This window comes from Homo sapiens, chromosome 6, assembly GCF_000001405.40.
Source record: "Homo sapiens chromosome 6, GRCh38.p14 Primary Assembly".
Lineage (NCBI taxonomy): Eukaryota > Metazoa > Chordata > Mammalia > Primates > Hominidae > Homo > Homo sapiens.
Genome location: NC_000006.12, coordinates 32,817,379 through 32,958,316, shown reverse-complemented (window position 1 = coordinate 32,958,316; position 140,938 = coordinate 32,817,379). Strand labels below are relative to the sequence as shown.

Sequence of the window (140,938 nt, the reverse complement as noted above, 5' to 3'; positions counted from 1 at the left end):
TAAGAACATGCAAATTCATGAAGCGTTCCATATTTAAAAAAAAAACAAAAACAAAAAACTGCTATTGCATAGCATCCAAGTGGATTTGACCAGAAGTGGTTCAGATATGGGTAGTGTGGAACTCAGAGCAAGATCTGAGCTGAAGAGGTAAGCTTGGAAGACATTAGCAAATGGGTGGTAACAGAAGGCATGTGGGAGTAAATGAGAGGACCATCCAGGGCAAGTGTATAGTCTAAGAAGAGTAAAGGTTGAGGACAAAACTCCAGGGAACACCAATACTTAAAGGGTTGCTGAAAGAAAGGAGTCCCAAAGGGACTGAAAAGGGGACGCCAGAAAAGTAGGAGGGAAAACTAGGAGAGAGTGCCATCAGGGATGCCAGAAATTTGACCAATTTAGGAGATGGGGTATGGCCAACAGTGTCAGATGTTGCAGAGACTAGTTCATTTGATTTGGCAACACAAAAGTATTGGTGAACAATTGCATTGTTGAGAGTTAAAAGATTAAATGGCAAGAATGGGAGCGGGGCCACAGTTGCCCATGACTTTTCCAAGAAATCTGACTCTGCTAGGGGAAAAAAAATAGAGTCCTTTTTATATATTTATTTATTTATTTTTTGAGATGGAGTCTTGCTCTGTCACCCAGGCTGGAGTGCAATGGCACGATCTCAGCTCACTGCAACCTCCACCTCCCGAATTCAAGTGATTCTCCTGCCTCAGCCTCCTGAGTAGCTTGGATTACAGGCACCCGCCATCACGCCTGGCTAATTTTTTTTTTTTTTGTATTTTTAGTAGAGATTCACCATTAACCAGGATGGCCTTGATCTCCTGACCTCGTGATCCACCCCCCTCGGCCTCCCAAAGTGCTGGGATTACAGGCGTGAATCACTGCGCCTGGCCAAATAGAGTCCATTTTTAAATGCTAGAAAGGGATGGCAGAGCTGAGTGTTAGAAAGCCAGAGCCTCCTGGATTTACCGGTGCTGTGCCATTATTTTCAGAGGCATTCATAGCTAATGACAAAGTAGACAGTGAACTACTGCAAAGCAGAACTGGCTGCCTTGCTCATCTCTTGCCCACAATTATTACTTTCCAAACTGATGAGAGACTATTCCTGAGATACTTATGATGGAGGTAGTTGGGAGGTCCTGGTGGGGAAGGATTACATGGAGGGAAGAGTAGTTATAAGTGTTTGAACTTGTTACCATTTAAACTGAGATTATAGAAGGGGAGAATGGAGTTAACCACCCCTCACCACAGTCTTGGTGAGGGATGGTTATGTTTGTCCTCACCTTGGTCTTGTCTACACTGTGCTCCCTATGGAGAACTTGGACCCCTCTGCCTTGTTCCTCTCACCCAGAGAAATTGCAGTGTCTGCTGTACCTATTCCTATGCCCTTCCACCCAGTCTAGTTTCTCCTGTTCTTCCCCAGATCTCCTTCCAAATAGACTGGTGTAACTGGCACAAAGTGTTTGTTAACTGATTGCCAATCCAATAATAAGGGGACTGAGGTTCTTCTTTGAAGGGTGGGTTTAATTTGGGGCTTTCGTACCAATTCTGACCACGTGTAGAGCATCATTCAGCACACTATGGGCTGTGAGCACAATCTTGCCTACCACCTGTTTTTAAATGGCCTAAAAGCTAAGAATGGTCTTCACATTTTTAAATGGTTAGGGAAAAAAAAAGCAAATGAAGAATATTTCGTGACACATGAAAATTACATGAAATTTGAATTTTAGTGTCCATAAATAAAAAGAGGGTTGAGGACAAAAACTCCAGGGAACACCAGTATTTAAAGAGTAGCTGAAAGGAAGGAGTCTATGAAGGAGACTGAGAAGGAGATGCTCAAGAAGTGGGAGGAAAAGCTAGGAGGAAACTAGGAACACAGCCACTCTCCTTCATTTACATATTGTGCATGGAGGCTTTCGTGCCACAGTTGAGTACTCATGACAGAGATCTGATAGCCCACAATGTCTAAAATATTTGCCATCTGGCCCTTTACAGAAAAAGTTTGCTAACCCCTGGTTTAGGACTCTAGGTGGCTGTGTCCCATATGTCTCCCCACTGGTAGTCTCATAAACTTCTTTTCTACTGTCCAGGGGCCTGAATCTCCCCACTGCCAGAACCGCTGATGGGTTAGTGCATAAATGTTGGGATACTGGGAAATGTTCTTTTGTTTTCTGGAGGGTTACCATGATTTCCAAACCCTAGTCCTTCCCTGGCACCCTGCCTCCACCACACAGACACACACACATATATACACATTGCTGTTCCAGAATATCTAGGAGGTCATAGAGTTGTTTTTGTTTTTGGCTATTACTGCTGCTATTACTTGTTTATCAAAAGAGGATATGAAGCCAGGCACAGTGGCATGTGCCTATAGTCCCCAGCTACTGAGGCGGGAGGATCGCTTGAACTCGGGGGTTCAAGACTGGAGTGAGTTATGATTGCACCTGTAAGTAGCCACTGCACTCCAGTCTGGGCAACAGGGGAAACTTTGTCTTAAAAAAAAAAAAAAAAAAGGTGGAAGGTATGAATTTTGAAAGCCTCAGAAACACTGTTGGACAATATTCACATATATTAATTTCTCAGATTACTTGATTGCCACATTAGAGCTTTCTCACTGCCTCTTCCCCCACCCCTTCTGTCTTTCTCTTTCTTTTGTCTAACAAACTTGAAGCATGTACACTGACAGTTTCTTCCTCACCTCCCACTTACTTCTCAGCCCACCACAATCTGGAGTTGACTCCCACTACAACACTGAAACTGCTCTCAATAAATTTGTCAGCCATCTCATAATCACCAAATCTAAGGACACTTTTCAATCCTTTCTTGACTTTTGAGTAGCATTTAAAAATGCTGACCTTGCCCTCCTTCATGGCACACCTCTTTTTTATTTCTCTGATCTGCTTCTACCTTGGTCTTTTCTTAGTGCTCTGGATGGTCCTCGTGCCACCAGATTCTTACAAACCAGGGTATTTCAGTGTACTCGTTATTATCTTTGTCTCAGTGACACACACACCCTCCTCTACTGTGTTTTGAACTGCTTAGCTTAGGAGTCAGCCAGGTGTGTATTTCCCAGCCTTCCTGGACATCTGGCTTCCTTTTTGATTCTGCCAGTAGGAGGCACTGATGGGAGATCAGAAGGCAAGAGAAACTGAGAAGCATCCTGCTTCAGCCTCTAAACAGTGTCGGTGGCTGGCAATAGCTGGTAGCTATTGGCTGTAGCTGTAGCAGCAGGAAGAATGGGAGACTCAGGACTCCAGCCTCCTGAGCAGAAGTACCTTCTCAAGGATTCTAGCCTTGAAGGAGGTGGCACCTTTCTAGTAGATTGGAACTGACTATGACAGTGTCTCTCACAAGGCAATGAGTAGATTTACAGATTCCAGCTCAGGGATGATGGCAGCTTCTGATTTCCAGATAGCAATCTTTTTTTAAAATGTACATTTCTAGGACTCTCCTTTTTTTTTTTTTTTTGTACTTCTTGCCCTTTTAACACCTTTGTAACCAATTCTCTATATTAAATTCTTTCAGTCTGAAGCACATAAAGTAGTTAAATGCTCCTGACTGGATCCTGGATAACTGGTATGAGGTTTGGGGTTTGAGCCCATGCATGCTTTTGTCCTTGTTTCACTTCCCACTCCTTCTGCACAGTTTACTTGGGTGATCTTATTCATGGCCTCTGCTTCGACATTTGTGCTGATGACTCTCAAATCAGGGTCTTCAGACCATACCTGGGGTCCATACCCACACGCCTCACTGCGCTCCCATGCAGTTTCAGCTGGCTGTTCCACTGGCATTTCAAATTCAACATGTACAAAATCAAGCTCTTTCTCTCTGTAAACCTGCTCCCATGGCATTCTTTTCTGCTTCAATTCAGTCCATCCCTGACCACCCACCCAGCCACCCATGCTGGAAATCTGAGATATCTTTGACTCCTCCACCTTCCCACTCCCACAGCTAATCAGTAGCCAAACCCTTTAGATTCTACTTCCTAATTATCTTGATATTCTATCTCCTCCGCCTCCTCTTATTATGACTTAATTCAGGCTCTTATTATCTGTCATTTAAATTATTGCTGTATTGCTACAGGAGTGGTGTGTATATGTGCAACTGTTCATCTTGGTATGCTATAGACTCTTGCCCAGCAGTTTTGCCTCAATTCTTTAAAAGCTCCAGTTCATTGTTTGAAATATCAATCAGAACATTTTTTCCAAAATGCTAAAATGATTGTCATTCCCCAGTTTTAATATCTCTATCATCTGCTAAGTAAAAGCAAGCTCCTCCTTGTGGCGTAGCAGGGCCCACGTGATCTGGCCCTTGCCAGAATTTGTAGCTTATCACAACATCCTTCTACCCCCCATTACCTCCTATTATACAGGAACACCCAAGCGACCTTCACAACATTCATATCAACTAGTACACAGGGTCTCCAAAGAGGACCTCTGGATGCCTGTGATCTTTGTACTTCTGCCTACCCTTTGCCCTGGCGTGTTTTTCTCTTCCTTCATGTTCTGCTGGCCAAATTGTTTTTCCTTCAAGTCTTAGGAGCCTGCCTGATTATGTTCCTCCTATTCCGCATCCTCATAAAATTACTGCGACTTCCAAAACACTTGGCACATTCTTATTTGAATACATTACATTGTTGTGTAATTATCCCTTGGCCCCCTCCCCCAGCACTAGACTCTAAGCTCTTTGAAGGCAGACTATGCCTATTCATCTTTGTATTTCTAGCCCTGGGCCCAACACCCAGAATTTCTTGTATTTTCAATATATGTCTGCCAAATGAATTAGAGCTAATGCCTGAAGGAGAATAAGTTTTTTTGAGAAAGAGGAAGAGCCAGGAGGGAGGAGAAGGCAGGGTCCGAAGAGCCCTGGGGGTTTACTTGGGGAAGATGCGGTTCCCCATTGCAGCATTCTGCCAGGAGGTGGCACTGCTCTGAAGAGCCAGCTGGTCGCTTACAGACTGAGGCTGACAGCTTGAAACCAAAGAGGGAACTCCACCAGGAAGCAACATTCCTCCACTGGGCTTCCCAGCCCAGTTACATGCCATACTCTGCCCTGGTCAAACAGCCAAGTCTTCAGGAGGTTACTGGCCCCAGGCGTCTCCCCAGTGACTGATGATGTTAAACCCTACGCTTCTCTGATTGGTTTAGACAAAATGACAAGGGCACCTATTGGAAATGATCTGGCAAAACATGATCTAAGGCCACCCTCTCGGGGAGGGAGTTGGGGAAGCTGGGTTGGCTGGGTTGGTAGCTCCTACCTACTGTGTGGCAAGAAGGTATGGGTCATGAACAGAACCAAGGAGCTGCGCTGCTACAGATGTTACCACTTCTGTGGCTGCTACCCCACTCCTGGGCCGTCCCTGAAGGTAAGATGGTACTCCTATTTACTTCCATCCTGAACCTAGGGAGCCCACTCAGCTTTGTGAGGAAAAGCGCTGTGCTTTGTGAGTGGTGGGAAGTCTTATGAGGCAGTGGAAACAACAGGGGAGTGGGGAAAGACAGCTGCTATGTGTGGTTGGTAAACGATATCAGTGATGCTTTGCATGTTCCATTTAAGACAATCTCTTGAAGCGGAGATTGTTCTCTCCATTTTACAAATGAAGAAAATGAGACTCAGAGTTATTTGTGCAAGTTCACACCATTGGAAAGTGGTAGAGCTGGGATTTGAACAAAGTGAATGTTATTTTCACTCCTCCACTCAAGATTCTACTCTGCTTTCTATCATTAACTTATCTTGTGATTCTTGAAAAGTGTCTTAGTTTCCTTCTCTGTAGAGGATGGGGCAGAATGGAAGAATAATCTGGAAGATCCCTCTTCCTCCAAATGTCTGTTTTTCTGGGTATTGGGTTAAAGGTTTCCTGCTGGCTGAGCGATTCCTGCCAAGAGCTTCAAAGAAGAGGGATTATTTTATGCAGTTATGGGGTCACTTCTCCCATTGCTGTCTTTGGGAGGCCTGGTAGGTTAAGGAACAGAAGACATTTTGAGAGACGCTTGGTGCCAATGAAGTGGCTGAAGAAATGTCTGGATACAGGTTTTCCAATTTACCATTTGTGTCTGGGGATAGTGGGAGGCAGTCCCATCTATGGCTTGGGGAGGCTGTAGCCATTCCTCCTCTTTCCCTTCTAAGAGTGAGAAACCCATCCATGGCCTTCTCTAGTCAATACAGTGGCCTGGTATGAATTAGACAAAGGAATCCCCTTTGGGAGGATACAGCCCTATGCCAGGATGTATGGCATGGTGAGCAGAATGCAGGCTTTCACTTGCTTCTTTGGCTAGGTGTCTTTGTGCAGCCCCCAAACACACAATGAACAGTGACTCTGAATCTGTCACTTTATTTTATATATATACATTTTTAAATTTTTTATTTGATTTAATTTATTTTTTTTGACACGGCATCTCGCTCTGTCACCCAGGGTAGAGTGCAGTGACGTGATCTCGGCTCCCTGCAACCCCTGCCTCTGGGGTTCAAGAGACTCTCCTGCCTCAGCCTCCCAAGTAGCTGGGATTACAGGCGCATGCCACCACACCCAGCTGATTTTTGTATTTTTAGTAGAGATGGGGTTTCATCATGTTTGCCAGGCTGGTCTCAAACTCCTGACCTCAGGTGATCCACCCGCCTTGGCCTCCCAAAGTGCTGGGATTACAAGCTTGAGCCACCGCGCCCGGCCTTTATATATATATTTTTTGAGACGGGCTCATTCTGTCACCTGGGCTGGAGTCCAGTGGCACAATCATGGCTCACTGCAGCCCCAACTTCCTAGGCACAAGCAATCCTCCTGCCTCAGCCTCCAGAGTAGCTGAGACCACAGGTGTTTGCCACCACACCTGGCTAAGTTTTTGTATTTTTTGTAGAGACAGGGTCTCGCTGTGTTGCCCAGGTTGGTCTTGAACTCCTGGGCTCAAGCAATCTGCCTGCCTCAGCCTCCCAAAGTGCTGGGATTACAGGCATGAGCCACCATGCCTGGCCTGAATCTGTCACTTTAGAAAGTAGAACTCTTTACTTTTGCCAACTGGCCTTTTTATAGGCAGGGGAAGCTTGGAGAGATGCCATAATTTGTTCTTCACCCCCTTTGGGAGGGGGAGTCTAAATAACAGACACAGGAAAGGGTCTCACCTCAGCCCACGCTCCTTAAGCAGGCCTTGCTTGTTTTTGTTGTTTTGTTTTGAGACAGAGTCTCACTCTGTCACCCAGGCTGGAGTGCAGTGGCTTAATCTTAGCTCCCGGCAACCTCTGCCTCCCTGGTTCAAGCAATTCTCCTCCCTCAGCCTCCCGAGTAGCTACAGGCGCATGCCAACATGCCCAGCTACTTTTTTGTATTTTTAGTAGAGACGGAGTTTCACCATGCTGGCCAGGCTGGTCTCAAACTCCTGACCTCATGATCCACCCACCTTGGCCTCCCAAAGTGCTGGGATTACAGGCATGAGCCACTGCGCCTAGCCCCACCTTGCTGTTTTTTAAGTTGGAGGAGAAGGCTCCCACCTCCCTGAACCTCACCCTGTGTCCTTTGCAGCTCCTACTCCAATGTGGCCAGATGACCTGCAAAACCACACATTCCTGCACACAGTGTACTGCCAGGATGGGAGTCCCAGTGTGGGACTCTCTGAGGCCTACGACGAGGACCAGCTTTTCTTCTTCGACTTTTCCCAGAACACTCGGGTGCCTCGCCTGCCCGAATTTGCTGACTGGGCTCAGGAACAGGGAGATGCTCCTGCCATTTTATTTGACAAAGAGTTCTGCGAGTGGATGATCCAGCAAATAGGGCCAAAACTTGATGGGAAAATCCCGGTGTCCAGAGGTCAGGAGTTTTCTGGGGAGTGAAGGGAGGAGGGCTGCATTAACCTCATTGATCTGTACACTGAATAATTCCCCTTGATACCAGCTCCCCATCTCAAATACTTTCTGGTTCTCTTCATCACCTTAATTTTTCCACCAGCCTTGGTCTGCACCCTGTGTTCTTTTGGTGGGCCGAAGTACCTAGCATGTAGTAGGCATTCAGAACTATGTATTGAATGTGATGAATTCAACAGGTACCAACTGATACCTACTGAATATTAACACTTGTGCTACTATGCCCAGCAAGATGGATGGGAAGAGTGGAAATATCTGATGACGTGACTATGTCTTAGTGAGAAGACAGTGCATGGTTAGACATCAATGTGAGCTCTAGACAGGAAGTGCTGAAGGAAGTCATGGTGGAGGGGTCCAGAGTAGCCTGGATCTGGCTCTGCTTCTATGTCTAGCTGCAGTCCTTGCCTGGAAGAAGACCTCCCTTCAGAGCCCAGCTCCTCGCTCATCTCTGTCTCCCAAAGCCTGACCCACTGTGTTCTTCTCTGCCCTCCCCTCCATATGCCATGGCCCCTCCAAACACAGAGATACCATCTAAACTAGTCTCTTTTTCCCCCTACACTTCAATCCCCCCACCAGGGTTTCCTATCGCTGAAGTGTTCACGCTGAAGCCCCTGGAGTTTGGCAAGCCCAACACTTTGGTCTGTTTTGTCAGTAATCTCTTCCCACCCATGCTGACAGTGAACTGGCAGCATCATTCCGTCCCTGTGGAAGGATTTGGGCCTACTTTTGTCTCAGCTGTCGATGGACTCAGCTTCCAGGCCTTTTCTTACTTAAACTTCACACCAGAACCTTCTGACATTTTCTCCTGCATTGTGACTCACGAAATTGACCGCTACACAGCAATTGCCTATTGGGGTGAGGCTTTCTCCCTGGAATTCTGGTCCTTTTGGGGGCAAAAAGGGATAGATCCATGGGAGGAGGCTTCTTTCTCCACTGGTACCTTGTTTAGTCCATTCCTACCCTAAGCCCATCCCAGTCTCCCATGTCATCCCAGACACCCACGTCATTTCCCTGGGTGGGAGGCTCCCTAACTAGGTCCCCAGGCTGAGCCACTCATTTCCTCCAGTACCCCGGAACGCACTGCCCTCAGATCTGCTGGAGAATGTGCTGTGTGGCGTGGCCTTTGGCCTGGGTGTGCTGGGCATCATCGTGGGCATTGTTCTCATCATCTACTTCCGGAAGCCTTGCTCAGGTGGTATGTCATCTGGAGGGGGCGGGTGAGCCTGTGGGAGCCAGATACAGTGGTGCATGCGTGCATGTGTCAGGATTATTTTGTGGCATGGGGGGACATATAGCGATCCTCAGGCCCTTGGGTGTGGGGGCCTGTATCCAGCACCATGGGGGCACATCTTCCCAGTTGGGGACCCAGTTACACACACACAGTTATGGGTCACAAGAATTGCTTTGAGTGAAAAAAGGAATCATGGGGTGCTGTAGGAAGGGTGCTTGGAGATGATTTGGGAACAAGGAGAGATCAACTTCTGCAGGGTGTGGTGCAGGCAGGGCGAGCAAGGCCTTTGTGGGGGAGGAGGAGGAGGAGAAGGAGGAGGAGGATGGATCCCCTGATGCCTTTCCTCCATCCCTGTCTCTCCCCCAGACTGATTCTTCCAGACCAGAGTTTGATGCCAGCAGCTTCGGCCATCCAAACAGAGGATGCTCAGATTTCTCACATCCTGCCCAGGATCTCCTCTTAGGGTAGAAGTCTCTGGGACATCCCTGGGGTGTGTGTGTAGATTTCCCACCTGGGGACTCTGCTGTCCCTGGGCTTGCATCCCAGGGATCCCAGAGTGGCCTGCCTATCACAACCACATCCCTTCCCCCCACAAGGCAATAAATCTCATTTCTTTATATCAGTGTGGCTTCTTTCTTAACTCATGGTATTTGTTTCTGGATATCTCAACTTGAGTGGGTTGTCGTTTCAAATTCAGCATGCCTTAACCTGAACACAGCTTGACCTCGTTAGGGAGGGAAATAGGGAAAACCCCTAATTTGCCAGCTGAGCTCTTATTCCCTGGTCTTGGCGGTACATGATGTTTTTCCATCTATCGGTTTGTGCAAAATATGTGAGAAACGAAGGCAGAGTTATTTTCTAATAATCTGCTTACAAAATGGTTAAGGAAGCTGCTTGTGTGTTTTGTGCGTGTGTGTGTGTGTTGTGTATTTTACTGTTTGTGAAAATGTTTATGTCTCGTATAGGCTGCCCTGAGGAACATATAACTCCCTTCAACCCTCACCGTAACTGAGAAACAGAAGCTCAGGGATGGGAAGAATAAGCTCCCAAGTGCTATACCAATCAGTTATGTCAGTTCTGGGAAAACAGTATCATGAAGCCCCTAACATGAAGTGAAAACAGCCTGGAAGGGCAAAGAATTCACATGTCTTTCCTGACAATCTGTTCCTTGGCCTGAGTGAACTGTCCAAGGAGAACTGCACAGGTGCTGTCCTGGGAAGATAACGAAAGGTGGCAGCACATGACCACTGGTGGTAAATTGCTTTGCATATGCTTTCTTTCTTGCATTCCTTAGGGTCTGGGAGTTGCTTTGGATGACAGGGTGGCAATAAAGTTGAGAGGGCAATTATTTGGTGAGGGAGTTTCTGTTCTTGGCATTGTACTAGAGTCTAATCTAAAAGAAAATATTAAATTCTCCCTAAGAGAAGTTGCACTGTCTCTGAACCATCTCATTTCTAACAGCATCATGTGTACCGGTTAAGAAGCATGGGCTCTGGAACCTGACTGCTGGGGATTCAATCGTAACTGTCAGCGTTTAGCTGTGAGCCCTTGGGCAAGTTACTTAACTTGTGCTTTGGTGTCATTTTCTGTAAAAGGATGATGATAACAATGGTGTCCCCCTTACCACTCTACACCCACCATGTTGCCAACATTTGAAAGTCAAATAAGTATTAGCGAGGATAAAGGAAAATGTGAACTGTAATATCTTGGTCTGTTGGTGGGAATGTAAACTGTTTATGATGCCCGAATTACAGAAATTATGAACTAGTTGAGTGAAAAAGTTAATATAGGAAATAAGGCAGCATATCCTCATGCTGTGAAGCTTAAATAAGTTAATACCTACAGAATGCTTAAAATAGTGTTTGGCACATAGAAAATGTGCTGAATAACCTAACCTTATCATTATTGGTCTTGATCTTCAGAGGAGAACTTAGTTGCCTCGTAGACTTCTTTCTCTTTTCTGAAATATACCTCAATACTAGCTTCAAGTATTGTATTTTCTCCATTTTAGATGTTTTTCTTTTTATTCTCATGTTAGTAATTCTAGATGTGGTGCTTTCTAGTTCTTCCTAATTTCTCTGTCTCTCTGTTTTCCAACTTATCTAGATATTTCCTGTCAGGCAAGACTTAAAAGTGCTTTATTATGCTGTGTGACTTTAGACAAGTCACTTCCCCTCTCTGGGCCTCAAAGTCTTCATCTGTAAAATGATGGGCTTAGATTAGATGCTCTCTGATGAAACCTTCTATGATACTGTTACTTAAGTACTCTAGAAGCACTCAGTATCCTCTCTAGTCTGGTGCCCCTTTTCTAATAAAAAATATTACTCACTATTCCCAGCAGGAATGCTATTCTTGAATAAATCTTTTTTCCTCACTCTTCCTTGAGGTATTATATCTGGTTTTGGTTTAGGGCATTTGCCCAGGCTCTTTCCTCTCACAAGAATGCTTTCTTTATTCTGCTCATCTTGTTCCTGTCTTAACCCACTCCATAGGTCCAACTCCAGTTCAACTTATTCCATGAACCTGCCCCTAATTTCTCTTTATTGAAATCTTCCAAGACTTAAAGCACTCAACCTAAGGATTGGGATATGCCGCTTTATTTCCTATGTTAATTTTTTCGCCCAACTAGTTTATAATTTCTATAATTCAGGGATCATAAACAGTTTACACTCCCATCAACAGAGCAAGATAGTTCACATTTCCCTTTATGCTCACTAATGCTTGTAATTATTTGACTTTCAAATGTTGGCAACATGGTGGGTGTAGAGTGGTATTTTGTTGTTTTAATTTGCTTTTCTCTCATTACTAATCAGTATCATATTGTTTGATTATTTTGGCTTTTTAATATGTGTTACTATTTAGTAGAACTAGTCTCCATTCCTTCACCACCTTCCCAAAAAATTTATTTTCCTTTTCTTTATCAAAATATTCTAAGATACTCTTGGACTTTATTTCCATGTACATTCTATAATCAGTTTGTTAAATTCTCCTGAAATCCTACTGTTACTTTAATTGGGGTAGCATTTAGGTTAGAGATGTGGGGAGAGGTTGTCATTATGTTAGCATGGCCTATCCATGAATATGGTATATCTCTACACCTCTCAGGTCTTTGTGCACTTCAATAAAGTTTTCTTTTTTCTTAAAATTCTTATATTTGATATGTTAATTCATAAATATGCTATGGTTTTTATTGTTATTATAAATAGTAGGCAATTTTCAGTTATTTTCCAATTGATTATTGGCAATACAGGATTTAAAGTAATAAATCCTGAGTTCAAGTAATGGTTTTATTACTTAGTATCTGGGTAAATCTGGGCAACCACTTAACCTCCCTCTGCCTCCATTTTCTCGTGGGTAAGATGAAGATAGCATTCTTCAATAGTTGTGGTGGCAAAAAATAAAATTAAAAAAGGAAAAATAGTTGTGGCAAATCAGATAGACTATCCCTAGTAGTTCAAATAATTTGACTGTAGGTTGGAAGGATGGTGAACTGACTACAGAAACTATAATCCAAAGGTCAGGGTCTAGAGCAGTGAATCCTGACAGGGTAGGAGGGTGTGTGTGTGGGCGGAGGTGAGGTAAGGGGTAGATGGCAGGGGTGGGGTGGGGATTGGACAGATTGGGCAAGTAATATAATCTTGGCAGGATGTAGGTGTGTGTAGTTTTGAAAAGACACTGAAGTCACGAATGTGGTCTTATGCTATGAGGCGTGATTAACTGGTTGAGCAATTTTGTGTTTATAAAATGGAGACTTCAGTTAAAACCGTCTGCCCCAAGAACCTGCGAACTGACATGGAGCAACTTTAGGAAGTGCCTAGAAGAGATTTATTATTATGGCCATACTCTCAGAAAAAAACAAGAAATCACATTTGTGACTTCCTCCAACGTGCAGTGCCAGTGACGTTATTGTAGCTTGTCTTTGTTTTAGCTAACCCAGGCTCTCGTAGGACACCTCCTCCCTGATGGCACCTCACAGCATTGTCAAGCTTGTGGAGCTATACACCAGACCTACAATGCCAACTGCCTTCCTCCTCTCCAACACAAATCCAGCCCAGTATTCAAGGCTCATTCCAGGCCCTCTCGACTGAGAGTACTCCCTGTCTACCATGTCCATGGTGATTTCTCTCTTCTCTTTTAAGACCACTGGCCTTATTGCTTACTTACTTTAATATAAACTATTTAAAGTGTTTGTTCTCACTCCCCAATTGACGTACAAGCAAAGCGATATGGGGGCAGAATCCATATCTTCTCACTCTGTATTTTCCCAGTAATGCTTTGCACACAAACCCTGGGACTAGTTTACTGCAGGCATGTGGTGGTCAGGCTAAGGGCAGAGGCAATGGGAAAGGAGAGGACTCACTCTTTGGGTGGTTGTGTAGAGGCAATAAAAGAAAGGCAACATGTGGGAACCTGGTTGGGGCTCCATACCTCTTCGGTCCCGGTGCTATATCAATAATTAACAAATAAGTAACAATGGACAGAGCAACTGAAATGTTATTTTGAATTGGCTAGAGGTGGAAAGACAGAGCTATATCTGTAAAAATGGAAGGGTTGGGAGGAGGAGAGGAAGGAAAACACTGCTGAGCACAGGTGTCTGGGTTTTCTGTCCTTCTTTATTCTAAAAAGCTCCCTCAGTGTTTGAATTAATAGAGAAGTGAAATCCTCTCCTACCATTTCCTGTTGTGGCCTCACAGAAGGTTTCACATCTCCTTTGACTGCCGGAGCAGAGATCTAGACATAAGAGGGAACTACATTCAGCCCCACTGTTACTGGCTAGGGCCATGTTCAGTGCTGGCACAGGACCACACAGCCAGTGCTCCCTTGCCAGGGCTAGGCTTTGTAGACATTGAAAAGGATCCCAGGACTTGGTTCCTATAAGGTTAGGCTAACAGCTTACCTGGGCAGGATGGGGAGGAATGTGAGGGGGAAATGTATTGGGGGGGTGTGGGGGAAAATTCAGTTTTGAAACTTGTCAAAAGAGAAAGTGGAAGGGACGGTGGTTCTCAGAGCAGAAGGAACTCTGAGGACAGGAAAGATAAGACTTGGGTGAATTGGGTTATGGATTGTGACTCTTCTCTTTCTCTCTTTCTCAGCGGAGGCCTCACTAACTCCCTTTATTTGAGCCATCCCAGTTCCAAGATGTAGTGAGTGTGTGGGCATGCTCAAGAGAGTGTGTATGTGTGTGTGTGTGTACACATGTGCATGTGTAACAGCTGTATAAGAAGAGGAGTTACAGCCTTTAGACCTTGGGTGTGAATCTTTGGACCTGTTTTCCAACCTGGGAAATGAGGACAATTAACAAGTTTTTTTTTTTTTTTTTTTTTTTTGAGACAGTCTCATTCTGTCACCCAGGCTGGAGTGCAGTGGCACGATCTCGGCTCACTGCAACCTCCACCTCCCAGGTTCAATCGATTCTCCTGCCTCAGCCTCCAGAGTAGCTGGGATTACAGGCACGCGCCACCACACCCAGCTAATTTTTGTATTTTTTGTAGAGACGGGGTTTCACCATGTTTGCCAGGCTGGTCTCAAACTCCTGACCTCAGGTGATATGCCTTCCTCAGCCTCCCAAAGTGCTGGGATTACAAGCGTGAGCCACCATGCCCGGCCAACAAGTCTTTTAAGATGAGATGAGATATTATAGAAAGGACCTACCTAGCACTGTATCTGTAGAAGCTCTACAGATTATGCACTCCCCACCCCATATTCTGCCCATTCCAACACACTTGACAGTTCGTTAGCAGAGTTAGAGTATATAAGCAAGGTGAGTGGGGGCAGTGGCTGGGAGCTATGGCAGAGCTTCAGTTAATCTCAATTAGTTACACAACGAATCTTTCGTTTTTGGTAATAATCTTTGTATGCATTTTTTATCCCCATTTTCTTCATAGGTGTTAGATTTTCCTGAGATCAGGGACTTTGAGGGAGGGCAGGTAAGTGTGGTGTCAAGGGGCCCCTTCCACAATCCTCTTTTGTTTAGCTCACTATTTAATAAAATCCAAGAGTTCTCAGAAACTAAGATGTGAAGAGGCAGCCCTGAAACCTACTGGGGAGCAGAAGGAAGCCAATTTAGAGTTTCAAGTTAGTGATGGAAAATCCATCAACTGTATAGTTCACAATGGGATAGAAGAATGAATTGCCGTTTAAAATCTGCTTTTTCAGGCCAGGCACGATGGCTCATGCCTGTAATCCTAGCACTTTAGGAGGCTGAGGTGGGTGGATCACTTGAGGTCAGGAGTTCAAGAACAGCCTGGCCAACATGATGAAACCCTGTCTCTACCAAAAAAAAAAAAAAGACAAAAACTAACCAGGAGTGGTGGCACATGACTGTAACCCCAGCTACTCAAGTGGCTGAGGCATGAGAGTCATTTGAACCCAGGAGGCGAAGATTGCAGTGAGCCGAGATTATCCCACTGTACTCCAGCCTAGGCGACAGAGTGAGACTTTCAAAAAAAAAACCTGTGAAAAAAATAAATACGCAAATACATAAAATCTGCCTTTTCAAGACACACACGTGACCAAGAAGCATATGAAAAAATGTTCAACATTACTAATGATTAGAAAAATGCAAATCAAAATCATAATGAGATACCGTCTCACACCAGTCAGAATGGCTATTATTAAAAAGTCAAAAAATAACAAATGTTGGAGAGGTTGCAGAGAAAACGGAAGGCTTATACACTGCTGGTGGGAACATAAATTAGTTCAGCCATTGAGGAAAGCAGTTTGGCAATTTCTCAAGAACCTTAAAACAGAGCTACCATTCGTCCCAGGAATCCCATTATTAGGCATATACCCAAAGGAGTATACATTGTTCTACCATAAGGACACATGCACATGAATGCTCACTGCAGCAGTATTCATAATAGCAAAGACATGGAATCAGCCTAAATGCCCACCAACAGTAGACTGTATAAAGAAAATGTGGTACATATACACCATGGAATACTCCACAGACAAAAAAGGACGAGATCACGTCTTTTGCAGCATCATGGATGGAGCTGGGGGCTGTTATCCTAGGCAAACTAACACAGGAGCAGAAAATGAAATACTGCATGTTCTCACTTTTATAAGTGGGAGCTAAACATTGAGTACACATGGACACAAAAAAGGGAATAATAGACACTGGGCCCTACTTGAGGGTGGAGGATGGGAGGAGGGAGAGGATCAAAACACTACCTATCAGATACTATACTTATTACCTGGGTGATGAAATAAATTTTTACGCCAAATCCCGATGACACACAATTTACCTATATAACAAACCTGCATGTGTACCCTTGAACCTAAAACAAAGGTTAAAATAATTTAAAATAAATAAAAAATAAAATCTTACTTGGTATTCTCAAAAAATAAAAAACAAAATCTGTCTTTTCAGGGGAAGAAAAGTAGGAAAGCTTTATCTCATTTTCCTAGTGGCTTCATAATGCAGGGACCTGCCCCCAGGGAACAGGGTATAGTAGGGGAAACACACAGGGGTGTTTAGAGTTTGGCGAAAGGCAGGTGAGCTCTGGGCACTGACCCGTCACCAGCTATTTTTCAAGGAGTCTGAGAGGTGTTAACCTGCGGTCTACCCCGTGAGATTGCTCAGAGTGTAGGAGGATATGGTTTACTAGCTCCGGAAAGCAGCTATTATAACTGAGGAGGAAATGAAGCTTGACTGGCTAGAACAGAAGCAACAATGGAGGCCCATGGAGGGATTTTCCAGGCCCCTATTCCTGATCTCCATGGTGGCGCTGCTTCCCTTATTCTGCAGTCTTGCTTTGAGACCAGACAATTCTGTACTCTGTCTGTGCCTTCTTCCTTCTCAGCAGCCCTGCCTCTGCCACCTGCCCCAGAAGGGCTCTGGGTCCTCTCATCTCAGGACAGACAAGGGTTTTTGTAATTATCTTCTTGGGTAACCTCCCTGTAAGGAATAGGAGAGGTTATCTGGTCCTGGTCTTTTGGGAGAGCATTGAGAAGAAAAAGTTAAACCAGTGGGCAGCCCAGGCTGCATACATCCTGGGAATATTGCGATTATTCTCTCCAGTAATCTACGGAAATCTACTGGTTGTTCTGCAGAAAAAGAATTAAGAGAGACAAGGAGACCTGTTGTCTAAGACTAAGGCAGGATGACGTTTACCTAGTAACTGATGATGCTAGGCTGAGGCACTCAGTGATTTGTCTCTACATTTGTCCCTGCCTACCTAGCCAATCTGTCCCTGTTTGGGACACTGGACTCCCGTGAGCTGGAAGGAACAGATTTAATATCTAGGGGCTGGGTATCCCCACATCACTCATTTGGGGGGTCAAGGGACCCGGGCAATATAGTATTCTGCTCAGTGTCTGGAGATCATCTACCCAGGCTGGGGCTTCTGGGACAGGCGAGGACCCACGGACCCTGGAAGAGCTGGTCCAGGGGACTGAACTCCCGGCATCTTTACAGAGCAGAGCATGATCACATTCCTGCCGCTGCTGCTGGGGCTCAGCCTGGGCTGCACAGGAGCAGGTAAGGACACTTCTTCTGGGGACTCTCCCTTCCCCTGCTCCTGTTTCAGGGTAAGGGTGTTCCGTTTTGTAATTGCATTTGACACCCCAGATAGTTTGTCTCCCTGGTATACATTCCTATAGCACTTTGTACTTTGTAGCAATTTTAATGTAATTAATCTGTATAATTATCTGTGCAGTGTATATTCCCTGCTGGAATATAGGCAAGGACAATGTTCATCTTATTTATTGCTGCCTCCTCAGCTCCTAGCACAGTGCCTTGCATGCAGCAAGTGCTTCATAAATATGTGCGAAGTGAATATTTAATATTTCCAGCACAATACAAGGCTGACTCTTTCTCTTGACCCTTTTTCTCTCTCAATAATTTGCCTTACTGAAGGTCTGTGTTCTGGGCAAATTGTCATGTTTAAACATGCAAATAATCTCGGGGGGCTACTCCTATCCCTGTGCTTAGTCTTGCATAAAGAGGAGACTGGATCTAAAAACTTATCTACTACTTCTACTGACTCCCTCAAATCAGACTTTCAGAAACTTCAGTGTATGAGCTTGGTCAGTAGATGTTCCCTGAGCAGGAAATCTGTGCCAGACTAGCTGGATGTCACCAAGGCTTAGGTTCTGAGCTGAATATAGGAAAAATCAACTTTTTTTCTTCTATATGCTCACACTCAACACTTCTTTGACCAACTGTGTGAGGTTTTTTTTTTTTTTTTACTCATACCAACCAATTCTCCTATATTAGCTGGATATCCTATAATTCAATTCCATTGTGACATTAACTAGAGTTAACATAGACACCAAAGGTTAAAGACTCAGTCCCATAAGACTGCCTCCATTTCAGACACCAATCACAAGTAGTAGGTTCCCAAATTACCCACATCTTCTGTCCAACTTGCCTACAAATCAGAGGTTCCCATGACCCCCTCCTTGGGGTTGGTAATTTGCTAAAGTGGCTTATGGAACTCAGGAAAAGTTTACTTATTATTGTAGATTTTTTACAAAGGATATTTTAATTGATAATAATAATTATAAATATTCATGGGGTGGATAATGATGTTTTAGTACATGTAATGTACAGTGATCAGATCAGATCATCATCTCATTTATCATTTCTTTGTGTTGGAAACATTCCATATCCTTCTTCTAGCGATTTGAAATGATATAAAGTATTATTGTTAATGACAGTCATCCCACAGTGGTATAGAACACTAGATCATAATTTTGCATCCTTTAACAAAGGATATTTTAAAGCATACAAAGGAACATCCAGATGAAGAGATACCAGATCTGGAAGGGTCCCAATCACAGGAGCTCTGTCCCCACAGAATTGGGGTACTTCACCTCCTGGCATGTGGATGTGTTTACCAACTGAGAAGTTCTCTGAACTCCATAGTTCCGGGATTTTTATGGAGGCTTCATCATGTAGGCATGACTGATTATTAACTCAATCTCCAGCCCCTTCCCCTTCAGGGAGTATGGGGGATGGGACTAAAAGTTCCAGACTTCTAATCATGACTTGGTCTTTCTGGTGACCAGCCCCTCCTGCAGGAGCCCACCAAGAGTACCTCATTAGAACAAAAGACACTCCTGTTATCTAGGAAATTCTAAGCGATTAGGCACTCTATGTCAGGAACCAGGGTCAAAGACAAAGCTCTGTGCAGAGCTCCTAAATATACGTCTGTATGTTTTATATATTTATTATTTGTGTATATTTATTATTTATATATTTATTTATTTATTGCCAGGCCAGTAGAAGACATTGACCTGTTCTCCCTTCCCTGGCTCCTCTAGGTGGCTTCGTGGCCCATGTGGAAAGCACCTGTCTGTTGGATGATGCTGGGACTCCAAAGGATTTCACATACTGCATCTCCTTCAACAAGGATCTGCTGACCTGCTGGGATCCAGAGGAGAATAAGATGGCCCCTTGCGAATTTGGGGTGCTGAATAGCTTGGCGAATGTCCTCTCACAGCACCTCAACCAAAAAGACACCCTGATGCAGCGCTTGCGCAATGGGCTTCAGAATTGTGCCACACACACCCAGCCCTTCTGGGGATCACTGACCAACAGGACACGTGAGGAGAGAGGGGTGCAGAGGGGCTACCAGGAAGTGCAGTTAGGAGGGCAGGCCAGGGAGGATCCCACAGTGGCCCAGGGGTTTGAGATTTGAGCAGCAAATAAGAGAAAATGTGTGGATCTGAAATGTAGAAAGACGGAGGATTGAACCTCAAGGGGAACAAGGTGGCTGACGTGAGTGGAACAGGAGTAAAGAAGGGGAGGTGAGGCTTGAACCGCGAGGTGCCATGTGGGGAGCTTATGCAGAGGCTGGGGCATCTCAGGATGCATACCCAAGATGTTCTTGCCTTGTTATCCCAGATTTTGATGTTCCAGATCTGATGTGGGCCCAGGCATGGGAATATTTGGAATCCCAGGGGATTCTGACACATGCTTTTTCTCACCCTTAAACTCTTGCATTGACAATGGCTTGAAGTTTGTGAAAGTAAACTTGAAGATCTCCACAGTACAGAACAGTGTGTCTCAAGGGTGGTTTCTGAACCACCTTTCTCAGAATTGCCTGGAGGAGGTGCTTGTTAAAGATGCAAGCCCCTTAGTACCACTCCAGATCTGTTGAAAGAAAGTATCTGGGGATACAGCCTAGGAAATCTGCATTTTAACATAATTCCTTGGATTTTTATTTAAGATTGTGTTTGAAAAATGTCAAGATAGAGGCAAGCAAGAGGATCACCTAGGAGAGTAAATTAGTAAAAGATGGCAGTATTAGCAATCTCATTAGTTTGACTACATTCATTCCAAATTTAAGAGTGAGTCCTAAGTTAGGCTTGTTTCCTTGAACTATGTGAGGAGAAAAAGCTTTAACTAGCAAAAGAACGTATTAAACAAGATTTGGAGAAAAATTCCTTTTCCACCTTAAAAAAACCCAATGTACAACTCTGGATTACTCTTAGCTTCCTTATTTCAAATACTTTCCAGTTTATGTACTTGAAATAAATACAACAACTTCTAGAACAGCTTGCAGTTCAGATCTGGCTTTTACTAATTGTAATCAAACATAATTCTGGAGGAGGAAAGAAAGAAAGGGGCAATGAAGGAATGGGAGAGAAGAAAGAGTAATGCAGGAATACATTCTAACGGTTCCCCTTCAAGGGGCAGCATGGCAGAGGGGGCTGGGGTGGAAAGTGGGTTGCAAAATCTACGAAGAGTTGCGATAGGGAAGAAACCAGGTTGAGGAAGCAGCCAGAATGTCACCCTCCTTCCTAAACATGTTTTTTTCTCCTATGCAGGGCCACCATCTGTGCAAGTAGCCAAAACCACTCCTTTTAACACGAGGGAGCCTGTGATGCTGGCCTGCTATGTGTGGGGCTTCTATCCAGCAGAAGTGACTATCACGTGGAGGAAGAACGGGAAGCTTGTCATGCCTCACAGCAGTGCGCACAAGACTGCCCAGCCCAATGGAGACTGGACATACCAGACCCTCTCCCATTTAGCCTTAACCCCCTCTTACGGGGACACTTACACCTGTGTGGTAGAGCACACTGGGGCTCCTGAGCCCATCCTTCGGGACTGGAGTAAGTGTATGGCAGATGGATGGAATTAGGGTCAAAGCAGAGAAAATGAGATGTGGATCGATACATGGTACATGGTAGACAGCGAAGTGCTGAAAATGGGGACTGAGTCTGGAGGAACTTACGGGGGGCTTAGGACCAGAATGGGGAAATGGGATAAAGAAATGGAAATATTTAGGTTGGTGCAAAAGTAATTGCAGTTTTTGCCATTACTTTCAGTGGCAAAAACCGCAATTACTTTTGCACCAGTTTAATATTTAGTCTGTGCTATTGCTGCTCTGGTGGTGTGGCTGATGTTGCTGCGTCTATGTTTGAGGGTGAGAGGGGAGCGTGCTTGCTTTGAAATGAGGCTGTAAATTTGGCAATCATATTTTCAGAACCCCAAATTGTAATACACTATTCTAGCCTCCTTAGATTTCAACTATTCTGGTGCCAGAAGCAGATGGGAGCTGAAGGAATGATGAAGGTTGAAGAAGGGGGGCTTTTCTTGGTGTGGGGCAGTACTGCATTTGGCCTGCTCTACCAAGCATACGGGAGTAGTAAAGCCACGGCTGGCAGACCATTTGGCATGCATGCTCAGGGGCCAGTGGATAAAGAATTACTTACAGTTCAAACACTGTTTGAACTCAGTGTCGGGAGTAGTTAAAGGTATCGTGAGAAGTTGCACACAGCTTTGGGGACTCTTGGAAAAGAAAGAGGAAGAAATGAGGAAGAGGAAGGGTGTCTACAAAGGGCCAGAGAACAGGATCTCAGATCAGCTGCTGTAACCAGGTTTCCCCTTGTGGGAAGTGTTGTTTCTTGCTGGGCAGTTGGGAAGGGAATGGAGAACAGAGAAGAGAGTGGAAATCACATGCTCACTTGAACTTTCCTGGGGAACGTCTCCTCACAGCGTGCACAAGAGCCTCCCTTTAGAAATGGAGTGTTCATTTTATCATGGGAAAAGAATCTGAGTGGGACATGATTCAGAACAGGACCGGCCCAAGGAAGTGCAGGGGCTGTGGAGTGGGATGGAGACAAGCTCTGAAAGGACACATGGGAGATCTAGATGTAGGAGGTACACAAGTAGTAGGATAACTCACAGGATGGATCCACTGGAGGTTAAGACATGTGGTAAGACAGTGTAATAGGAAGCTGCTCAGTTGGAGAAAGTAAGGAAGCAAACATTGTTACCGTGGGGGCAATGGAGAGGACAGTGAGGAGCCCTTTATCCTGATAAGGGTGGCTTTGGGGTAAAGGAAGGAAAGAGGATGCCTTGAGAGGCCCCACTGTATTAGAGAGGACCTGGAAGCCAGGATGCTAATTCTGGGGAGATGGGTTCCCCAGGCTTACTCTAGGAGTAGAGGTCCATGGGACGAGGGTTTGATTTGAGAAAGATCATTTTCTTGGGAGTGGGTGGTGTGAGCTAGACCCTTGGAGCTGGGATAAAGGACCTTTTAACCCACTGAGAGGTGGCTGCAATAAATGGAATTGCCCTGGGGGTGAGCAACAGAAACTGGGTCAAGTAAGTTTCTATTTTTTGCAGCACCTGGGCTGTCCCCCATGCAGACCCTGAAGGTTTCTGTGTCTGCAGTGACTCTGGGCCTGGGCCTCATCATCTTCTCTCTTGGTGTGATCAGCTGGCGGAGAGCTGGCCACTCTAGTGAGTGACTCGCTGAACTCCCATCCCCACTCTTGGTCCCACTCTCTGCTTACTTTCTGTTTGTGATTAACTCTCTCCTTCCTACTGCATTTGCTATGAATACTGCTAGATATTTTCATCCACAAAGACTGGTATAATCAAGTATCTTCCTCTCTTAGGTTACACTCCTCTTCCTGGGTCCAATTATTCAGAAGGTAACATCTCTGTTGGTCTGTTTCCCTACTTGCCCTTTGGTAGGGGTGCGGGTTAGAGGGGTCAGTGTTGGGTTCAACTAATCTTGATTATTATATGGGTGAGCTTCCATGAGGATCTAGGCAAGGGCATGATTTAAGCTGCCATTGCTAGGATTAAGAGCAGGAAGGAGCATCCTCCTCTTCTACCAAGTGGGATGTCTGTGGAGAGGAGGCTGAAGGTGCTTCCTTTGTATTAGTTGTTGGTGCCCTGGAGTTTTCAGTATCACTGTATTAAGGCATGGGATGGTTACAGTGACAAACGATGGGGGCAAGTTGGGTTGAAGCCTCATTATCTCCCTTTTATTTATTCTGTAGGATGGCACATTTCCTAGAGGCAGAATCCTACAACTTCCACTCCAAGTGAGAAGGAGATTCAAACTCAATGATGCTACCATGCCTCTCCAACATCTTCAACCCCCTGACATTATCTTGGATCCTATGGTTTCTCCATCCAATTCTTTGAATTTCCCAGTCTCCCCTATGTAAAACTTAGCAACTTGGGGGACCTCATTCCTGGGACTATGCTGTAACCAAATTATTGTCCAAGGCTATATTTCTGGGATGAATATAATCTGAGGAAGGGAGTTAAAGACCCTCCTGGGGCTCTCAGTGTGCCATAGAGGACAGCAACTGGTGATTGTTTCAGAGAAATAAACTTTGGTGGAAATATTGTTTTTCCATGTCTTCTTCCTGGGGCCCTGGGGAAGGAATATGGGCAAAGCAGGGACTGAGGTTAATTCTCTTCTGCTTGAGTAGGGGAGAAATCAATGCCTTCTTCCATTTTCCCACTTAGACATGACAGAATTTGGGGCCGTTTTCTGATTTATAATTCATAAGGAGAAATTCAACTGTGGTGGGTTGGAGTCACAGAGTATGGGCAAGGAAGGGAATTAACAGCTTACTCACCTCATACAGGATCTTATGAGGATTAAATGAGTTCATACTTGTAAATGGCTAAGAACACCGCCAGGCACATAGCCAGCCTGCAATAGTGACGTTAGCTATATTCGATTATTCAACTTTCTGGCCAGGCATTGTACCAGGTGCTTTGATCCTCATCACAACCGTAAGGCAGACCCCTCATACCCCTCAGGATTCAGGGGACAGAGCTTAACTCCAGATTGAGTTCTAGACAGTTATTTCTTCCATACCCTGAATGCAGAAGGGAACATAGCTTGAGTGATTATTATGTCTTAGGCACTGGTCTCAGACCTTTATATTTGTAGCTCATTCTCTTCTCACAATAACCACACAAGGGACAGATTGTTTCCCTCTATGTTACAGACAAAAGATGTGAGGCTCAGAGACATTTAAGTGACTTGTCCAAGGTCAAAGAACAGATTTCTGTAGGATGTTTGTCTACCTGAGCTGGAAGTAGCAGATTACTTTATTCTGAAGACCCTCATGCTGGTGAGCACACATCTCTTCAGAGCCACCGTTCCATTCCCTTCTACCCCAAGACCAAGGAGAGCCCTTTGGGGGAATGGACTCCACCCTAAGGAAGAGAGGATGCTGGCTGGTGGTTTGTTGTCCCACGAAGGGCGACACCTGCTGGACACAGAAACCTAGGGTGTGGAATTGTTTTTGGAATTAGAGCTAGATACTAGAATATGGGTAAGAAAAAGAAACCAAGAAATGAGTTGATTTGGAACACCTCCATAATTTCTTCAGAAGCATCCTTGGAATTAGAGCATCTCTTCTGGAAGGGGTTAACAGAAGAAGTCAGTGGAAGGAACTTAATCTCTACATTTTACCATTTTTATGTTTCATTTTCATTTTTTTCTATTCACTGTTTTTGTTTTTATTTTTGTTTGTTTGACAAAGCAAATTCCTTTTGAAATTCTAGTTTAGTCTAGGAATGGGGGGCTTTGGGCCTTGTCTATATCTGGGCAGTTTTATTTATTATTTTTATTTTATTTATTTATTTTTTTTCGAGACAGAGTTTTGCTCTTGTTGCCCAGGCTGGAGTGCAATGGCGTGATCTCGGCTTATTGCAACTTCTGCCTCCCATGTTCAAGCGATTCTCCTGCCTCAGCCTCCCAAGTAGCTGAGATTACAGGCGTGCACCACCATGCCTGGCTAATTTTGTATTTTCTTAGTAGGGATGGGGTTTCACCATGTTGGTCAGGCTGGTCTCGATCTCCTGACCTCAAGTGATCCACCTGCCTCAGCCTCCCAAAGTGCTGGGATTACAGGCGTGAGCCACCGCACTAGGCCTATCTGGACAGTTTTAAAGGAGAAGCTGCAGATCTGAAGGGTCTAGTTCTAGTCACAGCAGTGGGAATCAAAGTGGCAGGATCCCAGAGAAAGGAAGTAGAGAGTTAGCTAATGGGACGGCTTCCAGTTCCTTTTCTAGAGATTCCCAGTGCAGGCTTTTCTCTGCCCTAACTTTGTAGGTTTTTTGTTTTATAGGAAAGGCTGTCCCCTTTCAGGTAAGGAATAGGGAAAAGTATATGTAGGTCTCCTAGGATCCAGAAAATCAGAATACTATAGGTAGAAAGGGGAGTTCTTACACAGGGGAATGAGTGGTACTTGAAAGGAAGGTGGAAGAAGGGTGATGGTGCACCAATTGTAGGAGGATGAGGAGAAGAGAATGGATGCTGCATGAGGAGAATGGAATGTAAACATAATGGATTGCCAAAAAAGGAGTGCGTGTGTGTGTGTGTGTGTGTGCACTTGAGCACATGTGAGAGAAAGAGAGGAAAAAAAGAGAAGGAGTGGAAGAGAGTAAGAGAGAGGGAGCAAAAGGGTGAGAGGAGAGAAGTGGAGTGGGAGAAAGAAGGAGAGGGACATAGAGAGAGGGAGGGAGGGGAGCGGGGGAAGAGAGAGAGAGCTGGACTTTCGGGTTATACATAATCCAAGCTGCACAAAGAATTGTTTTCGCCCTTCAATGTCTTGTTGTTTTAAAAGCTGAACTTGGAGCTAGAATTGGTTTTAAAGGTCATCTAGTCCACCTCCCCTCCCATGAAAGAACTGGGCCTGTGTTAACAAGGGCACACACAGTGCAGGGAGTTCCTTCAACACTTGGGGCAGATAACAATATTTTAGAGAAACGCGTTGAGCCCACATTTGAGCTTCTTCTTTTGACCATTAAAGACAATGAGAATAAATCTCAAATACACCACGGGAGGTGGTATCCTTGGCATTTTTTTTTTCCCTGAGGGAGAGCATGTTCCTAGGTTCCAGGTTCTCTTTGCCTCCCTACCCACGAACACATGCATGTGAAAGAAACAGACAAGATTGACATTTAATCCCAATGTCTATTTATGAAAATTATCTTTAGGCCATTTTCTCAAGTTTTTCTCTTTCCAAAGTAAAATTGGGCAAATCAGATGAAAAACGAGGGTGGAGTTCAACCCCATCCTCAAATCCTTTTTTTTTTTTGGCTTGAGTGTCTGTCATTCCCAAGAGCCCTCCAACTGCCTTGAAGCAAGGCATGGGGGATTTCTCCGTGGTGCTTCCTGCCACTACTTGGCCAGACCAGTCTCCAGGGGTTTCAGAGAGTGGAGAGGCCCCAAACCTATAGAGACTACTCCCAGATGGGGGGCTCCTTGTTTCTCCAGACCCTTCCTCTTCCATTTCATATGAGGCTTCTAAGAGGCCCCTGGCCGTGCTGGTCTGGGGCAGGGAATAAAGAAATGGCTTTTATTGTATCAGAGTCTCAACAGAAAACAGATGGCATACTCGAAATAGGACATTTCAAGGAAAGTTTATTTATTAGCAAAGTATTTACAAAGAACTGGGTGGAGGATAGCTGTTACTACCCCAAGGTCCAAAGAGGCCGGGGACAGAAGGGGTTATCAGGACTCAGAAGGACAGCAAGCCCTGTACAGTCACCACCTTGCCAAGGGCAGTGCCCTTCAGTCAAGGGACACAACAGCTTAAGGTGACCTTGTAGGGAGGAAGCCAAGGGATTAGAAACACTGACCTCACTCCCCTCTTCCCTCTGCTCTTAGGCTGATGCTGGAAGCAAGAAGAAGCCAGGGAGCATGGGAGCCATTCAATGTCATGCAGGTCAGCACCTGAGGCAGACCCCAGGTGCAGAAGTATTGAGAGTGGGTCCAGAAGGACAGATGGAGGACAGGAAGTACATTCACAACAAGAAGGAAAAACGTCAATGTTGTGGGGTGGAGAGAGAGGTGCAAAATCTGGGCTTCTTTTGGCCTTGGACAATGACAAGCGCATAGTAGCAACAGAAACTAAGTTTGTAGTTTCCTACTGGGGAGTTTGGGAGGACACTCACTTCTAGTTCTGTCTTCCCCACTTGAATTTTGATTGTGGTTATACTGAATTTATAGAAATTTGGGGTTAACTGACTTGTTTTTATTACTAAATCATACCATGCAAAAACAGGATGTTTTCTCATTTATTGAAATCATTTTGTTTGCTCTTTATTATGGTTTTTAAACTTTACTTTTTCATAGTAGTCCTGAGTATGCTCAGTTAATTCTTAGGCATGTTGTAGCTTTTGCTGCTATTGTGATTGGTATCTTATTGCAATTCTACTTTTGAATCAGTAATTTCTGATGTAGAAGAATGTATCTAATTTAAAAAATTGTGGTTAAAAAAATAACATTTACCGTCTTAACCACTTTGAAGTGTACAGCTCAGCAGTGTTAAGTATATTCACATTTTTGTGCAACCAATCTCCAGAACTCCTTTTCACCTTGCAAAACCAGAACTCTACACCCATTAAACAACAACTCCTCATTTCTCTCTTCCTCTAGCCCCTGGCTACTATCACTCTACATTCTGTTTCTATGAATCTGACTACTTCAGATACCCTGTACAAGTGCAATCATGGAGTTTTTGTCTTTTGGCGATTGGCTTATTTCACTTAGCTTAATGTCCTTAAAATTCATACTTGTTGCAGCATGTAAGAGTGCTTTCTTCCTTTTTAGGCTGAATAATAAGCTACTGTATGTATATGCCATATTTTGTTTGCCCATTCATCTGTCTATGGACATCTTTGTTGCTTCCACCTCTTGGCTATCGAGAATAGTGCTGCTATGAATATGGGGGAAAATATCTGCTTAAGTCCCTGCTTTCAATTCTTTTGCATTTATACCCAGAAGTGGACTCTTGGGTCATATAGTAGTTTTACTACTGATTTTTTGAGGAACTGCCGTACTGTTTCCCATAGCAGTTACACATTTTACAATCCCACGAACATTGCATATAAAGGTTCTAATGTCTCTACATCCTCACCAACACTTATTTCTTCCCTCCCTCTCTCCCTTCCTTCCTTCCTTCCTTCTTTCCTTTCCTCCTTCATTTGCTCCCTCCTTCATTCCCTCCCTTCTTTCCTTTTTCCTTTCATTTTTATAGTAGCCATGCTAATGAGAATTAGATGATGTTATGGTTTTAATTTGCACTTCTCTAATAATAAGTAATGCTGAGCATCTTTTCATATGTGTGTTTGCCACTTGTATATCATCTTTGGAAAAATGTCTGTTGAAGTTTGTTGCCCCCTTTTTAACTGTTTGTATAAACAATTATTGTTGGGTTTTATGAGTTCTTTACATATTCTGAATATTAACCCTTTATTGGATATATGATATTCAAATACTGATATATGATTTTCAAATATTAGAAATTAATAATTTTTGTAAGTTGATCTTATATGGGACAACCTTGCTCGATCCTCTTATTGGTTTTAGTGGGGTTTTTGTTGTTGTTGTTGTCATTGTTGTTATTGATATTCTCTCTGTCTCTCTCTTTTTCCAGGTAGATAATAGTATCATCTGCGAGCATTGTTTTGTGTTTTCCCTCTTAATCCTTAGTGTTTTATTTTTCATGTTGTTGACTAGGATCTTCAATGCTGTGTCAAACAGTAGGGTGATAATGAGCATTACTCTTAAAGGAAATAAACCTAAATATTCTCCATTAAGTATAAATTTTGCTGTATATTGTAGATTCACATGCAGTGGTAAGAAATAATAAAAACAATCCTGTGTATCCTTTACCCAGTTTCCCTTGATGGTAACATTTTGCAAAACTATGGTACAATATCACAATTAGGATACATGGATACAGCCACAATACAGAACACTTCTATGATCACAAGGATTCTTCACCTTGCCCTTTTCTAGACACACCCACTTCCCTACCATCCCATACCCTCCTTAATGTCTAGCAATCACTAATCTCTTATCCATTTCTATGACTTTGTCACTTCAAGACAAATTTTTTTTTGTCATTTTAAAACAAATGATTAATAAATGGAAACATATAGTATATACACTTTTGGGATTGACTTTTTTTTCTCTCAATGTATTTCTCTGGAGATCATACAAGGTTGTTGCATATATCAATAATTTATTATTGCCTAGTTGTATTATATGGTATGGGTATAGCACAGTTAGTTTAGCCATCTGTCCATCACATCTGGGTTGTTTCCAGATTTGGCTGATATGAATATAAGTTTTTGTGTGGACATAAGTCTTAATGTCTCTGGAGCAAATGCCCAGGAGTGTACCTGCTGAATTGTATGGTGGTTGCATTTTTAGTTTTTTAAATAAACTGTCAAAGTGTTTTCCAGAGTGGTTGCACCAGCAATGTGCGAGTGATTGTTTTACTGCATCCTCACAGGCATTTGGTATTGTCACTATTTTTTTTATTTTTTTTGAGATGGAGTCTTGCACTGTTGCCCAGGCTGGAGTGCAGTGGTGCGATCTTGGCTCACTGCAAGCTCCACCTCCCGGGTTCGCGCCATTCTCCTGCCTCAGCCTCCCAAGTAGCTGGGACTATAGGCGCCCGCCACCACGCCCGGCTAATTTTTTGTATTTTTAGTAGAGATGGGGTTTCACCATGTTAGCCAGGATGGTCTCAATCTCCTGTCCTCATGATCCGCCTGCCTCAGCCTCCCAAAGTTCTGGGATTACAGGCATGAGCCACTGCGCCTGGCTTATTGTCACTATTTTTTATTTCAGCCATTCTAATATGTGTGTAGTGAGATCTTATTGTGGTTTTAATTTGCGTTTCCTTAATGGCTAATGATATCGAACATCTTTTCATGTGCTTATTTGCCATCTGTATATCCTTTTAATGAAATGTCTCTTCATGAATTTTTCCCATTTTCTAATTAATTTTTTTCAAACTGTTGATTTTTTTTCTTTTTTTTTCTGAGATGGAGTCTTACTCTGTCACTCAGGCTAGAGTGCAGTGGCATGACCTCGGCTCACCCCAACCTCTACCTCCTGGGATTACAGGCGTGTGCCACAACGCCCAGCTAATTTTTAGTATTTTTAGTAGAGACAGAGTTTCACCATGTTGGCTAGGCTGGTCTCAAACTCCTGACCTCAAGTCATCCACTCGCCTCAGCCTCCCAAAGTGCTGGGATTACAGGCATGAGCCAGGGGGCCTGGCCTGAGTTTTGATAAGTTGTTATATATTCTAGATACTAGTCCTTTGTTGGATACATGATTTGCAAATATTTTCTTCCATTATGTAGCTTGCCTTTTCATTCCTTTACAAGTCTTTCACAGAGCAACAGTTTTTAGTTTTAATCAGGTCTAATATATCCATTTTTTCATTTTACAGATCATGTTTTTGGTGTCAAATCTAAGAACTTGTTGCCCAGATCTAGATTCAGAAGATTTTCCCCTATCTTATTCTAAAAGTTTTATAGTTTTACATTTTGCATAGAAGTTTGTAATCCATATTGAGTCAATTTTTGCAGAAGGTATGAGTCTTAGATTAAACTGCTGCTCCTCCTTCTTTTCCTCCTTGTTGTCTTTCTCTCCTCCTATGGCCCTTGAATGTTCAATTGTTCCAGCACCATTTATGTTTTTCCGATGTCTGCAGGGTGTGTAGGGATATTCCCTGTGGACATTTCTATATTCTTTCTTTCTTCTTTGTCAGTGTAGTCTGCTAGAGGTTCATCAGTTGACTGATCTTTTCAAAGAAGCAACTTTTTGTGTCTCACTCTGTGGCCCAGGCTGGAGTGCAGTGGTGCAATCTCACCTCACTACAACCTCCGCCTCCTGGGCTCAAGTGATTCTCCTGCCTCAACCTTCCAGGTAGCTGGGACTACAAGCGCCTGCCACCACATTTGGCTAATTTTTTGTAATTTTAGTAGAAGCAGAGATTCACCATGTTGGGCAGGCTGGTCTCTAACTCCTGAGCTCAAGTGATCCACCTGCCTTGGCCTCCCAAACTATTGGGATTACAGGCGTGAGCCACAGTGCTCGGCCTTCCTTTCTTCTTTGGATGTATTTTGATCTTCTTTTTCTGGGCTCTTGAGATGAGAGTTTGAATTATTAATTTGTGTACTTTTTTTTTTTTTTAAAGAGACAAGGTCTCCTTATGTTGCCCAGGCTGGCCTCGAACTACTGGGCTCAAGTGATCCTTTCCTGCCTCAGCCTCCCAAGTAGCACCCAGTTTTTCTTCTTTTTAATGTATGCATTTAATGCTATAAATTTCCCTTTCAGCACTGGTTTAGCTGTGTCCTATAATTTTTTTTATTATTTTGAAAATATTTCGTGGGTTCATGGTAGGTGTATATGTTTATGGGGTACATGAGATGTTTTGATACACGCCTGGAATGTGAAATAACCAAATCATGGAGAATGGGGTAGCCATTCCCTCAAGCATTTATCCTTTGAGTTACAAACAATTCAATTACATTCTTTAAGTAACTTAAAAATATACAATTAAGTTATTTTTGACTATAGTCACTCTATTGTGCTATCAAATAGTAGGTCATATTCATTCTTTCTACTTTTTTTGTACCCATTAACCATCCCCACCTCCCCGCTCAGCTATCCACTACTTTTCTCAGGCTCTGGTAACCATCCTTCTACTCACTATGTCCATTAGTTCAATTGTTTTGATTTTTAGATCCCACAAATAAATGAGAACATGTCATGTTTGTCTTTCTGTACCTGGCTTATTTCACTTAACATAATGATCTCCAGTTCCATCTATGTTGTTGCAAATAACTGGATATCATTCTTTTTTCTAGCTAAATAGTACTCCATTGTATGTATGTACCACATTTTCTTTATCCATTCATCTGTCGATAGACACTTAGGTTGCTCCGAAGTCTTAGCTATTGTAAACAATGCTGCAATTAACATAGGAGTGCAGATATCTCTTTGAAATACTAATTTTCTTTCTTTCGGGTATATTCCCAGCAGTGGGATTGCTGGATCATATGGTAGCTCAATTTTAATTTTTTTGGAGGAACTTCCAAGCTGTTCTCCATGGTGGTTGTACTAATTTATATTCCTGCCAACAGTGTACAAAGCCTTCTCCACATACTCACCAGTACTTGTTATTGCCTGTCTTTTGGATACAAGCCATTTTTTTTTGAGATGGAGTCTTACTCAGTTGCCCAGGCTGGAGTGCAGTGGCCCAATCTCTGCTCACTGCAACCTCCATCTCCCAGGTTCAAGCGATTCTTCTGCCTCAGCCTCCCAAGTAGTTGGGACTACAGGCATGGCCCACCATGCCCAGCTAATTTTTGTATTTTTAGTAGAGACAGGGTTTCACCATATTGGCCAGGCTGGTCTTGAACTCCTGACCTCAGGTGATCTGCCCGCCTCGGCCTCCCTCAGTGCTGGGATTACAGGTGTGAGCCACCGTGTCCAGCCTGCATACAAGCTATTTTAACTGAAGTGAGATAATATCTCATTGAACTTCTGATTTGCATTTCTCTGATGATTCATAATGTTGAGCACCTTTCATAAGCCTGATTGCCATTTGTATGTCTTCTTTTGAGAAATGTCTATTCAGATCAGCTCATTTTTTGTTTGGACTATTGAACTCTTTTTTCCTATAGAGTTGTCTGAACTCCTTATATATTCTAGTTATTAATCCTTTGTTAGAGGGGTAGTTTGCAAATATCTTCTCTCATTCTGTGGGTTGTCTCTCCTAGAAATTTTTGATATGTTGTATTCTTATTTTCTTTCAATTCAGTGTATTTTTAAATTTCCTTTGAGATTTATTTTTTGACTCGTAGAGTATTTAAAAGTTTTCGCTTAGTTTCTTGACTTTCCTCTGTCATCTTTCTGTTATTTATTTCTAGTTTGATTCCAATGTAGTCAGAGAACACATTCTGTATAATTTATATTCTTTTAAATTTATCAATATTTGTTTTATGGCCCTGGATATAGTCCAACTTGGTATATGTTGCATGGACACTTCAAAAGAATGTATATTCTGTGCGGCCAACAAGCATGTGAAAAAAATGCTCAGTATAACTAATCATTAGGGAAATGCAAATCAAAACAATGATGAGACACCATCTCACCCCAGTCAGAATGGCTATTGTTAAAAAGTCAAAAACAACAGGTGCTAACAAGGTTGTGGAGAAAAAGGAACACTTGTACACTATTGGGGGTAATGTAAATTAGTTCAGGCACTGTGGAAAGCAGTCTGGAGATTTCTCAAAGAACTTAAAGCAAAATTCCCATACAACCCAGCAATTCCATTGTTGGGTATATACCTAAAAGAATATAAATTGTTCTGTCATAAAGACACATGCACATGCATGTTCATCACACTGCTATTCACGTTAGCAAAGACATGGAATGAACCTAGATTTCTTTATCCAGTGCTCATCAACAGTGCACTGGATAAAGAAGATGTGGTACATATACACCATGAAATACTACACAGCTATAAAAAATGGGATCATGGCCTTTGCAGCAACATAGATGGAACTGGAGGCCATAATCCTAAACAAATTACCGCAGGAGCAAAAAACCAGCTAATTGCATACACATGGACACAAAGATGGGAAAAATAGACACTGGGGCCTATTTGAGGGTGGAGGGTGGGAGGACAGTGATGATTGAAAAAGCACCTATCGGGTATTATGCTGATGATTTTTCCTCTGCTGTCTTTCCGTTATTGATTTCTAATTTGATTCCATTGTAGTCAGAGAAAAGTTTGTATAATTTAAATTCTTTTAAAATTATCTGTACACCAAACCCTTGTGACACGCAATTTACCCATGTAACAAACCTGCATATGTACCCCTTGCACCTAGTAAAACCGGAAAAGAAAAACAACAAAAAAGAGCCAATGTGTATTCTGCTATTGATGGGTGGAGTGTCCTGTAAATGTGGATTTGATCCTGTTGGTTGATGGTGTTATTGAGCTCTTCTACATCTTTGCTGATTTTCTTTCTAGTTTTTATTTTTTTATTTTTATTTTTTTTGAGACAGAGTCTTGCTCTGTCCCCCAGGCTGCTGGAGTGCAGTGGCAGGATCTCAGCTCACTGAAAGCTCCGTCCCCAGGTTCACGCCATTCTCCTGCCTCAGCCTCCCGAGTATCTGGGACTACAGGCGCCCGCCACCACGCCCAGCTAATTTTTTGTATTTTTAGTAGAGTCGGGGTTTCACCGTGTTAGCCAGGATGGTCTCGATCTCCTGACCTCGTGATCCACCCCCCTCGGCCTCCCAAAGTGCTGGGATTACAGGCCTGAGCCACCACTCCCTGCCTTCTTTCTAGTTTTATTAATAGTTGTGAGAGTTGTGTTGATGTCTCCAATTATAATTGTGGATTTTCTATTTTTTCTTTCAGTTCCGTCAGTTTTTGCTTCACATATTTTACAGCTCTGGTGTTTTGGGCATAAACATTTCTGACTGCAATGTCTTCTTGATAGACTGACCCTTCTATTATTATAAAACGTCCTTATCTTTCTCTGGTAATTTTTTTTGTTTTGGCTCTGAAGTTTACCTTATCTGAGAGTAGTACACTCACTCCTGTATTCCTCTAATTAAGGAAAACATGTTGTGTCTTTTTCCATCCTTTTACTTTTAACCTGCCTATGTTGTTATATTTGTGTGGTTTTATTGTTGTTTTTGTTTGTTTTGTGTTTTTTTTGAGACAAAGTCTCATCTTGTCACCTAGGCTGGAGTGCAGCGGCACAATCTCTGCTCACGGCAACCTCTGTCTTCCAGGGTCAAGCGATTCTCCTGCCTCAGCCTCCTGAGTAGCTGGGACCACAGGTGCACACCACCATGCCTGGCTAATTTTTGTATTTTAGTAGAGACGGGGTTTCACCATGTAGGCCAGGCTGGTCTCGAACTCCTGACCTACCTCAAATTATCCACCTGGCTTAGCCTCCCAAAGTGCTGAGAGCCACTGAGCCTGGCCTATATTGTTATATTTGAACTGGGTTTTTTTTTGTTTTTGTTTTTGTTTTTTGTTTGTTTGTTTTTTTTTGTAGAGTGCTGGGTTTACAGGTGTAAGCCACCATGCCTGGCCTGAACTGGGTTTCTTAATTGAGGTATTTAGATCATTTGCATTTAGTGTAATTTTTTTTCTTAATTTTTATGTTTAATTATTATGGGTACACAACCGTTGTATATATTAGTGAGGTACATGTGATGTTAGTTACAGGCATACAATGTGCAATGACCAAATCAGAGTAATTGGGGCATCTACCACCTCAAGAATTTATCATTTCTTTGTATTAGGAATAATGTAATTATTGATATATGTATTAGCTTGGGGTGCCATAACAAAATAAAACTAGGTGGCTTAAACAACAGAAATATATTCTCTCACAGTTCTGGAGGTTGGAAGTCTGAGATCAAGGCGCCAGCATGGTCAGCTTCTGGTAAGGGCTCTTCCTGGCTTATAGAGAGAGTTGCCATCTTCTGGGGGCAGAGTGAGAGAGAAAGAGAGAGGAAGGCTGGGAGGGAGAAAGAGCAAGAGAGCATACCCTGGTTTCTCTTCCTATTGAATTAATCCTATTGAATCATGGCCCTACCCTTATGAATTCATTTAACCTGAATTACTTCTGTAAAAGGCCCTATCTCCAAATATAGTCCCATTGGTGGTTAGGGCTTCAACATGGGATTCTGTGGGACACAATCCAACCTGTAGTAACATGAAGGGCTTAATTGTTTTTCATTTATTTTGTTTGTTCTCTCCAGTTTTCATCTCTGTTTACTCTTTTCTGACTTTCTGTGGCTTACTTGGGCATTTTTTAGAACGCCAGTTTTATTTATCTACAGTGTTTTTGAGTGTATTGATGCATAACTTTTAAGTGGTTGCTTTAAGTATTACATATACATGTAACTTGTCACAGTCTGCTGGAGTCATCATTTACCATTTTGAGTAAATAATAAAAATCTTACCTTCCTAATTTATGTCCCATCCCTTTATCCTCCTCACTGAAAATACGATTGTCTTAAATGTTTCCTCTACATACATTTAGAACCACATCAGTGTTATAATTTTGGCTTCAACCATCAAACATACTTTAGAAAACTTAAGAGGAGAAGAAAAATTTATTGTATTTACCCATCTATTTGCTTACCTTGTTCTATCTTCTTCCTTGATGTTCCAAGGTTCCTATTTTATCATTTCCATTCTGTTTAGATAACTTCTTTTAGCCATTTTCATTATTTCTGGGCAGGTGTTCTCCCCCCGCCCCCATCTCCATTGACATCTTAGAGAGGGGGCCCCATTACTGGCTTGCAGAAATGAAATTCTTAGCTTCCTAATTGGTCTTCTTGGATACCACTGCAGAGTGATGTTGGAGCACCTTGTTACAGCTTCAAGAGGGTGAAAGTTTAGGTCTCCCACTTGGTCTTTCTGGTGTGAATGGCAGTAGAGTCACAGTTATTGCTATGGTATTTGCCTAGAACTGAACAGTTACTTTCTAAGGCTTGACAGGCTTGCCTGCCTCTGTCTTGGTCTTTTGGCTAGTGATATCAGGGCTTTTGTTGTAAGTGTTGTTGGGGCTTTTTCTGTTTGTTTGTTTGTTTGTGCCAGTTGGTCTTTCCAAATTGTCACTTTCTTCAGCTCCAAGCCCAGCATATATGTGGCAAAAAGAAAGCCCAGGGAACTCACTAGTATGTCATTCCTCAGATCCTGAGATTCTAGCTGTTCTGCCTTCTCATTTCCACCTTTTAGAGTCTTCTTATGTTTGTTTTATATATATATAATGTCCAGAGTTTTTAGTTGTACTTAGTGAGATGAATAGGAAAAAGTATGTCTACTCAATTTTTCCAGAAGTCTTTGCTGTCAACCTTTACTAAATTAGTAGGTTTCCTTTTATTCCTGGTTTTCTAAAAGTTTATTTTTTAAACATAAATGGTTTTTTACATTTAAAAAATAGTTTATCAGAATTGACTCATTTCATTGTATTTTCCTTCTTAATCTCCTAATATAGTGAATTATATTGAGAGATTTTTAAAATGTGAAACATCTTTGCATTCCTGGGATAAACCCTATTTGTTCATCCTATAGTTACTCATTTACTGTTGGTGTTATTTAGTTAATATTTTACTTGGGTTGTTGTATTTACTTTTATAAAGCATGGACGTAAAACTTGCCTTTCTTGTATTTCCTTGTTTGTTTTTGTAATAAAAATTTCTCTAAACAATAACCTAGGCAGATTTTGTTCTTCATTCTGTTTCCTGGAATAATAAATAGAAATGTCTTTTCAAAGGGCAGCTTTTGTTTTTGTTCATCTATTTTATTGTTTTTAGTTCTCTATTTCATTTATGACTATCTTTACTATTTCCTTCCTCCTTTGGGTGTATTCTCTTCCTCTTTACCTAGCGTTTGAGTTGAACACTCAGCTTATTGATTTTGGTCTTTTTTTGTGTTTCCTAGTAAGTGTATTTAAAGGTAAAAAATTTCCTTCTAAGTTCTGCTTTAATCATATCTAACACATTTTGATATGCAGTGTTTTAATTTTTATTTAATTCTACATATTCTTTATATTTTTCTTTTAACTCACAGGTTACTTGTGACATTTAAAAACTTTTTATTTTGAAGTAATTTTAGAAGAGTAGTACAAAGAATTCTTACGTACACTTGTCCAAATTCAATGATTTGCAACATTTTGTCATATTTGCTTTCTTTTTCTCTCTGTCTCTGCTTCCCTCTCTGTTTTTTTCCTAAAAAACATTAATATTCCTAAGTCCATTTTAGGGACTTACTCTAAAATGGTTATGAAAAAACATTAGAGAGAAAAAATGGTTTACTCTAAAATGGTTAGGAAGTCTGGAGTTACATACACACATGCCCCTTTCCTGCTAAATATTTCAATGTATTTCCTAAGAACAAGGCTGTTCTCTTACATAAACACAGAAAAACAGTCATATTAAGAAAATTTAACTTGGATATAATATTAGCTAATCCACAGTACATATTCAAATTTTACCAGTTTTCCCAATAAAGAACCTTATAACTCCAGCCACTCCCAGTCTCTTGTCCTGCAATCCAGAATCAAGCATTTCAGTAAGTTTTCATGTCTCTTTGGTCATTTTTAATGTGAGAGAGTCTATCAGTTTCTTATTTATTCAGGTTTTATTAATTAGCTTGAACTTATATAATTTTATTATTTTGCCCTTCAAGAACTCTGCTTTTTTTTTTTTTTTCTTTTTGGTCTAGTTTATCTACCAGTTTTTGAGAGAGGGTTTGTAAAAATCATCAAATGTATTTTTAAAAAACTCAACTTCTAACTGTAGTTCTTTCACTTGTTGCTTTATAAATTGTGAGGCTGTATTGTTGAGTTTATATATATTTATGATTACTATATCTTCTTGTTTCTTTAAAAGTTATATGAACATCTTTTCTTTTGTCCTTTATGCACTTTATTTTTTTTATTTTTATTTTTTTTTGAGATGGAGTTTCGTTCTTATTGCCCAGGCTGGAGTGCAGTGGCACAGTCTTGGCTCACTGCAACCTCCATCTCCCAGGTTCAAGCGATTCTTCTGCCTCAGCCTCCCGAGTAGCTGGGATTACAGGTGCGTGCCACCATGACCGGCTAATCTTTTTGTATTTTTAGTAGAGATGGCGTTTCACCATGTTAGCCAGGCTGATCTCGAACTCCTGACCTCAGGTAATCCGTCCTCCTCAGCCTCCCGAAATGCTGGGATTACAGGCATGAACCACTGCACCTGGCCCAAAATAGAATTTAAGGTTAAAAATAAAGTGCAGGCTGGACGTCGTGGCTCACGCTTGTAATCTTAGCACTTTGGGAGGCTGAGGCAGGTGGATCACCTGAGGTCAGGAGTTCAAGACCAGCCTAACCAACATGATGAAACCCCAACTCTACTAAAAATACAAAAGTAGCCGAGCATGGTGGCACATGCCTGTAATCCCAGCTACTCGGGAGGCTGAGTAGGGAGAATCGGTTGAATCCAGGAGGCAGAGGCTGCAGTGTACCGGGATCGCACCATTGCACTCCAGCCTGGGCAACAAGAGTGAAACTCTGTCTCAAAAATAAATAAATAAATAAATAAATAAATAAATAAATAAAGTGCATAGGCCGGGCACGGTAGCTCATGCCTGTAATCCTAGCACTTTGGGAGGCTGAGGCGGGTATATCACCTGAGGTCAGAAGTTCAAGACCAGCCTGGCTAGCATGGTGAAACCCTGTTTCTACTAAAAATACAAAAAATTAGCTGGGCATGGTGGCACACCTGTAATCCCAGCTACTCGGGAGGCTGAGACAGGCGAATCACTTGAACCCAGGAGGCAGAGGTTGCAGTGAGCCGAGATTGTGCCATTGCACTCCAGCCTGGGAGACAGAGGAAGACTCTGTCCCCCTCCCAAAAAAAAATCAATTCTATTTTGTTACATATTGAGACTGTTGCCCAACTTTCTTTTGTGTCATATTTGCCACCAGGTAAATCTTTTTTCCCTGTTTTTAAATTTCAATCTTTACATATCTTTCTGCTTTAAGAGGATTTGCCATATGCATTCATATTAAAAACTTTCAATAAACTAGGTATTGAAGGAATATACCTCAAAAATAATAAGAGCCATATATGACAAACCCACAGCCAACATCTTGCTGAATGAGCAAAAGGTGGAAGCATTCCCCTTAAAAACCAGCACAAGACAAGGATGCCCTCTCTCACCACTCCTACTCAACATAGCGTTGGAAGTCCTGGCTGGGGCAATTGGGCAAAAGAAACAAATAAAGACGTCCAAATAGGAAGAGAGAAAGATAAACTATCCCTGTTTGTAGATGACATGATCCTATATCTAGAAAACCCCATTGTCTCAGCCCAAAAGCTTCTTAAGCTGATAAACAACTTCAGCAAAATATCAGAATACAAAATGAATGTGCAAAAATTACTAGTATTCCTATACACCAAACAACAGTCAAGCTGAGAGCCAAATCAGGAATGAACTCCCGTTCACAATTGTCACAAAAAAAATAAAATACCTAGGAATATAGCTAACTGGGGAGGTGAAAGATATCTACAAGGAGAACTACAAACCACCGTTCAAAGAAATCAGAGATGACACAAACAAATGGAAAAACATCTCATGCTCATGGATAAGAGGAATCAATATCATTAAAATGGCCATACTGCCCAAAACAATTTATAGATTCAATACTCTTCTTATTAAACTACCATTGAGATACTTCACAGAGCTAGAAAAACTATTATTATTATTATTATTTTTTTGAGACGGAGTTTTTGCTCTTGTTGCCCAGGCTAGTGTGCAATGGTGCGATCTCGGCTTACCACAACCTCTGTCTCCCAGGTTCAAGCGATTCTCCTGCCTCAGTCTCCCGAGTAGCTGGGATATTACAGGCATGCGCCACCATGCCCAGCTAATTTTGTATTTTTAGTAGAGACATGGTTTCGCCATGTTGGCCAGGCTGGTCTCAAACTCCTGGCCTCAAGTGATTCCCCCTGCCTCGGCCTCCCAAAGTGGTGGGATTACAGGCCTGAGGCACCGTGCCCGGCCAGAGCTAGAAAAACTATTTAAAAATGCATGTGAAACAAAAAAGGGCCAGAATAGCCAAGGCAATCTGAAGCAAAAAGAACAACGTTAGCAGTATCACACTACCCAACTTCAAACTATACAGGGCTATAGTAACCAAAACAACATGGCACTGGTACAAGAACAGACACATAGACCAATGGAACAGAATAAAGAACACAGAAATAAAACTACACCTATGACTGTCTGATCTTCAACAAATCTGACAAAAACAAGCAATGGGGAAAGTATTTTCTATTCAATAAATGGTGCTGGGAAAACTGGGTAGCCATATGCAGAAGATTGAAACTGCATCCCTTCCTTACACCATCCACCTTAACTCAAGATGGATTAAAGACTTAAATATAAAACTCAAAATTATAAAAATCCTGGAAGACAACCTAGGCAATACCATTCAGGATATACTGGCAAAGATTTCATGACAAAGATGCCAAAAACAATTGCAACAAAAGCAAAACTGACCAACAGGATCTAGTTAAACTAAAGAGCTTCTGCACTAAAAAGGAAACTATCAACAGAGTGGACAGACAACCTACAGAATGGGAGAAAATTTTGCAAACTATGCATCCAACAAAGGTATAATATCCAGCATCTATAAGGATCTTAAATAAATTTACAAGAAAAAAAAACCATTAAAAAGTGGGCAAAGGACATGAACACTTTTCAGAAGAAGACATACATGCAGCCAACACGTATATGAAAAAAAGCTCAACATCACTGATCATTAGAGAAATGAAAGTCAAAACCACAATGAGATACCATCTCACATCAGTCAGAATGGCTACTATTACAAAGTCAAAAAATAACAGATGCTGGCTAGGTTATGGAGAAAAATGAACGTTTTTACACCGTTGGTGGGAGTGTAAATTAGTTCAACCATTGTGGAAGACAGTGTGGCAATTCCTCAAAGACCCAAAGACAGAAATACCATTTGACCCAGCAATCCCATTACTGGGAACATACACAAAGGAATATAAATCATTCTATTATAAAGACACATGAACACATATGTTCACTGTAGCACTATTCACAATATCAAAGACTTGGAATCAACCTAAATGCCCACTAATGATAGACTGGATAAAGAAAACGTGATACACATACACCATGGAATACTATGCAGATATAAATAAGAATGAGATCATGTCCTCTGCAGGGACATGGATGGAGCTGGAGGCCATTATCCTTGGCAAAATAATGTAGGAAGAGAAAATCAAATGCCAGATGTTTTGACTTATAAGTGGGAGGTAAATTGTGAAAACACATGGACACACAGAGGGGAACTGCACACATGGGCCTATTGGAGGGTGGAGGTGGGAGGAGGGAGAGGATCAGGAAAAATAACTAATGTATACTAGGCTTAATACCTGGGTAATGAAATAATCTGTACAACAAACCTCCCTGACACAAGTTTACCTATGAAACAAACCTGCACATTTACCCCTGAACTTAAAAGTTAAAAAAGAGTATTTGTTATAAATCACACATGATTTGGTTCCCTTTTTCCTCCATTATTAGAGCCTTTGTTCTTTTATTGGTAACTGCTGAAGTAAAGATTTACTTTTGCAACTCATTTCACATTCTGTTTTTATTGTACAATGTTTCTTCCCTTTTCTTGCTTTCCATTTGATAGACTGATTTTTTTCTGCTGTATTAAAAGTTATACATACTGATTCTGTTCTTATGGTGGTTGCCTTTAATTTAACACAGTGAGCATTTACCTTTTAAAATGTCTTAACTACCTTAATATTTATATCTTGCCTCCTAAGTTCTTTAGCATACTCTTATGTTCTTTTGATTTTCTACTTCCCTCCCTCTAATGCCAATTCTCCTACCAAGTAGATATTACACACACACACATTCATTTACCCTCTTTTAAAAATATGGTCCTGGATTTGTTGACAAATCACCCTTATATTTGTTGTAAATTTCTTGATTTGATTCTCTTTTTGTGTACTTCCTCTAAGAGTGTTTTTTTTTTTTTTTTTTTACCACGTCCAAGAGTGTTTTAAATATGAGCCTTTGGATTCTTTGCATGATAATAAATTTGTTATGCCATCTCACTTGAATAGCAATTTTGATACATATAAAGTTCTAAACTCCAGTTTATTTTCCTTCACTACTATAAAAATATTATTTTATTTTATTCTTGCATTCATTGCTGTTGAAAAGTCTGACATCAATCTGATCTTACTCCTTTGTAAACTGTTCTTTTTTTTTTTTTTTTTTCTGATAGGGTATCACTCTGTCACCCACTGGAACCTCCACCTCCCGGGTTTGCCTCAGCCTCCCGAGTAGCTGGGACTACAGGCACACGCCACCAGGCGGGGCTAATTTTTGTATTTTTAGTAGACACAGGGTTTCACCATATTGGCCAGGCTGGTCTCGAACTCCTGTCCGCAAGTGATCCACCCGCCTCTACCTCCCAAAGTCCCAAAGTGCTGGGATTATAGGCGTGAGCCACTGTGCCCAGTTGATAAACTCTTCTTTCTAAGTTTTAAAAATATTTATTTGTCTCAATATAACGAGCATAGGTGTGGATTTTTCTGAAGCTCCTGTTAAGTATCCTTTGAACCCTTTTCTCTGAGGTCTTTCATAATTAAAAAAAAATTGTAAATTTATTAGTCATTATTTTCTCACGTATATATTTTTTTCCTCTCACTGTGAGTTCTCTTATGATTCAGATGTTGATACTTCTATTTCTAGCATACATTTTGCTGAACTTTCTTTTATATTTTTGATGTCTTTATTCTTTCCTACTGTCTTCTGGGATTATCTTTCATCTTATCTTTTACCTCACAAATTATTCTTCAGCTATATTTATCCTGGTACTTGTCTAATCTATAGTATTTACAACTTCTACTGTTATAGTTTTAACATCTAATATTCTGTCTTTGTTTTTGTGAGTTACTGGTTTTGCTTTATGTTGCTGGTATCTTCTATTATCTTAAGTATATTTGCCATTTTGTTTCAAGTTCTTGGTTCATCTTCTTCACAATTCTGCATTAGATAGTATATGGTGTTAATTTGTTGTCTATGTTTTGCAATTTTTTTGTTCCTTAGCCATATCATTATGTTGATCTGTGAGCTCACGTCTCCAGGAGGGCACCAGCTAGTCTGTGGGGTAATGTGTAATGGGGAAGAGATAAAGTCAAATACTGGTCTGTGTCCCTCCAGATCCAGCCCTGGTAGAGAGCCCAGAAACACTGTGGATCTCCCCATTTGCCACTACTCTTTCAGGCAACTCCTAGGAAAAGCACAGTTGGGAGTAGGCAGGTGCTCCACGTTGGGATTCACCAGCGCTGGGAGTTGGGGCAGTGGTCGTGAGTAGTGGAGAAGAGAATACCCAAAAGCTCACCCCTAGTTTCATCTGTTCCCTACTGATTTACCTTGAAGATACAAGTAGCCTGGCCTGTTGCAGCCTGTTTATGTATGAAGGGGAGGCAACAATTGTCCCAAGCCGATTGGGAAGGACATAGTGCAGAAATTAAAAAGTCTTCCTGCAGCCTGTTCTCCCACTGTGGCTTATCTCCCAGGATGCAGCCCTGCCCATTCTCTACGCACACCAGCTCAAGACAGCAGTTCTGTCTCTCCTGGCAAATATAAAAACACTTTATACTTATTTCTGGTGTTGCCAGCTCCCCAGATCCTTGCTTCCTTTTGCTTCTCTACCTTTACAAAAATTAATTTTGGGTGAGGGAGCTGGAAGCCTGAACCTACCTATTTGCCATTTCACAGGAACTGGAAGCTTTATTTCTGGTCCTCAAAGGGCAAAGTGACAAGCGACATTCAATAGCTCATGGCCTGAGGCTTCCTGATGCCCAGGGTCTTACACTCGTAGCCAGGACTGATGTGTTGTCATAGCCATTCCAAGGGTCTCTTTTCAAGGTGTCCAATGGGGTGGCAAGCAGGGATTCTGATTCATCTATGCTCCAGGGACAGGAGAGAAAGGAACTTGGAGATTCATGAGGTAGGCATGAAGCTTGGATAGTGGGAGGGGAGGAAGATAGATGTGTGTTGAGCATTTATTGTGCACTCTATTGAGCCCTTGCTGGGTACACCTTGAGGGCTAATTTACTTCACAGAATCCAGGAGGAATGCCTTCAGGGGTACTTTCAGGAAAGTATCCATAGATTTTTAGGAGGCTGTGTGGTGAAGCTATGTTCATACTACTAGATAATATTTACCTTATAGGCTTCATGATGTATAAATCTGCCTTTCCTCTAATTTATAATAGAAGCATCCATATGATTTATGAATTCTTTCAGATTAGCTCTTTTAGGCCATCCTAGCTAAATACTGAGGGTGTTTAGTATCCTCAGGGTGCTTTGCTGCAGCTGTCCCCAGCTGGTCTCGTTTTTTCCTGTTTTCTAATTGGTCTCTACCCCCATTCCTCCCTCAGTCTGTCTTGACAGATGGCAGATGCATCTTCCTATGTGGCAGTGCTTGGCACTAGGTTTGCAGCAAATGCTTGTTGGATTGATTTTCTTTAGATTTGAAGGTTAAAAAGAGAGTTTTTCTCTTTATAGGCACCCATCCCAATTTCTTCTCCTTGCAATGCTCAGTAGTTGCTACCAGGAAGGGCTGTCACCAGGTTGTGTCCTAACTGGAATGAGCTCTTGAGTGGGAGTAAGCAATGTTTGTTGGTAGGTCAAAGGGTTAACAACAGTTTTAAGCTCTTTTTTCCCATGGGAAGATGAACTCCAGTTTACCTTATACTTACTGTTTCTTTGAAATGTACTGTTTGGATAAATGTGAAATGTCAGCTGTATTTTAAAAAATCACATTTATTTATTTATTTATTTATTTATAAGTGTGGAAATGACCCCTGGTTGGTGAACTACATCTATGCTGGGCAGACTGCGGGCAGGCATTTAGACTTGGTGGACCTATATGACCAGACCCGTATGAAAACCTGTTGGGAAATGTAGGCCCTGGACTCTGTTATGGTGTGTTTCTTGAATCCGAATATGCCTGTTTTCTTGGAATCCTCACTCATGGGTTGGTATAAGATGTGGTTCCTGTCATGTGAGAGATTCTTCCATCCTAGAATGGCTCCCCCGTGCCTCTCCCCTACTCCTGTGGTCTTGTCTACTATGACCATGCATATTCCCATGAGATGAGAGGGTTAAGAATCAGCATCTAGAATACATAAAGACTCCTGATGAAGATGTCTAATGCTGTCAGGCTGACAAGCTATGTTTCCATATCCAATATTCCTCTACAAAGCTAAATAAATAAGTTGCCGTATAACAGCCCACCAAGTCTTTTGAGTGTGTATGTTAATCTGAACCCAAGGCACAACTAATTTGTATGAAGTAAGCATTGTAGGATTTTTTTTCCTACAAAAATAACTTTCTCTTCATTGCTGAAATTCTGTTGTAAATAAACAAGTGGTAAGCAGAGGATCATAAAATGTTCCTTGCTCAAAGCCTTAAAATTCCCAAAACTCCAGCATTCAAATTTCTCTGGACAGAATTGGAACCAAAATGAAGTCACAGTTAATAATAAAACATTACATTTGTGTAATGCTTTGAATATTCTAAAGATTTTATTCTACTTTTCCTGTCTTCTCTTCTCTGACTGACTCAATATGGCTTCTCTTGTACCTGCAAAAAGATGACTTCAAAATCCATTTCTCCAATTTTGAACCCACTACAGTACTTGATATCCATGTATGCCACTATTTAGAAGCAAAGGAAATAAAATCATTGAAATGACACTTTGAAATAGACTTGGTAGGACCTGAAAACTCACTGAATCCAATCTTCTCACTCAGACAGTTGAGTGGACAGTGGTTTAATCCACTGAAAGAGGAAATACAAGGGAAGGACATGTTTGAGAGGTGTTTAGAGAATGATTGATAAAAGGTCTTAGAAGAGGTGAGTGTCCACTATTTTTGCACTGGAGTATCTACCCCTGCTCCAAGGTCCCTCATGTTCACATCTGTTGGGGATGATGGGAGGGCCAGAAGACAGCCCACCTCATGGAAATAAGAGTAGCCAGGCTACATGGAGTAGGTCGGGAAGCAAGGAGGCTCAGGACCAAGGAAAGGTTTATCGAATAAATATTATGAAATGCTCAGCTGGTATATGAAGAGCAGTGAGGGTTGGGGGTATCAGGATCACAATCCATATTCAGTTCCAAGATGTCTGGACCATTTCACAGTTGGGATATGGTCTTCCTCTAAGGAAGAACATGGGCTGTTTTTTTCATACTTCTGATCACAGTTGGCAAGAAGGAATGGTTGGAGTAATAGACTAGTAGTTGGGTTCTTAGATTTGTTTCTTTAATCAAATTCTCATGGCTAATGGCAAGATAGAATATGCTTATACAGGACATTTATCTGAAAGTTGTGTTACAGACAACATCCATTAGAATCATCCAGGGTACTTCATGAAAATGCAGATTTCTGAATAACCTCTAGAACTGCTGAATTAGGATCCCTGGGCTGGAGCCTGAGAATTTGCATTTAAGCCTACTTCTTAGCAATTCTTATGTACACTAAAATTTAAGAAGCATATGTAAGCTGGTTAATTATGAATTATTCTTATCAATGAAAAATTATACCAAATGAGAATTAAATGGGACAACTGGATATTTCATTGCTTTGAAGAAGCTGGTGACAACTTCATCTAAGACTTCCCAGTTGCTCTTTCAGTATTACTTCTAAATTTACTATTGCAGTTTATTTTTCATTAAATCTTCCTTCTACTGGTACAAAGAAAAATATCTTTGTCTTCCCTTTTAATTTTATTTATTTATTTTGTTTGAGACAGAGCCTCACTCTGTTTCCCAGGCTGGAGTGCAGTGGTGTGATCTCGGCTCACTGCAACCTCCACCTCCTGGGTTCAAGCGATTCTCCTGCCTCAGCCTCTCGAGTAGCTGGGACTACAGGCGCCTGCCACTATGCCTGGCTAATTTTTGTATTTTTAGTAGAGACGGGGTTTCACCATATTGGCCAGGCTGGTCCCAAACTCCTGACCTTGTGATCTGCCAGCCTCGGTCTCCCAAAGTGCTGGGATTACAGGCGTGAGCCACTGCGCCCGGCCAATTTTATTTTTTAATTAAACATTTCTGAGACATTTTGGCTTTAATGAAAATGTTTCCAAAGCATGTTCAAAGCGTAGTCCTTAGTTTGATGGTCTGAAGAATGGAATCATTTATTAGTGGAGTTCAATAAATATTTATTCGCATTTATACATACAAGGTCCTTTGGACAGAGTAAGAGACACAAGACACCACCACTCCCTGAAAGAGCACACAAAACAATTACATAGATAAGACCAACACACACATTTGAACTGTGGTATTGAAACTTAAAAAAAAAAAAAGCCTAAAGCCCTCTCAGTAAAAAAGAGTTGAGTACTTATCGACACTTACATGTTTATTTATACATTATCCCATGTACTAGCATATGGCTTGACTATATACACCAGAACTCACACTGTAACAAATAGAAAGTTTATAAGTTACCAAAATAAATAGAAACTTTAACACTTCCTTCCTGTATCCTCAAGGATCATTTGCACATTCCCTGTAGTGTGCACATTCCATTTTGTAAACCAGTGTTTTTAGAAAACAATGCCTACCTATATATAACCAAGCACTAAGTTCTGTGTTACAGATTAAAAAAACCATTTTAGAGTAAAGAGAAATAAGAGCAAACCCAGACTACTAGAACTGGTAAATGAAAGGAATAGCATTCAGAAAACAATGTATATTCAATAAATAGATAAAATAATAGGAAACATTTGCTTTGGGTTCATGTCAAAGCCTATTAAGAAGGAGACATAGACATAGGACAAAATGCATATGTAGAGGAAAAAGAAACAAAATATAGAAATGTAAACATTACTTCCTTCTGGCAAAATGTCTTCTAGCCTTTGGTGAGGTATTTCCAGACATTTATAGGCTACACTCTGCCAATGATTTTATTTAAGGATGACACAGTGAATGCTTATTTTTATGTCTACAAAAAAAGTTACAAAATTTAGTTATTCACACATTCATTCATCAGTGCCTCTTGATATTGGAAATGTTTCTCCCTATTGCTTTATGGATTGACTGTATTCCTGAAAAGCTTGAATTACATTTTAAAAACTCAGCCATAAGCTTTGTGGGAGACAGACTGTACCTGTCAAGTTCCCTCTTGTATCTCTGGCACCTCGCATAGCATCAGGCTTATAGTGAATATTCAAGAATGTCCTCTCGATGGTTGCAATATATTTGAAAATCTCAGCATTGAAAGGAATTCTGTGACAAACCACTTAAAAAAGTTAAAATGAATGAACATTCAGTAAATTCTGATTTTGATGAAACACAGTTGTTCATAAGTGGACAAAACTATCCTTTAAGTAAACCCATGGGGACATTTGAGTTGAATAATTTATAGAGACTTATAATCTGAAAGAGAGCGCAGACATAGTCTCATATTCTTTTACCACACAGATAAGGAAAAGCTGGAGCTCACAGAAACTTGAAAGAGCTTGCCCAAGGCCACATCACTATTTAGGAGCAGTTATTTTAATATGTAACAAATTACGTGTGATTAATCTTTTTCAGAAGGGGTTACTGCAGGTTTTCTTAAAGTAACAGTATTAGATAATATTTTATAAAACTTAAAAACTCTATAACATAATGCTTCATAATGTTTAAGAATTCATAAACATTTAGTAAAAATATTAAAAACATGCATAGCAATGATAAAACTGACTTCACATTGGTGGTTATATCTGGGGGCAGTGAAAAGAAAATGGAAGGATTCAGAGGTATCAATTTTATTGTAGTCACTGATTTATTAAAAAAACCATTGAAACAAATAGGACAAAATACTAAGATTTAATAAAGCTGGGTGTTTGGGTAATGGGGGTTTATTTGCCTTTCTGTGTGTTTAAAATACTTAACAATACAAATATTAAAACTAAAATTAGTAAGAGATTTGTAAACTAATAGGTTTTTTAAAATACCAAGCAGAGGAACAAAGTCAACTGTTATTTATCCAAAGAACCATTAACAGAAATAGGCTATATATATATATATATATATATATATGCTAAAGGGTTTAGTCAACAAAGTAGATATTCTATAATTAGCAGCATGAAGGAGTTAGAGTACATCTTATGTTGTTATAATTAATAGTAAATATTTGTAACATACAGAAAATACATGGAACAACAGTCATGCAACCACTACTCAAATACAGTTGTGCTGTTTGCACCTGACTTCAGGTCCACCTTTCTTTTCCCTCACCAGATGCAATTACTAGTTTAAAGTTAGTGCATATCATTTGTTATTATGTTGTGAGAATTGTCCTTGTGAAATATGGACATTTAGTTTATTTTAATGGTTGCACAATTTATTGTAGAAAGGCAACACAATTTTATTTACTTTTTTATGCACTGATGGGCATCCCCTGACTTTCCACCAATTATAAGCAAACCTGCAATGAACATCCTTATGCATACTTCTTTGTTTTTGTATTTGAGAATGTCTTCAGGTCTCTAGGGCATATAAACATAGAATTGCTTGTCTGTAGGATTCTTGTCTCTTTAAATTTGTACAACACTGCATATGTGAAATAAGTAGTTGAAATAAGTGGGAAAACTAACCCTTCCACCAAGATTCTATGCAAATTCCCATTTCTTCACATTTCTGCTTCAGCACGTGGTATTGTTAGGCTATCTACCTTGAGATAATAAAGTTATTCTACATTTCCCCCCCAAAGCTTTAAACCTTTACCTTTTCACATTTAGCCTTTTATTTCATTTAAAATTTATTTTTGTAATGGTGTGAGGTAGAGATCTGGTTTCATTTATTCCCCATGGTGATAGCCTATGTTCCTGCAATATTAACTGACTTATCCAACAGTTCTCAAAATGTGATCAGAGGATTCCTGGGGATGTTGGGAGGGAGAGATCCCTTGGATCCTTTTAGAGGGTCAACAAGGTCAAAAATATTCATAAAATTAAGATGTTATTTGCCTTTTTTTTACTCTCACTCTCATAAGTGTACAGAAGGGTTCGCCAAAGACAACAATGGCATGTGATGAATAGTGATGACTATTTCTCTGATACCTAACAGATTGTGTGCCTGTGTATTGTATTTTCTAGAGTTTTCAAAGGTAGTGAGTTTACGGTATAAGTATGTAGTTTTCAGAAATTATTTCTTTTCTACCATGCTCTTACCAGCTATCTTCAGTTATACCTGTTATAATCTCTGTAATCTCATTATCTTCCAAGAAATCATTTTTAAATCCTAAAGTTTTTCCTTTTACACAGAAACATAACAAAAATTATGTTTACTTTGTTGTTTTGCAATAATATATTTTTCAAAAATGTTTTTAATTAAAAAATTTTATCTGAATAGGGTGGATGGTTGGCTTTAAAAAGGGAGAAGAGAAAACACATTTTCTGGTGTCTAGATTGCCTATGTCTAGAGATGCTGAAAAGGATGACATTGACATATCAGCAAGTTATCTGATTCCTCATAAAAAGGAGAAATCTATTCCAAAGAAACTGAGCACAACTATACACAACAAAAATATGTTGAAAGTGATCTTTTGTTCAGCTTTATAGATGTTAATAATTTATCATATTGTGTCTTGTGCAGTAAAACATTTTCAAACACTTATATGGTTCCAACAAAGTTGCAGTATCATTTTGGGACCAATCATTCAGAATTTATTAAAAAAAGGAATTAAATAACCGAAATGTAGATGTAATACACTCTTTAAAAGCTTCTTACAGGATAAGCCATCATATTGTATTGGCTAGAGGAGCACACACAATCACAGAGAGACTAATAAAGGCTTGAACAGTTGACATTGCTGAATACCTGCTGGATGAAAAATCACCACAAGAATGCATAGTGCTGGCATTTTCCAATGATGCAATAACTTGTCAAATTAAAGATTTAACTGCAAACATAAAGACTGAGTTAATATATCATCTAAAGAATTGTACCTTAGCCTTACAAAGGGACTGATCTACAGATGGCTATACATCCTGTTTTGCTTTCATTCATCAGGTATCAGCATCAATTGACCATTGATGATCTTCTTTTATGTGAATTCTGGGCAACAGGGGTTCTGAAACATTAAAAGTGTTATATGACTTTTTTGAATCTGGTGGTTTATCCTCAACAACTGTGTTAACTGTGTTAACATTTGCACTGATGGTGCAAAAATGGTGGATTTTATCCAATGGTGGGTAAAATGACTGGTGTCTTAGCACGAATTAAGGCAATGGCACCAAATTTTATTAGTAGTCATTGTATTCTTCACCACCACACATTCGTAGTAAAAAAAAAACAGTTTTACTAAAATAATGTCCTTGATGAAGTTGTAAAAATTATTTTCTACTAAATCTCAACCCTTAAGCACATTTAAAAAAATTCTTTGTGACACAATGTGATGTACCCATAAAACACTTCTACTGCATGCTGAAATATAGTTGTCTTTTGGAAAAACACTTGTTTGAGTTGCAAGCTGAATTAGCCACTTTTTCTTTTCTTTCATGGAAACACCATCTTTTCACTTGGAAAAAAAAAGTGACAGAAAATTGATTATTCAGACTTGGGAATTTGGCAGACATTTTCTTGAAAATAAACAGTGATACTATCACTTTAGGGAAAACAACTAGTTGTATTTGTTGCCAGTGCTAAAATTTAAGCTTTTAAAAGTAGAAGTTGGAATTTTGAAAAGCTTGTATCTGCTACTGTGGGATACTTAGAATTTTTTCTGATATCAGCAGCAACATTAATGAATATAATATTTTTTTGAGACAGGGTCTTGCTCTGTTGTTAAGGCTGGATTGCAGTGGCATGAACAGGGCTCACTGAATGCAGCTCTCAACCTTATGGGCTCAAGTGATCCTCCTGCCTCAGCTTTCCAAGTAGCTGAGACCACAGATGTGCACTCCACTCTTGGCAAATTTAAAAAAATTTTGTAGAGATGGGGTCTTGCCATGTTGCCCAGGCTGGTCTTGAACTCCTGGGCTCAGACAGTACTCCTGCCTTGGTCTCCCAATGTGCTGGGATTACAGGCATAAGCCACTGCAGCCAGTTTGAGTTTTTGATATTGCATGAAATGTTTGAACATTTCGAATACCTCCATAATTCAGTAAACAGATATTTCCTAATGACCATATAATGTTACAGAATCTTACATGAGTAAAAATAATTTCAAAATGCGGATAGGCCAATAGATTTCAATGACTTCCTGTTGTTTATCCCCTGAACCAGAAGATTTACACTCACCCTAGATTCTTACCTTTCCCTCAACCCCTTCATTCTATTACTCAGTACTCAGTGTAAATTCCACCTCCCAGACAGCAGACAGCTCTTAAGTGTATGCTTTCCTGTTCATTACTATTTCTAATGCCCTCATTCAGAACTCTGGCAACTTACTTTATGATGTCAAATCTCTTACGTAGCATAAGAGGCCACTGCCCACCTCTCTTCTCTAGCTTCCCCCATTTCACTGTATTGTCTAGTAAGCTGATCTTATTATAGCTTTTTTTTTTTTTTTTTAGACAGAGTCTCTCTGTCGCTCAGGCTGGAGTGCAGTGGTGTGATCTCTGCTCACTGTAATCTCCACCTCCCACCTTGAGCACTCCTCTCGCCTCAGCCTCCCAGGTAGCCGGGACCACAGGCGCACACCACTGAACAGGGATAATTTTTTTTGTTTTTGTAGAGACAGTGTTTTGCCATGTTGCCCAGGCTGGTCTCGAACTCCTGGGCTCAAGTGATCCACCTGCTTCAGCCTCCCAAAGTGCTGGGATTACAGCCACTGTGCCCAGCCTATTATAGCTCTTTATAAAACAAAAACAACAAAAAAACCGAACATATTGATTCATGACTCCCTACCTTTGCATTCACATGATTCCTTTGCCTGGAATGTCCCCCTTCTTCTACCTGCTTGGGAATTCCTAGCTATATCTACTAAAATTCTATTCAGATGTCTTTTTCCAGGAAGCTTTTCTTAACCTAACTCACGCCATTAAGTTATTCGCTTTATTTTTCTAGGTTATCTTCTATTTGTTTCTACTGTTGTACTCATCATTCTGTAAGGTATTGGGGCTCTGTAGAATTTCTGTTACAAAATTACTTTTTGGTTTGATAATATTTACCTACATTGAGCAATCCCATAAGAAACAGGCCTGTGAAACTCTCTATTGGGTTTCCTAAAACAATATTGTTGAGAGATTATTTAATTACCTAGCTTTCTTTTTATAGGGACTTGCCAGAGAAATATATTTCTGGTCTTATCATATTAGTTACTCTTCAGATTTGTTTTAGAAAATAGTCACCATTAACACCTTTTAGAATTGGTTGGTGGAAAGTTTCCAATCAAAATTGTGGTCCACCTCTAGCAAGCTGTAAAATTTTATGATCTCCAATTAGCCTCAGTTTAAACTCTAGTCAGGCATTTAGCTTCACAAAAACTGAAGTCAGGGATAGTCAGTTTTCCCATATTAGTAGAGAGCTGGGAAGTGCTGATGTGCACAACCTGCAGCCTGAAATAGTTGCTTTTTCTAAATAACAGTAAAACTGTTGCTCTCTGAGGATGGATAGGTGGATGCTATTTGTTGTTTGCAAAGCTTAGGGAACCCTGTGGTTGAGATTTTTTCCAATACATGCATTTTTTTTCCCTTTGCAAAGGGACTTTGGATAATTGTTAATTTTCCCAAGAATATAATTATAATTCTTTTATTGTTTAAATAGAGTTAATAGTTTATCTACAGTTTCACTTTCTGCAGTTTCAGTTATCCATGGCTTGAAAATATTAAGATATTTTGAAAGAAAGAGGAAGAAAAAGAGGCGTCAGTCACATAACTTTTATTACAGCACATCGTTACGTTTCTATTTCATTATTAGTTATTGTTCATATCTTACTCTGCCTAACTTATAAACTTTAACATGCATATGTATGGGAAAAAAAACATAGTATATATAAGGTTTGGTACTATCTGCAGTTTCAGGCATCCACTAAGGATATCAGAACATATTCTCTGCATATTTAGGAGCAATTACCGTATGATATTTTTTTCTTTCTGTGTAAACACATGGTGTCATAGTCCATTTTGTGCTACTGTAACAGAATATCACAGACTAATAACAAATAACAGAAATTTATTGGCTTATAGTTCTGTAGGCTGAGAAGTCCAAAATCAAGATGCTGGCATCTGGGAAGGGCTTTTTTGTTGCATCATCACACAGAGGAAGGTGGAAGGGTGACAGAGAGAGCAAGAAGGGGCTGAACTTACCCTTTTATAACATCACCAATCCCACCCTAATCACCTCTTAAATATTCCACCTATTAATACTGTTATCATGGCAATTACATTTCAACATGAGTTTTGCAGGGGAGAAACATTCAAATCATAGCACATGGGTTAGGTGAGAAATGAAGAGTGAGGTATACAAGAGCATCCAGAACCATACTATATACATTCCAGCTGTTTTGGTGTAGAAGCAGCACAAATGTAGAAGCTGCATTGTTTCTTGATAAAAGGGTCCTGGAAAGATGACCAGCTATACAGTTTCCACTAGAGGAAATGCAGATTGGCTTGTACGACTTTAGAGTATGAAATATAAAGATCTGGAGTCTGTTCCATGTTTTTTCAGGACTGGTGTGACTATATTATGGATAACGAAGGAAAGGAGCCTCCTTTGAAAGAAGCATCTAAATTAGGGATGGGCTCCTCATTTGGAGGATGTTAGAAACTACGAATCAATGTCTCTCATGTTCAATGGAGCTCCCATTTTTATCGGTTTCATGAGACTATTATTAATTTATTTGAATCCAAGATGAGTCTCAAATATACCCAGAAGAAAAAAAATTAAGAAATGAAACCAAGACTCCTAATGCTTTGAATGTTCGTAACATTCGAGAAAAATTTGAGCCTGGGCTATATAATCAAAGTCTAGGATTTGTGAACCTAACAGGGTTCCACTGTCACCTGTTTTCAAGAGAGTGCTGAGAAAAATTCCAATCTATACCTTAAACAATTAGGTTAAATGATTTAAAGAAATTAGCCTTCAGAGGACTGAATTTTTAATGATTTTTCTACTTGGAAAATGTGACTTCTAAATAAAAAAAGTGCTTGCTTATTATAAAACCTTGGTTCAAAGGTAAATACTATGTTCTGACAAGTGTAAAATAAGTACAAGCACATGTGAAAATAACTGTTAACAGCAAATGCTTAAGAAGTGTTCTTGTTTTCTAAAATAAACATTTCCTGTTCCTAAAGTTTTTGGATCAGAAAATGGAAAAATATAACTCTAGTTAATGGGGATACGCAATTTGACTGTAGACCAATAATTAATTGTCATAAAGACTTTAAAAATCCTTCTAGATTAATAATGTGTAGAGGAGTCTTAGAGGATTACTCAGTAAAATAAATTCAAGGTAACAATATTAATCTAAGTTTCTTTAATATTCTTGATCTGGGTAAACATTTTCATAAATTAATTTTGTGAATTTTGAGTTTAAAATATGTCCTGCTCTAATTTCACCATGTGTAAAATAAAAAGGCAATCATAGTATTTTAGTCCATATAAAACCATGCCTCCATTTATAAAAACAGACTTTTTTTGGACAGTTTAACAGTTACAGAAAAACTGAACAGGAATTACAGAGAGTTCCCGTATGTCCCCTCAAGCCCTCTTCCCTCCAGTTTCCACTATTAGTAACATCTTGCATTAGTGTGGTACATTTGTTAAAATTGGTGAGCCAATATTGATACATTATTAAGTCCATAGTTTACATTAGGGTTCACTCTTTGTGCAGTTTTATTGGTTGTTATATTTTATTGGTTTTGACAAAGGTATGACATGTATCCACCATTACAGTATCATTCAGAATAGTTTCACTGCCTTAAAAATCCTCTGTGCTCCACCTATTCATCCAACCCTTCCCATGGACCACTGGTAACCACTACCTTTTCACTGTCTCCATGGTTTTGCCTTTTCCAGATTACCATATAGTTGGACTCATACAATATGTAATCCTTTCAGATTGGCTTTTCCTTAGCAATATGCATTTAAGGTTCCTCCATTATCCAGAGATGGTTTTAGTTGTCACAACTTGGGTAGAGAGATCAGGGGTCAATGCTACTGGCATCTAGTGGGTGGTAGAGACTGAGGTAGCTCATGAGCATCCTACAATGCCCAGGACAGCCCCCTACAAAAAAGAATTATTCAGCCCCAAATGCCAACCATGCTCGAGGTTGAGTAACCTTGTGTTAAGAGTGACATGTGGCATGAGAAATGGGGCGGTTTTGGCTCATGTTGTGATATTCTAGATTCAGATATTTCCCTGAGCAGAGAGGCTGAAATGCTGAAAATTTTTCATTTGATGACCTTGATGCTTCCTTTCCTGACCATCGTAAAGAACAAATGGCTCCTTTGCTTTGGCAAGAAATACTGAAGGTGGTGGCTTTTTTCTGTTTGTTTTGAAATGAAGTCTTGCTATGTTGCTCAAGCCAGTCTTGAATTCCTGAACTTCTGGTCTCAAGTGATCCTCCTGACTCAGCCTCCAGAGTAGCTGGGACTACAGGCACATGTTACTGCACCAGCCTTCAACGTGATTTTTTTTATTTCATTCAGGTGACAAACTCATGCTGAGGTTCCCAATTTTTGTCTCAGAGCTAGGATATTCTAAATTTGTAAAAAAAAAAAAAAAAAAAAAAAAAAGTTAAGAAATATTAACTTTCTATGAAACACTCTAAATACTAACAAAGAGCTTGGTGAGTTCTCCCACTTACCTGTGTCCCATCTGTGCTTCAGTTGCAAATATATATATATATACACAGAGAGAGAGAGAGAGTCTTATTCTGTCACCCAGGCTCCAGCGATCCTCCCTCCTTGGCCTCCCAAAGCACTGGGATTATAGGGATGAGCCACTGCCCCCAGCTCAGTTGCTTATTTTGCATTATTTCAAGGCAGTGGAGGCAAAACGCTCAAAATTAATTTCTCACAGATCAACATCACATCTTGGAGTAAAACAAACACATATTGAAGGTATTTTAATGTATGTTTTCTTGAACTTCTTCTAACTAATAGGGGAAATATTTTCATTAACTTTTACCAAAGATTTCTGGATAGTGTAAATATATTTTTCTATTTGGGTAACAGTTTATAGTATGCTGTTATTTCTCTGTTCATTTATTTATTTTTATCATATACCTCCTAGAGTAAGATTTAATTTGATGGAAATGTTTTGTGGATTCTGCTGTAATTAATGCACATAATAGCAGTCAGTAATAGAATTTCTGTAAACCTATATTTATTAATTATCTAATACCTTCTCTTCATTTTGCTGTTGATTTCCACTAAGTAGATTAAATTGTGTTCTTAAAAACAGAAATTCATTTGTGTATGGATACAAAACAGAATGTTCCCAAATGCAATCTTGGATGTGATGCTCTAAACTTTAGAAATCCAGCTTCATTTATTTTGGATTAATTTCTCCCGCTTGGAGGCTGACACACTGTTTTACATCTATCAAATGCATGATTATAAAATTAACAATTTTGTACAATAATGAAATTAAACACACACACACATGAACTGTAAACTATACAGCACCATCTCTGTGTCATAGTTTTAAAAGGCACTTCCAGATGACATAAAAAATGAAGAGATATTTTTTAAGAACCTATTGATTTTTGATCTCCAATTTTGTGTGTGGGGGGTTGTTTTTCTTTAACCCTAGTTTTATCTAATTTGAGATTCATGAACAAGGTATCTCTAAGGGAAAGAGCAGCAGGTATAATTATTAGTTATTTTATAAGACTTTGTGAAGTCTTTGGTATAGTTCTAAAAACAAAGTGAAAGAACCTAATGTATGTATAAAAATAGTTTTGCAAGTCAATTGGTTTCTAATTCTTTGCTTTCAACAAAATTGAAGAAGAACCTTATACTTGAGTTGTCAGCTGACAGATTATTAAAAATATTATTTAATAATAGCCCATTATGTGAGTTTTGCATACGACTAAGAAGAAATTTTAAAAATTGGGTGAAGTTGCCTCAACAAGTCTTTATTTTCTCATTCATTTATATGATCAAGATTCCTTAGTTCTTTCATGTTAAAATTTTTTAATTGAAATAATATACAGCCCAGATTCATTAACAATAAGTAACATTTGTCAACATGAAATTGGGAAAATAAAGTCCCTATCCATCTCATTAAGAGATGCATTTCTAGTTAAATTTTACCATTACAAACTTACACTTTTATTTACCAAAATGTGTATTACAGATTGAGCATCCCTCATCAGAAAATCTGAAATGCTCCAAAATCTGAAACTTTTTGAGCACCAATATGATGCCACATGTAAGTACTGTACTTAACACAACTTCATTTCACATATAAAATTATTTTAAATATGGTATAAAATTACCTTCAGGCTATGTGCATAATGTATATAAGAAACATAAGTGAACTTCATGCTTAGACTTGGGTCCCGGCCTCAAGATATCTCATTATGTATATACAAATATTTTAAAATCCAAGATAATCTGAAATCCAACACACTTTTGGTCCCAAGCATTTCAAATAAGGCATATCCAATCTGTACTGACATTATTTTGATCTCTAACAGTTGGTAATCCTATCTTAATCCATATAACTTTTTTTTGAGACAGCATCTTACTCTGTCATCCAGGGTAGAGTGCATGCAGTGGCACGATCATGGCTCACTGCAGCCTCGACCTCCTGGGCTCAAGTGATCCTCCTACCTCAGCCTCCCAAGTAGCTGAGACTACAGGCAGGAGCCACCATGTCCAGTAATTTTTTTTTTTTTTGTAGAGATGAGGTTTCCCTATGTGCCTAGGCTGGTCTTGAACTCCTGGGCTCAAGTAATCCTCCTGCTTCAGCCTCACAAAGTGCTGGGAGTACAGGTGTGGGCCACTGCACCCAGCCCATATAACTTTTACACTTACAACAAGAAATTAAAAATTCAATGTAAGAACATATTTTGTTGCAAAGAAGCAGAATAGGTGGCTCAATAAAAGATTTCCAAGAACAAAGAAAAAAATTACATTAGGATGTAACCAGGGTTGAGAACTCAAAAAAAAAAAAAAAAAGAAAAAGAAAAATTCTACATGGGGGGTAGAATAAAAATATGAATTCAAAGTGGGAAAAAAGAGCAATGTAAAATTTCCAACCATTAAGAAAGAGGTTGTTTGTATATTTTTTAAATTAATGATAATGGGTGTCAAAACATTATGATATTTAGATTGAATTGAACATATGAGTGATTAACAGTTTTATTTTAAAGTGTTAATATGGAGAATATGTTGGAAATTATATATTTTTTGCAACTATCTGGACACATGTTGACAATTTTAGGTCTATCTAAGTCTATGGGAGGAGGCATATGACATTTCACAATCCTTGTAGGAGAGATGTGAAGGGAAGACCCCTGAGCTATTCTTCCTCCTTCTTGTGTTACCCCAGTAGGAAAATGGACTTATAACTGGAGAAGAGAAGCTAGGTGTCAGCAGAGACATGATGGAGTGGACATTTCTTTCAGTCCTTTACCAGGAAGTCCTTTCAAACTGAGGAGGAACATACTAAGGGAGAGACACACTAGTCTTGAAGCCCATGGCATTCCTGAAGATCCACCTCACACCCCAAATTACCAAACCCCAAAGCTCTCTTCAGCTCAGTAGGTTGTCCTTTAATTTTCAGTAACCCTTCCCTACAGCAGAAGAACCAATTTTTCTTTTCCCTCATAATTTGAATCCCTCCCACTAATTTATTTGAAGATGAAGATATTATCCTCTTTTACTACCAGTGAAAATACAATGACTTGAGAAGAGAAAATGATCTGTGTGACGCCAGGGTAGAAGTGGAAGTTGTGGGCCCTCGAATAAACCACTAGTCTTATACTTGAAGCAGGATAAACAATAAATGCCAAACCCAAGGCAGAAACTAGAAACATGGAGGAAAAGAGGCATAAATGCCTCATATTAGACAGTTACATTCTAAGAAATCTTTCTTGCAGCAGTTACTTTCCTACAATGACCAACTTCCTCTGACTCCAAATTTACTCCTTATGTACACTTGGGTTAGATATTCCTTTGACTATCCAATCATACCATTGTATAGTACCATTTACACATGCATACATGCTCACCTAAAGAACTTTTTGTGTGTGTGTGTGTGTGGTTTTTTTTTTTAAATCGAGTCTGGGACCTGGTTTCGCTCCATTGAGTCACTGGTGAAAAATTTAGTAAATCTACGAAGAGAGTTTAGTAAGTGTAAGAAGAGTCTGCTCACTGTGTGTGATATTCCAATAGATTCATGTGTTCTACACACAGGGATCTCTTGGATATAAGGGAGGCATTTCTCAGGTGTCTGGGTGACTTTCTGGTCATTATCCAGGTTCCTGGCTCAGCTTCCCAGGTCTCTTTGAATAAGCAGAGGGGATCCACATTCAGACAAGGCTCCTGGGGCTCTGACCAGAGGGGCTGGACATCCCTGGTAGACCTGACATTGGGCACTGAGACTCCTGGAAAACTTAAGCTGTTAATTTTGCAGTTCTCCATCTTGACTGCTTCTCGGACTGACCATCAGTTGGTGGGTTTTCATCAGCCTTCTGCCTCACCTCCTCTGATCCAAGCAGCAGCAGGGACTCACTTGCATGCACTGGTCTTGTAGGCAGTGACTTTTAAGCCACATCCTCTGTCTACCAGGCTAAACTTGCCTGCCTGAGAGGCATACTCCTTCCATCCTCTATCGTACATCTGTGAGCTACCAACTCTGGCCCTAGTGTGATACTGCCAGAATGTTGTGTACCTCATCTATTTAGAGTGGGAAGCCCATAAGGCAAACTGAAGAGGCCCCGTATCCTCACTCCCTTTCTGCTCAGTTTTTTCATTTATATTATCTCAACTTCACTCTACTAACCAGAGCACCAAGGAAGGGTAGGTTAGCAATTACGTCTATGATGACTATAGAGAAGTGGGGAGATGACTTATGATCCTCTTTGTGCTGGATTCCCTACTGAAGGCATCTGATGGCTTCTGATTTCCCTGGTCTGAGAAGAAAGTCCCTCTCCACCTCTCCCTCCTTACTCTACCTCAGGCTGAGGGGCTCAGGCAACCTTTTATGTTGCATATGGCATAGGTATCTCTGCCTCACTCCAGAAGGGACCAACCAATAGCCACCTACTCACCTACTTCTGAGGTCTAGTGCCTACAGACCTGGTGTTCATAAATTTAAGTTCTGGATTTAGGTCTCCTTTCCTGTAGCCAGGTGATCAGTGACCGGCAAAAATCAAGATCCCAGACTTCCTGAGTAACCTCATCAAGACTGAGGTAACAGCTCACATAGCTAGTGCATAGACAGATGCAGGTTACATGGAGTCTGAATCCCGTACACATTTGGAGGCTCCCTTTGGGACTGCTGGGATGCATGAAACATGGGATTTCACTCACAGTTGTGCTCACTATGTGTGATATTCCTATAGATTCATGTCTCTACACACAGGGATTTTTGATCATTCTGAATTGTTGATTCCCATAAAAAATGAATACATGGTGATCACTGTATATGCTGCATTACTGAATACATATTTACGAGAGTCTCCAACACATCTTTACACGTCTGAGGAGTAAAAGAATTTCCCACAGATTAGCTTCTGGTTCCCATTTCAAACCTCATTTCTGTTCCACCTCTGGCATTGGGTGTAGTATGGCTCCTTAGTGCTCCAGGCCAAAATAAGTGGCACAGGGGTAAAGTCATTTCTGGTGGGGGGTGGGGGATTTGGAGAAAAAAAGAAAGGATTGCAGGGGAGTACACTGGGAGGGTTAGGAGAAATTCTGGAGATACGGTCCACTCAATGGAGGCACATACAACCAAGCTGAGAAACGACATAGTACCCAACAGAGTTGGGAGATGTGAAACCCAAACATCAATCTCCACCTGGGCATAGAGGAAATACTCGATTTCCAAGCAGGTTCTAGGTTCAGAGGAGAGAGCCCTTGGTTGGAAGCGCCGGTCTTGCAGGATGGGGTGGGGGCGTTAATGCAAACTTCTGGTCCAGCAGAGGTAGAAACAGACCAGATCTAAGTAGCAGCTCAGAGGCAGCGGACTTGAGGGATGAAGACGTGAGGCCCAGAGGGTGGTGCCTGGCAGAGAAAACAGCTGCCAGACACCAAGGCCACCTCGGGTTAAAGGGAACAAGTTATATCCAAAAAAAAACCAACACGGTGAAAATAGGAAGAATAAGGATATCACCTGGAGTGTTCTCCTGAGACACTCCCCAAGAACCTGGATTCTTTAACAATCCCTCCAGAGCAGGGACACTCAGCACATACATCTCCCACAAAGTAAAGTGTCTGAAGGCCTGGGCAAACCCTTCTCCCTCCCCTTCTCTCTCCTCCACGGGCCGGCCCGGAGGAGGCTCAGGGATGAGAACTACTGTCACTGCTGTTCCCCACCTCACCCCAACGAGAGAGGAATCTTTAGAGGTCTGTATCCCTCCTTCACCACCCCGCCTGAGCGCCTGCTGGAAAACACAATCACCGTCTCAAATCTCACCCTGCAACTGCATCCAAGCGCTTTCTCCAAGCGTTCGGGGAGCCGCCGGAACTCTTCTTCCAGGCAGGCGTTCCGAGACTCCGCACAATAGGTACCTACCCTTGGGGTTTTGAGCCGCAGTGTCTGCCTCTGTTCAAGTATCCAGGCTCAGGTACAGACCTTTCAGTGCAGGCGGCGGGAGGCGCGAACACGGAGGACCCCCTCAGGCATACTGCCGCCCGGGCGGCGCCTGACAGATTGCCTCCTTGGGATCGGCGGACATGCCCTGGGCGCTCCAGCTCCGCGCGCCTCAGACACAGGCTATGATTGGCCTGGCTGAACGTCAATCAGGGCTCGGCGCCGTGGAGGCGGGAGGAACGCTGTAGGCAGAGGCCGCTTAACTCCCTACGGGGTTATTCTCCGCCTCTTCTAGGGTAGGCAGGTGTTCCCGAGTCCCTTAGGGGGGGTCCCCGCGGCGGCCTGAGATGCTCGGCGCCAGGTTGTCGCGCCCTTGAGCTGGCTGAAGTAGACATTGACTCTGGAGAGTCTGCGTTTTTCCTGGTCCCAGAGCCGTGGTCCCGATACTGCGCTTCCCGCTCCTCCAGTCCCAGCTCCCAGGCTCCGTCTTCTCCCGCTTGGCGCTGGAGAAACACCGGAAGAGAGAGTCGCAGAGTGACTGCTGTGGCCCTGCGACCTGACTGCCACCTTCCAGGACTCTAGCCCTGGCTCCTTCTAACCTTCCCGCCCCTCAGTGCCCCAGAGAGGCTGGTTTGCGGACAATTATTCATCAGCCGGAAGAAAAGGAGGTGCCAGTGTTAGGCGCAGAAGAGGGTTGGACCAGAAAAGCTGGAGAGGGGCAAGAGGGGAAAGAGGGGGAAGGGGGAAGGCGGAAGGCGGAAGAAGTTGGGAGGGGTAACAGCTCGAGCTTTTCCTCTAGCGTAGTTTCTCTTCTCTCGGTGCCGCCCCATCTGCTTCTTGCCTCAGTTCCCCACTCGCACCCGTGCACCTCTGCGGCAGGCGTGTGAAAGGAATGGGAGGGGGGGCTTTTGGTCGGGATATCTGGTCCTCCAGACCCCACAGCCTTGGCTGAGAACTTACTTAAGCCCACTCCAACTGACTTGATAAATGAGAATCTTGACCAGCCCACTGGTAGGTAGAAATGAGGGACGTCATGTATCCCTGAATGGAATAACCCGAAACCGCAGGTCCCGTGGATGTGGGAATCCACAGCACTGGCTGCGCTCCTAAGGCTCCTAAGTCCACTTCCGAACCTCATCTAAGACCCTGAAAGCCAGACTAGGGACACATTGGATTATTATTATTATTTTTTTTATTTGAGACAGGGTCTCGCTCTGTCGCCCAGGCTGGAGTGCAGTGGTGTGATCTTGTCTCACTGCAACCTCCGCCTCCCGCGTTCAAGCGATTTTCGTGCCTCAGCCTCCCGAGGAGCTGGATCTACAGGTGCGCACCACCACGCCTGGATAATTTCTGTATTTTTAGTAGAGACGGGGTTTCACCATGTTTGCCAGGCTTGTCTCGAACTGTTGACCTCAAGTTATCCTCCCGCCTCCACCTCTTAAAGTGCTGGGATTACAGGCCTGAGCCTCTGCGCCAGTCCTACACGTTGGATCTTTTCCCAGACCTCCTCCTCAGACGTGGAGCGTACAAATGATGCTCCATCGGTTACTCTGATCCTGACTTTGGGACTGCCAGATAAAACTGGGAGAAACCCTACATTTACTCTTACTGTAACGTATTGGCTTGAAACTGCAGGTCAGAACCCATTTATGTTGAGACCAAAAGACTTTTTTTCCAAGTAGAATGAAATAGAATAAAATACAATTGAAAATACTTGCCTGCATCACAGGTAATGAGAGTAACTATAGTTTCATGAAACCGTTGTTTCAGTTAAATATGTTTTTGCGTGTGTGCATGTGTATCGGGAGGAGATATGTATTTCATATATATATGTAGAGAGGTGGAAATCAACAACAAAACTCCATAATTTTTCTTGTTTTCTAACAGTTCTTGATTTTGAGTAAAAATAATTCTTTAAGAACAAAATTTTGAGCCAGCTAACGAAAGATCAGAGTCAAGCAGCCTCTCATTGGGGCCTGAATAGAGGTTCATCTTATTTGGCTTTTTCGTTTTTTTCCTATCTTGTGGACTCCTTTTAAGGCCCAGCAAGGAATTACCCTCCCCAAGTTTCCACTCTCTGCTTGGTTCAGCCATTCAGCTGTCTCTCGGGCTCTTTGATTAATAAAAAGTCCAGTAGAGCTATTTTATCCTATGCATGTGTGGGAAGAGGGCAATGCCAGTGATTCTTTCCTGATTTGACAGAAAATTCACAAATCACGTTACCTTCTGAAGATAGAGATTTTAAGCTCAAACATTATCACCAGAGAACTGAATTATTAAGAAAGATGAGTGGTCAAAAGTACAGATGTTTTACAGATTAAGGGTCATTTTGTCAGGTCCTGTCCAAAATATTTGAAGTCTAGGGGTTTGAAAAATTGTTAGAAATAACCATTTATGACAACAGTTTTCATTTATTGTTCTCTCCAGCTTCAGGAGCAGGGGAGAACATTTTTTTCCTTCTTACCTTGCTGAGAATTTTTTCACCAGGGTTTCAAGGCTAAGAACTGAAATTCCAGCATTGACATTGAATTAAAAAGAAGCAAGCCCTTTTAGGAAGTCAAATTTTATTATATGAGATGGAATGTAATATTGAGATTACTTATTACTTAGGCATGGGATAGGGGGGCTTTTAACAACAGACCAAAAAAAAAGTTGGAAGGATAGGAATGAAATAAAGCAAACTTTCATTATTCATAGATGATACAATTGTCTACAGAGAAAAATAATCTAAAACATAAGAATTAAGAGTTTGGCACAGTGGTTGGCTAAATATATAAACAAATCTATTGCATTTTCTATAAAAACAAAAAAGTAGAAATGTGATTAACTGGTTTATATAACAAACTTACAGTACAGTTGACCTTTGAACAACATGGGCTTGAACTGTGCAGGTCTACTTATATATGATTTTCTTCTGCCTTTGCCACCCTTGAGACAGCGAGACCAACCTCTCCTCCCCTTCCTCCTTCTTAGCATATTCACCATGAAGACATGAGGATGAAGACCTTTATGATGCTCCACTTCCACTTAATGAATAGTAAATATATTTTCTCTTCTTTATGATTTTTTAAATAACATTTTCTTTGCTTTTCTGAGACAAGGTCTTGCTCTGTTGCCCAGGCTAGAGTGCAGTGTTATCATGGCTCACTGTAGCTTCAACCTCCTGGGCTCAAGCGATTCTCCACCTCAGCCTCCCAAGTAGCTGGGACTACAGGTGCACGCCACCCTACCTGGCTAAATTTTTAATTTTTTGTAGAGATGGGGTCTCGCTATGTTGCTGAGGCTGGTCTCCAACTCCTTGTCTCAAGCACTTCTGCCTCAGCCTCCCAAACTGCTGGAATTACAGCCATGGGCCACCGCACCTGGCCAACATTTTCTTTTCTCTAGCTTACTTTACTGTAAGAGTACAGTATATAACACATAAAAATATAAAATATATGTTAAATAACTTTATGTTATTGGTAAGACTTCTGATCAACAGTAGGCTATTAGTAAAGTTTTGGAGGAGTCAAAAATTATGTGCAGATTTTTGACTGCACAGGTGGTCAGCGCTACTAACCCTCGCATTGTTGAAGGGTCCACTGTAATCAGGAATAAATTCTCAAAAAGGAAAGGCATGCAAGATCTTAGTGGGGAAAATTAAAATCATTAAAAGAAGTTGAAGAAGTACTGCACAGATGGAGAGATACATTCATGGTTAGGAAGCATCAATATCATTAAAATGCCAGTTTTCCCCAATGTGATCTATAGTTTCATGCTATTTCTAGAAAAATTTCAACAAAATGTTTTATAGAATTGGACACAATGATATTAAAATGAAACGAAGGAACACAAGTTCAAGAAGAGCCAAAATACCATTGAAAATAAAGAGGAAGTTGGGGAATTTCCTGACTACATGAGAAGATATTATATACACCACTGGATTTAAGACCATGTGCTATTATTGGTGAGAGAGGGAGTAGACAACTGGGCCAATAGAATAGAATGGAAAGAGTGTCAGGACCCCTTGTATGTGAAGAATGGTCATTAAAGACCAGTGGGTAAAGGATGTATAATTCAATAAGTTTGAATTTATGACACTGGATTAGTGGATATATATACATCATAATAAATTCCAGATGAACTAAGTACCGACGTATTGAAGGCAAAACTGTAAAACTTTTAAATGAAAATGTGAAAGAAATATTTGTATGACTTCAAGGTAGAAAAATATTTATTAAAAAGACACACATACACATTTTAAAAACAAAAATGTTAAGAGAAGATGAATAAATTTGACCACATTAAAATTAGAAACTTTAATCAAAACACACTCTAAAGGAAAAAAAGCCACAATCTAAACTTATTTATATCACACATAATTTACATAGGATCAATATCCAGAACATCTAAGAATAGCCCCATAGGAAAATGATCAAAAGATGTGAAAGGGCAGTTCACAAAAAGGGATATATAAAAGACCAATAAACGTACAAAAGTTAAGCTCACAATAGTTATCAGAGAATTGTGAATTAGAACAGTCCTTGAAATAACATTTTAAAATCACTAAATAGACAAACATTGAAAAGTCTAACATTATCAAAAATCAATGAGGATGTAGGGTGAGGGGAACTCATACTCTGATGGTGGACTTCAAACTGAAATAATCTACTTGGAAAAAAATTGGCATTTTGTAGAGTTGAAGCTGAGAATATCCTAAAGCATAGCAGCTCTACCCTTAAATATATATGCACCTTAGGGAAATTATTGAATAAGGCACCAAGAGCAATGTGCAGGAAAAGTCATGAGAGCATTCTTTGTAATTGCAAAAAGCTGGAAACAACCCAGTGTCCATTTGCAGGTAAACTGATACACAAATTTTGGCATAATCATAATGTGGAATTCTATGCAACATCAAGATCAGTGGAATACAGATAAAATAATAAACTTGCATAATTCTTAAAATCATATTGTTGAATGAAGAAAACAACAGAAAACTACATTTTGATATTAATTATGATGTTAATTTGTTGTCAGACAAAGACAATATTTACTATGATGAAAAGCAAGATAATGATCAACTCCAAATTTGGAATAATAGTTGCATTTTGCAGAGAGGAAGGGAGATTCTAAGGGAAGACAAATACAGGAAACTTTAATGTTAAGGGTAACGTTCCATTCCTTCATGTGACTGGTGGGAAAAAATGGATGCTTAAAATTCTTGTAGATATGCATCACATGCATTACTTATTTGTAGAAAAATATTTCAAAAACTGGATCATAAGAAAAAAGGAAAAAGATGTATAAGAAATCATTTGCATAGAGACAGAAGTAACAAAGGCAATTTGATGAAATTTATTGAGACAGAAGACTAAAAAATGAAAAAACATGGTAAATATAAAAATATGATGGCAGAAGTAATCCAGATATATATGCATTTGTAATGTCCATTTATATCATTGCATTAAATCTAAATTTTTCTGCTCAGTAAAGATGGTCTGTGTGTGTGTGTGTGTGTATTTGCTATTCAAAAAGTGCTGGTGGCAATGGCTTATACCTGTAATCCCAGCACTTTGGGAGGCCAAGGAGGGAGGATCACTTGAGCCCAGGAGTTTGAGATCAGCCTGGGTAACATAGCGAGACCCTATCTCTACAAAAATAAAAAAATTAGCCAGGCGTGGTTGTGCATGCCTGTAGTCCCAGCTACTGAGGAAACTGAGGTGCAAGGATCGCTTGAGCCTGGAAGGTTGAGGTTGCAGTGAGCCGTAGTCGCACCCCTGCACTCCAGCCTGAGCGGCAGACTGAGACCCTGTCTCAAAATAAAAACAAAAACAAACAAAAAGCACCTAAAACAAAATGACACCGAGTGATTAAACCAATGGACAATGATAAACTCAGGCAAATGCTAACAAAAATTAATTATGGATAGAAATACTGTCTTACTCCATTTTGTGCTGCTATAATAGAATATCCAAGACTGGATAATTTTTAAAGAACAGAGATTGACTTATTACAGTCCTAGAGGCTAGGAAATCCAAGGTTGAGAGGCCTGCATCTTGCAAAAATCTTCTGGCTGCCTCATACTGTGGTGGAAGGCAAAAGGGATAAAAAGAGAGCTGAGAGAGAGAAAGAGAAAGAGAGAGCGCCCAAGTGCAACAGGTTGAATTCACAGGCTTTTAGCCTTTTTGTAATTGGCATTAATTCATTTATGAGGATGGAGTCGTCATGACCTAAACACCTCTCATCATTAAGCCTCACCTACTAACACTGTTGCATTGAATATTACATTTCCAACATATGCTTTTTGGGGACACATTCAAACCATTACAAATACTAATATTGAACAAAGTAGAATAAATGATGAAGAAATTTTTCAGTGTCAAAGAAGGATACTTTATTATGCTAAAATGTACAATTCACCAACTACCCATAAGTTATAAGCCTTCATATCCTAAACAAGTCTTTGAAAGTTAGGGAAAAAAATGTGCTTTGTTAGGAAAGATAAATTGACACATTTAAGAGCTTTTAGCATACTTTTAAACTAAACTGTCATATCCAATTGTAAAATAATGTGAATGTAAGATATTTTGCTAAAGCAAATAATGATCTTATCAAATATTTATAAAATTGTGTACTCAACAAATAGTGAATGCATATTTTCCCAAACATAATGCATTAAACCACAAAGTAAAATTAAATAGAAATTAGAAACTACACGGGCTATATTCTCTCACCGGTATAAAACACATACATAGAAAAACAAAACAAAACTAAAATAAAACAAAACAAAACCTCACCAAAACAGTACTAACAAGAAAGCCTCCACTTGGAAACTTAAAAACATCTCACTAATTTTTGGGTTGAAAAGGAAATCAAAATTGCAATTCAAAGGAGTTATGTTTTTGCTAGGAATATGGAGGGAATTCAGTTCAGAATTCATTTCTCTATATAGTACAGCAAAGAGAATGAAAAAGAAAACCACACAAGAACCTCATTTTTAGTGAAACTAGGAAACAAAAAGTATGGTTACATCCCAAATTGCATGTCATTTGTGCTTAAAGCAACGGAGAGCAGAACTGGGCATAAGAAGCCAAAATGTTGCTGTGGCAACAGATGAAAGCGTGGAGGGAACTAGTGGTGCGGGATCTCGGAAAGGGCCCGAAAATATTCTCTCTCTAAGAGTAGAAGCCAGCCTAGGTTGGAGCTGTTGGCAGTTGGCCTGAGCTACAGTGAGGCCCAGATGCTGGGGAAGGCAGAAGAAGGCCCACATATTGGGGGAGCAGACTTTGTTTTGGAGGTTCCAAGGTGGCAGATAACAAAGGTTCCCTCTGGAATGCAGGGGGTCCTAACACCGTGGTAGAATCCTTGCTGAAATAGATTAAATTCCCCAAGTTGGAAAAAACATGGATGCAGCGTATTTTAAGATAAAGTTTACGTGTTAGTAATAAAGGATTGGTCCTTCGGTTGTAAAACCTGGGAGGTTACTATTGCCCATGTCTTCTCTCACCAACCCATCATCCCACCCCCATCCAATAGGAGTCTTCCACTAATATCTGGTCCAGGAATGCTCAATTTATTCAGAATAAGTAGGAAAAGAAATGGCACAGTTCCACATAAATATGCCATGAGAAAAAAATGTTTACAGAAAGCAGCAAGATTTCCCTCCAGAAGTAATGAAGCAACCTCAGCCATGAAGATCATGGAGCCAAAAGGATGACCTTCAGCAGAAGCAGTTACGAGCCAAAGAGGTCCAAGGGCACTGAGGGAGGAGCCAAGTGGTAAGGGCCACCTCTGGCTGGGATCCAGGGTGCCCAAGTGGGAAAATGAGCAAGCCAGAGAGTGCTTGGTCTAGGGATTAAGAAAAGCACACAGTAATAGGTTGGACACTAAATTTGAAAATGAACAGTGAGAAAAATGCTGTGGGGACCAGGATTGAAATGAAGTAACAGAACAATTAAAATTACATGATCCAGGGACAGAGACTTGAACTCATAAACAGGCCTGTGTTGCCCATTAGTCACAAGGGGAGCAGTGAGCCATTGTTAAAATGCCAAGGATTCCCAATGCAGTTTACTTGGAACTTTGCCCAGCGATGAAGGAGTCTGACTTGTCTTTTCTGTAATAGTTAGAATCAAAGAAAAATAAAGCACAGCTGGTGGGAGGGTGAGAAGCAAGCATCATGAACCACGGTCTAATTCAAGGATCAAACTGCTGTCCAGTTCTGGCAGATTTTGGATTGCAAGGGGAATAAAGCTGAGAGGCCATATTGGCACCTAGGCACAGTGAGGTGAGTCTGGCCACGCATTTAAGAAGCCCCTGCAAAATGATACAGGTGGTTACTAAAAACCACCTCTGGCCTCTGGAAAAAAAGAAATAGCATCTCCCGGATAAGAATATCTGGGTCTCACACCTATTGACCAGGTCGAGATAGGGTTCAGTTGGGGATGGGATATAATAAAAGGCATGGGTAAAGAAACTGGGCAGAGGCATAGTGCCTGCATGTTGGAGATTAAGGAGGGAATTCGGAACTCATTTTTCTATATATATTACAACAAAGGTTAAGTTTGGAGGTTAAGTAAGGATGCTGCAGCTCACTCATGGTTGCTTTTCCTTCAGAGTACTCATGCCTCGGCTTACCCAGGGGGACTCAAGGAGAGGAATGTGTGTGCGCATATCTATCTATCTATCTATCTATCTATCTATCTATCTATCTATCTATCCATCCATCCACCTTCTAATCTACCTAAATCAATCACTGTGTGTATCTATTCCAACCACAATGGACTCCTATCATTCAATTTCATTTAGTGGTACATCTCAGCCCAGTTTACAGAAAAGCTGTAAAGGGCTGTAAAAGGCTGTATGAGAACATAATCTGAAAAGCGTTGCTCAAAAGAGCATATTATATATTATTGGGCATTTATGAAGAAATTAGATCTCACACTGAGCTAGTTAATAAAGATTTATAATTACAAATGGGCTGCAGCATGTGATTCTGAACTTGACTATTTCCTTTTGCCCTTCAGTTTCAGACTATGATATGGATTATGATTCTCTACCACCCCCTAGTGGAAATTCATTCATTTCTTTTTAAGTCCTGCTTCTTCTAATCATTTAGTCTAAATGATTAGACTAAATGAGAAAATTACATAGTAAATATCTGGATTCACTCTTGTTATAAAAGGTTCAAACCGGCCGGGTGCAGTGGCTCACACCTGTAATCCCAGCACTTTGGGAGGCCAAGGCGGGCGGATCACAAGGTCAGGAGATTGAGACCATCCTGGTTAACACAGTGAAACCCCCGTCTCTACTAAAAACACAAAAAATTAGCCTTGCGTGGTGGCGGGCGCCTGTAGTCCCAGCTACTCGGGAGGCTGAGGCAGGAGAATGGCGTGAACCCAGGAGGCGGAGCTTGCAGTGAGCCAAGATTGTGCCACTGCACTCCAGCCTGGGCTACAGAGCAAGACTCCGTCTATAAAAAAAAAACAACAAGTTCAAACCATACAGAAGGGTACGGAGTAAAAGGTCTCCTTTGTTTCTCCCTCCTCCCCATTCCATTCTAGGTCCCAAAGGTAACTGTGTGTAGTTTGTGTTATACTAGGATATTTCCTGTGCTTTTACACATTCCAGGTATATGGCAGGAAAAATCCTGAGACATCAACTGAGGATTATTTTCCTCAGGCATCTTTCTACAACAGAGGCAGATAACGCATTTCCCCTCATGCCATGGGAGACAGACCACAGCAAAACAGCAATGACCAAAAGATTAAGATTTTTCATTTAAAATTTTACATTTGAAAACCATGGTAGGCCAGGTGTGATGGTCACATGCCTTTAACCATTTAGGAGGCTAAGGCAGGAAGATTGCTTGAGCCCAGGAGTTCAAGACCAGCCCGGACAACATGACGAGACTCAGTTTCTACAAAAAAAAAAAAAAAAAAAAAAAAGAAAAGTAAAGAAAAAAAAATTAGCTGGGCATGGTGGCGCTCACTTGTGGTTTCAGCTACTCAGGAGGCTGAAGCAGGAGGATTGCTTGGGCACAGGAGGTTAGGGATACAGCAAGCCATGTTCAGGTCACTGTACTCCAGCCTGGGTGACAGAGTGAGACCTTGTCTCAATAAATAAATAAATAAATAAAAAAAATAGAAAACCCAGTAGAGGCCAAATGAAAGAAAGGTCTTTGGAGATGAAAAACCTTAGATTACTAGATATCTGAAGTCAGCACTTGTTCCATAAATAATAGATTTGGGAAGTACTCCGGATAATCTTAGAGCCAATTTTCTTCTGTGGAAGTGATAAGAATCCACAGGCTGAAGACAGAAAGAGTGTCAGGAACTGGTTTTGGGGTCTTGCACTCTGTAATCCAGTTAAACTGTGTGACAGAGGGTCAGTGCCTCCTCCAACTCAGATATTTTGGGCATACAAGGATGGGATCAAAGAGTGTGCTGTTTCTGGTCTACGGAATATTACAAATTTGAATGAAATAAAAATATTTCTGACAGTTTCTAAACTCTCTTTTCTTAGTACTCAATAGAATGGACTGTCATCCATGCTGGGTAAGGAAAGATCTTGACAAGGAAAGGAAGGAATCAGGGTTTCATGAGAGACAGGGTTCTAGGGATCCAAGCACCATGATGAGGTAATGGCTAAGTTTTCTCTTGGGTAATGCAAAGAAAAGTTGACCTTTACTGCTGTGAAGCAAATTAGAAGCTAACCCGGGGTGCATTCGTTTGGTTTCTTCCAGAAGCAGTCCCTGACACAGGGACATGAATGAAAGTAATTTATTTTGGAGGTGCATGAAACTTCAGTAGCAGCTGAGTAAAAGATTGGGAAGGGAAAACAGCCAACGAAGGGTGAATGACTGGAACTTAATCCCCTGGGGAAATTCTGGGAAAGCACTTGCCTCAGAGTTAACCCAGCCACGGAAGGAGGGAGTTGGGCAATTGTACATCAATTCCCATTGGTTGAAGGCTGCTGCCTGACACGTGAACTCTTCGGCCCTTCTAGTCTGCTGTGAGTCGGGCAGAGTGGCCCTTCTTGGCTTTGAGGAAGCCTTCAGGAATGATGCAAATGTCCAGCCAGTGTGCACTACAGTGGTAAGGCCCAAGGAACATGGCAGGTATTAGTAGCATCAGCCATACCAGGTCTATTTCTAGTTGGAGAACCCTTAGATGACTGGAGCCTGTGATCTCTTACATCTGTAATATCTGTGATCAGAATGGAAGAATTTTCTATTGTCTTTTCCTTTTCAATTTTGCCCAAGCCTTCATAAAGTCTTGTTAAAACTTTGACAACAGTCTTATTTTTACATTCCTTTAATCAAGAAGGACAGGCCTATGTCCAAATATAGGAGGATGTATTAGTTTGCTAGGGCTACCATAAGAAATACCACAGACTGAATGGCTTAAACAACATAAACTTATTGCCGCCTGGCTCTGGAGTCTAGAAATGTGAGATCAAGGTGTCAGCAGGGTTGGTTTCTTCCGAGGTCTCTGTCCTTGGCTGGCAGATGGTTGTCTTTTCCCTGCATCTTCCTATGGACTGCCCCCTGTGTATGTATGTCCTAATCTCTTTTTATATGGATACTAGCTATATTAGGACCTACTTTCATAACCTCATTTTCACTTAATTATCTTTTTAAAGACTCTAACTCCAAAAAAAATTCACGTTCTGAGGTACTGGGTTTATTCAACATTATGAACTTATAGGGGGACACAGTTCAGCCCAAAAAGAGGAAAATGGGGCAAAGGGAAAATCCTTCTTCTCCATCTTCTTTCCTGTTCTCTCTCAAAGGCCAAGGTGAGTGAGAGCAACATTGGATCATGGGATCTTGGTTGCCCTGCAACTCAAGAGATATTTGGCTTCAACGTTAGCAGTGAGCAACAGCAGAGCTGAGAACAGTGGTATAGAACTGAGTCACACTGAGTCAGGCTACATTTCCCAGGCTAATTTGCAAACCAGAATTCCAGATATAATTTTTATTCACTCAAACTTTCCACTCATGAACTTCTTAAATGTATTTTGAAAAACTATGCACATCCTCATACATGTTTTTTAAATTTAACTTTTTATTTTGAGGTAATTAGAGAGTGACATGCAGTTGTAAGAAATAATACAGACAGAACCTTTTACCCTTTAATCCAGTTTCCCTGATGGTAACATCTTATAACACTTCAGTACAGTATTGCAATCAGGATATTGACATTTGTGTCAATGTCAATATTACAGTCAAGACAGTATTTTTGTCACTCCAAGTATCCCTTATCTTGCCCTTTTATGGTCGGTTCACCTCCTTCCCACCCCCATCACTTCCTTAACCACTGGCAACTATGAATTTTTTCTCTATTTCTGTACTTTTGTCATTTCAAGCTTCTTAATACAAAATGTTATACAAATGGATTGTGCTTTTTTTTTCTTTTCAATAAAGTTTATTTTATTTATTTATTTATTTTTTTTGAGATAGAGTCTCACTCTGTCACCCAGGCTGGAGTGCAGTGGCACCATCTCAGCTCACTGCAACCTCCACCTCCAAGGTTCGAGTGATGTTCATGAGTCAGCCTCCCGAGTAGCTGGGATTACAAGCATGTGCCGTCTTGCTTAGCTAATTTTTGTATTTTTAGTAGAGACGGGTTTCACCATGTTGGCCAGCTGGTCTCGAACTCCTGACCTCAATGATCTGCCTGCCTCGGCCTCCCAAAGTGCTGGGATTACAGGCGTGAGCCACCACGCCCAGCCTGGATTATGCTTTTGATGTCAAGCCTACGAATTCTTTGCCTGGCCCTACATCTCAAAGATTTTCTCCTATTTTTCTAAAATTTTAATAGTTTTACACTTCACATTTACTCTGTAATCCATCTTTTTTGTTTCTTTATCTATTTTTAGAGATGGGGTCTTGCTCTGTTGCTCAGGCTGGAGTGAAGTGACGTGATCACAGCTCACTGCAGTATGTAACCTTTTGGGACTGGCATTTTTCACTCAGTATAACTCTCTGGAGATTCATCCAGGTTGTTGTGTGTATCAGTCATTCTTTTTTATTGCTGAGTATTATTTCATGGTATAAGTGTACAATAGTTGGTTTAACCATTTACCTGTTAAAGGATATCTGGGTTATCTTTGGCTACAATGAGTAGGCAGTTAGACAAACATTTGCATACAAGGTTTTGTGTGAAGGCATTGTCTGTGCTTGTGTATTTGTGTATGCAAGTTTTCATTTCTTGGGGCTAAATACCCAGGAGTACAGTTGCTGGGCAGGATGGTAGTAGTATGCTTAGTTGTTGGATTTTTGTTGTTGTTGTTGGTTTTGTTTTGTTTTTAAGAAACTGCCAAATCATCTTCCAGAGTGGCTGTACCATTTTATATTCCCATCAGAAATTATGAGAGATCCAGTATCTCTTCTTCCTTGCCAGCATTTAGCATTGTCGCCTTTTTTTTTTTTTTTGAGAAAGAGTTTCACTCTTGTTGCCCAGGCTAGGTACAATGGTGCGATCTCTGCTCACCGCAACCTCTGTCTCCCGGGTTCAAGTGATTCTCCTGCCTCAGTCTCCCGAGTAGCTGGGACTACAAGCATGTGCCACCACACCTGGCTACTTTTGTATTTTCAGTAGAGACAGGGTTTCTTCATGTTGGCCAGGCTGGTCTCAAACTCCCGACCTCAGGTCATCTGCCCACCTTGGCCTCACAAAGTGCTGGGATTACAGGTGTGAGCCACCGCACCCAGCCCATTGTCACTATTTTTATTTTAGCCATCCTGATAGGTGTGGAGCGATTATCTCATTGTGGTTTTAATTTGCATTTCCCTAATGGCTAATGATGTTGAACAACTTTTCATGTGCTAATTTGCCATTTTTATATCCTCCTTAGTGAAATATTACCTTAAGTCTTTTGCCTATTTTCTAATTGGATTTTTAATGTGTTTTCTTTGTTGAGTTTTGAGAGTTCTTTATATACTCTAGATACTAGTCCTTTGTTCAATGCATAGTTTGCAAATATTTTCTCCTACTGTGTAGCTCATTTTTTCATCCACTTACCAGATCTTCACAAAGCAACAGTTTTACATTTTGATGAAATCCAATTTATCAGTTTTTCCTTTCATAGATCATGCTCTCAATGTCAAGCCTAAGAATTCTTCGCCTAGACCTATATCTCAAATATTTTCTATTTTTCTAAAATTTAAGAGTTTTATGCTTTACATTTACTCCATAATCCATTTTGTTTATTTATTTTAATTAATTGTATCTGGTAAAGGTTAAGGTATTGCATTTCTCTGACATTTTTTTTTTTTTTTGAAACAGAGTCTTGCTCAGTCACCCAGGCTAGAGTACAGTGGTGTGTCACAGCTTATGACAGCCTCGAACTCCTGGGCTCAAGCAATCCTTCTGCCTCAGCATCCCAAGTAGCTGGGACTACAGGCAGGAGCCACCACACCAACATTATTTTTCATTTTTGTGTATAGACAGGGTCTTGCTATCTTACCCAGGCTGGTCTTGAACTCCTGGACTCAAGCAATCCAATCCAGTTGGAATTAAATTTTGCATAAGGCGTGAGACTTAGGTCAAGTTTCATTTTTATTTTATTATCTTGCCTATGGATGCCCAATTGTTCCATTTCACCATTGTTCAATTCACTATTTGTGAAAAAGGCTATTTTTCTTCCACTGACTTCCTTTTGCACCTCTTTCAAAAATCATTTGGGCAGATTGTGTGGGTCTTTTTCTACGTTCTCTATTTTGTTCCACTGATTTGTGTGTCCATTCCTCTGCTAGTAACACACAGTCTTGATTACTGTAGCTATAAAACAATACTTGAAATAGGGCAGACTGATTTTCAACTCACTTTATTCTTCTTTTTCAAGAATGTTTTAGGCGTCGGCGTCGCTCCCGCCCTGGAGCTCTAGGCCCGCTTTTCCCCGCTTGAGTCTGGCGTCGGGGTCATTGTGTCTTGACAACCGCTCCGGTACCCCTTTCCGAGGCAGCAGGTGCGGCCGCTTTAGCCTTGAGCGGGCTCCGCGTCTGCCTGCTGGTCTCTGCTAGTGCCGACCCTTCTGTTCGCGGACCCCACGCCAAGCAGCGACCCTGAGCCGACAGGCGGAGCACCCGGCAATGGCGGCCTCCACGGCCTCGCAACGGCCCCTCAAGGGGATCCTGAAGGACAACACCTCTACGACTTCCTCTATGGTGGCGTCGGCCGAACATCCCCGTGGGAGTGTCCACGAGCAGCTGAGCAAAAAATCCCAGAAGTGGGATGAAATGAACATCCTGGCGACATATCGTCCAGCAGACAAAGACTATGGTTTAATGAAAATAGATGAACCAAGCACTCCTTACCATAGTACGATGGGTGATGATGAAGATGCATGTAGTGATACAGAAACCACTGAAGCTATGGCAACAGATAGCTTGGCTAAGAACTTAGCTGCTGCTGAAGGCTTGGAGCCAAAGTATCAGGTTCAGGAACAAGAAAGCAGTGGAGAGGAGGATAGTGACCTCTCACCTGAAGAACGAGAAAAAAAGCGACAATTTGAAATGAGAAGGACGCTTCACTACAATGAAGGACTCAATATCAAACTAGCTAGACAATTAATTTCAAAAGACCTACACGATGATGACAAAGTTGAAGAAATGTTAGAGACTGCACATGGAGAAAGCATGAATACGGAAGAATCAAATCAAGGATCTACTGCAAGTGACCAACAGCAAAATAAATCACGAAGTTCATAGAAGGGATTTGTTCAACACTCTTATTGTTTGTTAGATATGAACCCCGTTGCTATAATACATTGCTTCTCGTTCTCCACAAGTCATGACTTAAGTACCAAAGTGCATACCAGTTATTATATATTGCCAAGAATTAAATGAAAACCTTAAAGACTGATTAGACTGAAAATGCCTAATTGATATATATATTCTTGTGCCTAGTACTTTACCACAAATACGGTGTAATATCATCAGTCCAAAACTGTATTACTTTTGTAAAAATACTGGTTAATTTGTATATTATATAGCTTTTCATGCTTTAGAGGTTAAACAATATCTTTGGGGGGGAACTAATTTATTTTCATCACTCTAAATGTGGTGATAGCTCTTATAAAGTTTGTTGACTTTTTTTTTTTTAACCAAAAGCCAGTTGAACAACAGGATATGTATGCTGATAAATATTCAGGCTGAATAGTATTTTAACACTTGTCTTCAACTTGATTTGTCTGTTTAATTGAAAAGGATTGTGACCTCGCGCGGTGGCTCACGCCTGTAATCCCAGCACTTTGGGAGGCCGAGGCAGGTGGATCACGAGGTCAGGAGATCGAGACCATCCTGACTACCACGGTGAAACCCCGTCTCTACTAAAAAAAATACAAAAAACTAGCCAGGCATGGTGGCGGGCGCCTGTAGTTCCAGCTACTCGGGAGGCTGAGGAGGGAGAATGGCGTGAACCCGGGAGGCGGAGCTTGCAGTGAGCCGAGATTGTGCCACTGCACTCCAGCCTGGGCGACAGAGCGAGACTCCGTCTCAAAAAAAAAAAAAAAAAAAAAAAAAAAAAAAAAAAAAGAAAAGGATTGTAAGAGTTACTGTTACATTTTCTGGCCTACTACCTTTAAAATTCCTGTTGCATTTCTTTGTATTTACAAGGAAAAGACTGAACTTTTTCTCATCAAAACTAGCTTTTTTCTCACAGGTTAAACTTGCACCAATGTCTGCTCTTTTTTTTTAATGTTTTTGGTACTCTGGGCAGACTTCAGTTTTTTAAAAAATAAAGATTCTAATGCAGCTATCTTGGCATTCCCTTTAAATACCTGTCTTAACCTCCTACTTTTATTTCCTACTCCTTTCCACACACATGCATACAATCCTTTACCTTTTAAAGAATCATTAAGACTGTCACACATTAGGAACTCTTTCGCTCACTCTTCTGTCATTTGCTGCAATATTGAAATTCTTATTTTGACCATCAATGCCTATTAATTCTTCTAATACATGAAGAAAATGATTGAGTAGCAGCAGTACTATAGGTGGGAAATACAGTTTAACTGCTGAATTTTTATACCTCTCTGATTTATAGCTTGCTAATTAAATTGCTATTAATAGTTTGTTTGGCTTAATTAGACTTAAGAAAACAACAGGTTTTTTTTTTTTGAGGTTTTTTTTTTTTTTTTTTGCATGAGGAGAGAATTGTATGTAACCAGTGATATGATTATTCCTGAATGTACAGACAGAAGTAAGCCTGGACATTGTTTAATTTAAAAACTTTAGTCCCTGCTTTAAGGGAATATGATAATGTATACTATGACAAATGTACTTTATTCTTCTAACACAGTAAGAATTACTTGGAACTTTTTCCTGAAACTAAGTGCAGGAAAGCCCTGTGTGTCTTGGTTTAGTGATGGTTTCATTTCTAGCCATACAACTGATGGATTGTATACAATTTTTGTTAGTGCCAAAATAATCTGTTATATGAACAGACTTCTAAAATAATTTCTGTATATTATATATGTAAGAAGGCTTTTATTGAACAGCTTATTTTCCACTTGCAAGTTTATGGAAATATCAATATGTCAAAATAAAAAGTGGGACAATTCTTTGCTGTTAGAAGAATGTGCTTATTATTTTGATTTCTTAAATGGTACATAATCAAAGTACTGCTGAACTATAGGTGCAGTATTCTACTAAACATTTCAGCTAGTAATACCACTGATTTAGAAACAAAACTGTTTATTTTTGCTTTCTGAATTTAGAATGCTGGGATTACCTGTTTAAATATGTTTTAGGGAATATAGAGATTAAATCTGTACATACCTGTGCACATATATTCATGCACCCTCTGATTTTGGTTTTCTCGTTTTTGAGTTCTTAGAAAGTATCCACATACTCTTCTTTTAGTAGAAGTAGCTGTTTTAGAGAGAAGAAAAGGATGAGACTTTAAATAGTTGATTCTTTTTGTGTTTTCTACAAACTTTTTTGAATTTTAAATCACAAGCAAACTAATTTTCTGGTTTTTAGAAAGTAGATGATGATTTCAGAGGAGTAAGACATGCCAAACAGCGTGCTCGGTAGGATTTTAGGTAGTCAAATGCAGCTGAGAAAAAGTATTTTCAAGTCATAAGTTGCTAATTGATATGCTATGAACTAGTCAAAATAGGAACCATATGATTCATGTTAGATTTTCCTCTAGAGATGGATCTGAATGTTCAGTTCCAGCCAAGGTAGATTTTACTTTCAACTTTTTAATCAATATCACTTTCTGTGCTTAATCTCTTTGGTGTTACCTTGTCCATTTTCATTTGTCTAAAATTCTGCAGGGATGACTACAATTTGGCATAATGGTATAAATGAATTGTTAAGGGTAACTTTAAGTTGAAGATTAAAGCAAGATGCCATTTTCCCCATGTCTTTCATTTTGTTTACATTTTTTCCCTTTAAGTTAGTATACACTACACATACTACAATAAAATATAATAATATGAAAAAAGAATATTTTAGATATTCTAGTCCCTTTGCCTTTCCATGTAAATTTTAGAGTAATCCTACCTATAATTAACAAATCTTGCAAAGATTTTGATTGGAATTGTGTTAAACTTGTATATTGGTTTGGGGAGAATTGACATATTTACTATATTGAATCTTCCAATCCATGAACAGTATTTCTCTCCACATAGATAGAGACTGAATAGATCTTCTTTGATATCGTTCACCAGCATTACATAGTTTTTAGCTTGCAAGTCTTGCATGTTTTGTTAGATTTACACATAAGTGTTTCATGTATTTGAGTAATTGTAAATAATATATTTATATTTTTGGGCCAGGCGCGGTGGCTCACGCCTGTAATCCCAGCACTTTGGGAGGCCAAGGTGGGCGGATCACAAGGTCAGGAGATCGAGACCATCCTGGCTAACACGGTGAAACCCCGTCTCTACTAAAAATACAAAAAATTAGCCGGGCATGGTGGTAGGCGTCTGTAGTCCCAGCTACTCCGGAGGCAGGAGAATGGCGTGAACCCCGGAGGCGGAGCTTGTGGTGAGCCGAGATCGTGCCACTGCACTCCAGCCTGGGCGACAGAGTGAGACTCCGTCTCAAAAAAAAAAAAAAAAAAAGAAAAAAAAAAAATATATATATATGTATCATTTGTTCATTGTGAGTATGTAGAAATACAATTGATACTGGTTTATCCTGTATTCTGTTAATTTGCTGAAATCACATATCTAGAAGTTTTTCTGTAGCTTCCTTGTGATTTTCTACATAGACAATCATGTCACTTACAAATGGGAGCTGTTTATTTCTTACTTCACAATCTGTATGCCTTTAATCTCCTTTTTCATGCCTATTGCACTGTCTAGAACTTCCAACACTGTGAATAAGAGTGGTGAGAGTGGACATTCTTGCCTTGTTCCTGATTTTAGGTAGAAACTATTCAGTCTTTCAGAATCAAGTATGTTCACCATAGGATTTTTGTAGACGATCTTTATCAAGTAAAGAAAGATCTCCTCTACTCCTATATTTCTGAGATTAAAAAAAAATAATGAATGGGTGTTAAAGTGGGTTAAATACTTTTTCTTCATCAATTGATATGAACAAGTAAATTTTCCTCTTCAGCCTATAATATGATGGATTACATTAATTAATTGTGAATATCCAACCAGCTTTGCATCCCTGGGATAACTCTCACGTGGTCATTGTATATAATTCTTTTTATATGTTGGTAAATTCCACTTGCTAATATTTTGTTAAAGATTGCTGCATCATGAGGAATATTAGTCTACAGTTTTCTTTTCTTCCCATTGTCATTGTTTGGTTTTGGTATTGAGGTAATTCTAGCTTTATAAAATAAACTGGGAAATGCTTCCTCTGCTTCTATTTTCTGGAAGAGATTAATTGGTGTTAATTCTTCTTTAAATCTTTGGTAGAATTCTTCATTGAAACTATTTGTTCCTAAATATTTCCTTTTGTGAGTTTTTAAATTATGAATTCAATTTCCTCAATAGGTGTAGACATTTTTGAATTATTTTATATTTAGTGAGTTGTGGCACTTTATATTTTTTGAGAAAATGATCCATTTAATTTAAGTGTCAAATTTATGTGTGTAGAATTGTTCATAGTATTCTTTTGTTATCCTTTTGATGTCTGTAGAATCTTTGATGATATCCCATTTCATTTCTGATGTTGGTAGCTTCTATCTTCTGTCGTCTTTTTTTCTGAGTCTTGCTAGTGGTTTGCCAATTTTATTAATCTTTCAAAGAGCCAGCTCTTTGCTTCATTGATTTTTTTTTGCTTTTGTTTTTCTGTTTTCAGTTTCATTGTTCTGCTTGCTTTTTATTTTGTTATTCTTTTACTAGATTCTTGAGGTGAGAGTTTAGATTATTGGTTTGAGACTTTTCCTCTTTTCCAATGTATGCAGTTAGTGCTTTAAATTTACTTCTCAAATGCAAATCAAAACCACAATGAAATGCCATCTCACGCCAGTCAGAATGGTGATTATTAAAACTCAAGAAACAACAGATGCTGACAAGGTTGTGGAGAAATAGAAATGCTTTTACATTGTTGATGGAATGTAAATTAGTTCAACCATTGTGGAAGACAGTGTGGCAATTCCTCAAAGATCTAGAACCAGAAATACCATTTGACCCAGCAATCCCATTACTGAGTATATACCCAAAGGAATACAAATCATTCTATTATAAAGATACATGCACTTGTATGTTCATTGCAGTACTATTCACAATAGCAAAGACATGGAATCAACCCAACTGCCCATCAATGACAGACTGGATAAGGAAAATGTACATATGCACCATGGAATACTATACAGCCATAAAAAGGAATGAGATCCTGTTATTTGCAGAGACATGGATGAAGCTGGAAGCCATTATCCTCATCAAACTAATGCAGGAACAGAAAACCAAACACCACATGTTCTCACTTATAAGTGGGAGCTGAACAATGAGAACACAAGGACACAGGGAGGGGAAAAACACACACTGGGGTCTGTCTGGGGCGAGGTTGGAGGGAGGGAGAGCATCAGGAAAAATAGCTAATGCATGCTTGTCTTAATACCTAGGTGATGGGTTGATATGTGCAGCAAACCACCATGGCACATGTTTACCTATGTAACAAACCTGCACATCCTGTACATGTATCCTGGAACTTAAATTTACCTCTTATAACTACTATAACTGTATCCCACAAATTCTGATATGGCATATTTTCATTTTTGTTTAGTTGTGTTTATTGTGTGTATTTTTAAAAAATTTCCTTGAGACTTCCTCCTTGACCCATGTATTTCTAAGTGTGTTGTTTTGTCTCCAAATGTTTAGATATTTTCCTGTTGTTGATTTCTGGTTTGGTTCCATTGTGGTAGGAGAACACTTTCTTTATGATTTTATTTAAAAAATTTGTTGGTCTTTTATTGTCTTAGATATGGTCTATCTTGGCATATATTCTGTGGGCACTTAAAAAAATGTTATTCTGGCTGGGTGCAGTGGCTCATGCCTGCAATCCCAGCACTTTGGGAGGCTGAGGTGGGTGGATCACCTGAGGTCAGGAGTTTGAGACCAGCCTGATCAACATGGTGAAACCTCATCTATACAAAAAATAAATAAATAAATAAATAAATAAATAAATAAATAAAAAATTAGCCAGGCATGGTGGTGTGTGCCTGTAATCTCAGCTACTCAGGAGGCTGAGGCAGGAGAATTGCTTGAACCTGGGAGGCAGAGGTTGCAATGAGCCGAGATTGTGCCATTGTACTCCAGTGTGGGCAATAAGAGTGAAACTCCATCTCAAAAAAAAAAAAAAAAAAAGTGTATTCTGCCATGGAATACTATGCAGCCATAAAAATAATGAGATCACGTCTTTTGCAGGGACATGGATGGAGCTGGAGGCCATTATCCTTAGCAAACTATTGCAGGTACAGAAAACCAAATACTGCATGTTCTCATAAGTGGGGGCTAAATGATGGACACATGGACACAAAGAGGAAAAACACATACTGGGGCCTATTGGAGGGTGGAGGTTGGGAGGAGGCAGAGGGTCAGGAAAAATAACTAATGGGTACTAGACTTAATTCCTGGATGATGAAATAATCTGTACAACAAACCTCCATGACACTGTTTACCTATGTAACAGACCTGCACATGTACCCCTGAACTTAAAATAAAAGGAAAAAAAAGAAAAAAGAAAAAGGAAAATCTCGTGGAATCTACTAAAAGCAACGAAAAAGAAAATAATGTATCTTCTGTTGTTGGGTGGTGTGTTCTATAAATGTTGATTAGATCTTATGGTTTGATGTTGTTTATTCTTCTATGTTTTTTCTCAATTTTTGTCTATTTGTTTAATCAATTGTTGAGAGAAAACTATTGAAGTCTTCAACTATCATTGTTGACTTGCCTATTTTCTTTTCAGTTCTATCAGTTTTTGCTTTACATAATTTGCAGCCCTGTTGTTTGGTGCATACATATTTAAGATTGCTATGTCTTTTTGGTAGATTTACCCTTTTATTATTACATAGTGTTCCTATCCATTTCTAGTAATTTTCTTTGTTCTAAGTTTATTTGATATTAATATAGCCTCCCTTTATTATTTTTTGTCTGATATATGTTTTTCTATCCTTTAACTTATAAACCGCCTATATCATTATATTTGAAGTGAGTTTATCATAAACAGCAAATAATTGAGTCTTTTTTTTTTTTTTTTTGAGACGGAGTCTCGCTCTGTTGCCCAGGCTGGAGTGCAGCGGTGTGAAGTGGTGTGATCTCAGCTCACTGCAACCTCCACCTCCCGGGTTCAAGAGATTCTCCTGCTTCAGCCTCCCGAGTAGCTGGGGCTACAGGCTTGTGCCACCACAGCTGGCTAATTTTTGTACCTTTAGTAAAGATGGAGTTTCACCATGTTAGCCAGGATGGTCATCTCCTGACCTTGTGATCCACCTGCCTTGGCCTCCCAAAGTGTTGGGATTACAGGCGTGAGCCACCGCACCTGACAGAGTCATATTTTTAAATCTATTCTGCCAAGCTCTGTCTCTTAAAATTGATGTATTTAGGCGATTTATATTTCCTATAATATTGTTATGTCCAGGCTTAAGTCTGACATTTTATTTTCTGTTTTCTGTTTGTTCTCTCTGTTTTTCATTTCTTTGTTTTCTTTTTCATTGCTTCCTAAATAATTTTAAAATTCCATTTTAATTTATCTATAGCTGTGTGTGTGTATGTGTGTGTACCTCTTTGGATAGCTCTTTTAGTGGTTGTTCTAGGTATTACATTATATTTATGTAACTTATTTATTGTCATTAATTACCAGTCTGAGTGATGTGTAGAAATTTCTTCTCTCTTTGTTTACCCTCCCTCATTTATAATTGCCTGTAATATTTTCTCTATATACATTTATAACCATATGATACAGTATTATACGTTTTTCTTCAATCCTATAATTTAAATAACTCAAGAGAAGAAGTAAAGTCCATTTTTTAACCCATATTTTTTCTTGCCATGTTCTTTCTTCCTTCCTGATGTTCCAACTGTCCTCAATTTAACTTTTTGTTTTTTTAGGGTAGACCTGTTAGTGACAAATTCTGTTAGTTTTCCCTCATCTCTGTATGTCTTAATTTCCCTGGATATTTTTGCTGATATAGTGTTCTAAGTTGATATTTTTTTTTCCTTTCAGCACTGGAAAAAGGTGGTGACCTCCTTCGGGCTTACACAGTTTCTGATGAAAATTTTGCTCTGTCATTTTTTTCACCTGTTAGATGTCATTTATCTCACTGCTTTCAAGATTCTTTTTATCTTTAATTTTTAGTTAATTACTATGATTTTGGTGTGGCTTTCTTTGGGTTTGTCCTATTTGGGGTTCACTCACCTTCTTAAATCACTAGGTTTATGTCTTCTGCCAAATTTGGGAAGTTTTCAACCATATTTATTTGATAATTTTTTTCAGCTTCACTCTCTTTTTCCTCTCATTTTGGGACTCTGAGTACATGAACATTAAATCTTTTGTTATAGCCCCATGGGTCCCTGAGGCTTTGTCCATTTTTTCCAGTGTATTTTCTTTCTTTCTTTTGTTCAGATTAAGTGATTGCTATTGCTGTGTCTTCAAGGTAGCTAATTCTTTCCTCTGTTCTCTCCTTCTGCTGCTGAGCTTATTTACTGGGCTTTTTATTTTGGCTATTGCACTTTTCAGTTCTAAAATTTCCACGTTTTCTTCCGTATATATCCTATTTTTATGCTGAAACATCCTATTTTTTTCTTTTCTGCTCTTTTCTTCTTCTTTCTTTTTTTAAACCACTGAACTGGACATCCTATTTTTTTCATTCTTTTAAGTGTTAATTGCTCATCAAAGCATTTTAATAATGGTGGCTTTAAAATCTTCATCAGGCTTTTCTTTCCGTTTTGGCATCTATTTTATTGTCTTTTAAAAATTCAATTTGAGATATTCCTGGTTCCTGATATGACAAATAATTTCCAATTGAAACTTGGACATTTCAGGCATTATGTTATAAGGCTATTGGTCTTATTTAAACTGTTTTAGCTGGCTTCTTTTAACACCTCTCCAGCAGGTAGGCAGGTGAGCTTCATGACGCCAGGTAGGGGTAGGAGTCCAGGCTTCTCACTCTGCCTTCATTGACACCTCAGATAGGTCCCCATTATTACTGAGTGGGGACAGAAATTCTGGCTCCCTATTAGGTGCCCACTAATACCTCCCTGGTTGGTTGGGAGAGGAGTGCCACTTACTATCCCTCACATGACCTTTATTGACACCAAGATGGGACAGTGGAGTGGAGGAGTGAGTGGTAGGTATCAGGGAGTGGTTGCTGGATTAACTCTGGGTGGTGATGAAAATCCTGACTCTCCATTAGGCATTGTCTGACATCACCCTAGAGGAGAGGGGAAGAGATGCTTCATTACTGTTGGGTGAGGAATGGAAGTCTAGGTTTCCATTGACATTTCAGGGGCTTGGGGAAAGGAGTACATTTTCACCAAGAGGGCATGACCATCCTGACTCCCTATTCACTTTCTCTGACACCATCCTGGTGTGTGTGCATGTGTGTGTTGAAGTGTTGGGTTCCTTATGACAGCCTGGTGAGGGTGAAAGTCTAGGCTCCTCATTTGACCTTAGCTGGTGGGGGTGGAGTCGCAGTTTTTTCTGTGGTGTTTGGCTGGCCCCATTACCCAAGATGGAGTGTAGTGGTGCGATCATAGCTCACTGTAACCTCGAACTCCTGGGCTCAAGTGATCCTCCTGCCTCAGCCTTCAGAGTATCTAGGACTATGACACATCGAACTATGCCTGACTAATTTTATTATTATTATTCATAGAGACAGGGTCTCATTATGTTGCCCAGGGCTGGTCTTGAACTCCTGGCCTCAAGCGATCCTCCTGCCTGGCCTCCTTCCCAAAATTACTTTAAATGATATAATAGCTGACAGCTTGAATAGGTCCTCTTTATTTTGTTGGAGGCAGAGTGTTAGAAGTGACCTAACAAAAAGGATTTGTTTCTTGTCACTAGACTCATTCACTGTGTCAATGAGTGTGTCAGTGGTTTGTGGGAAGCAAACTTAAATGAAAATGTATATTTTTAATTAAATGTTATGAGATGCTTTTTTTAAACTATTGGCTCTTGTGAATTTCAGAAAAATATTGCAAGTCATTTGACTTAGCTACTTAGCTTGCACTCTATGTAAAAATTTTAGAATTTTACCTCTTTGAAAAACTCCTAATATCAATAGTGATATTGTTGTTTTGCAGCCTCAAATGATTTTGTTACTTTGGACTAATTTTCACTGAGCTAGTTAATAAGTGACTTTTTATTGTCTAAAAAATTCTTAAGTGTATCATAGAGAGAAAGATTATTGGGTCACTAAGTGGCTTTCTATATATATACCTTTGTCCATATTTAATTTTTGCAAAACTCAAATTAAGGTGGTAAACTTAGTGTGGATATACATTCATGTATTGTATTGATAAGATTAACTACGTTTTAAAACTAAAGTGGAAAGTTTTAAACAAAATTGTCATTCAACTATATATGTATTTCTGTAAAACACACACGTAATGATGAATTCGAATTAATAAGCAAAAAAGGAGAGGATTTGTAATTTAAAATTGATCTTGGAATATACACTCTACACTTAAGACAGAGAAAAAACTTTTTCTTTCCCTTTAGCATAATCTGCCCAGCTAGCGGTGGTTTCTTATCAGAATGCTCTCACTTAATACCTTGATAACTTTTAGTGCTTTGTGCTGATAGCATCAAGTTTTTAAATTATTTTAAAAACAAACAACAACAAAAAACCATTTGCTTCTGAAACACCTAAAGTTTCTTATAATTGTTACCTTCTTTATGTTTATTTTCAAATGTTTTATTGTCACTCTGGTTATTGAGATATCAAAGTTATAACAATTGCTCACTCTCAGGTACCTATGCACTTAAGTGACCAGTTTCTCTGAAAATTCTTTTTTGTTGTTGCCTTCTTCCAACCTCATACCCTGAATTCAGAATACTAACACTGTCAAGCTATTTTTCACGCCCCCAAATCTTTGTTTTTTCTCACTAGACAGCCACTACCCATTTGGCCACTAGGTGGCGCAAAAGGCTTAATTTTTCACCTTCCTCCGCCTACTGTGAAGGAAGCTAAAAGTAATTAGATGTGTTTGGCATGATTTTTATATTTTAAATTAACGCTGTACTATCAAAAGAACTACCTGTGTCTCAAACCCACAATGTGGTAAAAGCTGACAAATAAAAAACAGTAGCTCAATTTTCTAGATTAATTTTGTCCAGGTTAAAAATATTATTGATATATGTTTTAGTGACCACATAGGTTTCAGTAAGGGTAAAAGGATGCTCTTGTTCGTACTCCAAGTCTGGCATGGTGACTGTCAATACATTCATTTTGAAGAAGATTTTGCTTCTGGGTTTAGCCCTAAAACAGGCCAAATAGAGACGATAAAATGAGTGGAACTGAATTAGAGCATTTCTGAAAAGTTTTATTTGGTTAATTCTGCCCCTTAAGGTCAGAAATTGTGTAGGAAAAGTGTTTCAAAATTATAAATAAGGCAAAATTGTACGTGCTTGATTATTTTATATCACACTTGAACCTTTGCTCATAATTCTGCCTGATCAAAACCAGAGTGTTTCAGGGATTGTAATTTGCCTAAGACGAACCCGGCCAGCCCTGTGCGATTAGAGGTTAATCAGCAGAGAGCTGATAAGGGATGCTGGCTTTCTCTTTTTCTCCGGTAAAGAAGATAACACCAAGGTTATGATTTTATTGCCCTCTAGCACGTTAGCCATTTTGAATCTCTAGCCTAGAAATTATTTCCTCACAGAGAGATACAGCTCTGTTTTTCAAATACTCTTTGGATCAAGGCTCTTGTATTCTTGCTGGTTCCCTCTTTGAGTTTGATAAAACTTTGAAAAGTCTACCAAAGAAATTTCTCTCAGAACTAGACTTTAGAGAGGAAATGCTGGAACTACGGATGAGAGGCACATGTATGTACAGGGTCAGACCACGCAGAGAGCAGGTCTGATGAGCCACACCACTGCTGCTGCCCCATGGCTTCTAGACGCTGCTGTTGGTTCTGTTGTTAGGACCTGGAGGTTGCTGCAGCCACCACTGAAGACACCTCCTAAACCACTTCTGTTTCAGGAACTTCACTTAAAAAAAAAAAAAAAAAAGGAAAAAACCCACCGCTTCCCCAAAAGACAGTTGCTTCTTCTGTCACCTTTGCCAGAGAAATAAATACAGTAAAAGGTGCTCTGCAACCCCCACACCCTGGTTCCTCCTGTGGCCCCTTTGTAACTGAAGTCTTAGGTGGATGAATTTAATTGGTGGAACTTAGGTGCTCTAGCTTCAAAGAAGGCTAGGGGAAGTGAGCTTTCTGGTTTCCACTTTAGGGAGGCAGGACTCAAAAGGTAGGGGAAATTTCACAGTACTCTAAAGGTGTTCAAATCCCATGGGCAGCCAGTAAACATCACAGGTGTGAGGTGCTGGGTGGAGTGGCTGCCGTGAATATGTGTTTTGGTTCATGGACTACATCAGTGGCTCTTAAAGTCCAGTAATTCACAGATTCATGAGAGATAATAAAATGATTATTTTTGTTTTAAGCCATTAAGTTTGGAGTTGGTGTGCTGCCCAGCAATAGATAATGGAAACATACAGTATGTATTTCTGCAAGTCTGGCTTCTTCACTTAATATTGTTTCTATGAGATTCGTCCATGTTGTTACATTTTCAGTAGTTGATGAAGTTTCATTGTTTACATAGTACTGTGTTGCACGAATAGACTACGTTTTGTTTATCCATTTACTGTTGAAGAACCATTTTGTTAAACAATTTGAGAGTAATCTGTGGAAATTATGCCACTTGACCCCTAAATATTTTGTCATGTATAATTTAAGAATAAGGACATTTCTCCTGCAAAACCCTAATACTGTCATCACCCCCAAGATACTTAAAATTGATACCATATTATCAAACACACAATCCATATTAAAAAATCCCCTATTGTCCCAGTAACACCTTATAGTAAATGTCTGTTATTTTAAGCGGGTGTCATTCATTACATGGCAATAGGTAACTAATACGGTGAGTCTGCTTCTTCCAGCAAGGACCCTCAGGGGGTGCGGTGATTCATAGTTCTCACTCAGACTTCTCTGTGTCTGCTCATATGTCCCTATTTCATATCTCAGGGTCCGGTCTATCCCAACCAGGGGTCTTGCCTTATCACAACAGCTGCTGTTGGATGATGCAACAAACATTTCTACAACTTCATAACCTTTATCATAAGCCCCCGGGCTTGACCCTCAGCCATATCTGTGCTGGGTTGCAGGAGAAAAGATAGCCTTTAAAACTGCTATAGAGGCATTTACAGTTTTTCATTCATGTCTTGAGTTTGGATTAAAGGCTTTTAATTTGTCTTTTTTTCCTTTGTATGCTCTTGAGGGCAGTCTGACGCAGCCAGTCTCTGAAGGTTGGCACAAAAGCCTCCATCGAGTCACCCAGCTTTTGCCTGGTACCTATCCTAACCTAAAACCTTGCCACATGTTACCTTGGCGAAAGGCCAGTGCCACACTTCAGTGATGATTCGGCTGTCCTACTTGGTTAGAACCGAGTTCACTTCCTTCCTCAACACTCCTGCCACATTGATCTGGAAGTTTCACCTTGAGCCAAGTGATAGTTAATTTTATGTGTTAACTTGGCTAGGCTATGGTTTCTAGACATTTGAATACCAGTCTAGATATTGCAGTGAAGGTATTTTTTAGATGAGATTTACATTTAAATCAATAGATTTTGGGTAAAGCAGATTACCCTCCATAATGTAAGTGGCCCTTCCAATCAGTTGAAGGTCTTAGGGGCAAAGACTGAGGTCCTCCAAGGAAGAGGGAATTCTGCCTCTGGACCACCTTCAGACTCAAGCCGCAACATCAGCTCTTCCTGGGTCTCCAGCCTACCTGCAGATTTCGACCGTGCCAGCTCCCACAGTAGTATGAGCCAATTACTTAAAATAAATCTCTCTCTGCCAACATCCTATTGGTTCTGCTTCTCTGGAGAATCCCGACTCATACAAGCCACTTTCTATAGAAGGCTGTTTCTTCGAGAAATCCACCCTCTTCTATGTCAACAGAGTTTAGAATCTCCATACTTTATCTCTTCATTTTTGAGAACATAAATTCTGTATTACACATACTTATACTATACTATATATGAAACTTTCATAAACATTGCTGGGCAAAGTTGAATATTGCTGAACCAATTTCCGATGCTTCTGAATAAGTTCAATGGAGTTAAAACATTTTTCTTCTTACATGGTATGTCCAGTGCCCCAGAGCCAGCAGAGTTAAGAACTTGGTAAGGAAGACCAAAGATAATCCATATATTCTAGTTTGTTATATAATATAAAACATGTTTATTAGATTCTAAAAGACATAAAAAGAAAATAATACATGTGTATCAGTGAGAGAGGTGCAAATTAGGAAGAGAACTAAGGATTATTCTTAATTCCTGCCTTCCTTTCTAAATCCCAATCCTCAATTGAACTCTTTAATTATATTTCCTGTTTATTTTATTGAATGGAAAAAATGGAAAATTATCTAACATTTGTCATGGAAATATAGGAGAAATTACTCTCAGAGATATGATGTTATTTAAGTCATTGACATATTGTTAACCTCAGATGCAAATGGTGGAATTAATAATATTCCTCAGTTCATGGTACATAGTCACTGTTGGTCTAGTGCTAGTTTGTAGTTGTATTTGTATTTTTTATTTTTTAGAAATACGGTCTTCCTTTGTCACCCAGGCTGGAGTGCAGTGGTGTGATCACAGCTCACAGTAAGCTCAAACTCCTGGGCTCAAGCAATCTTCCTGCCTTGGCCTCCCAAGTAGGTAGGACTACAGGTGCATGCCACCATGCCAGCTAATTAAAATGTTTTAAATTTATTTTTGGTAAATGGGGTCTTGTTATGTTGCCCATAGGCTTTAGTGCTATGATAAGCTAGTAATTATAGTGAACATTCTTGTCTTGGATACCCAAGGTTTTTCCGTTATGTATACTAGTGGTTACAGATTTTTTGGATTATAACCTTTGCCAAAATAGGAAAGTTTTGATTCCTGCTTCCTTAACTGTTTTTCAAAAATCACAAATGGATATACTTTACCAAATGTCTTTTATTAATAGACTGAGCAAAGGAAATGACTTTTCTATGAATATGGTAAATTATAGCAACAATATGTTTTATTATATTGAACCACCCTAGTATTCCAAGGATTCCCTATTTGATCTTGATGTATCATTATTAGCATAATCATTATTATTATTGTTATTATTATACATATTTTTAGAGACAGGGCCTTGCTCTGTTGCACAGGCCGAAATGCAGTGGTGCAATCATAGCTTACTGCAGCCTCAAACTCCTGGGCTCAAATGATCTTCCTGCCTCAGCCTCCCTAGTAGCTGAGACTACAGGTGCTCACCATCACACCTGGCTAATTTTTTAATTTTTTGTAGAGACAGGATCTCACAGGATCTCAGTATGTTGACAATGCTGGTCTTGAACTCCTGGCCTCAGGCGATCCTCCCACCTCGGCCTCCCAGTATTATTATTTGTAATATTGTTGAATTCGGTTCATAAATAATTATTTTTTTCTCCCATCTGTGTTCAAGGTGAAATGGGTCTATTATTTTTTTTTCCTTGAGTTTTCCACAACTCAATTTGGAGTCAAGATTACACTCGGCTGATAAAATTAGCTAATCAGGTTTAGTTTTTTTCTGTTTTCTGGAAAAAGTATATAATATAGAAGTTTCATGTTCCTTGAATGTTTGATAGAACTCATCTGTGAAACCATCTGGGCATTTTCAAAAATATATTTTTTTATTAGATGCCATTGATAACTTTAAAAATTGCTTTAATACTCATTGGTATAGTCAAGTTTTGTATTTCTTTTTGTGCTAATTTTGATAGATTAAATGTTTCTAGGAATTTGCTTATCTCACCTAGGTTTTCAAATTTATTAGCATATACTTGTTCATAACACTCTATGCTTTATATCTGTGTCATATCTGTAGCTGTTCCCCCTTTTTCATTATGTATTTGTTTATTCATTTTTTCTCCCTTTATCCATAATCGGCCTTGTTGTAACTCTGAATATCTTACAAATATTTTTAAGTAAGCAGCTTTTGGAATCAAAAGTATGTTAATTTTCACTACCTAGTTTTTTGTTCTCTATTTCTGTTTCATTGCTTTCTATTCTTATCTTTATAACTCCTTTTCTTCGTATTTCTTTAGGTTTGCTCAACTTCTCTTTTTCCAAATTTTTGAGTAGAATTTCTAGGTCCTTTATTTTAACTTTTCTTGTTCTAATAAATGTATTTGAAATTATAATATTATTTTATATGTATATTTTATGTGTAACATTTTTAACACCTGGTTCTAAAAGAGTTAATTTTCTTTATAACTGCTGTTTATTTATTTGACACAGGGTCCCACTCTATTGCTGAGGCTGGAGTGCAGTGACGCAATCATGCCTCACTGCAGCCTCCATCTTCTGGACTCCAGCGATGCTCCCATCCACGACTGCCTTTTAAATCCATGTTACTGATAAATATATTTGTTCACTTACAATTTTAAGTATATTTTAGTTATCAAGTTCTAATTTTATTACAGTATGGTTGCAGAATATAGTTTCTTTCTTTCTTTTTCTTTTTTTTTTTTTTTTTTTTTAAGACAGTGTCTTACTCTGTTGCCCAGGCTGGAGGGCAGTGGCACAATCTCAGCTCACTGCAACCTCTGCCTCCTGGGTTCAAGCGATCCTCCCGTCTAGCCTTCTGACTAGTTGGGATTACAGGTGCACCCCATCCAGCTAAATTTTTTGTAGAGACGGGGTTTTGCCATGTTGCCCAGGCTGGTCTCAAACTCCTGGGCTCTAGGGATCTGCCCACCTTGACCTCCCAAAATGTTGGGATTACAGGCATGAGCCACTGCTCCTGGCCTAGAATATAGATAGTTTCTAAGATACCGATACTCTGGAATTTATTGGCGTTACCTTTATGGAATGATGCATGTCCTATTTGAGTAAATGTTCTGTGTGGCTTGAACTATTATATATAATTTTTGGTTTTCTGGCAACTTTTAAAAAATGAATTTTATGAATCTTGTACCTCATTTTATTTCCTTCTTTGCTTTCACTATCCTATGGCCTGGAGCCAATTATTTTTTATCCATTTATAGTTGGCTGATAAATATGTGTCCTGTTAAACCGGCTCTCTGAAGAAAAACAATGCTTCTGACTTGTAGCATTGCTGATTTCTATAGTATAAATACTTCCATAGTGGTCAATATCAAGTTACCAATAGTTAACAACTGTCTTCAAAAATCCTGAATACTTTGCAATCTGCTCTTGCTAGCCAGTATAAGACAGCGCACCACTTTTTTTTTTTTTTAAGATATTCACGTTGTCCATTAGTTTCCATTAGTTTCACTCCTTGGCTTCACTTACTTTTCTTAACCATATTTTCTCTCTGACCCAGTGTTGTTTTCTTCTTTTAAAAATTGTTTTAAATTATCTCTGTAAGCTGCTACAAACCTTTTATTGGAATGAAGGGCATTAGAACAGTTATTTGGCCAATACAGAAAAATGAAGTCTTCTAATTTTTTTTTTTTTTTTTTTTTTTGAGATGGAATTTCTCTCTTGTCGTCCAGGTGGAGTGCAATGGCGCAATCTTGGCTCACTGCCACCTTTGCCTCCCGGGTTCAAGCGATTCTCCCTGCCTCAGCCTCCCGAGTAGCTGGGATTACAGGCACCATGCCCAGCTAATTTTTGTATTTTAAGTAGAGATGAGGTTTCACCATGTTGGCCAGACTGGTCACGAACTCCTGACCTCAGGTGAACCACCCGCCTTGGCCTCCCAAAGTTCTGGAATTACAGGCACGAGCCACCGCGCCTGGCCGAAGTCTTCCAATTTTAAAAGATCTAATCTTCATTCAGTTCTCAAAGTCTTTGCTGTGCCCTTAAGGCATGTCACACGCATGTGCAGCTCAGGGGTAACCTGGTACTCCTGAGGGTTCAGACTCAGAATTAGGGAATTTCCGCCTGTACTCTCAGTTTGGAGATTCCCCTACACATTCCTGCCCGCAGGGGCCCTTTTTCTTCATTCCTCTGGCCAGAAAGCCGGTATTTCTCTTGTTAACTCAGGGCTTGTGCTACCACGCAGTGCAGCTCTGCACCTGAGGCCTGACGTCAGGGCAGAGCTGGGAGGAAAAAAGGGGAAAACATTGAAAACCCACTCCCCAGGAGGGGCCCCTCTCCCAGTTTTGACCCTCTTCACAATCCACCTGCTTTTGTTTACTTTTTGGAGTCCTTGAGTACTTGCTTTTTGTATACTGCCCAGAATTTCTACTTGTGATCAGTGGGAAAAATGGGCTATTTAAAATCTCAAATAAGTTAAATATCATGGCTAGAAACAACTCCAGGCATTTGTAATTTTAGATTTTTTTCTTTACACTCCAGGGGGATGTGATTGTTTTAGAGTTTTGAATTCGTATGTTTAGCCTGAGATCCTACTAGTATTTCTGTTGAATATGCCTGTTGACTGCCCACTTGTTAGCAAAATGGCATTGAATGTTGGAACTGTAAACTACCTTAGAAATCATTCAGCACCATCTTTTGACAGAAAAGGATATGAGAGTTCACTCCTGTCACTCAGGAAGTGCAAGGCAAAGATAGAAGCAGAATTAAATTTGTTTTAATACAGTTACTCAGCCATCTGGTAACAGTTTCCTAAGTGCCAACGAATGTATGGGGCTATTTATTGCAGATTTTAAGATGATATATGGGGATTGAGGGAATGAGAAGTTTTAGGGAGTGGTAGAGGAAGGGCATATAATAAGACTGAATCCCAGATCCCAGCCTCAGAACTTATTTTGTGACCTTGGTCAAGTGATTTAATCTTTCCAAACCTCTATGTGTCCTATAGAAGTAATAATAATACCTATATAGGGTTGGGTGTTTTTTTTGTTTGTTTTTTCTTTTTCTTTTCTTTTTTTTTTCTTAAGATAGGGTCTTTCTCTGTCACCCACGCTAGAGTGCAGTGGCGCAATCACAGCTCACTGTAGCCTCAAACTCCCAGGCCTAAGCGATCCTCCCACTCAGCCTCCCAGGCAGCTGGGACTACAGGCATGCACCACCGCACCCGACTAATTTTTAAATTTTTTTGTAGAGATGGGGTTCTCACTATGTTGCCCAGGCTGGTCACTAACTCCTGGGCTCAAGCAATCCTCCCGCCTTGACCTCCCAAAGTGCTGGGATTACAGGTGTGAATACAGGGGGTTTTTTGGTTTGAATTTTAAGAGATAAAATTTATAAAACATTTAGCCAATGCCACAAATGTAGCTTCTTTTGGTTATTGTCATTATTCTTTGAAATTCACAAGTGCCCCAAAATATTTAAGCATTTTTCATGTATTGCCCTTTAATATGAATGAATGCATTATGAAAGGAATTCTTTTACATGCGAGTTTGCTGATAGTCTTAGCTAATTCTCATGTGTGTAGGTGTCTTGCCTATCTGTCAGTCTTAGCCTTAAAGGAAAGAGTCCCATCACCTCACTTGCGGCCTCATCATCATGGACCGCATGATGATGCGGAATGAGAATTTTTATTGTTTGTACTACTTCAAAATCATTCAGTACGTGATCACCTGTCATGTATAGGGCTCTTTATATTTCTAGTTTAGTCCCTTTTGTTTTCTCTAGGAAAGATGTTTTAGACCTGGGACAAAAGAAGAAAGAGTGTATGCTGACATCTAGGAGGGAAGCACCCACCTCCCCTAAGCTCCATCTCCCTGAGCACTCATTTCCCAATGACCATACCAGGTTTTGGCCCTAGAGAGTTTATTACAAAATAAGAAAGAGAAGTCTGGGGAAGGTTCACTCATCATAGAATTTTGGCAGTTCATTGCCCAAGATGACTCGATGGTCCACACCGGCAGCTGTAATAGTGACCAGGTAGATGACACCCCCGCTTGAGCCATCCCGGCTCATGGCCAGAGCAATAGCTGCAGAGGGTTTCAAGTTGGAGAGAGGGAGAGAGAGGATGGCTTAGCTTCAAAAATCTTTTTACTCCCCCTCCATCCATATGCCTACTACCACTTTCACCTCAAAACTCATCTTCCAGGAAGGCATATTTAGTGGTGTGCTGGTAAATCAGTTTTTTTACAAAAAGGCTTCCATATGTGGCATCTGCTGATGTCCGTGGTGTAAATGCTCCCGCTATGATGAATTGCAAGTTACAAATAGCTAAGCAGTTCACAAATCCTTGACTATTTAACAGTCCGCTCTCATGAGTGGTCCCAAGCCAGCCTCAGCACACCTCAGCACACCACTGGTTCTTTTTTTTTTTTTTTTTCTCCAGACAGGGTCTCTCTCTGTCACCTAGGCTGCAGCGCAGTGGTGCAATCACCGCTCACTACAGCCTTGATCTCCCCGGCTCAGATGATCTTTCCACCTCAGCCTCCTGAGTAGCTGGGACTACAGGTGTGCACCACTATGCCCAGTTCATTTTTTTTTTTACTTTTTTTTATTGTTTTTTGTGGAGACAGGGTTTCACCATCTTGCCTAGGCTGGCCTCAAACTCCTGGGCTCAAGTAATCCTCCTGCCTCAGCCTCCCAAATTGTTGGCATTACAGGTGTGAGCCACTGTGCTTAGCACACCACTGGTTCTCACAGTGACTGTGTATCCTCATTTGATTTACTCAGAACAGCCCTGGTTTATCCGTATTGCCCAAGAACCCCATTGAGCTTTGCATTTGTCCTGCCCCTTTTCACTCTTAAAAGTGTACCAGGCCCGGCATTAACTTAAATGGCCACCCCTGTATTTCTCTTCCTGTTCCTCATAATCTACTTCCTTCCCATGTTTCAAAGCCCTCCCCAGGTACCCTTCCACTTGGCTGGTTACCGTCTGTGGTGAAGCGCCTGCACTCCTCGGGAGACATGCCTGGCTTATATGCTGCATCCACATAACCATAGATAAAGGTGCTGCCGGAGCCACCAATGGCAAAAGGCTGTCGAGTCAGCATTCCTCCCAGGGTTCCATATACCTGGGAAAGGGATCCTCAGGTTAAAGAATCATCAAGCCCTTCCTTCCCACTGAGACATTAAGTGGTCTCTGCACCCTGCAATGAAGCCCTGGTATCTCATATCCCCAAAGTACTATGCTTTCAGAGGTAGTGTCCTTGGAACTCATTGCTAGAATGACATAGGACTTCCATCTTCCTCTGCAGGAGAGTGGGGAAGCCCAGAGGAGAGAGTGCTTTGGGAGAAACTCACCTGACCTCCTTCACGTTGGTCCCAGCCAGCTACCATGAGATGTGCAGACAAGTCCTCTCGATATTTATAGCTGATATTTCTCACCACATTTGCAGCAGCCAAAACAAGTGGAGGTTCCTCCAGTTCTATCCTGAGGGAAATATTAGGAATAAAGGTTGATAGAATTTTAAGTCTCATTCTCCTATACTGTTACCATCATCCCTGCTAAACGACCCCTGAAAACTGTAACTGCAATAGCTCAAACTGCAGCCTCCCTCCCACATGTACAGGGGAACCAGAGTCCCACACCACCAACTGGTAAGAAGCTTTCAATTGCTCACTCTTTTGCTCAGCCCCACCCACATAACTTTCTTTTGGCTGCAAGGACCCTGCTCTTATGGGGAAAAGCAGATAAGGTTACTTCCGTCCCAACGACCTTGATTTCTCGTATGGTAACTGCCTGATATTATGGTGGGTCACAATATCACCTTCTTCCTGATTATTTATATCAGGATAGTGATTTACAGCTTTTAAACTGTGTTCACATATAGAATGTGGTTCTCAAAATAACCGTCTCATGAGGTACTATATTATCTCCACTTTACAGATGCAGAAACTGACAGATTCAAGTGCCAGCAAGAGCCGAAACAAGACTTTTCCATTTCCCAGTGTCCAGCTCCTGGAACAGCACACTGTACAGGGATTCATGCAGGTTGGGGGAGCTCTAGTGGGTGGGGAGTCAGAACTCCAGAGCTTCATACCCATGGAGCTCCAGCTGGTAGGCGGCCATGTCGGCCACGGCTTGGGCATCAGCAGCTGAACCAGAGAGTGCACAGTAGATGCGCTCGTGCAGCGGGGACAGCTTGTCAAACACTCGGTTCACCACCGCCTCGCTGTCAGGAGGGAGTCAACAGTCACCAAGTTAAAACTCAGGTTTTTTTTTTTTTTTTTTTTTTTGAGACAGTCTCACTCTGTCACCCAGGCTGGAGTGCAGTGGATCAATCTTGGGCTCACTGCAAACTTCGCCTCCCTGGTTCAAGTGATTCTCCTGCCTCAGCCTCCCGAATAGCTGGGATTACAGGCACCCACCACCAAGCCCAGCTAATGTTTGTATTTTCAGTAGAGACAAGGTCCCAACATGTTGGCCAGGCTGGTCTCAAACTCCTGACCTCAAATATCTGCCCACCTCGGCATCCCAAAGTGCTGAGATTATAGATGTGAGCCACTGCACCCAACCAGAACTCAGGAATTTTTGAGGGTGATCATTCAATGTCTCTCAAATTTCTTTGACAAGAGAATAGCATGAAGTTTAATGCTTGGATTAAAGCAGGAGGCAAATAATCATCTCAGATATTATTAATCACTGCAGATGTTAATCAAAATTAGGCTTATTTTTCAGGCTTAGATTTTATAACAAAGCAAAAAATGCTAAGGTAAGAAAAATATGCCTCATCAATTTTCTTTGCTATTAACAATCTTGAGAGAGTTATGTTCTATGGAACATAATGTCAGTAATATTGACCTAACCCCATATACTCATTTTGCATGTGAGGAAATTGGTTAGGAGTGGGAGAAGAGACAAAATAGTTCAATATATGGTAAATGAGAAACCAGGTATCTGCTTGACAGAATCATCTTTTTGATCCCTAAGCACAGATGGAAAGAAGACCCTCAAAAATCTATCTCCTGTCCCCCTCTCAGACCCTATTCCTTTACTCATCCCTGTACACTACTGGGACAGGTCACATACACATTCAGACCCCAGATCCTCCTCCACAAATTCAGAGACCCAAGCACCCACCAAATAGCTTATCATAGTGGCTTTTGGGGAAGGTCAACTCCATTCCTCCAAGGCTCCAGTTTGCCAGTCTTTTCATGAATGGGTAAGGAAAGTGTGTATTTGAGGCCATTAGCTTCTTTCCAAATGCATACATCTTCACTTTTACTCACCCTGCAGACACTCGGGAATCAGAACCCATCACAACGCCCCCGTCAAACTCCACTGCCATGATGGTGGTCTGCAGAGACACAGAATATGGAATGTCAGGGCAAGAACAGCCTTGATGCCCTCATGTTAGAGAAGAAGAAACATTCCCAGAGAGGCGAAGTGACTGGCTCAAAGATTACACAGTAACAGGCCAGAGCTGACTGTCAGTACAGGCTTTTTTTCCCTTCATCTTTCCACTTTCTCTATTGCTTCATCCGGCTGCAGGGGAATGCCACAGCCCAGCTGTGATACAACACAGAAAGAACTGTGTCCCTAAGTTCCAACTTGCCTAGTGGAATCCTCTCCACTGTAGAGAGGTGGAGATGAGGCTCCTACAGGTAGAAGTGAAGCAGCTCCGCAAGTGAAAATTATCTCCAACGGAAGGGCTCATAGTATGTGCAGATGTGGTGTAGACCCAACACAGAGTAATTGACTATGATCTTGGGAAACAAGGTCAGTCTATTTTTTTTTTTTTGGTCCACAATCCTCCACTCTCACCCCCCATTTCATCAGAAGTGAGCTCTTCCAATTTACTGAACATTGGAAAAAATCGAGGAGGGCAGTGGTTAGCATGGCCAGGGGCAAGGCAGGAGAGAAGCAGCAAGGAACACATACAGATGGTTGAAAATAAAAGTTTCAGTTATGGAATTTCCGATCAAGAGGTAAATACATATCTCAGCAGCCAGGGAGGTAAATTTGTACCAAGAGATAATTTGACTGAGAAGTTTAAGCTGACTTTTCCAGGTCAAGAAAAGAATCAAGAAGAAGTGAGGGAAGATAAAGCTACATTTATTCTACTATTGAGTTGGAAGGAGCCTTAAAGATCCTCGGTTCAAATGAGGAAACCAAGTCACAGAAAATGCAAACGACTTATGCAAAGTCACACAGAGTTAATAGTAGACCTGGGACTAAAATTCAGGTCTAACTCTTATCCCTTGTTTCCACTTCTACTTCCTACTTGCCACTGCTCATTTGGCAGTGAGGGGAGATTTCCCAAATTATAAGTGGTTTCACTGTGTCTTTCTTACCAGGCCGTAAGTTACTCTGGCCCCAAAGGACGCTCCTCTGAGTATGCTTTCCGACGGACCGACTTATCATGAATAGAGGGTCAAAGAACAGGGTTAACTTCAAGTTAGAGGCTATTCCTCTCTAACAAAGCCGCCCCCAAGCCACGAGTGGTGGCAGTAGTCCAGAGCAGAAGCCAGCCAGCCAGTCTTGGGGCTGCCATCTGCCCCAGGCGCCCATCCTAAGCAAAGTCCCCCCAGTGGGCACATGGGAGTGGGCAGGGAAGACACAGGGAAGGGAGTAAGGCAGCATCTGGGCCAAGGAGAGGCCTTCCTGGGTCAAGCTAGGGAAGGGCATCACTAGTTAACACAGAACGCCCATTATCAGTGCTTGGGCTAAGAGTTGCCCAGTGGCAAGTTTATCAAAAGTCTGTGTGATGAGTTGGTCCTTCTCAATAAGTGCCTATATTTCCTTCTCCCAAGTGCTGTTCTACTTCACCCAGGGCACCATTTCCTCATCTCTTTGCACCATCCCCAACCCCCTTTCTTGATTTAACCAGCCCCCACTGTCCGGGACCAGAGTGAAAGCGAAAGCGCTTTAGAGTAGCTTCCCGTTGACGCTTCCAGCTAAGAGTCAAAGCACCCGCTTTTTCCACCAGCCTCGCGTGCCTGTTCCCTTCACGGACACTCTAGACGACCCCCCTCAGAAAAGAAATACTCTATGCTCATTGCGGGTTGCAAGCGCTGGCTGCTACAGGCGACCTCCCTGCGCTCCCGTTGGTCTCTGCATTCACTTCTCCGCGCGCGCTTCCAGGGTCCCCTGGCCGCTGCATCTCCTCCACCCCTCTGCCAACCCTCAAGCCCAGACCCATTACCCCGGTGTGGACTTCTCCCGCCCGGGGTAAGTCCCCGGTTGGTGCTCCCGCCCGCAGCATCCCTGCAAGGCACCGCTCTCCTCGCCGCCTGGGGCACTGGTTTCCAACCTGGGACAGCGCACAACGCGCAGCCGACAGCCCCGCCCCTTCGCGGCGCCGCCAGGAGGCGCCTGGGTGCTGCGGGGCTGCTTTGCGCGCGGCGCTAACGTGTGTAGGGCAGATCTGCCCCGAGACAAGTGACGAGGCAGCCCCGCCCTGAGGCTGGGGTGGGAAAACTGGTGCAAGTGGAAAGGCAGGAGGCAGGGAGAGGCGAGAAGGGTGTGCGTGATGGAGAAAATTGGGCACCAGGGCTGCTCCCGAGATTCTCAGATCTGATTTCCACGCTTGCTACCAAAATAGTCTGGGCAGGCCACTTTTGGAAGTAGGCGTTATCTAGTGAGCAGGCGGCCGCTTTCGATTTCGCTTTCCCCTAAATGGCTGAGCTTCTCGCCAGCGCAGGATCAGCCTGTTCCTGGGACTTTCCGAGAGCCCCGCCCTCGTTCCCTCCCCCAGCCGCCAGTAGGGGAGGACTCGGCGGTACCCGGAGCTTCAGGCCCCACCGGGGCGCGGAGAGTCCCAGGCCCGGCCGGGACCGGGACGGCGTCCGAGTGCCAATGGCTAGCTCTAGGTGTCCCGCTCCCCGCGGGTGCCGCTGCCTCCCCGGAGCTTCTCTCGCATGGCTGGGGACAGTACTGCTACTTCTCGCCGACTGGGTGCTGCTCCGGACCGCGCTGCCCCGCATATTCTCCCTGCTGGTGCCCACCGCGCTGCCACTGCTCCGGGTCTGGGCGGTGGGCCTGAGCCGCTGGGCCGTGCTCTGGCTGGGGGCCTGCGGGGTCCTCAGGGCAACGGTTGGCTCCAAGAGCGAAAACGCAGGTGCCCAGGGCTGGCTGGCTGCTTTGAAGCCATTAGCTGCGGCACTGGGCTTGGCCCTGCCGGGACTTGCCTTGTTCCGAGAGCTGATCTCATGGGGAGCCCCCGGGTCCGCGGATAGCACCAGGCTACTGCACTGGGGAAGTCACCCTACCGCCTTCGTTGTCAGTTATGCAGCGGCACTGCCCGCAGCAGCCCTGTGGCACAAACTCGGGAGCCTCTGGGTGCCCGGCGGTCAGGGCGGCTCTGGAAACCCTGTGCGTCGGCTTCTAGGCTGCCTGGGCTCGGAGACGCGCCGCCTCTCGCTGTTCCTGGTCCTGGTGGTCCTCTCCTCTCTTGGTAAGGGGAACGCAGGGCAAGAGGGGAGGACACAAGGGGACTGGGACAGGAATCAAAGGTAATTGTCAGTAAGGTAGAGTAGCGTGGGTTCTGGGAAATGTGGAGCAGGAGAAGGACTCCTAGCGTGGGTCTTGGAACACCACTTCGGTGTAGAAGAAACGGCACTGGACTGGCGGGGGCCAGAGGTTCTGGGCTCCATTGCTGACCGGGTCTTGATTCTTTGGGCCACGCCGGAAGCGGGGAAATCCTTTGCTCTGGGGCCGAAGGGCGGGGCATCCTCATCTCTAACAGGAGGCTTTTCTACTTCATGATCTCCAGCCTTCCTAATAAAATCCTGAAAGTTCTGGTAGAGCAACCACAGGGTAGTGAGTTCCAGGGCAGCCTATTTAGGTTCGGGATTGAGACGTCAGTGTTTCCTTTCTGCTGATGCCCTCCAGGATAATGGTGAGGGGGAGGAGGCGTGGTGGGGCCAGTCTGACTGGAACTGACCTACTTAGACTTAATATTTGTGCGTGACCTCTCTTCTCTTTCTCCAGGGGAGATGGCCATTCCATTCTTTACGGGCCGCCTCACTGACTGGATTCTACAAGATGGCTCAGCCGATACCTTCACTCGAAACTTAACTCTCATGTCCATTCTCACCATAGCCAGGTCTGGGGGCTGAAAATGGGGCACCCTGCAAATGAGGGAGTTGGAAGTTGGGGCTGCTGTCCGAAATGCACTTATATGGGGATACCTGGGACCTTCAGTCTGTTCCCTGAACACACCCTGATCCCCTTTTTTTCCGGGTTCTTTATAGTGCAGTGCTGGAGTTCGTGGGTGACGGGATCTATAACAACACCATGGGCCACGTGCACAGCCACTTGCAGGGAGAGGTGTTTGGGGCTGTCCTGCGCCAGGAGACGGAGTTTTTCCAACAGAACCAGACAGGTTTCTCCTGAAACTCTTTCATTATACGCCATGTACTGTTCATATCCTCATACATCTGCTTTGATCTCCCCCCTCCCCGCTCTCTCTCTCTCACACACACATACACACATTGTTCCTTCTCATTCTTGATATACCCTCTCCCTGTCTCTCTCTCTCTGTCTCTGTCTCTCTCTCTCTCTCTCTCACACACACACACACACAATTGTTTTTCTCATTCTTGATATACCTCAGGAGCAAAATATTGTCCTCCTTACCTTAAGAAAAACCTAGAGTTTTCATCTAGCATTTTCTTATAAATCTATTCCTATGTATCCTTAGATAGAAACCATAGAATTTCAAACCTGGAAATTTTGAGCTCATAGAGACCAACTGCCTCATCTGACAGAGAAGGAAACTGAGGCCAAGACCCTAAATGCTGAAACTGCACAGTTACATATGGCTAGAGACACACTTGGGGTTAGAACCCTGGTCTCTTGAGTGCTCCACAGACTTCGGCATGCTTTCTAGCAGCACTAGAAGCTGTACAGTTACATATGGCTAGAGATAGACCTGGGGTTAGAACCCTAGTCCCAGTGAGTGCTCCACAGACTTTGGCATGCTTCCTAGCAGCACCCTCCTCCTCCATCTCTGTTATGTGACCAGTTTAAGCTCTTCCTGCCTGTGTGTATAGCATGGGACATACAGGTTCTCTAGGGAACAGAAAGCTTTCAGGAAAATGGAAATTCACATGTGCATTAATGACTTTATAATTAAAATGAAGGTCAGGCCTTTCCTCTTTAACACTCATCTTCCCTGCACTGAGATTTGCAGACCTCTGGAGAACCCTAACCTTGTTTCCTGCAGCCTCCTTAGAACCCCATGTTGACACCCCTGACCCTGGCATCCTGGCTCATTGTTAGTTCGTCTCATCACTTGGAACCTGTCTGATTCACCTCACTCTCTTCTCCCCAACCCTGCAGGTAACATCATGTCTCGGGTAACAGAGGACACGTCCACCCTGAGTGATTCTCTGAGTGAGAATCTGAGCTTATTTCTGTGGTACCTGGTGCGAGGCCTATGTCTCTTGGGGATCATGCTCTGGGGATCAGTGTCCCTCACCATGGTCACCCTGATCACCCTGCCTCTGCTTTTCCTTCTGCCCAAGAAGGTGGGAAAATGGTACCAGGTATGTTCATGGAGTTGGCCCGCTCTACACAGACCCTCATCTCCCAGACTTGGCAGACTCAGTTCCTCTCACATTGCTTTCAGTCCAGCTTTCCTGGCACCCTTACTGATTCTCCATCTTCATGGAACACCCTGTCCCTGTGGTCCATGTTCCCAGGTTGCTCAACATTAACCTCCATACTCTCTGGGTCTTCTTTTCTAGCTTCTCCCCACAATCTGTCTTTAAGAATTTGATCCCCAACCCGTTCTGAGTCATTTTCCTCTTCCTCGTATTTCTTTAGCATCCAAGGGGCATAGCTGTGTCTCTTTCTCTTTTCTCCTTTTCCTCTGTCTCTTCTCACCTTTAATTTCCAAATAGGTAACTCAGGTATTAGTGTCCCTGATGGTTTGCCAACCCGTGTGACATCTCTTGTCCATGTATCCACAGTTGCTGGAAGTGCAGGTGCGGGAATCTCTGGCAAAGTCCAGCCAGGTGGCCATTGAGGCTCTGTCGGCCATGCCTACAGTTCGAAGCTTTGCCAACGAGGAGGGCGAAGCCCAGAAGTTTAGGGAAAAGCTGCAAGAAATAAAGACACTCAACCAGAAGGAGGCTGTGGCCTATGCAGTCAACTCCTGGACCACTAGTGTGAGCACCTGAAGATGAATACCCATTCCCTTGTCCTTAAGATGCCGTGACTCCATTCCCATTCCTATGACCCTGCTCCCACTCCTCCTTTACTGGGAAATGGTTGGTTCAGTATTTTCGTCCTAGCAACCTGAGGCTCAATGACTCTACTCAGTGTCCCTAGCCCCCTCCCTCTCTTTAAAGATGCTAGGTGGCTTCCTTTCAGTATGGTACATAAAATCCACCCAACCATGTGGATTGGAGAGATGCGTGTCTTCCAGTCCTAGGGCCTTCCTTTGCCTCTCAGGGGAAGTGCAGGGCGCCATAAATTCTTGCACCTGGGACTGCTTCATGCTGGTACCTTGTAGATTTGTTAGTGAGAGTGATGGGAATAGTGGAAGCCAGGGATGAGGGACATCTGTGATGCACTGGAAAGAGAGCTACGCCAGTGATCCGAAGATCCTGGCTTGATGATGCAATTTACTTGTCTTGTGATCATGACAACAAATTTACCTTCTCTGAGACTGTTTCCTCTTTATTTATTTATTTGTTTGTTTGTTTGTTTATTTTTACTTATTATTATTATTTTTGAGCTGGAGTCTCGCTTTGTCGCCCAGGCTGGAGTGCAGTGGCGCGATCTGGGCTCACTGCAAGCTCCGCCTCCCGGGTTCACGCCGTTCTCCCGCCTCAGCCTCCTGAGTAGCTGGGACTACAGGCACCCGCCACCACGCCCGGCTAATTTTTTTTTTTTTTTTGTATTTTTAGTAGAGACGAGGTTTCTCCGTGTTAGCCAGGATGGTCTCAATCTCCTGACCTTGTGATCCGCCCACTTCGGCCTCCCAAAGTGCTGGAATTGCAGGCATGAGCCACTGCGCCCGACTGGTTGTTTCCTCATTTTTCAAAAATGGAGTGATATAACCTTCTTTATAAGGCTCTTCATGTATTAGCTGACATCACATGAATGAAAGCCTTTTGTGAAGAGTAAAATGCTCCCCAGACAAGGTGATAGTGGTGATGGTGGTGAAGATAACTGTGACTTGCATGATGTGCATTGAGTCAGACTCCATGGGGTCTCTGGTTCATTCTCCTGTCTGCCTATTGAGCCTGCCGATGTCACTTAGGAGACAGGGACTTGATATTTCCTTCAGGTTAATGACTGCGGTTCTTTGTGTCCCCTCCAGATTTCTCTACCTCAGTCCCTTTTTTTGTGGTCTCTTTATAGATTTCAGGTATGCTGCTGAAAGTGGGAATCCTCTACATTGGTGGGCAGCTGGTGACCAGTGGGGCTGTAAGCAGTGGGAACCTTGTCACATTTGTTCTCTACCAGATGCAGTTCACCCAGGCTGTGGAGGTGAGGTCCCTCCACCTTCACTCCCCAGTGTGATTCCTTCCTCTGGCCCAGCACCATCTGTGTGATGTCCTTCCATTCTTTACCCTTCTTGCTTCACATAATGCTGGCAAGCAGACTACCTCACTTTCACTATTCTTACCTCCCTCTAGGTACTGCTCTCCATCTACCCCAGAGTACAGAAGGCTGTGGGCTCCTCAGAGAAAATATTTGAGTACCTGGACCGCACCCCTCGCTGCCCACCCAGTGGTCTGTTGACTCCCTTACACTTGGAGGGCCTTGTCCAGTTCCAAGATGTCTCCTTTGCCTACCCAAACCGCCCAGATGTCTTAGTGCTACAGGTACAACCTACCACTCCCTGTATTCCACTGGCCCCAACTGCAATTCTGCCATCCTAAATTTTCTTCCTGCCTTCAGCCTGCTTACTGCCAAGCATATATCCTCCCTAACCCTTTAAAGGCAATGGTAGGCATCATCTGTTCCATAAATCTTCCCCAAACTCAAGAACCCAGTTTGGGCTTCCAAAGAGAATGAGAGAAGAGGTTTCGAAGAGAGTGCTCTCACGTTCCAAGGAATTGCTGCAGCAAAATCTGTGTCTTCGGTCTTCCATCTTTCCTTTTCCTTTGTAATTTGGAATGTGATTTTTCCCTTTCCTGGTGGTATCTGACATCAAGTGTGTGGCATAGTGGTGCTGGGTCTCTGCCCTTGTCTTTGCCGCTTCTTCTATCTCTACTCCTTGGGGAGGCATCACCCAGAAATCTGTGCATGTGGGAGGGTAGGAGTTTCTATATTTCCCTGTTTTTCTTCTGGGGTAAGACATCATGCTATGTAACAAGGCAATGACACTCTCAAGGTTAGAGGCCTTGGTAGCCTCTTATCGTGTGCTTCTCTGGCCTCTAGGGGCTGACATTCACCCTACGCCCTGGCGAGGTGACGGCGCTGGTGGGACCCAATGGGTCTGGGAAGAGCACAGTGGCTGCCCTGCTGCAGAATCTGTACCAGCCCACCGGGGGACAGCTGCTGTTGGATGGGAAGCCCCTTCCCCAATATGAGCACCGCTACCTGCACAGGCAGGTATGGAAGCAGGTGGCTTGAAGGAGGGCAGGGAGCATCAAATACGAAGAGCATTCTTACTGAGCACTCTGAAAGAGGGGTTAGGGAATGATAAGAGACCTTGGGTGGAGATGGTGGTGTAGTCAGGAGGGAGGTAGTATGATTTTGTGACATGTTCTCAATAAAGATTTTGAGTCTTCGATCTCTAGATAACCATACTCCCATGTGCCTTGTTCTATGACTCTTCATCATATTTCATCTCAGGTGGCTGCAGTGGGACAAGAGCCACAGGTATTTGGAAGAAGTCTTCAAGAAAATATTGCCTATGGCCTGACCCAGAAGCCAACTATGGAGGAAATCACAGCTGCTGCAGTAAAGTCTGGGGCCCATAGTTTCATCTCTGGACTCCCTCAGGGCTATGACACAGGTACTCTCTCCACTCATCTCACCACCCAGCCATCTTTACCTTTGCTGAAACCCCAGTAGTCTTGCCTTTATCCTTCAGTTCCTCCTTACTCATGGACATCAATTTGAAGTTGTAAGATCATGCTCCTATGGCTTCTTCATCCTGACATCCTCAGGATTCTGTTCATCTTCCCAGAATCTCCCCTATCCAGCTACAACCGTCAGATCTTGGTGTGTGTGAGTGCGTGAATGCATGAGTGTGTCTGTGTGCATGTACATGCGTGCACACATGTGGCTATACCGTTCTCATCTTGGCCCTTTGCTCTGCAGAGGTAGACGAGGCTGGGAGCCAGCTGTCAGGGGGTCAGCGACAGGCAGTGGCGTTGGCCCGAGCATTGATCCGGAAACCGTGTGTACTTATCCTGGATGATGCCACCAGTGCCCTGGATGCAAACAGCCAGTTACAGGTGAGGCAGTCATCTTCTTAATGGCTATATCCCACCCAATCTTGCTTCTTTTATACATCTTCTGTTAGTTTTACTAACATCATAATTATACAAACCAGTCCTTGCAGTTCTCAGTTCCCAAATCCAGTTCCATTGGATGCCTCCCCAAGGAGTAGAGATAGAAGACGAGGCAAAGACACCTAGAATCAGTTAAAAGAGACTATCTACAAACTACAGACTGAATTTCTTTCTTTCTTTCCTTTTTTTTTTTTAAGACAGTGTCTCACTCAGTTGCCCAGGCTGGAGCGCAGTGGCACAATCTTGGCTCACTGCAGCTTCAACCTGCTGGGCTCAAGCGATTCTCCCCTCAGCCTCCCGAGTAGCTGGGACTACAGGTGTACACCACTATGCCTGGTTGACTTTTATATTTTTAGTAGAGATGGGTTTCACCATGTTGCCCAGGCTGGCCTTGAATTCCTGAGCTCAGGTAATCTGCCCCCCTCAGCCTCCCAAAGGGCTGGGGTTATAGGTGTGAGCCACTGCGCCCAGTCCTATAGACTGAATTTCTAAAGCGAAACATAAGGAAAAGACCATCCTCATAATATCGTTTATTTAAAAAAATTATTTTTTGTACAGACAGCGTCCCGCTATGTTGCCCAGGCTGGCCTTGAACTCCTGGGCCCAAGTGATCCTCCCTCCTTGACCTCCCAAAGTGCTAGGATTATAGGCATGAGCCACCGGGCCCAGCCCATCCTAATCATATTAATATTAATTAAGCTAGTCTGTTTACATGCACTGTCACTCATTTATTCATTAGGAATCCTTCTGAGCTAGGCATTTATCATCATTCTACAGATGACAAAATGGAGGTTAAAAGAGGTTGAATAAGCTGCTCATATAGAGGTCATATAGCTTTTGAGTGGCGCAGCCTTGACCCAAATTCAGGTCTGCCTGACTTGAATGCTCATCTCTTTACTACTAAGTTATATTTCCTTAAAATCGAATATAAAAATGCCAAGTCCATGGGTAGAGAAGAGGACTATTCAATAGTCTTTATTCTTCTGTCACGTGTTTCACCCTAGGGTTCTCATTTTTATCCTACTTTTGCACCCTTCATGTAAAACAGTCCTTAATGAAACAAAGGGTTTGCGGAGAAGTACTCAGAATGGGAAACGTTGGTGTCCTTGGGGTTGTTAGCAGAGCCAGCAGTGATCCTGTGAGGTCAGTCCCAGCCCTGGAAACACAGGTGTCTCCCTGGGCTGAGGGTAGTCCCCGGCTCTGACGGTCCGATGTCTTTCCTCAGGTGGAGCAGCTCCTGTACGAAAGCCCTGAGCGGTACTCCCGCTCAGTGCTTCTCATCACCCAGCACCTCAGCCTGGTGGAGCAGGCTGACCACATCCTCTTTCTGGAAGGAGGCGCTATCCGGGAGGGGGGAACCCACCAGCAGCTCATGGAGAAAAAGGGGTGCTACTGGGCCATGGTGCAGGCTCCTGCAGATGCTCCAGAATGAAAGCCTTCTCAGACCTGCGCACTCCATCTCCCTCCCTTTTCTTCTCTCTGTGGTGGAGAACCACAGCTGCAGAGTAGGCAGCTGCCTCCAGGATGAGTTACTTGAAATTTGCCTTGAGTGTGTTACCTCCTTTCCAAGCTCCTCGTGATAATGCAGACTTCCTGGAGTACAAACACAGGATTTGTAATTCCTTACTGTAACGGAGTTTAGAGCCAGGGCTGATGCTTTGGTGTGGCCAGCACTCTGAAACTGAGAAATGTTCAGAATGTACGGAAAGATGATCAGCTATTTTCAACATAACTGAAGGCATATGCTGGCCCATAAACACCCTGTAGGTTCTTGATATTTATAATAAAATTGGTGTTTTGTACTGTGGTTTCTTATGTTTCCGGCACACCAAACGGCCCACTGCCTTTTGCAGCGCACTTTTCAGCTGCGGATGTCTCCTCTTTTATCATCCTCAATGTTTTACCCCCTAACTGCATCACCTTTTCCCTTAAGCTTTTTAATTCCTATGAGGCCCCTTCCACTTCCCCTATCCCCTTAGGCCCACCCCCAAGAATGTGCAAGACCCCAGCCACAGGGCCCATCAGGGCACTAGCGGCCGCAGCTCAGAGCCGTGGCCTCTCCGAAGTGGCAGATGGGGCGGGCGCGGCCAGAGCAAGTGCCAGGCGGGAACAGAGGGACTGGGCGCGCCTCACAACTCACCACCTCGCCCGCTGGTCCTTCCTGGCTCGCCTGGCTCTGAAGCTGCACCTGGAGGGGAAACCTCAGAACAGTAGGCGGGATTGCCTAGTAAATATCTCCCATTCAGGGAGGCCCAGGTCGTGTGACGTCGACAGTTGCTGGGTAGATGAGGCCAACACAGGTTGCAAGAAGAGGCGGGGTTTAGAGGCGTGAAACTCCGCAGTGCTCAGCCAAGCAGGGAGCAACGCTAGGAAGGGCGGGCAGAAAGGGCACGCTCTTGTGGGTGACTACAGGTTAGGAGACCGTTGAACCTGGAGGGGCCCTAGGATGGACCCCGTGGAAAGATTCAGAGACTGCGCCCTCTCCCTGGCGCCGCCTTCCCCTACACGCGGCGGGTATATTCTGTTGCAGTTGGCCCAGGACCTGTTTCCAAGACTCTGCCCCCTCGCACTTCCGTCCCTCCTGGTTTTGTAAAGTGATGCTCATAGGAACCCCCACCCCGCGTGACACTACTCCCAGCTCCTGGCTGACTTCTAGTCTTCTGGTTGAAGCTGCGCCTTTAGATGACACGACCCTACCCACCCCTGTTTCCAGCGGATGCCCGGGCCTGGAGGTACCTCTTACTGTAACCCATCGCCAAGTGGGCTTTTGAAGGCGCCTGTTCCTTTCTCGCTTTCTTCGGAAGACCCTTGACCCATCATTCCCCCGACCCCCATAACGGGAGAGCAGAGAAGCCGGTCCCCAGTGTGATGGTCCTGGTCCAGGCACTAACTGTCCTTTTCTCGGAAAAGGCAGGGGGATGTGGAAAAGAGTCTTGTTCCCTCCCCTTCGATCTGTGGCTTTCGCTTTCACTTCCTCCTCCGAGAGCGGACAGATCTCTGGGTGCTGGGCGGTCATGGCGCTACTAGATGTATGCGGAGCCCCCCGAGGGCAGCGGCCGGAATCGGCTCTCCCGGTTGCGGGAAGCGGGCGTCGCTCGGACCCAGGACACTACAGTTTCTCTATGCGATCTCCAGAGCTCGCTTTACCCCGGGGAATGCAGGTCGGGGCAGTAGGGAAGCCCCTAGGGATGCAGGGAGGCGGGCGCTGAGGAGTGGAGGGTCGCCTGAGAGGAGGAGGCGAGAGCGGGAGCGCGGGGTACAGGGTCGGGGGTAGCCTTCAGTCCCGGAGAGCGCCAGACCCAAAGAAGAGGCCACATGGGGATGGGGCCTGAGAGGAGGAAGTGCAAGTTAGGACAAAGAGTTACAGGTGAGGTGGGGGCTCCCAAAGGAAGACAAGAGAACTTTCCTGCCCTTGTCCACACACAAATGGTGGAGCCTTTTTCATGGGGTTATCACATGATATAGGAGGTGTGTGGTGTCTTGGGAAACCTATGAAATTTGCCTGCTGGCCTCCTCTCAGCAACTCACTGTTGCGCGACTTAGAACAAGTCACTTAGTCTAGGTCCCAAGCCCCTCTTCTGTAAAGTGAGGATACTGTTACTAAACGTGTTTTGTGAGGGTTGAATGCTTTATGCATGGAAGAAACCCTTTAAGTCACTCTCAAAATTTTTTAGTAATGGTAACATGTGCTTGCTTTCATTTCTGTTGTGCTGGAAAATGGAAAAGGTTGATACTGGCATGCCTCTTCTTTTCCTTCTCCCAAGCCATTTCCTTCTAGAGATTGGTTATTAACTGTTTCATTTATTGATGGTTAGATCATTTCTGCATATCTCCTCACCCTCATACTCCCTAAAACCTTTTCCTGGAGCCTCTTACTACAGAATTTTTCATTGCCTTTCTCAACCTCTTTTCTCTTATCAGCCCACAGAATTCTTCCAGTCCCTGGGTGGGGACGGAGAAAGGAACGTTCAGATTGAGATGGCCCATGGCACCACCACGCTCGCCTTCAAGTTCCAGCATGGAGTGATTGCAGCAGTGGATTCTCGGGCCTCAGCTGGGTCCTACATTAGTGAGTGTATACGCTCCAGCAGGCAGAATCTGGGGAGCTGGGCTCTCCTTTCCACAGGAGGCCAACTCTGCAACAAAGTGGAAGTGGATATTGATTTAGGACACACTGGGGGATCTATGGGGTCATCCCTTCTCTCCCAAAGCTCCATCTTCTTCCAGGTGCCTTACGGGTGAACAAGGTGATTGAGATTAACCCTTACCTGCTTGGCACCATGTCTGGCTGTGCAGCAGACTGTCAGTACTGGGAGCGCCTGCTGGCCAAGGAATGCAGGTAAGCGAGGCCTCTCATCTTCCTTTCTTAGCCTAGTGGTTAATCCCTGGATCTCTCAGATCATTGCTCCTTACTCTTGTCCTATGTGGTCCATCTTAGTGCTAATAGTATATTTCACAAAACAGCTTTTTGGTGATAAGACCCTTCTCCCAAATCTCAGCCTGTGCTCCACTCATAAGCCAGATAGTACGTCAGGTATTTAGCACTGACACATCCACCCTGGCGGGACAGTATCATTTACTAGGCTGCCTTTGTATGTTTCAGATACTTTAAATTCCAAATCTTTCTCTGATCTTTAGATCCTACAAAATAATTCCTTTCCAATGCTTATCTCTTTAATCATTTCCTGCCCCATCAAGTTGGAAAGAGCTAACCTCTCTTTCCTCACTCCACCTTGTCCTCACCCAGGCTGTACTATCTGCGAAATGGAGAACGTATTTCAGTGTCGGCAGCCTCCAAGCTGCTGTCCAACATGATGTGCCAGTACCGGGGCATGGGCCTCTCTATGGGCAGTATGATCTGTGGCTGGGATAAGAAGGTGGGTGCTCTCCATTCTTCATGTTCCCCCACCATGTTCCCTATGGATGACAGATCTGTTTCCCATCATATACTCCTACTCCCTCCCTGACAAGATGCATGGCATATAGAGTGCTTGGTTATAGAACTGTTTCAGTATATCCATGGACTATTTATTGGCCCAGATATGAATCATTGCATGTGTTTTGTAAGCTTGTCCCTTTTGTTAAACAGTTGATTTCAAGTTTGTTTTTCCTTTTTCATTTCTAAAGTTCGATGACTTTACCAAAGTGGTTTCCTAATTCCAATGTTCTTGTGGTAATATTAATTCTTTTGTTCACTTTTTATGTCTCATATTTGAACCCCCATGTTACCAACATCTTCCTCTCCAATTTCAGCCTGAAATCTTTCATCTTATAGGGTCCTGGACTCTACTACGTGGATGAACATGGGACTCGGCTCTCAGGAAATATGTTCTCCACGGGTAGTGGGAACACTTATGCCTACGGGGTCATGGACAGTGGCTATCGGCCTAATCTTAGCCCTGAAGAGGCCTATGACCTTGGCCGCAGGGCTATTGCTTATGCCACTCACAGAGACAGCTATTCTGGAGGCGTTGTCAATAGTAAGAGACCAATGCTCCCACCACCATGCCTGGGAGGAGTCGGCGGGTGGTGGGGGGGGTGATTTAAGATTGAGAAACCAGCCTGGCCAACATGGCGAAACCCCGTCTCTACTAAAACTACAAAAATTAGCCGGACGTGGTGACGGGTGCCTGTAGTCCCAGCTACTTGGGAGGCTGAGGCAGGAGAATCACTTGAACCTGGGAGGTGGAGCTTGCAGTGAGCCAAGATGGCGCCACTGCATTCCAGTCTGGGCCACAGAGTGAGACTCCTTCTCAAAAGAAAAAAAAGAAAATGATTGAGAGACTCAAAGGAGGGAGAGTAGTAGGGAGGAAATTTTCAGAGTCAGAAGAAGGGCATTAAAGGCCCAGTCATATGGTTTTAAGCTTGCGCATGTGTCTTGTTGCTGCCTTCAACATAACATCAGTGACAGGAACTTGCTGAGGTGAAAGGTGACTCCATGTTCTTTTCTCATTTGTCCACAGTGTACCACATGAAGGAAGATGGTTGGGTGAAAGTAGAAAGTACAGATGTCAGTGACCTGCTGCACCAGTACCGGGAAGCCAATCAATAATGGTGGTGGTGGCAGCTGGGCAGGTCTCCTCTGGGAGGTCTTGGCCGACTCAGGGACCTAAGCCACGTTAAGTCCAAGGAGAAGAAGAGGCCTAGCCTGAGCCAAAGAGAGAGTACGGGCTCAGCAGCCAGAGGAGGCCGGTGAAGTGCATCTTCTGCGTGTTCTCTATTTGAACAAGCATTTCCCCCAGGGAAGTTTCTGGGTGCCCCACTAAGTAGAATAAAGAAAAACGGTTATAAATACCTCTGTCTTGTGGCTGAATGGGGTTGGGCCTGTGGTTGTTGGGTGGGGCAGAAAGTAAAGAGACGCTTTTTCTGGAGAAGGGGCTCAGACCCCTATCTAAGAAATGTGGCCTCACCACATAGTTCTTCCTGGGGTTTCCTTCCACACTCATCTCTCCAAGACCTCAGGAAGGCTGCTCATTGCTGTCCATGGACACTTGTTTGCAATTTCACATAGGTTAGGGTCCTTTCCATAGAGAGGCACCTGGGGACTCCTGTGTGTTCCATTGTTAATGGTTTGAGGAACAGGGAGTAGGGCACCTAGGATAACTGTTTTTGACTTTATAGAGTAGGATGAAAAAGCTTCCACTTCACTTTAATATGGTAATCATATAAACACCATACCATTTATCCCAAATAACACTTTGGAGATATTGGATATTGAATATAAAGACAGACATTAAGGGTCTAATTTCATGATGTGTCATGCTGAATTGCAAGATGGCAGGACTATAATTTTAGAGGAAGAAGAGATCAGGAGGACTCCCCTAAGTGAGGAGTGTGGGGAAAATGTAAAAGATCCAGGTTAGAAGAAAGAGACACACATCATGAGATTTTCGGAATCATGCTGGAACTATGGACCATGTCACTTTCCAGAAAATAAAGGAAACAAATGCTTGAAAGTAGGAGCATGAGCTTGAGCATGGAGCTTTTTTCATTAGAGAGAGATTCTTAAAATGCCAGAATGAATAGAGTTGTAAAACTTTAGCGAGCCCCTACTTAAAATCCCTCCTCCCCACCACCACTATTTTAAACTTTAAGTGACTCCTTGGTAGTCACACAGGTAACATTTCAAAATGGTGATCTGGAATCCAAGCGACCCTTCCTTTGGGGAATTTGTTTGTTTGTTTGTTTTTAGTTTGGGAGGTGGTTTCAATCTGAAGAGTCCTTTCTGGAATAAACGAATCTTTCTGTTGCATAGGAAGGCTCTGGGTCAGGAAGGATATTTAAAAACCTAATTACTGTTCTAAACAGTGTTAAAATAGAACAAGAACCAAAGCTCAGTACGGGGCATTTCCCTCATAGGCTGAAGGTGCGCCCAACATAATTTGGAGTACAGACTCAGAGGCACCTGAACACGCGCCAGCTCAAGGTGCTCCGGCTGAGAAGGACGGATGAAGATGAACGCTCAGGGCCTACTAAATTCAAAGTCTGTACGTGAAAATCCCCTTTGGCCTGGTGAGATTGGTTGGAACCTTCTATTTAGGAGAGCCCGGCTCGCTCGCCTAAAACTGGAGCTTGCATGGAAGAGGGCACTTTTTTTTTTTTTAGACGAAGTCTCACTCTTGTCGCCCAGGCTGGAGTGCAATGACCCGATCTCGGCTCACTGAAACCTCTGCCTCCTGAGTTCAAGCGATTCCCCTGCCTCAGCCTCCCGAGTAGCTGGGATTACAGGCGTCCGCCACCACGCCCTGGCTAATTTTTGTATTTTTAGTAGAGACAGGGTTTCACCATGTTGGCCAGGCTGGTCTCGAACCCCTGACCTCAGGCGATCCGCCCGCCTCGGCCTCCCAAAGTGCTGTGATTACAGGCGTGAGCCACCGCGCCGGACCAGAAAGAAGGCACTTCTTAATAGTAGGCTCAGAGCTTGAAGTAGTAACTTTGAGAAAATTCAGTGATTCTCCAATTACAAAGCATTCTCCAATTACAAAGCAAGGACAACAGATAAAGTTGCCCTTGAGACAACTGTATTTTACTTAATGATAAAGAAACATTTTTGCAGTTTTATATCCCAGAGTAACCGCCACTAAAGGCGAGTGAGACTCATTGCAGGCCTGTACAGTGCGAACCAGAGTTCGGGCTCCAGTTCCGCTGTCTGCGGGTCTCGCGCGCCCCCTCCCGGCGGCCCAGCCCAGAATGAAGGCCTTGGCTGGGGAAGCGAAAGCGAAAGCTGCCCGAGCCCTGACGCCCGCCCTGGCCGAGCGTAGCTGGCGGACCAGAGCCGGTAGCGAGGTTGGGAGAGACGGAGCGGACCTCAGCGCTGAAGCAGAAGTCCCCGGAGCTGCGGTCTCCCCGCCGCGGCTGGTGAGTTGGTGCGGAGGGGAACCTGGAGCGCCAACAGGGACGCAGCCCAAGTGACTACCCACTCCACGCTCCTGCTTCCCAGTCCCTCTGCACCCGGCGATAGGAGGGAGCGGAGCCCGGACCACTTAGCTCGCCGCGGCAGGCGGGGGTGGGGGTGGGGGTCCGGGGATTTTTTTTTTTTTTTTTTAAGCACGAGGCTCCTGATGGTCATGCTTCCAGCTCCCCAGAAGGCCGAAAGCTGTCTGTCGTAGGAGGGGTGTACGGATGAGCACCGGTTACTCAGGAGAGCTCTCAGGGTTGAATAGGATAAAATGAGAAGCCGATGGACGGGTTAGGCGGAGCCGGGCGGGTAGGAGGGCAGGGACAAGGATTGGGACTCCACCCCCATGATTTCTCATCTCGTATCCGTTGACAGAGCCATGCGGCTCCCTGACCTGAGACCCTGGACCTCCCTGCTGCTGGTGGACGCGGCTTTACTGTGGCTGCTTCAGGGCCCTCTGGGGACTTTGCTTCCTCAAGGGCTGCCAGGACTATGGCTGGAGGGGACCCTGCGGCTGGGAGGGCTGTGGGGGCTGCTAAAGCTAAGAGGGCTGCTGGGATTTGTGGGGACACTGCTGCTCCCGCTCTGTCTGGCCACCCCCCTGACTGTCTCCCTGAGAGCCCTGGTCGCGGGGGCCTCACGTGCTCCCCCAGCCAGAGTCGCTTCAGCCCCTTGGAGCTGGCTGCTGGTGGGGTACGGGGCTGCGGGGCTCAGCTGGTCACTGTGGGCTGTTCTGAGCCCTCCTGGAGCCCAGGAGAAGGAGCAGGACCAGGTGAACAACAAAGTCTTGATGTGGAGGCTGCTGAAGCTCTCCAGGCCGGACCTGCCTCTCCTCGTTGCCGCCTTCTTCTTCCTTGTCCTTGCTGTTTTGGGTGAGTCAGGAGAGGACGTTGTGAGTTGGAGGTGGTAAAAGGGCCTGGGCACCAGCACATTCTTGTGTTATTTTTCATGCCTCTTTCAGGTGAGACATTAATCCCTCACTATTCTGGTCGTGTGATTGACATCCTGGGAGGTGATTTTGACCCCCATGCCTTTGCCAGTGCCATCTTCTTCATGTGCCTCTTCTCCTTTGGCAGGTAGGTGGTGGGCAGCTGGGTCCATTTGCTAGCCCCAAATCTTTATAGGGGTCTTCACTTCCCTAACTCCATTTCTAGGCCCTTTCAGGCGCAAAACACAAAAATACTTAAACTAAAATATGGTGAATGTAGTCACCATTCTGTTTCATCTATCCATTCATTTCTTCCTTCGTTCATATTCATCCAATATCTTCAAAGTTTATCTGATCTTATTATAGGAACAAGTTATGAGTGAAGGTAGTACAAAAGGAATTTAAGTCTCAGATGGAATGTCTCTCAGTTGTCTCTCAACATTCCTAGGTCCATGAAATTCCATTTCTTTCTGCCTCCTACCTCCTACCCCTAAGTCTGTCTCCAAAGTATCTCTCCAGGGTCACTCCCTCAGGATGGGTATGCTTCTCCCTTTCACTCTTCTTTCCCAGCTCATCTTGCCAGTCCCTGAAGATCTTACTCTGAGGCTTATCACCTTTCTTTCCAGAATCATTACTCTTTTCCCTTCACTTGCTTTCCTTTCTCTTTCTAGACATACTCAAACAAACAAACTGTTTGATAAGGCTGGGACTGGGATGAGGTGAGCGAGGCACCTGGGGTGCAAAGTTTAAGGAGGTGTGCACTCACCTTACCCAAATCCCAGCCGGCCTGATTGTCTCTATTTTTATGGTCATACTTAATTTAGAGTACCCTCGAAAACCATTTCATTGTGCCTTCATTCCATCCTGGCTGCTTTCTGCTGAAACTACAGTCGTGCACTGCATAACGAAGTTTAGGTCAATGATGGGCCACATATAAGATGGTGGACCCACAAGATTATAATACCATATTTTTACTGTACCTTTTCTATGTTTAGATACACAAATACTTACTTCTGTGTTACAGTCGCCCACAGTGTTAGGTGCAGTTATATGTTGTACAGATTTGTAGCCTAGGAGCAATAGGCTAAACTACATGGCCTAGGTGTGCAGTAGGCTATGACATCTAGGTTTGTGTAAGTACACTCTATGATGTTCATACAACGATGAAACCATCTAACGACACATTTCTCAGAACACATCCCTGTCATTAAAGTACAAACCCTCATTATATCATGTCTGACTCTCCCAAACGCCTCTTCAATATGGTAACTAAATTTGTATTAGAAACATATATTTTGTAAAATACATGCTTTTATGCTTTATATTTTTTCCTCTAAGTGTTACTGTAGCATGTAGTTGGTCTAAGAGGGATTTTCCAACTCGAAGGATGAAAGATGGGAATCACATGACTCTGGGGCTCCAGAGAATTGTGGGGGCAGGGAATTTATTATTGCAGTTCCCATGATGAAGTATCTATGATGACAGAGAAGGGCTTTGGGTATGGGGCAGGAAGGAGACCAAGGCGGAGGAGACGCACAGAGGGACAAGCCTGAGGGACGCTGGGACAGAAGCAAGCACTGGGATACTTGTTTTCACAATATCTTTTCCCTTCTATTGTAGTTTTCTATTGTGTCTAGTACAGAGTGCACTCCATAAATACTTGTAAATTTGTACATGTTATGATTTTGTTCTCACATCTAGCTCACCATGTCTCCTCTTTCTTCTTCCTCTGTGTATTCCTTACCTCTTCTCTCTCTGTGTGTCTGTCTCTCATTTCTTTCTCTTTTGCCCCTCCTGGCATGCTTTCCCCTGACTTTGCGCTTCTCTGCACTCCTGGCTTGCTCCTCTGTTTCACCCGCTGGCTTGCTCCTTCTCTGCATCTCCCTCCCCTCTTATTCTCCTACCCCACAGCTCACTGTCTGCAGGCTGCCGAGGAGGCTGCTTCACCTACACCATGTCTCGAATCAACTTGCGGATCCGGGAGCAGCTTTTCTCCTCCCTGCTGCGCCAGGACCTCGGTTTCTTCCAGGAGACTAAGACAGGTGGGGCCTGGAGTCCAGGTCTGAGATTCCCATGGACATCCCTTGCCCCTCAGTGACCTTCCACCCACAGCCTCTCCTCCTGCCTTCACCCGTATGCCAGGACTTGGGGATGCTTTTCTCTTGTTTGGGACAGGGTGGAGAAGCAGCCTCCACTGTCCCTCTGCAAGTGAAGGAGGATGTTCAGAGGAGGGGGCTGTGTCAGAGGGAACGGTCAGGAGGGAGTTTCTGGGGGCCCTGCAGTACACATGGTTTCCTTTTTCCTCACCTGCTCTGTCCTTCTTAGGGGAGCTGAACTCACGGCTGAGCTCGGATACCACCCTGATGAGTAACTGGCTTCCTTTAAATGCCAATGTGCTCTTGCGAAGCCTGGTGAAAGTGGTGGGGCTGTATGGCTTCATGCTCAGCATATCGCCTCGACTCACCCTCCTTTCTCTGCTGCACATGCCCTTCACAATAGCAGCGGAGAAGGTGTACAACACCCGCCATCAGGTGAGCGTGCATGTAAGGGAACCCCAAAGGGAGAATAAAACTGACAGGTGAGGAGGCTTCCACATTTGTGGCTAGAGGATCCCCTAGAGAGAGATGTTCTCTTCTCAGCCATTAGGGGAGAAGGTATATTGTAGTATATACTACATTTTGTTTGTCCAGCCATCCAACAATGGATATTTGACTTCAGAAGATTCATGATTCTCCAGAACTGTAAACAAAAATGTAAAGTGTATGTGAAGGTATGGGGGAGGGAATAGGAAGGGGAGATGATAGGCGATGATAACTTTTCATTAGCTTCTCAAAGGAGTCTGTACATCCCCCGCCCCCACTGCGAAGATTAAAAATGGTTTCTTAGAGGCTTTTAGGCAGGGAGATTTTCCCTTTAAAATCAGCAGAAGAAGTCTGGATGCAGCATAGGGAAAGGAGGCGTCATCAGGAAGTCCTAAGTCTGAATGTCAGCTCCACCTTCTCTTTTTCTCTTATATTGTGGTAAAACATACATAACATAAAATTTACCATTTCAACCATTTGAAGTGTACAGTTCAGTGACATTTAGGAAACCCACATTGTTATTGGGTAACCATCATCACCATCCATCTCCAGAACTTTTTTCATCTTCCTAAAATGAAACTCTGTACCCACTAAATAGTAACTGCCTACTACCCCCAACCCCTGGCCGCTGGCAACCTCCATTGTACCTTCTGTCTCCATGAATTGTGATGACTCCCGGTGCGGTACGTAAGTGGAACCATACAGTATTTGTCTTTTTGTGACTGGCATATTTTACTTAGCGTAATGTCTTCAGGCCTCATCCATATTGTAGCATGTGTTAGAATTTCCTCCCTTTTAAGGCTGAATAATATTCTGTTGTGTGCATATATCACATTTTGATTATCCATTCATCTGTCAATGGACATTTGCGTTGTTTCCACCTTTTGGCTGTTGTGAATTATGCTGCTGTGGACATGAGTGTACACCTGTTTGAAACCCTGCTTTTGGTTCTTTTGGGTATATACTTAGAAGTGGAGCTGCTGGATCATATGGCAATTCTATTTAACAATTTTTGAGGAACCATGTATTAGTCCATTTTTACGCTGCTGATAAAGACATACCCAAGATTGGGCAATTTACAAAAGAAAGAGGTTTATTGGACTTACAGTTCCATGTGGCTGGGAAGACCTCAAATCATGGCGGAAGGTGAAAGACACATTTCACATGGCAGCAGACAAGAGAAAAGACAGCTTGTGCAGGGGAATTCCCCTTTTTAAAACCATTATATCTCGTGAGACTTATTCAATATCACAAGAACAGCATGGGAAAGACTTGCCCTCATGATTCAATTACCTCCTACCCAGTCCCTCCCACAACACATGGGAATTCAAGATCAGATATGGGTAGGGACACAGCCAGATCGTATCAAACCACCATACAGTTTTCCATAGCGGCAGCACCATTTTAAATTCCCACCAGCAGTGCATAAGGTTTCCAATTTCTCCACATCCTCATCAACACCACTTTCTGTTGTCTTTTTTTTTAATAGCCATTCTAATGGTGATTAGGTGATTAGGATTATCTCATTGTGGTTTTGATTTGCATTTCCCTAATGATTAGTAAATATTGAGCATCTTTTCGTGTGATTTTGGCCACTTATGTTTCTTTCTTGAAAGAATGTCTGCAAGTTCTTTGCCCATTTTCTGATTTTTTTTTAAGTTGTGGGAGTTCACTATATGTTTTGCCTATTAATTTCCTATCAGATATATGATTCACAAATATTTTCTTGTATTTCATGGTTGCTTTTTCACTCTGTTGCTAGAGTTCTTTGATGCACAAACGTTTTAAATTCTGATGAAGTCTGATTTATCTATTTTTTGTTGCCTGTGCGTTTGGTGTTATATCCAAGAAATCACTGCCAAATCTAGTGGCATGAGGCTTTTCTTCTACATTTTCCTAGGAGTTTTATAGTGTTAGCTCTTATGTTTAGGCCTCTGATCCATTTGGAATTACATCTCCACCTTTCTTAACTATCTGTGGCTCCTTGGGAAAACTACCCTTCTTTCCTGATTCAGACACTGGGGATGGGAAAATTACCTCAAATGAAGGTTAAAAAAATTGCATGTATCTCCTATACTACCTAACACTGAGAGCTCAATAATATTTTGTTCCCTTGCTCCTTCACTCTTATTCCTTCTGGAAAGAAGAGTAAGGAAGAGGGAGAGAAACAGTTTGGTATTTTTAGGTAGACTAGGGAGCATCTCACTGGCTGGAGTAAGATGTGGGGGCCTGCTGTCTTTGCACATCAGCCCTGGTGTTTGCTGGCCCTCTTTTCCAGGAAGTGCTTCGGGAGATCCAGGATGCAGTGGCCAGGGCGGGGCAGGTGGTGCGGGAAGCCGTTGGAGGGCTGCAGACCGTTCGCAGTTTTGGGGCCGAGGAGCATGAAGTCTGTCGCTATAAAGAGGCCCTTGAACAATGTCGGCAGCTGTATTGGCGGAGAGACCTGGAACGCGCCTTGTACCTGCTCGTAAGGAGGGTAAGATACCAGAGTGGTTGTGAAAGGAGCCCAGGAAAGGGGGAGGGCAAGGGAAGAGGAAACTACAGCTGGTTCTAGAGGCCTTTGCAGCTCAGTCTCATAGAGGCAGAGAGGGGGAAAGAATGGGAAGATTCCCAGCCTCATCTCTTTCTTCTCCTCTTCCAGGTGCTGCACTTGGGGGTGCAGATGCTGATGCTGAGCTGTGGGCTGCAGCAGATGCAGGATGGGGAGCTCACCCAGGGCAGCCTGCTTTCCTTTATGATCTACCAGGAGAGCGTGGGGAGCTATGTGCAGGTGAGCGAGAAGCCAAGCCTGCTCTCCTTTTTTCCCTCTCTTTTTCTTTGTGGACTCCTGGGCCTTGGGCTTTATTTGTTCTTTTTAACAATACAATACAAAACCAAAACCCGCAAGTAATTTTGCTATGGAGAATTTTAAACATATGCCAAAAATGAGACAAAATAATATTACAAACTCACATGTATACATCCTGTGCTTTAACAATGATCAACTCATGCCCAATCTTGTTGGATCTGTATCCCCAGCCACTTCCCCCCACCCATATTATTCTGAAGCAAATCCAAGATATTGTATACTTTCATCTGTAAATATTTCAGTATGTTTCTTAAAAATACAAACATCTTTAAAAGTGTATAACAACAAAGCCATTATCACACCAAAAAATTAACAGTAGTTCTTAAAATTTATCAAATAGTCAATTGTCAAATTTCCACTTGTGGTATCCATGTAGTATATGTGTATGAGTGTGTTTATTATACTTTGCTTAAATCAGGATCCAGAAATGGTCCACATATTGTGACTGGTTGATACATCTTTTAAGTCTGTCTGTCTATCTATCTATCCATCCATCTATCCATCCATCCACCCATCAATCCATGTATCTGTCTAAAAGTTTCCCTTGCACAGTTTATTTGTTGAAGAAATAGGTTGTTTGTCCTGTGGAGTTTCTTAGGGTCTGGATTTTGTTGACTGAATCCCTGTGGTATTATATGCTCTTCTGCCTCTGTACTTCCTGTCTATTGATAGATAAACCTAGAAGCTTGTGAGATTGAGGGGTTTTTTTTGGTCTTTTTCCAGCAACAGTACTTTTTAGGTGGTGATGCATTCTTCCTCCAAGAGGCACACAATGTCTGGTTCTCTATTTGTGGCAACATCAGCCACTGATGAGCAGTACCTACATCCATGACAGAATTAGGGCTGCAAAAGGGAGATACTCTATCATTCTTCATGTATTAGCTGAAGTAGTCTATGAAGGGAGACTTCCCCTCATCTACCATTTCATTACCCGGTGGTACAGTTTGATGAGGAAAGGCAGAGTGAGCATTTAGATCTCTTCCTACATTTACCAGTTCTCAAAAACAGCTACTTCATCCAGGGCTTTATTTAAACATTTTCCTAGACACTTGATAAACATCTTTTTTGTGTAGAGAACTGCGCTGGGCACTCTGACGGCTACAAAGGTGAGTTGGGCACAGTGCCTGCATTTAAGGAGCTCCCCGTCTAATCAAGCAAGACAGAACTGGGCACAAGTAATAGGAAGCAGTAACTGAAAAGATCTGGGGCTAGAGGCAATGCTGTATGGTAGGAGAAGGGACTGTATATCCTTTATATTGCAAATTGGAACACTGGGGTATTGGTGCCACTTTTAAATTCCGTCCAAATTGTACATTTAAAAGTGGAGAATCTCTTTTGAGTATGGAGGAGGAGCAGTGCAGTTGTGAGTGGAGTGTGTGAGGAGTTGGGAGGGTGGTTTCTGGTAGAAGTGTGTTTAATTAGCCGGCTCTCCCATTCCTGTTTTCCAGACCCTGGTATACATATATGGGGATATGCTCAGCAACGTGGGAGCTGCAGAGAAGGTTTTCTCCTACATGGACCGACAGCCAAATCTGCCTTCACCTGGCACGCTTGCCCCCACCACTCTGCAGGGGGTTGTGAAATTCCAAGACGTCTCCTTTGCATATCCCAATCGCCCTGACAGGCCTGTGCTCAAGGTGCCTGAAAGAGGGAGGAAACCTGGACCCTTGCTCTCTGCTGCTAATGCATAATTGGACATCACAGCCTATAGTTCATTTGCCTCTGAGAACCTGGTCTTGCCTCTGCTAAGAAGAGAAATGGAGGGATTTTGAGGGAGAAGGGGCAGGCCCTTAACTCTTTTTCTGGTTTTCTAGGGGCTGACGTTTACCCTACGTCCTGGTGAGGTGACGGCGCTGGTGGGACCCAATGGGTCTGGGAAGAGCACAGTGGCTGCCCTGCTGCAGAATCTGTACCAGCCCACAGGGGGACAGGTGCTGCTGGATGAAAAGCCCATCTCACAGTATGAACACTGCTACCTGCACAGCCAGGTGGGTGAGGAGGGAGAAGACAGGGGACAGGAGAGGGGAGCATGTACAGAGAGAGGATGGGAGATCCACGGGAAGGCGCACCAGGTGTTCATTCTGAGGGAGGTAGGTGGGGAGGACAAAAGGGCCCCTGCCTTGGGGGTTTACACATAGTCCTCTGCCCCTGTCCCTGCTGCACAGGTGGTTTCAGTTGGGCAGGAGCCTGTGCTGTTCTCCGGTTCTGTGAGGAACAACATTGCTTATGGGCTGCAGAGCTGCGAAGATGATAAGGTGATGGCGGCTGCCCAGGCTGCCCACGCAGATGACTTCATCCAGGAAATGGAGCATGGAATATACACAGGTATCTTCTACAAATTGTAAGCTTGCTCCTTCAGTAAAAAAGAGAAAATCAGACTTACTCTTAGTGGTGAAGGTCGTGTCCCTGTAGCTTGATGTTTGCTGTTCCTCTGCCCTTTCCTCCATTCCTACGTCTCCTTCCCCACACACTGAATTCTTCAGCCTCCCTCTTGATCAAGAGTCTTTGTTTGCAGAGAGCAATGCAGCAGTGGTGCTCCCTCCGTGGGCAGCCCCGTCAGGTCCCCACCCCATGGCCCTCCTCCCACTGGGCCCTCCCCGCACTGGGCCCTCCCACCTCCCGAGGTCCTACTGGAAGTACCTGCTGTGCACTTGTCCCTCCTTGTGTGTTGTCTGTGTCACTTGTATCTGAGGAAGGGAATTTCTCTGATTTCCTCAGATGTAGGGGAGAAGGGAAGCCAGCTGGCTGCGGGACAGAAACAACGTCTGGCCATTGCCCGGGCCCTTGTACGAGACCCGCGGGTCCTCATCCTGGATGAGGCTACTAGTGCCCTAGATGTGCAGTGCGAGCAGGCCGTGAGTACCGTGAGAGGGCAGGGGACAGTGGGGCCTGGGAGGGGCATGCTGGGAGGATCAGACTGTGCAGAATTGGGCAGAGGGAGGACGAAGGACCTACTAGTGGAAACAGTCTGTGCCTTCTTGGGGTTGGGGAATGGAATCCGGTGGTGTGAGGGCAGCCCCAGTTCCCTCCTGGGCTTCCATTCCTCCAGCTGTGGCAGTACAGCCGGGAGAGAAGGGCAGTCCAGGCCTTTATCTACTGCCCTTTCCTACCTTCTTTTATTTCACACCTTCTTTACCCTAAATCATAAGAGATGGTGCCCAGGTGGATGTGGTGTCCATCTCATTCCTGTCTTTCTGAGGCACTGTGATCACCCCTTCAGCTGCAGGACTGGAATTCCCGTGGGGATCGCACAGTGCTGGTGATTGCTCACAGGCTGCAGACAGTTCAGCGCGCCCACCAGATCCTGGTGCTCCAGGAGGGCAAGCTGCAGAAGCTTGCCCAGCTCTAGGAGGGACAGGACCTCTATTCCCGCCTGGTGCAGCAGCGGCTGATGGACTGAGGCCCCAGGGATACTGGGCCCTCTTCTCAGGGGCGTCTCCAGGACCCAGAGCTGTTCCTGCTTTGAGTTTCCCTAGAGCTGTGCGGCCAGATAGCTGTTCCTGAGTTGCAGGCACGATGGAGATTTGGACACTGTGTGCTTTTGGTGGGGTAGAGAGGTGGGGTGGGGTGGGGTGGGGGCTGTCTGTGTCCAGGAAACTTAATTCCCTGGTGACTAGAGCTTTGCCTGGTGATGAGGAGTATTTTGTGGCATAATACATATATTTTAAAATATTTTCCTTCTTACATGAACTGTATACATTCATATAGAAAATTTAGACAATATAAAAAAGTACAAAGAAGAAAAGTAAAAGTACCCATTGTTTCACTTCCTGGAGATAACCATAGTTGCTATTTTGCTGCCTGTCCCATCAGTCGTTTATCTGTTGTTTGAGATAGAAATTAACCAAAAATGACATAAATATTCATGAGATTGCCTTCCTATATCCTTCCTTGTTCCTACCAGTGTCTGCTATTTTGAAGAAGCTAGGGTCTGGAGGGACAGAGAACAGTTCCCTGATTAACAGTATTAATAGCGACATTGGTAACAGCTACCATTTATAGAGTTTTAATGGGAGTAGGAGCTATGCTAAGTGTTTTTCATGTATTATCGTTTTTAATCATTATCCCCAACCCTATGAGGTTGGTTATTATCCCCATTTTACAGATGAGGAAACTGAAGCTCAAAGAGGCTCAATGACTTTCCCAAGGTGGTCGTAGTGGTGGAGTTGGAGTTTGAACACAGGCCTGACCCTAGAGTCCACACCCTGACCCAATCAATTATATTGCATCTTGGGTCCATAAACCCTAATCCATAATCCCATCAAGAAAAGCTCTGCTGCTCTTAGCTCTAAATAATTCAGAATCTATTCTCTTCTCTCCAGTCCCGTTGTTATAGTCTTCACTCATAGACTTAAGATGATCCCATCACCAGAGAGGTTTCTCTACCATTAGCTTCCCTCTTCCGGCCATTCTTCACAAAGTCATTTTTCTAAATTCTGTGTCACATACGATGATGGCATTTCTGGAAATTCCTTCAGGTGCTCTCAAGCCCTGCTGCAGAGATCCTTTTCAGAGCACACACTGTTCCAGCCCATCTGTCTCACCCTCTCCTGTTGTATCCAGCTCCACGACAAACTTCTGCCTTCCCCAACACCTTTGTGCCTTTGCATATGGTGTTTTCTTGCCCATTTTCTGCTCGACTCGCCCCTGATTTTCAAGTTCAAGACTTAACTCAGGGTTCAGGTCTTCCAGGAGGCCTTACTTATGTCGTCAGTCTGGGGAACTCTCCATGTGCTTCTATCACTGTGCGGTTACCTCTTTCACAGCCCTTTTAAAGTTCTATCTTCCCTTTCCCACCTTTTTTGACCTTCCACTAGACCATGAGCACCTGGGCGGAAAGCCATATATCTTATTAAGCTTTATATCTGCTACCTGGCCGAGGGCCTAATTCATAGTGGAGAATAAATAGTCAATTGAATAAATGAATAAATATCTCCACCATCGTACTAATCTTAATCCTCCCTGCCCACTCCCACCACTGAAAATGCAACATTGTACACATCACTGGTTGTTGGGAGGGACTTACCTTGGAAAGTTGCTATTCTAGGAAAGAGAAACCTTCATATTCCTGGAAACAGCAGGTAGTTTCCAGTGCTGGCAATGAATTCCCCAGAACTGCTGTTTTGGATTTTTTCTTGCCTGGCAGCTGTTGGGAGCAGGGTGCAGTGAGGATGGGGTGAGAGTGGGCAGTTTCTTGTGCAGATTTGCCTTTCTTTCATCCTGGGGCTGACTTGCAGCTCCACACCCATCCATCTCTCAAATTTCACAGAGGGTAAAATAGGCATTTGGAGAGAAAGAACTCTGGCCTGATTCCTTTCTCTCCCACAAATGTCCTTTATTCATAAAACAGGAATAATAATTCCTGTATCTCCCAACTACATGGAAGCTGCAGCCCTCACAGAAGAAGATGATCTGAGAAATTCTTTGATTTCCTCAGTACAGTTATACCCATGCATCATAATACTTTAAGCCTGGAAGGCATCTTAAAAATAATGCAACAGTCAAACCTAATTTTACAGAGAAACTGACATGAAATCACGCAGCTAATCATGATAAAGCTGGGTGGAAAACTTATCTTGATGGGCAGTACAGGAAGATGCAGTAGACCTTAAGATGTCCTGAAAGTTTCTTATCTCAGGGGAAACTCCCAGGTAGGCTTTATGTCAGGGACACAGAAAAATGCTCCCTGAAAGTCAAAATATTCGGGCTAGACAGACAAATTCCTGTAAGTGTGGTTTGTCTGGGAACCACAGATGTCACTAATCCTGGTTTGCTCCAGAGTTCTTTTTGTTCACTCCTACCCCCCATCACCATTTGATTGATCTCCTTACCCTGTAATTTCCCCTTCTTGTCGCTTACCTGCAGTATCTTTCCCACCCAGGCATGCCTTATTCTTTCTAAAGGAAAGTATGAATGGAGAGGGGAAAGCTTGGGAAACTGATAGATTTCCTTGGATGCCAAAACACCTCCATAGCCTGTCTGCCCGGCCCTATGTGGAAACAGCATTGAGTTTCAAGTCCTTTATGCCTCCACCCAGGGATAGCCACTTGTAATCCACATGGCAATTGTGAAACAAGCAGGAAATGCGTAATTGTCAGAATTTTGTGGGGAAAGGACTAGGGAATAAGGAAAACAAAGATCTTCCTTGTGTTTTAGAGCTGTCAGCTAGAGGAGCACCTGCTTGAGTCTGATGCCATCTAATGGTCCCAGAAGAAACTGGGTTTTGAACCTAGAGTTCCATGGACTCTTAGGAATTAGACTACTACTACTACTAAGCATTCACTGGTGCTTACTATGTGCTATTGCTGTGCCAAGTATCTGAAACCTGTCTTCTTACCTTATTTTTCAAGATAATTCTATGTGGCAGGTATTACTATCTCAATTCTAAGAGTGAGAAAATGGAGTTTTAGAAACATTTACTAACTTGCCTGGGTCACATAGCTAAGGAAGAGGTGGACTTGCCCAGCTTTGCATAAAACTCCTCAAAAGAGTTGCCTATACTCCCTGACTCCACTTATCTTCCTACTATCCTCTTTTTAAAATATATTATTTATTTATTTAAATAAGCAATATATGAATGTGGTTTGAAATTCAAAAGACACAAAGAAGTATACAGAGGAAAGCCTCACTCTCAATCCTTCTCAAGGTTTGCTAATTCCTCTTGCATAGGCAATCCGTTCTTCCAGCTTTGTGTTTATCTTTCCAGAGAAGTTTACTGTGTATTAAGCAAATATGTATATCTTTATTCTTGCTCAGTATTTTCGCAAACAGCAGCTGTCTAAGTTCACTGTTCTGAACTTTATTTTTTAAATTAAAAATATATGGCTATGTAGTATTCTATTTTATGGAAGTTCCATATTTCATTTATCCTGTTTCCTTCTACTGATGGCTAGTTAGGTTATTGGAAGTCTTTTGCTGTTGCTAGTTAGTCTTGTATAGACATTGTAATGCACATGTGCAAAAATACAAGTATGATACAATCTTAAAGGGGAGTTGCTGAGTCCAATATATACATTACAAATATTGATAGATATTGCAAAATTGCCTTCATAGAGGCTATATTAATTTATAGTTCCAGCAGCAACATATGAGTTTATCTGTTTCTCCATATATATATATATGTATATAACCAACAGACAGTGTTAATTTTTAAAATTTTGACAATCTTCTGGGTGAAAGTAGCATTGTATTGTAGTTATCATTTGCTTTTTAATATTATCATGTAAGTAACAGAGATACTAAACCCAGAAGGATAAGGGAGCAAAGATGAGAAAAATAAACACACACACAAACAACAATAACAAATCTGTCTAAAATATTGGAAAATCAGAATGAGAAATGAAATATGACTGTAACGATAAAAATCAGTAATAAAAATGACTATTAAATTTAAAAATAAGGCAGAGCAACCACAAGTGACATGAGAATGAGGCAGACAAAGTTAAAGCACCTAAAGTCTTTGTCTTGTTTGAAAGGAGGGTAGAGATATTGATTACCTTCAGATGCTGCCACATTTGGTAAACATGTTAAAAATATAAGACTGACTTTTAACTAATATAATTAGAATTTAAAATTCCTAAATCAGTAAGGGGAAATTAAATAATACTTTAAATAAAAATGTAATTGATTTAATATAAGTGATGCAAGGAAAACAAAAGAAGCAAAGTAAGACATAGCAAATACAGAGCACCATATATTGTAACAGAAACGAATGTAAATAGCACAGTGATCACAAGTATAAATAGCTTAAATATGGGAGTTAAAGGAAAGTTCTCAGATTAGATTAACAATATCGCAAAATCCAGTTATATGCCCTTCATAAGATCACAAGAAACCTAAAAACATGAAAATGTTAAATCAAAACCAGATATAAGATACACAAAGCAAACACTAACAGAAGACAGAAAGACAGCTTATGTAATTACAGAAATATCTAAACATATAGTCTAAAACCAAAGGCATTAGTAAAAACAAAGACAGCCATTACATAGTGATAATGAAGTCACCAGAACATTATACTAAAACTGAATCAGTTTGCACCTAGCAATAAAACTACAAAATATGTAAGAAATATAGGAGAATTATAGGAAGAAATTAATTGAGAAATTGAAACACATTTCTCAATGATTATAGAATAAGTGGAAAAATGAATAAGGATATCAAATAAGCCTGTTGATGTTCTTGTCTGTAACATCTAGGAATCAAAATATATTCTTTAAAACTAATAAATCAAGTGCTCGTATTTACACATTTAAGACTACAAAGGTAGACACACACACAGAAAGAGGAAGGGAGAGGATATGAGCTAGTTTTGTGATTGTTCATTATTTAAAACTAATAGGAATTATCTAAAGGAAGAGGGAACTAAGTGTATTATATACAAATAAACTTATCAAAGCAACCTTGAAATATACACCTTCCTTAATATCTGAAAAGGTAAAATTTTTAAAATGCACAATAAAGACATAGTGAAAGATTTTTAAAAATACTCATGTAAACATTATACTTAACAGAAGTTAATATCTCTGAATTAGACTGAATCTATTTGCTGTATGAATAATTATAAATGGGCTTCTTAACTGAACTAAATAAATGAAAATATTTTTAAATTAGATTAAGATAAAAACTCTATTATTTGCAATATGCAAAAGACACCTAACATAAAGCCACTCAGAAAGATGTATTCATTATTTTCAACAAATAAGATGATGGGCAAAGACATAACAAGAGAAGGCAAACAAAAGGGAAGCAGAGGTCACATTCGTCTTACCAAACAAGATGAAATTCAGACACTCCTCACCAAAAAAAAAAAAAAAAAAAAAAAATTGAGTGTGACAAGAAGGGCACTTTATAATGTAAAGTATAAAATTCATATGAATATATGAGACATGTGTTTAAGTTCTAAATACCAAATAGGTAGCTCTTATAAAGCAGAAATTAAGGTAGATACAAGGAAAATATTCAGAAATGTACTACCAATAGAACACTTTAATTCCCTTTCCCTGGACTAGACCAGTTAAGTGGACAAAAAAATAGGCTGGGCCTGGTGATTCATGCCTGTAATCTCAGCACTTTGGTAGGCCAAGGCGGGCGGATCACCTGAGGTCAGGATTTCGAGGGCAGCCTGGCCAACATGGTGAAACCCTGTCTCTACCAAAAATACAAAAATTAGCTGGGTGTGGTGGTGGGCGCCTGTAATCCCAGCTACTTGGGAGGCCGAGGCAGGAGAATTGCTTGAATCTGGGAGGCAAAGGTTGTAGCGAGCCAAGATCGCACCACTGCACTCCAGCCTGGGCGGCACAGTGAGACTCTGCCTCAAAAAAAAAAAAAAAAAAAAGTATGAACACAGAAGATAGAAGATATTACTATCAATAAAAAAATAGATATGCTACATCTATATCAAACTTTTAAAATTGAAAATAGAGGCCGGGTGCAGTGGCTCACACCTATAATCCCAGCACTTTGGGAGGCCTAAGCAGTCGGATTGCTTGAACTCAGGAGCTCAAGACCAGTGTGGGCAACAGCGAAAACCCGTCTCTACAAAAAATACAAAAATTAGCCAGATGTGGTGGCTCGTGCCTGTGGTTTCAACTACTTGGCTGAGGTGGGAGGATCGCTTGGGCCCAGTTCAAGGCTGCAGTGAGCTATGATTGTGCCACTGCACTCCAGCCTGGGCAACAGAGTGAGGCCTTGTCTCTAAAACAAACAAACAAACAAACAAAAATTAAATGGCTCAATGGCATAGAAGAAAATTTTTTTATGAAGCAAGTATAATATTGATGTTAAACTATGACAATGCACAAATATAAAAATTGTAGATGAATTTACTTATTATACTGACACAAAAATCCTAAATAAAACATTGCAAACAGATTCTAGCACAGATTAAAAAACACCCATTAAGATCAAGGGGTTTTTTTTGTTTTTTTTTTCTAGAAAACCCTTTGGAAGTTCATGATATTTTGAATTTCAATGGATATTTCCTGGGAATAATGAGTTCAAATGAACGAATATGTGGAACAAAGCATCACCAACATTTATTTTTTCAGGATGAGGTGATGGACAAAACCATCACAGGGAAATTGAGGCAAATAGTACATGTAAAACAATACTTCGGGTGAGTCCACCTATCCCAAAGTCGTATCAAAGAAGTGGCTGCAGATTGGAGCCCAAAGCCTTTGGTTCCTCAGTTTCCAAATGGATTCTCACTAGGTGGGATCATGAGTTTGCTTTGGACACCCCAAATTCTAACTATTTCTTTTGTTTCTTACATCCTTTCCCTCTTCCCCAGCCCCTTCCCCTCATGTTACACCTCTTGCTGGTTTGAGACGTCAATCACCACTGAGAAAGAATTAAACCAGTATTTTGAGCTGGCAAAATTCTTAGCCTAGTACAATTCCTTCAATTAAACTGTAGCTCAACAATGTGTTCTCTAAAAGTATGATTTAATATTCTACCTAGAAACTCAGAATATTTTTCATAACTCCTCCAGGGCAGTGTGGATTATGTTGATGTGTTAGGAGGAAGTAGAAGGAAGAAAATGAATTGAGATGTACGTTTTACTTCCATGTCAAAGTCACCAAAATAGCAGTTGAAGGGATATTTGTGTCAGGCAATAGGGAGAATAATAATTTTATGCCACCCTCAAAAAACAACCACACATACACCCAAATTCTCTCACTCCTCAGAGAAAGGGGAAGGAAAGAAAAGAGAGAAGCAAAATATGAGCTTGAGTGAAAAATCACAGAGGAGCCTGTAGCTATTTAGGGAGGGCTGCTGGCTGAAGTCAGGCAGGAAAAAAAGATCAAAACACCCTGCCCTATTTTTCAGGCTCGTTCAAGTAGAAGACAAAAACATAAATACAGGAGAAAGGAAGAAAACCACATCTTTTTCCTCTTGTCTCCCCAGAACTGAACAGTGTCTCTGATAAGCCCAGGCCCTTCTATCGTAGACACTGACACTATGCACAGAAAATGACTCAAAAACGCTTCTAATGGGGGTGAATCTGATGCTTCAGTTTATTTAAGATGTACCAGAGGCCATCTAAGGAGATCCATAGCTTGCTAACTGAAGCTTATTGCTTTCTCTTCTTAGTTCCCATGCCAGGCTCTATGCCATTCCTTGCTTGTCATGTGAGATCACTGATTTCCTTTGGTTAGGTAGGATATGATTTCCTTACAGAGATCTGTCCTGACACCAAACAGCTATGATGAAATTCCTTGGTTATTTTCCCTTTTTGTGTACCTTATCATTACCGGAATGCTAAAGCTGTAGGAATAAAGTTTCCCTGGCTTCCCAAGAAATACAGTGTGACAGAAAAAGTATAGCCTAGGGACTTACTAGTTATGTGAACTTTGGTTCATTCCATCCTTACCTCATCTGTAAAAGGGAGATCATGATAGTATCTACTGCAAAGGGTTTTGTGTGATGATTCTCTCTCTTTCTCTCTCTCTCATACACACACACGCACACATTTATATAATGCTTAGAAAATGAACTCATAATAAGCAATTGACAAACATTAGCTATTATTATGTAGGCAAGTCAGATTTTAGAGTTTGTGAGCCTTAGACACATTTACAGAGAAGAAAGAGCAGCCCTCCTAACTTTCTGGTCCAGCGCCATATCCTCCACTTCCTCCCCATCCCCACATCCCTTGCCATTTATCAACCCCCTCTCTCCTCTAAATCTAAATACAGGCCCCCGTTTGATCCATATTGTCTAGGCCCTTCCTCTCCTCTCCACATGGCCCTTCCTTCAGCTCTGAGGGAAGCTGCAGAAGCCAGCCATGGTGCTGTCTACAAAGAAGGGGACACACGCCTCTTCCACCCGCTCATGCTGTTACTGCATCTGATCATCTCCGTGCCGTGTCCTTGTTCACTTAGCCTGTGTTGAGTGTTTGTCTCCATTTCCAAATGCAATAAAACATCTGGGAAAGACTAAGGTAGGTGTGGGCAGGAAGAAGGGAGGAAGTTAGACCCAGTGGCTTGAGTGCCCTCTGATGCCTCCTTATCCTCGGCTCCACACAAGCCCTCGCCAGTGTGAGCTCCACAGCCATCCACCTGGAGGAGGAGTACTCAAAACCAGGGTCAAATGCCTTGTACTCGGGGGTCTACCAGTAAGCCTGTGGCCAGCCTTCCACTTCATGAATCGTCACATTTACATGAGAGATGTGGAGGGAGAGGGGTCAGCCTCCTAGCTCCTGTCCTGTAGCAGTTAAGTCAAGTCAGGCCAGGCTGTGGTAACCAAGCCAGTACCTTCTTTAAAGAACAGTTGTTTCTCATTCATACAGAGTGTGTTGTAGGTGTGAGTGATTCCCTGGGGCAGCTGCTCTTCATGGTGACTCAGCTAATTAGACTGCTTTTCTACTGGGATTGTGCCATCTCAACACAAGGCTGTCTTGGTTGACTTGGTAGGGGAGGAGGAGAAGAGTCATGCACGAGGAGTTAAATTCTTTGACCAGGAACCTTTTGTTCACTTTCCATTGGTGAGAACGAGTCACACAGCTCCAGGAGAGTAGGAAGTCTAGTTTCTCGTTTTCCATGGGCCTAGGAATTAGAGGATGAACACTAGCGATGTCTTCCACGTCTTGCTCTCTTTTTCTTTACCTGTTATAATCTCCCATGGAGAAGAAATTATTTTTCTGATTGGTCTGATCCAGGCCTCTAACCAAGGGCATTTACTAAGGGTCATAGAACAGTAAAAGGTTGCACAATTGCATCTCACCTCTCTTTTCTGAATCCTGCTTAATTAAAACTTTAAAAACTCACTTACAGACCACTTCTTGCTCTTCTTAGTTATCAAATATATTTTCTTCCAACTCCTTTTTGACAGATCTTGCCTTGTTCTCAGCTGACTCCCTTGCAACCATCTAAATGGAACTTCCTCATTCCCCTTTATCCCCTGCTAATCGTCCTGTCTTTATTCTTTTATCTGAAGAAGTGTACCCTTCTTCCCCCAAGCCTTATGCTCTCTGTCTTAGTCCATTTGTGTTAGTGTAACAAGATACACGAGATAGGGTAATTTATGAAGAACAGAAATTTATTTCTCACAGTTCTGGAAGCTAGAAGTTCAAGGTCATGGCCCTGGAAGATTTGATGCCTTGGCCATCGACCTGAAAAAAGTCACTGAAGTGAACTTGTGGTTACCATGATACCCTGGGTTCATTCTTAACATGCACAGTATAGGCAAATCAGGGGCACATTTCATGCTGAAAGATGATGTGAAATGATGAGTAAACATTGCCCTTTAAATAATAATAACATAGATGGTGAATTACAATTTGCACTTTTGGTTTTATTTGCTTAAAGATAGTGTTTTACTGTCTAGGTTTTACTGAAAGAATACTTAACTAAACACTTGAGTCAAATCATTCCAGTGTAACAGTCCTCACAAGGAGGAAGGCAGAAGGGCAAAAGTGCCAAGCTATTGCCTCCAGCCCTTCTATTTTTATTGATTGACTGATTGATTGATTGAGACAGGGCCTCGTTCTGTTACCCATGCTGGAGTACAGTGGTGCATTCATGGTTCACTGCAACTTTGAACTTCTGGGCTCAAGTAGTCTTCCCACCTCAGCCTCCAAAGTAACTAAGACCACAGGTGCATGCCACCATGTTTATTTCTTTAATTTTTTAAATTTTATTTGGACATGGGGGTCTCACTATGTTTTCCAGGCAGGTCTCTAACTCCTAGCCTCAAGCAATCTTCCTCCTCAGCCTCCCAAAGTGCTGGGATTACAGGCATGAGCCATCATCCCTGCTCTCTCTAGCCCTTTTTAAAGTCTCTAATCCCATTCAGGAGGCCTCTGCATTCATGACTTAATCACCTCCTAAAGGGCCCACCTTTTGATACTATCACATTGGTGATTAAATTGCAACACTTGAATTTTGAGTGACATTCAGACCACAGCATTTTGGAGAAAATGTCCCCTTTCTTCTCTTTTTTCTCTTCAGTTTCTCCTTTCTACAGATACCTTGCACTTCACTTGCAACCTTGTTGAAGTCTCTCCTGTCTTAAAAGTTTCTTTTCCCAAAACACCAGAACTCATTCCTTCTGTCTAACTGTAACTTTGTACTTGTTACCAACCTCTACCCATTTCTACCCCTGACTCCCCAGCCTCTGGTAACTCCTAACGTACTCTTTACTTCGATGAGGTCAACTTTTTTAGATTCCACATATGAGTGAAATCACGTAATATAGTCCTTCTGTTCTTGGCTTATTTCACTTAACATAGAGCCCTCCAGGTTCACCCATGTTGTTGAAAATGACAGGATTTCATGCTTTTTTATGGCGGAATAGTATTCCATCATGTATATATATCACATACTAATTACCCTGATTTGATCAATACACAATGTATAGGTGTGTTGGAACATCATGCTGTACCCCATAAATATGTACAATTATTACGTGTCAATTTAAAAAACCCAAGAAAAGTATTTTTTCTTAGTGTTGTTTTTTTCTAAAGTGTATCCCATTTTTTCCTTTGTTTTCACTTTCAAAATTCTTGAAAGACTGTTTTAATCTGCGGCCTTTGTTTTCTTGTTTCCAATTCATTCTTTTGAAATATGGCTTCTACCTTTAACACTCTGCTGTCCTCTTGAAGGTTATTGGTGCCCTACTAACCATAAAACACAATAATGCTCTCTTAGATTGTATCCTGGTGAGCCTTTTTGCAAAATTTTATTCTTTGAGAATTCTCTTTCCATGTTTTCTTTTCTTTTCTTTTTTTGTGGTCATTTTGGCTTATAGGAAATCGTACTCTCCAAATGTTCTCTATGTCTTCTATTTCTTCTCTGATAATCCCTTTACTAAATCTTCTTGAGGCATATGCTTCAGAATGCTTAATTTACATACTCTTAATTCCTTCTTAATTT

The 140,938-nt window shown here is 42.0% G+C and overlaps 6 protein-coding genes, 2 long non-coding RNA genes and 2 pseudogenes across 15 annotated transcripts, besides 11 other annotated features; 6 read left to right on the top strand and 4 right to left on the bottom strand.

Moving 5' to 3' along the window:
• HLA-DMA (major histocompatibility complex, class II, DM alpha) lies at positions 5,220-9,699 on the top strand. The gene is made up of 5 exons (NM_006120.4): positions 5,220-5,368; positions 7,514-7,798; positions 8,428-8,706; positions 8,918-9,046; positions 9,449-9,699. The coding sequence occupies exons 1-5, from the start codon at positions 5,281-5,283 to the stop codon at positions 9,451-9,453; spliced, it is 786 nt and encodes a 261-aa protein (NP_006111.2). The 5' UTR covers positions 5,220-5,280; the 3' UTR covers positions 9,454-9,699.
• On the top strand, positions 17,289-23,681 carry HLA-DMB (major histocompatibility complex, class II, DM beta). Its single transcript, NM_002118.5, has 6 exons — positions 17,289-17,564; positions 19,352-19,633; positions 20,861-21,145; positions 22,665-22,781; positions 22,940-22,975; positions 23,330-23,681. Exons 1-6 carry the CDS (start codon positions 17,510-17,512, stop codon positions 23,344-23,346), a joined length of 792 nt encoding a protein of 263 aa, NP_002109.2. The 5' UTR covers positions 17,289-17,509; the 3' UTR covers positions 23,347-23,681.
• Positions 22,095-22,894: a meiotic recombination region, noted in NCBI's record as "crossovers mapped in sperm cells of males of European ancestry". NCBI's record gives the evidence for it as "EXISTENCE:DNA detection assay evidence [ECO:0005519][PMID:11586303]".
• Positions 25,145-26,444: a meiotic recombination region, noted in NCBI's record as "crossovers mapped in sperm cells of males of European ancestry". NCBI's record gives the evidence for it as "EXISTENCE:DNA detection assay evidence [ECO:0005519][PMID:11586303]".
• Positions 25,145-26,578: a biological region, named in NCBI's record as "meiotic recombination hotspot DMB2".
• Positions 25,220-25,235: a nucleotide motif, noted in NCBI's record as "nucleotide motif; similarity to the predicted 16-mer PRDM9 C-type binding motif, CCNCNNTNNNCNTNNC". NCBI's record gives the evidence for it as "COORDINATES:motif similarity evidence [ECO:0000028][PMID:21750151]".
• Positions 25,238-26,578: a meiotic recombination region, noted in NCBI's record as "meiotic double-strand break mapped by DNA meiotic recombinase 1 chromatin immunoprecipitation followed by single-stranded DNA enrichment and sequencing in the germ cells of some male individuals with the PRDM9 A/A genotype". NCBI's record gives the evidence for it as "EXISTENCE:chromatin immunoprecipitation-seq evidence [ECO:0000229][PMID:25395542]".
• Positions 26,211-26,223: a nucleotide motif, noted in NCBI's record as "nucleotide motif; similarity to the predicted 13-mer PRDM9 A binding motif (LD hotspot motif), CCNCCNTNNCCNC". NCBI's record gives the evidence for it as "COORDINATES:motif similarity evidence [ECO:0000028][PMID:19165926]".
• Positions 54,559-64,141, bottom strand: LOC100294145 (uncharacterized). 2 transcript variants are annotated; one of them, NR_037177.1, is made up of 2 exons: positions 63,291-64,141; positions 54,559-57,397 (listed from the first exon to the last, which is right to left on the bottom strand). It is a non-coding gene; the product is annotated as an uncharacterized LOC100294145 (long non-coding RNA). The 2 variants fall into 2 exon arrangements; NR_037178.1 differs by having other exon boundaries at positions 63,390-64,141.
• HLA-Z (major histocompatibility complex, class I, Z (pseudogene)) lies at positions 61,828-61,915 on the bottom strand (annotated as a pseudogene).
• Positions 78,243-81,839, top strand: PPP1R2P1 (protein phosphatase 1 regulatory inhibitor subunit 2 pseudogene 1; annotated as a pseudogene).
• PSMB9 (proteasome 20S subunit beta 9) lies at positions 98,466-104,125 on the bottom strand. Its single transcript, NM_002800.5, has 6 exons — positions 104,028-104,125; positions 102,112-102,179; positions 100,923-101,054; positions 100,183-100,312; positions 99,812-99,953; positions 98,466-98,912 (listed from the first exon to the last, which is right to left on the bottom strand). The coding sequence occupies exons 1-6, from the start codon at positions 104,085-104,087 to the stop codon at positions 98,785-98,787; spliced, it is 660 nt and encodes a 219-aa protein (NP_002791.1). The 5' UTR covers positions 104,088-104,125; the 3' UTR covers positions 98,466-98,784.
• Positions 104,613-113,108, top strand: TAP1 (transporter 1, ATP binding cassette subfamily B member). Of its 2 annotated transcripts, none has more exons than NM_000593.6 (11): positions 104,613-105,278; positions 105,815-105,929; positions 106,078-106,208; positions 107,168-107,373; positions 107,800-107,997; positions 109,199-109,327; positions 109,477-109,665; positions 110,225-110,398; positions 110,642-110,804; positions 111,113-111,249; positions 112,532-113,108. In NM_000593.6, the coding sequence occupies exons 1-11, from the start codon at positions 104,681-104,683 to the stop codon at positions 112,736-112,738; spliced, it is 2,247 nt and encodes a 748-aa protein (NP_000584.3). In that variant the 5' UTR covers positions 104,613-104,680; the 3' UTR covers positions 112,739-113,108. The 2 variants fall into 2 exon arrangements, with proteins under 2 accessions (NP_000584.3, NP_001278951.1); NM_001292022.2 differs by lacking the exon at positions 104,613-105,278 and adding an exon at positions 105,556-105,722.
• PSMB8-AS1 (PSMB8 antisense RNA 1) lies at positions 111,817-114,231 on the bottom strand. Of its 4 annotated transcripts, none has more exons than NR_037173.1 (3): positions 114,043-114,231; positions 113,447-113,672; positions 111,817-112,899 (listed from the first exon to the last, which is right to left on the bottom strand). It is a non-coding gene; the product is annotated as a PSMB8 antisense RNA 1 (long non-coding RNA). The 4 variants fall into 4 exon arrangements; NR_037175.1 differs by having other exon boundaries at positions 113,447-113,507; NR_037174.1 differs by lacking the exon at positions 113,447-113,672 and having other exon boundaries at positions 111,817-112,987.
• Positions 113,638-117,600, top strand: PSMB8 (proteasome 20S subunit beta 8). 2 transcript variants are annotated; one of them, NM_004159.5, is made up of 6 exons: positions 113,638-114,038; positions 115,228-115,375; positions 115,534-115,645; positions 116,054-116,183; positions 116,582-116,786; positions 117,270-117,600. In NM_004159.5, the coding sequence occupies exons 1-6, from the start codon at positions 113,904-113,906 to the stop codon at positions 117,356-117,358; spliced, it is 819 nt and encodes a 272-aa protein (NP_004150.1). In that variant the 5' UTR covers positions 113,638-113,903; the 3' UTR covers positions 117,359-117,600. The 2 variants fall into 2 exon arrangements, with proteins under 2 accessions (NP_004150.1, NP_683720.2); NM_148919.4 differs by lacking the exon at positions 113,638-114,038 and adding an exon at positions 114,270-114,467.
• Positions 119,578-136,486, top strand: TAP2 (transporter 2, ATP binding cassette subfamily B member). 2 transcript variants are annotated; one of them, NM_018833.3, is made up of 12 exons: positions 119,578-119,664; positions 120,080-120,576; positions 120,666-120,780; positions 122,544-122,674; positions 122,958-123,163; positions 125,493-125,690; positions 125,856-125,984; positions 127,511-127,699; positions 127,877-128,050; positions 128,228-128,387; positions 128,781-128,917; positions 135,999-136,486. In NM_018833.3, the coding sequence occupies exons 2-12, from the start codon at positions 120,084-120,086 to the stop codon at positions 136,026-136,028; spliced, it is 1,962 nt and encodes a 653-aa protein (NP_061313.2). In that variant the 5' UTR covers positions 119,578-119,664; positions 120,080-120,083; the 3' UTR covers positions 136,029-136,486. The 2 variants fall into 2 exon arrangements, with proteins under 2 accessions (NP_061313.2, NP_001276972.1); NM_001290043.2 differs by lacking the exon at positions 135,999-136,486 and adding an exon at positions 129,283-132,902.
• Positions 120,623-122,218: a meiotic recombination region, noted in NCBI's record as "this region was identified as a recombination hotspot within the HapMap YRI population". NCBI's record gives the evidence for it as "EXISTENCE:nucleotide sequencing assay evidence [ECO:0000219][PMID:20981099]".
• Positions 120,623-122,778: a biological region, named in NCBI's record as "meiotic recombination hotspot TAP2".
• Positions 120,795-121,794: a meiotic recombination region, noted in NCBI's record as "crossovers mapped in sperm cells of males of European ancestry". NCBI's record gives the evidence for it as "EXISTENCE:DNA detection assay evidence [ECO:0005519][PMID:11586303]".
• Positions 121,159-122,778: a meiotic recombination region, noted in NCBI's record as "this region was identified as a recombination hotspot within the HapMap CEU population". NCBI's record gives the evidence for it as "EXISTENCE:nucleotide sequencing assay evidence [ECO:0000219][PMID:20981099]".
• Positions 121,372-121,387: a nucleotide motif, noted in NCBI's record as "nucleotide motif; similarity to the predicted 13-mer PRDM9 A binding motif (LD hotspot motif), CCNCCNTNNCCNC".

Coding starts and splice junctions, on each gene's coding strand:
- PSMB9 (NM_002800.5), bottom strand. CDS start 104,087: ATGCTGCGGGCGGGAGCACCAACCGGGGACTTACCCCGGGCGGGAGAA. Junction 102,180..104,027: donor CGGGAGAAGTCCACACCGGG/GTAATGGGTCTG, acceptor GTGTCTCTGCAG/ACCACCATCATGGCAGTGGA. Junction 100,313..100,922: donor TACCAGCTGGAGCTCCATGG/GTATGAAGCTCT, acceptor TATTTCCCTCAG/GATAGAACTGGAGGAACCTC.
- PSMB8 (NM_148919.4), top strand. CDS start 114,321: ATGGCGCTACTAGATGTATGCGGAGCCCCCCGAGGGCAGCGGCCGGAA. Junction 114,468..115,227: donor CTTTACCCCGGGGAATGCAG/GTCGGGGCAGTA, acceptor TTCTCTTATCAG/CCCACAGAATTCTTCCAGTC. Junction 115,376..115,533: donor CTCAGCTGGGTCCTACATTA/GTGAGTGTATAC, acceptor ATCTTCTTCCAG/GTGCCTTACGGGTGAACAAG.
- TAP2 (NM_001290043.2), top strand. CDS start 120,084: ATGCGGCTCCCTGACCTGAGACCCTGGACCTCCCTGCTGCTGGTGGAC. Junction 120,781..122,543: donor TGCCTCTTCTCCTTTGGCAG/GTAGGTGGTGGG, acceptor CCTACCCCACAG/CTCACTGTCTGCAGGCTGCC. Junction 128,918..129,282: donor ATGTGCAGTGCGAGCAGGCC/GTGAGTACCGTG, acceptor TCACCCCTTCAG/CTGCAGGACTGGAATTCCCG.
- HLA-DMA (NM_006120.4), top strand. CDS start 5,281: ATGGGTCATGAACAGAACCAAGGAGCTGCGCTGCTACAGATGTTACCA. Junction 5,369..7,513: donor CTCCTGGGCCGTCCCTGAAG/GTAAGATGGTAC, acceptor TGTCCTTTGCAG/CTCCTACTCCAATGTGGCCA. Junction 7,799..8,427: donor GAAAATCCCGGTGTCCAGAG/GTCAGGAGTTTT, acceptor TCCCCCCACCAG/GGTTTCCTATCGCTGAAGTG.
- TAP1 (NM_000593.6), top strand. CDS start 104,681: ATGGCTAGCTCTAGGTGTCCCGCTCCCCGCGGGTGCCGCTGCCTCCCC. Junction 105,930..106,077: donor TCCATTCTCACCATAGCCAG/GTCTGGGGGCTG, acceptor GGTTCTTTATAG/TGCAGTGCTGGAGTTCGTGG. Junction 109,328..109,476: donor AGTTCACCCAGGCTGTGGAG/GTGAGGTCCCTC, acceptor ACCTCCCTCTAG/GTACTGCTCTCCATCTACCC.
- HLA-DMB (NM_002118.5), top strand. CDS start 17,510: ATGATCACATTCCTGCCGCTGCTGCTGGGGCTCAGCCTGGGCTGCACA. Junction 19,634..20,860: donor ATCACTGACCAACAGGACAC/GTGAGGAGAGAG, acceptor TCTCCTATGCAG/GGCCACCATCTGTGCAAGTA. Junction 22,782..22,939: donor GCGGAGAGCTGGCCACTCTA/GTGAGTGACTCG, acceptor TTCCTCTCTTAG/GTTACACTCCTCTTCCTGGG.